The sequence below is a fragment of the Amphiura filiformis genome, chromosome 11, assembly GCF_039555335.1.
Source record: "Amphiura filiformis chromosome 11, Afil_fr2py, whole genome shotgun sequence".
Taxonomy (NCBI): domain Eukaryota; kingdom Metazoa; phylum Echinodermata; class Ophiuroidea; order Amphilepidida; family Amphiuridae; genus Amphiura; species Amphiura filiformis.
Window position 1 is genome coordinate 8,870,589 of NC_092638.1, and position 144,179 is coordinate 9,014,767.

General features: G+C 36.1%; 7 protein-coding genes across 8 annotated transcripts in view; 2 read left to right on the forward strand and 5 right to left on the reverse strand.

Moving 5' to 3' along the window:
- The first annotated feature begins 2,162 nt into the window (after positions 1 to 2,162).
- Positions 2,163 to 11,508, forward strand: LOC140163451 (FRAS1-related extracellular matrix protein 2-like). Its single transcript, XM_072186766.1, has 9 exons — positions 2,163 to 2,387; positions 2,648 to 2,996; positions 3,765 to 4,004; positions 5,684 to 5,794; positions 6,443 to 6,682; positions 7,363 to 7,467; positions 8,259 to 8,480; positions 9,042 to 9,143; positions 11,189 to 11,508. The coding sequence occupies exons 3-9, from the start codon at positions 3,983 to 3,985 to the stop codon at positions 11,506 to 11,508; spliced, it is 1,122 nt and encodes a 373-aa protein (XP_072042867.1). The 5' UTR covers positions 2,163 to 2,387; positions 2,648 to 2,996; positions 3,765 to 3,982.
- Positions 11,509 to 25,266: 13,758 nt separating this feature from the next.
- On the reverse strand, positions 25,267 to 37,839 carry LOC140164316 (NXPE family member 3-like). 2 transcript variants are annotated; one of them, XM_072187590.1, is made up of 5 exons: positions 37,750 to 37,839; positions 36,468 to 36,718; positions 33,850 to 34,640; positions 28,786 to 28,835; positions 25,267 to 27,047 (listed from the first exon to the last, which is right to left on the reverse strand). In XM_072187590.1, exons 2-5 carry the CDS (start codon positions 36,600 to 36,602, stop codon positions 26,185 to 26,187), a joined length of 1,839 nt encoding a protein of 612 aa, XP_072043691.1. In that variant the 5' UTR covers positions 36,603 to 36,718; positions 37,750 to 37,839; the 3' UTR covers positions 25,267 to 26,184. The 2 variants fall into 2 exon arrangements, with proteins under 2 accessions (XP_072043691.1, XP_072043692.1); XM_072187591.1 differs by lacking the exon at positions 37,750 to 37,839 and having other exon boundaries at positions 36,468 to 36,809.
- An 8,242-nt stretch (positions 37,840 to 46,081) lies between these two features.
- LOC140163452 (uncharacterized) lies at positions 46,082 to 46,993 on the reverse strand. Its single transcript, XM_072186767.1, has one exon. It carries the CDS (start codon positions 46,991 to 46,993, stop codon positions 46,082 to 46,084), a length of 912 nt encoding a protein of 303 aa, XP_072042868.1.
- A 3,904-nt stretch (positions 46,994 to 50,897) lies between these two features.
- LOC140163453 (NACHT, LRR and PYD domains-containing protein 3-like) lies at positions 50,898 to 57,400 on the reverse strand. The gene is made up of 3 exons (XM_072186768.1): positions 57,389 to 57,400; positions 55,818 to 55,938; positions 50,898 to 53,410 (listed from the first exon to the last, which is right to left on the reverse strand). Exons 1-3 carry the CDS (start codon positions 57,398 to 57,400, stop codon positions 50,898 to 50,900), a joined length of 2,646 nt encoding a protein of 881 aa, XP_072042869.1.
- Positions 57,401 to 61,172: 3,772 nt separating this feature from the next.
- Positions 61,173 to 65,440, reverse strand: LOC140163918 (NXPE family member 3-like). The gene is made up of 4 exons (XM_072187222.1): positions 65,144 to 65,440; positions 63,885 to 64,651; positions 63,077 to 63,129; positions 61,173 to 62,661 (listed from the first exon to the last, which is right to left on the reverse strand). Exons 1-4 carry the CDS (start codon positions 65,234 to 65,236, stop codon positions 61,847 to 61,849), a joined length of 1,728 nt encoding a protein of 575 aa, XP_072043323.1. The 5' UTR covers positions 65,237 to 65,440; the 3' UTR covers positions 61,173 to 61,846.
- A 535-nt stretch (positions 65,441 to 65,975) lies between these two features.
- Positions 65,976 to 79,650, reverse strand: LOC140163919 (glutamate-1-semialdehyde 2,1-aminomutase-like). Its single transcript, XM_072187223.1, has 11 exons — positions 79,584 to 79,650; positions 77,364 to 77,487; positions 76,787 to 76,832; positions 75,005 to 75,079; positions 73,466 to 73,555; positions 72,608 to 72,744; positions 71,932 to 72,134; positions 68,460 to 68,581; positions 67,371 to 67,451; positions 66,830 to 66,962; positions 65,976 to 66,262 (listed from the first exon to the last, which is right to left on the reverse strand). The coding sequence occupies exons 1-11, from the start codon at positions 79,586 to 79,588 to the stop codon at positions 66,130 to 66,132; spliced, it is 1,149 nt and encodes a 382-aa protein (XP_072043324.1). The 5' UTR covers positions 79,589 to 79,650; the 3' UTR covers positions 65,976 to 66,129.
- Positions 79,651 to 86,937: 7,287 nt separating this feature from the next.
- The window catches only part of LOC140164317 (ARF GTPase-activating protein GIT2-like), a 73,007-nt gene continuing 15,765 nt past the window's right edge, over positions 86,938 to 144,179 (forward strand). The window contains 12 exon segments of the mRNA XM_072187592.1: positions 86,938 to 87,093; positions 99,475 to 99,611; positions 106,200 to 106,312; positions 108,941 to 109,031; positions 110,979 to 111,065; positions 112,761 to 112,891; positions 114,399 to 114,493; positions 115,405 to 115,508; positions 116,403 to 116,475; positions 118,062 to 118,159; positions 121,499 to 121,619; positions 126,010 to 126,227. Coding sequence (XP_072043693.1) covers positions 87,039 to 87,093; positions 99,475 to 99,611; positions 106,200 to 106,312; positions 108,941 to 109,031; positions 110,979 to 111,065; positions 112,761 to 112,891; positions 114,399 to 114,493; positions 115,405 to 115,508; positions 116,403 to 116,475; positions 118,062 to 118,159; positions 121,499 to 121,619; positions 126,010 to 126,227 — 1,323 coding nt within the window. The 5' untranslated portion in view covers positions 86,938 to 87,038.

Genomic DNA, 144,179 nt, shown 5'->3' on the forward strand with positions numbered 1-144,179 from the left:
ACCCGGGTGCGGGGACTCCGCCGACACAAAAAGCAATAATAGAAGTGACGTGTGATAGTGGTGCATACGGCAGATATGTGTACCTTATACCCGATACGGATACTAATCCATTCCAAATATGCGACATCCGAGTATACGGAAGCGAAAGTAAGTTCCTTCTGTTTTGTCTGTATCGCAAAATTTTGGTTAAATTAATACTATTAAATACTACTCATTATTTATTAGTTTTTTATATAAAACCCTGGCTATTTTGACCAATTGTTTGTGGACATAAAAATCTTGCGGACCGAAAGGAAATTGTTTGTTTGTTTTTGCTTCACCGAGGTGCTATAATTTGTAACTACCCAGCCCCCTTCCCAGCAAACACAAAAACGTTTTAAAAACGTTTTAAATAAGTTATATTTTGGCTATTTTGGTAAAAACGTTTTAATAATATTAAAATGTCGGGTTATATGAAGGTCATGATAACGTTTTAAACGTTTTGTATGAAAACACACTACAACAATATTTTTTAAATGTTTTCAAAAAATGTTATTTTAAACTATTATTGCAAACATTTTGGAAAACATTTTTGTTTGCTGAGAAGTAGATTATCAAAAAATGTTTTGTAAGGTTATGAAAACGTTAATATAACCCGATATTTAAACGTTTTCTGACAACCTTTTATAACCTTTTGCGAATGGTGTCGAAAACGTTTTGTGTTTGCTGGGTTGAATTCTAATGGTGAGTCCCTAATTGTTGCTTGTTACGATGGTTATTTTCAATAATGGTTTGGTTGTAAAATGCATGTTTGTGTGATTTTTATCGTTTGCAACTTGAACGTATTGTGGCATCCATTTTAATTTAAACCCCATTTGCTTATGAGAATAATAAATTGTTGCCACTACCTTTTAAAATTTGCATGGGGGAAAATTGTAAAATCAACCCGCAGATCCGCTACCAAAATGATTTTACCGGTTCGGCCAAAATACTGTGGTCTAAATCAGGTCAAAGGAAAGAGGCACATTACAAATTATTGTAAATTTTGTGCCGTATTTCGAGCGAGGGGCAACTCGCCCCGGTCTGATTATTGCTAATATAACCTTGAATAAAATTGATAAATTGACGATATTTTTACACACCAATATTATGTAGCCAAAGGTTTACGGTGGTATAGTGGTATAAAATTCTCAACTTTTTTGGAGAAAACTAGGGGATGAGTCACGAAATATCCCTAAAAGGGCTTATAATCTTTCATATTTTCTACTCTCTTCGATACAGTTGATATTGCAGATGAGACTAAAGTATTCTTCACACAAGCCAATTCGTGGGTTTCAGTAGATGAAGATGTTTCTACTGATCAGGTGACACTCCAAGTATCACGAACAGGAAGTCAGAGTACATGCACCTATGTAGGTTAGTAGCCTATAAATCGAAGCAAATTATCTAAATAATCTAGTATTTGTGTTTACCATCCTGCAGGATCTGTGTGTTTGCCTCCAATATTGGCCTATTCCAGAAAATAGATGCACACCCCTATAGAGGAGTTCGGATTTCCGGACTTTTTGTCCAGTCGTGATTGTTGGAAATCCAAAGGAGAAAAAATTCCAACAAAAATAGTTCAAAGTCAGAAATATTAAATTTGAGAGCTCATTTAGGACATTTCCGTGATTTTGCATCCATTTTAATAGCATTTCCAAGCTTTTTCCAGTAACATTGGCAACTGGAATGCCAGTCGTTTTCAGGAAGCAAACCTAGAAATCCAGACATTTCTTTCGTCGAAAAGTTACTCCTCTATAGGAGGTGTGCACTTAGTTTCTGGAATAACCCATTCAGTCAGTACAGATACGCAATGGCTAAGACAGTTTCTCAAGTTAACACTTAGTTTGGTTAGTTAGTTACGTACCTTATTTTGAATTCAGTAAGAACGTGTCTGTAGGCAAAGTTACAAGAAAAAGGGACACAACTTGGGCAGCAAGAACATGAAGAATGAGGGAAATAACATAGCATCTCTTTCGTTGACAGCTGGATTTGGTCAATAACTAATTGACATCATTAACTCATTAACAAATTATTATGAATAGTAATAGTTCCACTAGCAAATTTCTACGAGTGATTTTTACGTATGTAAATTGTTGACTCTCTAACAAATATGCTATTAACATTGCGTTTTACAGAATACTACACAGATCGTTCAAACGGTGATTTCACTGAAATACTGCCAGCTCAAGAATTGAAGATAACCGGTGGCACAACCCAAATAACCATAGACATCACGGATGATGACAAATGTGAATCTACAGAAGACTTCAACGTTTATTTGACTAACATTCAAGGCGGTACACTAGGATATGGAGATTCTTTGGGCAGTCAGTGTTTTGCTACTGTTCAAATAATGGACGATGACGGTAGGTCCTATTGTCATTTTTGTAAGTTGATTTTACTCGATTCCTTAACCTTCCGTCGCTGAGTCACATATGTGGTGAAAGCGGGTTGGGGAGAGAGTAGAGAGACAGAGAGAGGGGAGGGTCGCACGGATGATTCATATATCTGTAAATATTTAATTTTTTAGTTCTATTTCGTCGACGGGACTCTCTCCATTTCAGCTTACGTTACATCATAAGTGCGACAGTCAATAAATCAATTCTTCTTTTAATTTTTTCAACAGCCGTGACCTACTCCATATCTACACCTGCATCTACCATCAATGAGGGTAACGGACCATTGAATATCCAGGTGGTTAGAACTGGAGAAGGCATCTCACAAGATGGAAGCGCTAGTAAGTATTATATCACTCATACATATCTACACATGTGACTACCATTAATGAGGGTAACGGACCACTGAATATCCAGGTGGATAGAATTGGAGAAGGCATCTCACAAGATGGAAGCGCTAGTAAGTATTATATCACTCATACATATCTATACATGTGACTACCATTAATGAGGGTAACGGACCACTGAATATCCAGGTGGTTAGAACTGGAGAAGGCATCTCACAAGATGGAAGCGCTAGTAAGTATTATATCACTCCTACATATCTACACCTGTGACTACCATTAATGAGGGTAACGGACCACTGAATATCCAGGTGGTTAGAACTGATGAAGGCACCTCACAAGATGGAAGCGCTAGTAAGTATTATATCACTCATACATATCTACACATGTGACTACCATCAATGAGGGTAACGGACCATTGAATATCCAGTTGGTTAGAACTGGAGAAGGCACCTCACAAAATGGAAGCGCTAGTAAGTATTATATCACTCATACATATCTACACATGTTATTACCGTCAATGAGGGTAACGGACCACTGAATATCCAGTTGGTTAGAACTGGAGAAGGCACCTCACAAAATGGAAGCGCTAGTAAGTATTATATCACTCATACATATCTACACATGTTATTACCGTCAATGAGGGTAACGGACCACTGAATATCCAGGTGCTCAGAACTGGTGGAGGCATCTATGGAAGCGCCAGTAAGTATTATATCACTCATACATTATAACAGATGATGAACGTCTTGAGCAACCTGGGAAATTCCTAGTCCATTTTGGACAATCTTGGGTCACAGATTTAGTTTACGGTGTGCAATGTGGTTTTTGTTTCATGCCATTTTTCAATTTTCATCCCTGTGTGAGGAGCGTAAATTTCTTTTCCTTTGGTAATTAGATGACTCTGTGTTTGGGCAGATAGTGCAAAAACCAGGTTTAATTTCTGATTCACCATTCAAAAAAGGGATATTTAAAACTGTTTCCCTCCGATTGTCTTACATAGCTCTTACCTTCACTAATACTGCACAAAATGGAGCCAGATCAGACGACTACGACAATTTAGACAAAACATTACAATTCACGTCAACTACTAATTCTCAGACTTCGGCCGTGTCTATCAATGATGATGAATGTTTTGAGCAATCTGAGACATTTCAAGTCACTTTGGACCGACTTACACCTGCTGCATGCAGCGGAGCAGGTGCTGGGCTACCTCTGACGATGACTATAACCGATAACGACTGTAAGTATGAAAAGAAAGCCTACTTATTGAATTCGAATTTTCTTTCTTATTATGCAAATAGTTGAATTACTCACAACCATGACAACTAAAGAAATTTCTCCGTAATTTTACCCATTAAAAGTTCAATTTAACTATTACAGGTGTAATTTTACTTTAAACATCCTAAATTTGACCATTCAAGATTATCTTCATAGAATTGGCTCAACTTTAAAGTTTAATACTAATCAATTAGTATCTGATATTCTAATCTTAATTCAGCATCTTTCGTGTTTAAATCTATGAATATATATATATGGCTATATGGCTAGGGATTCCAAAACATGGTGCTAATACAGCCTTGTTGCACATGTCACGAGGTCTTCACATCCCACGCATTTCGGATGTATATCGCCAAGCTCATTGTGCCTCATACAGTAGATCAAGATGCAAAGCTGATCAAATAACAAACCTGGCTCTGGACCTTAAGCTCCAACGTGAATCTTCCTGGGTTCGTAAAATTTCCATCACTAAAGAATGCGAAAACATCCATCAGTAACCCCGAAAATACCATATGGAGTAAAATCAAACCTCAGGTTAAACAAAATCTGAAGGTTGAAACTGATAACTATTGGAAATCTGTTGTTGAGCCCCTCTTGAGCCAGGGGGATATCCCTAAGCTGTTGGGAAAATGTGAAACCGATTTAACCTGGAAATCGTTGATATATTCTTTACCCAAAGGTGTGTTAAAATTCGCTATTAACGCCTCCATAGATACCCTGCCTTCTTTTACAAATTTAAAACGCTGGGGCAAAAGACTTTTTGACACCTGTCCCTCTGTAAGGGTAAAGGTACCTTACTGCACATACTCAATAATTGCCAAAATATGCTAGATCGATACTTATGGAGACATAATAATGTTATTCGTATATTTTATCCACATTCAAAGAGGCTGAATCGTTTAAGTGTGGCAATCTACAAGTCTATGCCGACATTGAAAATAATACCATCGGTGGCGGTACAATACCGCCCAACATAATTGTCACATCCCAAAAACCCGACATTGTTTTATTTTGGCCGGCAGACAAGCGAGTCATTCTATTTGAATTGTCGGTGCCATTCGAGCCGAACATTGGTAAAGCCAACTCTATCAAACATGATCGGTACGCTTCCCTTGTTTCCGACATTACCGACGCCGGGTATGATTGCTCGTTAATTGCCATCGAAGTCGGCTCTAGAGGCTTGATTGACACCGATAACAAAAATAGGCTGACTCGTTTGTCAAAACAACTTAACACCCCAAAAAAATTCAAGGTATTGAAAGACCAAATTACCAAATCTGTTCTCATGTCATCTTACTCAATCTTCAACTCAAGGCATGAGCCAAAGTGGAATGTCCAAGAAGTCATATAACTTTTTTTCTCACCGCCATGATGTATTTCCTCATTGTTTATGTGTGTATTTGCTGTTTGTAATTGTGTTTACCCTTGCCTGAGATCGGTATGGATCTCAGTTGATCTTGGGGTTATATGTTCTTCTTCTTTTGTTAATAAAGATGATTAAATAAAATACAATCTTCTGGAATAAGGTAATATTTCCTGATTTTTTTTGCATATTATAGACAAACATATCTTTTATGACTAGTTCTTGAATATGCGATGTAAATTGTCTCATTGTTAGTTTATTGTTTTTTTAATCAATAGCCAAATTTAATTTGAACATCGCTACCGATGTTGTCTTAATCTTAGACGAGGGATCTGCTCCCAGAACAATCGATATTGTCAGGGAAGGAACAATACAGACTAAAACTGTGGGTAAGAATCCTCATTATAAACATTTTTTGATATCTAAATCATTTGTATATGACCACTTGAAATCATGTTAAACAAGGGGACATGAACGAATGTCTCGGAAAAAATTAAACCAGCTAAAAATTCCCCTGTACAAGTAAACTGTTTATTGACTCGGTTTACCCGTGTGAAACCTCGGGGAGGTGATCATGGTTCCCGGTCATGGTTGTGATGGTGATTTCTAGATGGAAGCTGATTAAGGTTTTGCATTGAGCAGCGGCCTCAATTAATCAGCGATGTGCCGGGAAATATCCTGTTCTATCTGCTGAAACTGGTAGGTTTGACGCAGTGCACTACAAAACACCTTTAAAATTAAAGTTTAGTTGATAGTGGCATGCAGAATGCTGTTAGGGATGCAGTTTTGCTTAAGTAAACATTGTCTATAATTCGCCAGCGAAGTGGTTACATAACTCCTTGATAACTGGATCACGCACCTTTTGGAATTGGTAGTACATACCATAGACTTTGTGTTGCGAGCAATTCGATCGTGGTGCAGAACTCAAAAGCTTGATCCAGTTGACATAGTGATAATCGGATTACACGTAACACTTCGCTGGCGAATAGTCGTGGGTTATAGCTATTTCATGCAAACATTATTTTCGTTAATTTCAGAATTCGATGTTACTTACGACACTGCACAATCTGATGATTTCTCTATTACACCTAGTAGCCCAGTGACATTTCCTCCTTCAAGTTCCTCTCAACCTATCACTATAACTATTAACGATGATGATGACGTTGAAGGTCACGAGTCTTTCACTCTCACTTTGAGAGATCCTAAAGGAGACGACTGCCCCAATGGTAATAGAGGAGAGGATTATAAACTCCATATCAAGATTAAAGACAATGATGGTGAGTAGGAAAGACGAAAATTTACCCAGAATATCTAGTATTCGTTTTTTCACAAACCAAATAATAAATTTTTGGAATAACATACAAGTACGTTTGAAAAAAAGGAATATAACCTGCAGAAAAAAAGATATTACCATTTTCTGCATAGAACCATATTTGTACTGTCTGTTAAGTACTACCTACAGTATTCAATTAAACTGACATCTAATTAAAAAGTATTAAAGTATTTTGTGTTTAAAATAAAATAAAACACGTACTAGGAACACTGAAAATTCATTTATTTTGGCAATACATTCTTTACAAGAACAATACACATAATAATTCCAGGCGTAGTACTTGGAACCGAAGCAAATATTCTCCCATCTGTGCTCCATGAAGACACAACCCCCTGTTTTTTGATGTCTTAATCAGGGTGGATTGGTTTTTTCTGGTTAGGTCTTCATGGATTGTGATACCTGAACCTTTCAATTTAAACCTTGAACTGATTAGTTCGTTTCTTGCGGCATAGCTTGTACAATTTACAAGTATCTGCCTGTGCTTTGGTTTACTACCTTCATCCTCGGTTACATTAATAAGTTTACCAACTCTGTGACTCCTGTCAATATCTTGGTCTTCTATACAAACATTCAACTTTTCCTGAACCAGTTTTAACATGTTTTATATTTTATCATATTGATTAGGTGTGGTCAATTGGGAAAACACAGCTTGTACTGCTATGGAAAGTGACGGTCAATGTGAAGTGTGTTTAACCAGAACCGGGGATCTGACAGACTCTCAAACCGTTCGTAAGTACTGCAAAGTGATCAGAACACATCCCATTCCCATAGAATTGGGTACATGATAAACATTTGAAGTGTCGTCGTTGATAACCATTTCGAGTACAAGATATTTAAAATTAAAACAAAAATTTAATACCAAAAAAAGAAAGAATTTCTGGGATCCCCACAATGGGAGAACTATGAGAGAAATAAAATAAAACGAGTGATGTGGTTTCGTGAGTGAGACCATGGAAATTTTGTCATGTCGTTTTACATTAACGTTCTCACTCCTGGTGCATGAGACTGTAAGGGTTAGGGAAACGGGACCAAAAAAAATTGAGGGAAAAGGTTAGGATATCAATCACAAAAATAGTGCGATTTGTTTATAATTTTGGAAAGACTGAAATAAACATTCCCATGTATTTGTTTTACATACAAAGTGTCAAAACCTCACAACCGAAACAAAGTTAAAGACTTCTATCAGTATCAGCTTCCAGTGACGGCCCCACGGGGGCAGGCAGAAATCTCCCCCCCCCCCCTTCCGAGTAAAAACCCAAAATTACGAAAATTTCCACTTTTTGCTGCAATTTTGCGCAAAATTTGTTGATTTAGCCCCCCGAAATTCACTTCAATGCCCCCGAAAAATTTCTGGCGCCGCCACTGTCAGCTTCATCCTGGTCGTTGCAACATATTCCGGTTTCGTGGGAAGCGTTACAAATATTTCTAAATATATTATAATTTATAGTTAGTGATAGGTTTGAAGGTTTGAGATGATTTTATCCCGGGATTTTATGATGAAACTCTACCTTTTTACTCAGTAATATCGGCAGAATCCAATTCAGCACTTATTGGCTCAGATTTCACGGATATCAGAGAGATACGATTTGCAGCAGGGGCCGCAAGAGTATGTGTTCAGGTTCAGATTACACCTGATAGCATTGTTGAGTCAACTGAGACATTCACTCTGGTCATCACCGCAGGACAAGGAATCGATATTGGTTCCCAAGATACCACTACAGTGACTATCATCGATGATGATGGTAAGGTGTTTTTCTAAATGCTTCACTAATTGATCAACAAGTATCAATAGGTAAATTGTGTAATAGACATATAGCCACTTACATTTCATAAAATATTTCATATGACTCATTTTGTCTATCCGTTCGCATGTTAATCATGGTTTAGGAATTTGACACCTTCACTTATGTTTTACATTTATATTATCTTCATGTGTCATATTTCTTCTTAATCTTGACCAAATTGCCTTTATCATCAGAGCTCGACAAGTAATAAGGTGGGTGTCGGTTAGCTTCTGCTACTACCTGGTGCATGAGACTGCGCGACTTGGTAGTCGGCGCTACGCGCAACTCCTGTTTGGATATCGGTATTAGATGGAATTGCAGTTCTAGGTGTCGGTTGGCGTGTGAAGACAAGGATTTCAGTTACCATTTGGTCGCCATGATATTTAAGAATTTTAGGCATTTTGACCATTTTAATCGAATCTCGCCCCTGGCAAATCATGGTTACACCACTGCATTTATAACAATGCTCAGTAGACTTTTTACCTTTCATATAGTTTTTTGTTTTGTTTTGTCAAACAGGTAGGGTAGGCTGGGAGCAAACGTCGTACGTGTTTAGTGAATCTGCGGGTGGCAGTGCAACAGTGCACATCACACACTCTGGCAACAGTGGTGTCGCAGTCAGTAAGTATTCAAGGACATTCACACTCATGGTTGAGAGTAGGGAAGGGTTGCCATATAGATGTCCCTCATACCGGGTGTCCCAAAAGTAACTTAACATCGTGAATTTGCCATAACTTGCGTTAGGTTAATAGTGTTGTTATAAACAGTGCACAGTATGTAGATAATGCTTTTAAAAATGTTATGATACCAAACATGCCTATGTGGTCATGACCCTTTGGCATGAAATTAACGGATATCTACCGTACCGTAAAACCCACTTTTATAAATGCAAAATAAGTCTCGTCATTTGAGACGTGATAACACGATATAACGTGTTATCGTTTTAAAATCTGTTTTGTTTAATTTTGCTGTGTTTGTTTGATTGTTTGTTTGTTTTCAATGCAAATCTTCATTTTCTTTTTATCTGGATTTTATATGGAAACTGCTTAAGATCTTTTCTGAGGATTCGATGAACAGTTGTACGCGGTACGTTGTTCTCCATTAAAAGTCGACGTACTGATCGTCTTGGGCTTTTCGCCACCGCTCTTCGTATGACATCGATGTTTCTAGCCGATCTTCCTGTTCTTCCACGTCCTGCCCGAGATAGATCATGAACAGATCCAGTTGATATGAATTTCTGACTAGTTGCTTGATTGTATTTCGGCTGGGTGCATAATTTACATTAAAATGTTCCTTAAACTTTGCTTGAGTAAGTTTGTCCGACGTTGTCTCAGCAAAGAACCATACCATCTGAATCCGTTGATCTATAAGGAACTTCATCTTCACTTCAACTGTTTTAAAGTAAAGTTTAATATTGTCAATATATCCTAATTATAATCTAAAACAGCAGTCACGCTTACGCTAGGCCATGTAATCCATGAATGTTCTTACCTAAATGTAGCGTGTGCAGTGAGTGAACCAACTCTATTTTTTGTTCAGGGAAGCGCATCATTCATGTGCTTGAACAAAGAACATATGTGACTCCTCGCCACAACTGAGCCCGGATGTCGCCAGTGCCACTATTGAGATATGCTCCATCGAACTTAACAATAAACAATAGGAAACAAAGGATTTATTGACTGTTTTATTGATTTTTCACTACTTAAATGTCAAGTACTATAGACATGATATACATCATTTTAAAGCTAATTTAAAGCAGAATATTTTGGTTGAATATCTCAAAAATGATGATTGGCGACTTCCGGGCTCAGTTGTGACGAGGAGTCACATATGAGCTTGCTTTTGTGGGTTTGATACACACACATGTACAGTCGCAGAGAAGGGTCAAGGGGTCATCAATAATGCTGTTTTTGGTATCAGAATAATTCTAAAAGATCAATCTATGTGAATATGTTCTCCATTTTGGTATGAAGTAGGAAATATTTGAGATATGGCAAATTCACAATGTTAAGTTACTTTTGGGACACGCTGTACAATCCATTTCGTCCAATAAACTCTATTATGTGACGAATTATAGGTCGATTGACTTGAAAGTAATTATGCCATTTTTATCATTCTTATTATCTGTCTACCATCCAGTTATTTAGAGTTTTTACATTCGCGAATACATAATCTACCAAAAAAGGTTTATAAACTTAAAAGAAGCCCCAAAGTTGTAAAATGTTATTTGTGTCTTCATCCTTTTTCAAACTTGGCCCCATTATGAAAAAATTATGCCATACATATTTTCGCTGGAATCTTTTTCTACTAAATGCATGTAATGTGTTCTACCCACACATGAATTATTTGCAATGACAATAATAATGATAATGATATGGTATATTTTGGTATGCTATGATTATGATATGATTGTGATATGACATGACAATGATATGATATGATATGATATGATATGATATGATATGATATGATATGATATGATATGACAATGATATGATATGATATGATTATGATTTAGTGATATGATATGATATGATATGATATGATATGATATGATATGATATGATATGATATGATATGATTATGATATGATTATGATTTGATATAAAATGCTATAATATGATATGATATTATATGATAATGAGGATAACTTGTTTAATAAACAGGTGTGACTTCAAGCTCTGGCAGAGTTAGACCAGCAGCTACATCAGGGGAAGATTTCACTCCAGTCTCCATCAGTTTCACCATCCCTCAGCAAACAACGCGATACCCTCTACAACTCCAGATTGTAAATGACGGAGTAGATGAACCAGACGAAAGCTTTGTCTTGACTCTATCTGCTATAGATTCTGCATCTGTTACGCAAGCAGAAACCACAATTATCATTACAGATGATGACCGGACTCCGACTTCTCCTCCACCTCCGCCTCCACGTCGCGGTAGGTTAATATTAGGTCATCAGAAACAAAGAAAAAGGTTACGGTAGAACAACAGCCCGAAAAGGTTGACCCAATTTTTTTCTCGGTCGTTTGAAAAAGTGAAAAGCAAAAAGGTGCAAGGGCCCTAAAAGCACCACATTTTTATGTATAGTACCATTTTTCAAAAATGTTTATGCTTATCAAATTTTCAGCCCTTTTTTATTTACTAATTCTTTTTGCCGCCCCTTCGTTTTTGCCGCCCCTGTTTTTGCTGCCCCTTCTTTTTTGGCCGCCCTTCATTTTGGCCGCCCCTGCCCCTGGAAGCCCCAAAGCCCCCCCAAAAAAAATACGCGCATGTTAGAGCACACCAGACATATCGAATTGCATTCTGAATACGAAGAATGTCATTCTGATATCAAATAATTTTGATTTTTTGAAATTCGCAATGTAATACACATTTTTATGGCAAATGATTAAAAATTGATATTTTTGATATTTAACAGTGCTTGAAGTAAACTTTATAAATCTGATGATTTATACTTAAAGTGTATGTAGGTGGGATGAAAAGCCGACGATCAATTGAAAATTTTGACCTTTCGTATTGAAGATATGGATTTTTTCCCAAAACACCACAAAAATGTAGGTCTTTTGGGGAAAAAATCCATATCTTCAATATGAAAGGTCAACATTTTCAATTGATTGTCAGCTTCCCATCTACATACACTTTTAAAGTGTATGTAGATGGGAGGAAAAGAATATGTCATTAGATTTATAAAATTTACTTCGAGGACTGTTATATATCAAAAATGTGAAAAATATCAAATTTTAATAATTTGTCATAAAACTTGTATTAGGCCTATATCGTGAATTTCAAAAAAATAAAATTATTTGATATCAGAAAGACATTCTTCGTATTCAGAATGCAATTCGATATGTCTGATGTGCTCTCATGTCCCACAAAAATACTGTCGAAACGCTCAAAACGCTCATTCCAGATCCCTTAATGCGGACAAGTCTGTCACATCAAAATTCCACCTCATATGTAGGATGATTCTTAAACTATCGTTACAAGAGGATACAACGCTGCATTCGGAAACAGTAGGTTTTCGGGAACATAATAGCTCATTATTAGTTCGAATGGTCATTAGTTTATAAAAATAAGTAAAGTTAGGGTTTAGGATTATTTTAAATTCAAATTAGGGTTAGGATTAGTGTTAGCATTAGGGTCATTGCTGGTGATAGGATAGGGTTTAGGTTGTTGGTTAGAGTTAAGGTGAAGTTTAGGGTTAATGTTAGGGTAAGGACAGAGGATGATTTAAGGAAGCCCCATCATGCACTGTAAAAGTGCTATCACGCGAGTTTCAACTGTCACTTAACTTCTTAAATCCCATTGAAGTCTGTGCAAAAGATGTTGTTTTAGAATTGCCCGTGTGTCATTATTACTTGGTCGATTTCAGATCTAAAGTGATGTATGCATGAAAGATAATTCACACCTTCTGTAGATAACATAAAATGTGAAATCGACCGACATTTTGAATGTGTTTTTATTGTAAATATATCAGTCCAAATTCAAATTTAGCCATGCACGTTTATGCAGTGTTCCCGGGCAGTGGTGTCATGTTCACTCACGCAGCTGCTAACCGCACGTTGACCCCAGTGGAGTGCTGGGAAGTGCTTAAATCATCCTCTGGGGTAAGGATTGGGTTTATAATACTTTTATTGGGTTTTCGATCTTATGATCCTTTGGACTATAGACATGTAATCGTTCGACAAATATAAGAACTGTTTCAATTTCATACAGCCTGTATTATATGTTAGGGTTTAAAGAAATCTGCAGCAATCACTTTAAAGGTGCTAGTGCATGCCAACATAAAAGACCTGTAAGTTACATTTATATAATATTGAATGGCTTTGAGTGTGATACAAGAATATATTGCCCGAGAATATTTTTCTATCGACTGCAATATATTCTTGTATCACACGAAAATAAGCCATTCAATATTATCATTAGTATTATTTATATCAGGCTTTTTCCTATGCAGTAAAATGAAGATTAAGCTTACCTAGCCACCTGGCATAACCTATGTATTAATGTAAGATTACCTTTGAACTTCTTGTTTTCTGCTCTTTCCTTCGCCAAAGACAAATTCGGGTTATAAACAGGTTTATTACCACAAATTAACCTTTACTTGTTTATAAAATCTCCCGTTGTTGTATTGTGACGCGTGTTGGTGCTGCCAGGTGTTGTGCCCATGGTAACGCGAGATGGTGTACTCGCTACGCGTACACTATTAAAACAATATTGTATTGCATCCGGGTATTTTGCCAAAATTGTACAATATACAGTTTTATTGTATCGCTCAAAAGCCTGATATAAATAATAATAATTTATAACTTTGATACAAGAGACATTCCGCTAATTGCTATCATTTACACGGAATATTGTCGTCTGTTATACTTAATAGGGTTGAGTGTTGGTGCTATTGTCGGCATTGTCATCGGTTCCGTTGTTGGCGTTCTCATACTTGTCATTGTTGGAGGAGTACTTTTCTGCATCTGTATTCGTCGAAGAGCTCGTGGTCCTTCCAATGTTGTTGTTACTGGACCACCAACTGGACCTCAAATAAAACCAGGCCAATTCCCACTGGTTCCACTGGGGTATGGAGGGAATGCTTTTGGTCTTCCAGGTAATGGATTTGGATACCCAAGTACCGGATTTGGGCTGCCCAACAATAGTTCATTTGGATACGATAACGGGTTTACAGTAAGTATGGTTTATGGGAAATAATGTTACAGTATGATGGTGTTTAAGGGCTCTGTAAACCCCTCCGCACAGTATTTTTTGTGATACACGAGGAATCTATTTATGATATCAAATAATTTGATTTTTGAAATTCGCGATATACAATTTTTTTGGCAAATTATTAAAAACTGACATTTTTTATAATGTTAAATGTGATGTGCTCTCAGGTCCCACAAAAAATAATTCACCCCCATTTTTTGTGTGGTGAAATTATTCTAACAATGTTATATTGATTGGTCCAATTGATAATGAAAACTCCTTTTTGACCAATAGGCAGGTAGTTCTCATGGGGTTAAAGGTATTTGACTAGATTGACAGCTTCATCTCCCCCATTTTGTCCCATTTTGTGTGCTTGCGGCCTCGTGGGCCCCTTGTTAATGGTTGTGGCCTTTGGATTGAGATATATCTCTATCATCCTCTATTGACGGGCCTGCTGTTTTGTGTGCTTTATTCAATTAGAAATTGCATCCAGTTGAATGATCGTTCTGTGGTCAGTGATCAACATTTCGAGTGATCGATTCTATTCTCATCTCGAATGCTGTACCATATTGCATTATTTATATTCCGTGTGAATCAAGTCTATTTCACCTGTTCACCTAACATTAATGATTATTGAAGTCTCACACTCTATGATTTTCAGCCTAACAAAGTCATTCATATTTAGTCCACCTCACCTGTGATCATTAAAAGGTCCATAGATCAAAAACTGTAGCTCACAGACATTCATCTTCATTAACTCTTTTGTTCCAAATAACTAGGTTGACATAATGATACACTTTTTAAGTCAATAAAATATATTAGCATGAAAGTTCATCTGTATTGGTAATCCATATATAAATATTTTGTATTGTGATCAAGAGTTAAAATCTTTCTATAAATAAAATATATATTTATTTTTCCCCCATGCAAAACTTACATTTCTAGGTCAAAAATGGCCAAAAATAGCACAAAAATATGATTTTTGCCATTTTTGTGCTGTGACGTTTTTATTCATCCATGTGACATGTAACATTTACAATAGAAATGAAATTTCTACTCAAGTTATAGCTATTTTAATATTTGACATTTTTGGGCACAAATGGAAAAAATCACGAAAAACACACTTTTAACCCTAAATAACTCCTAAATGGGCAAAGTAAAACGTGGAAATATCTTTACTCTTGATTTGTTATGTTTTCATGTTCTCATAGTCTATAATAAAATTATATAACAATATGGTAATCTGAATATTATGTTTTAATTTACAGAATGCTCCAGTTGGTAACAACCCCTATGGTTTCGGATACCAGTAACTGCGTTGAAAATGTATAGAGAACTGTCACTAAAATGCTAGAGAAACAACTATTGGTGCCAAAAAGGAAAAAGTAGTCTAGATTATTTTGAACACACATCTATATTCTTTGTATATCTACCTCGAGTCACCGGCACTAGCTTAAAAGTATGTACACGCACCCAAGTAAACGCTTATCTAACGCAGAACACGTTGAACTTCAAAGCTAGTATACAGACTATAACCTGGTTCTATGTCATGGTTTTACGGATTTTATTGACAGGTTTCTTTCAATTTTCATGAGGGTTTCATTGAAAAGAAGGGTTCTTTAAGGTTAGCAACTATTTTAAACTGCTGCGATTTGGTAGTTCACAAATATCACAAATTACCTTTGTAGGTCCTGTGCTTCTTGAGTTACGTTGTAAAGAGGGCTGAAATAACAACACTTTTGTAAAACGTACATAACTCATTAACAACAATAAATCAAGCAAGTTCTCAAAGTATATGACTTTTGCAAAACATCATAGTCTTATTTTTCAATAATATATTGATTGAAATAATGAAAATCGATATTTTGGTTTTGGTTCTGTATAACCATGCTTTTGATTTCTGTTTTTGATTTGTCAATTGTTAAGTCCTAAATGTGACTAATTTATTTGATCAGGGATATAGCCAGAGGAGGCATGAATAAAATGAGAAACCAACTTGACTATAGCAGTTTTCTTAATCGGGCGGTCAATGTTTGCTGAATGAAATCTACCCAGAAATTATCATGGAAACCTAAATTAGTACGAATTACAATTGAGATAATTAGAAACAGAAAACTTGAAAAAGTCAAATTCTTGACATGTAGTATAAAAGATCTTTAGCCGAAGTGAGGCAAAAATGATTTGGGTTCAAATTTGGTTTTCAATATAGCGGGCGTGAAACCAATGCGACTAAAAATATTATTAAGGTGATTAATTGTAGTTTCTAGAATTTTATATTTAACCAGTTTGTCATTGTAGTTTACGTAAGGCACTTTAGTGAAGGAACCCCATGGACATTACTGGCCAATTAAGAGTATCGGCTTTCAAGAACCATTGTATTGTCCTATAGACGAATCCAATTTCACGCATTCCTACTCCTCAATGGCAGCCATTAGCCGCGACGGGGACCCAACTCTCTCACCTAAAATGTTATTATTATTATTTTATTATTATTTATTATCTTTACCCAGGGTATGCCCGAATCAGCTTATAGCTGTTCTAACCGGGGCCCTGCAATATACAATTAAGTTACAACAATATTAAAAGACACTCATATAAATTATAGAAACATATTTAAAAAAATATTTTAACTAATAATTTTACTCTCAAATTCCGGTTGTGTGTTACAACGGGGGTTTGGAATTCATTTTGGATAGCCAACGTGCAATGTAAATATAAAATACTTTATTTTTGTTTAAATATTTTGATAAACATACACAAAATGCCGTTTAAAGGTCCAAACAACACTGTTTAACGAGTGAACATAACAGCATTTGATTATAATGATTAAACAAGCCGTTGTAACTGGTTGCTGTTTAAACTCTTAAACATCGTTTTGTTTGTGAAGTTGTTTGAATTTCAATAAAATTACAATGGTACTTTTAATTGAAAATTAATATCTTAAGATATGAATGATATTGTAAATCATATAATGTAAAAGTATGCCAATCATGCACATCTTGCCATTGAATCATTATATATATAATATTGAATGGCTTTAAGGGTGATAAGAATATATTGTAGAAATATCGTGTGAATTGCAGACGAGTACGATATTTTTTAACAAGTGCAATATATTCTTGTAGCACCCGAAAATAAGAAATTCATTATAATTATTATCATTATTATTATTATTATCATTATTATTATTATCTATATCAGGCTTTTGATGATAAAAGCAAATACAAATTTAAGTTTACCTTGCCACCGGGACTAACCAAAGCGCATTGGGCTATTTCAAAAAATAAGTGCACACCCCCTATAGAGGAGTAACTTTTCGATAGAAATAATGTCTGGATTTCCAAGTTTGCTTTCTGGAAACGTCTGGAATTCCAGTTGCCAATGTTACTTGAAGAAGCTTGAAAATGCAATTAAATGAATGAAAAATCGTGGAAATTTCCAAAATGAGCTCTCAAATTGAGGATTTCTGATTTCGAACTATTTTTCTGATGGATTTTTCTATTTTCTGGAATAGCCTATTGGAAGCTTACCTTTTGATCTTCTTTTTCTGTTTTTTTATTCTTTCTCCAAAGAGAAATTCCGAACATTTACACATTTACAACTTGGATTCCAGGGTATGGATTATATTTCTTAAAGTTGTACATCACCCAGAACTTTCCTCAAATTAAGTTTGTCGGTTTATTTGTTTAAAAAATCTCCGTGAGCCGTTGTTGTGTTGCTATGACGTGTGATGGTGCTGTGACCATGGTTACGCGCGATGGCGTACGATATTCAAACCAATATTGTACTGCATCAGGATACTTATCAAAAGCTGTAAAATGCACAGTTTTGTATCGCCCAAAAGTCTGATATAAATAACAATCATTAATCTCAGATGAGGCAAGCTAAGAGACGGTTCATACGTTTTATTCGACGTCCAATATTCGATGTTAAAAGTATTCGTTGTTCAATCTGTTTCTATTCTATTTCCAGTCGCGATTACATGTTCTACACTGGGTTTCTTAAAAAGAACGCCCTGTTAATGAGTGACATATACGGAGCTTTGTGTTCACTTCAAGGGCACCGATCTGTGCCGACCAACGATTTGACGCATAATCGGCCAATCAGATTATCGGTCTGTTGCTATGATTGTCAGACGATTGATTCAGCCAATCAGAATCCCACTTACGTGTTTACGCTCTGGACGCTCTCAAAATGCAAACAAATACCGGTCTTATCTGACAAAAAACCTGTATCAAATAATGTTTATTGCCGTATGTTAGATAAATAATTTCCACCATATATTTACGTTAAATATAATTGACTTTTCTCCAACAAACATTCGTTAGAAAATAAAAGTGAATTGAATAATGGATACTTGAACACATTTTTCGACGTCGAATAATATGGAGTATAGATCGGCTCTATGTCTATTTCATTTTATGATATGTAGAGGCCCCTAGAAGAAATCTATTTATAAGCATGGTAAAGGGTCCTTTGAAAAAAAAGCTCACACTGGTTCAAATAATTAAAATAATACTTCTAACTGAATATAACTGACCTTTGCGGTAAATCCCATAAGCCTGTGCGTCATGTCAAATGACGACATCTCAGGTGTACTCGCAAAGGCTTATGGGATTTACTTAAAGGGTCTCTTAAGTTATGATATTGATAATCATGTATAATATATTCCAATCTTATGCATATCTTGCCATTGATTTATTATCGAATCATTAATCTTAACATAAAGTGGTCTGACTCGTTACCTTTGTTTATTGTACATCAAAATAAATGTATGTAACATAAAATAGTGATTTTATTCTTACATTTGGAAACTGGTGTCATACCAAATTTATATCAGTGATACATGTCATAGAAGTGTGTTTTAGCTTTCATGAGCATTTCACAGAGTGTGATGAAACTATTGTTTTGGTCCAGATTCAGTACTTGAACATTTTTGTCGGTATGACCTTCTAGTAAGGGGAAACAGGATAGAAAATAATCTCAAAATTTCTTACTAATTCAATTTCCCAATATATTAAGAGGACTTGTCCAGGAAAATAGACTTATTTTCGCCAGCCCATTCGGGGCTGGTACCTGTTTCAGGTTTGGGGTCAGTTTACTCAAGAGATTATATTTTAGTGGTATTGGAATGATTTTTTTTTTTTACTTTTTGTGGTTAAATTATTTAAAAAATATTTTAATTCGATTTGTTAGGAAAAGTAAGTATGTTTTGCCGTTTCAACGAATGAAAACGAGTGAGTATTACCAAAGTTATGTTTGAATTAATATGACTTTAAAAGTTTTAGGTATAGGCCTAAAATGTAACAATAATAGTTAATATACAGCATCATATGGTCAGCAGAAGAAAAGTATGTCATTTCAGTGTCTTTGACCCGGGGTCCTTGACCACTGAACAGGGTGATATCATGTTGATAACAGATCTAAGAATCAAAATCTTCATCATATGGACCATATTGATGTCAAAGTAATTATCTATCCTATCCTGTGTCGTTTTATGGATAAAAATGACTCAAAATGCTATTGATGAAATAGTTGCTATCATAAACATCAGTTTTGCCTTTTCAACGGGAAAAATCCGATGCAAAATAAAGTTTTTAGGGCCTAGCTATAATATGGGCATAATTTATGCATGTAGGCTATAGTATTGAACAATGTGCCCATTTGACATGCACTTATAGATAAATATGGTTATGTGTAGACAATGTGTTGCAATTTTGTTCTGGTATACCAGAACGAAATTCAAATTTCACGATTACTTTGCTAAACGAATTAATCTGCAAGAAATATTTTGTACATAAACATTATGTAGCCAGAGGTTTCCAGTGATATAAAAATCTCAACTTTTTCTGAGAAAAGTTAGGGGATGATGCTGTGGATCACGAAATGCCCTTTTAACTAAAACCTGCAGTCAGTGCAGTGTAGTATTTGTGACGTGGTATATCGAAAGCAGACACTTTTGGGCAGGATGGTAAATGGAGAAATAGCCAAAAATCTACCCGGGGTGATTTTTTCACGATTTGGGTTTATGATGTTATTAATGTTTAAAAGATTGTCTGATCGTTTCAGACCGGAATATAACTGGCATGTGTTTGAGACATTTTTCAAGGTAATTCCTACTCTCAACACTTGTCAATAATATTTTTAAAGGCAGCTTATCTATTATTAATATTAAAGGCCCATTCAGTGATTTGCTCATCCGGACGATCGTAAAATCATCAAAATTTTGGTACCGTACCTTTGTTATTACATAGATGTGCTAAGTCTGCGAATGGTTCAGCCAAAAGCCGTGTAGGCCTATTTAAGACAAAATAAGACATTTTACACGAATCTGTATTTTTAGATACTGACAGTATCTAAAATTAGCTACAAGTATTTGAATGGCGGGGCTTGAACTTCCTCAGTACTGCTGTTTTCTTCATTTTTGCCAAATTTGGCATTTCAAAATACCAAATGACAATTTGAACGACTTAGGCCTATCCTTCTCTTTTAAGCAATTTATAAACAATTTTATTTTTTTTACTCTTGCGCTGGGATCACTGAATGGGTCTTTAAGAAATGTGGCGTATCATGTCAAAAACAGACATCTTTTGGACAGCTTATAAATTTGGAGGCTTTCACATAAAGAGCTATTTTGCTCCACAACGCCGGACATTCCTAAGCGAAGAAATTGAGTTATGGTATTAAAAAATTGGAAATTGAAATATCGTGGGTAAAAAGCTGAAAAGACAAATAAAACCAGAACAGAACAATTTAGAGAACAATAATGAATTAATAATAATGAACAATAATGAATTAAATAGTTGACAGGAGATTAGGAGTTAATGTTTTCTGCAGTTTCAGTGTACATCTTCTCACCGTTGATGGTTTGGTGGACTGTCATGTAACATGGATGTAGTAAGCCGTGATCCTAAATATGCCTTTCACATTGACCAAAACTAATTACAAGACCTCTTCTACATTGAGGCTGGCTTTCCCTTTTAAAGGGAATTTTTATTCAAATTTGTGGCAAAACGCAAAATCACCGATTTTCTTCATATTGTGTCAATCAATGATACTTTAGGGTGATGTATCAAAAATAACATTTATAGTGATACCAGCTTCTTGTTGCCATGGAAACGGCTAATTGTTGTTTTCCTCTTAAATTGAGTGATTTTGGCAAAATTATGTGTAAAATTTTCTGTCAATTCGATATCATTCTGGAAGAAAGTTAGAGCGGGTTCATTAAAGTTGGTGAGGGTAGAATTTAGGTCAAGGTCTTATCTGTGTTTCAGGACCTAAATGGGAACTGAGGGCCTTTTGATTTGGGAGATACCACTTTTTCTACGAGGGGTGTTTTTTATTATTTTGAAAAGTACATAGAACCTGTATGGTTGAAACGGTTGTAAGTATCATGCCAACGCTTCCAATTCAACAAACTTTTGTTTCCTGGAAGATTAAAGTATGCTTTAAGAATTTATAGAAAAAATGGTTTGGGGAAACCATCTGTATGCTCACAGTGTTTCTAGAAATTTCCCTATTTTTACGATCTCTTATTTGTCTATTTCGCCTATATTTGTATTTTTAGCATTGGGAAAATTAAAATTATTGGAGATTGTAAGCCTAATGTATTGCAAATATAAATATGAGATTACAGAAATATCAAAATGCTGAAAATACAGTGTTTCTATAGTATTTTGGTTTTAATCATTCATTTTAGTTCAAGAAAAATTAGTTCAGGGATAATCTTACTAGTAGAGAACAATTTTGCATAACAAAGTATTTTGGTAGCATTTGACAATTTATAAAATATTAATGAATAAAAATTTCTCAAAAAAAGCAGTGTTTCTATTTTAAAAATGGGAAAATTGCGTTTTAAGTGTTTTATATTTATAATTAATTATTATTATTATTATTATTATTGTTATTGTTATTGTTATTGTTGTTGTTGTTGTTGTTGTTGTTGTTGTTGTTGTTGGTGGTGGTGGTGGTGGTGGTGGTGGTGGTGGTGGTGGTGGTGGTGGTGGTGCTGTTATTATTATTATTATTATCATCATTATTATTACATTAATTGAATTTGGGAGAAAAAAATCATTTAATTTTACCAAAAGAAATAATGTTCTAAATATTGCAAAGAGAGCAAACAGTTAATACCAGTATACACGTTTTGCCAAATGACGAATTTGGCTGTCTATACTCTGCATTGAGTCTGCAAATTGGGCTATAGGCTTTTTTTTTTTAATGTTGATAGAATGTTGGCGGGAGTTAGAGAGCAGAGAAAATATATTCTCCTGTCCTGAAGCAAATTGCGTGAAAATGCATGCGTCATTTAGCTCATTTAAAAACAGAGTTTTATCACTAAAATGAGTACAAAGGATGGATCTACGACTAGCTTAGGTCGTTTGGGCGCATGCACATGCGTTTCTTATGACGGATAAAAAATGTTAGGAGAGGGGTTGTTTTCGTAGTTCTAGGGTTAAAGCGGTTTTAGTAGATAAACGGTCAAAAACTAAAGGTAGAGAATTGGTATTTAATGCAAATCTAAATAAATGGTCAAAATGTTGAAAATGTGCATATTTTCACAATTCACCATTTAAATTTAATAGGGCATGATGTAAATGTCACAGAGCACTCAAATCTTGATTGTTTTACTCAAAACATTTTATATTTCAGGAAAATTATAACAATATTTGATTTTATGAACATTCGGTAGCCTATCCTTGAAGGGAGCACACCACTATCAATGCGCCATTTGTGTAACCCTAATGAGTTCCGGTAAAATACAAACACTTTTTGAGGTATTTGGGCTGCCCTTTAGAGTAGCGAATTATAGCTCAAATAAAGTGTAATGCCTACATGAATTTGAGTCGCCAAAAAGTTGCATTTTATAATCATCGAGAAAATAGGTCCGCGAAATAAAAACTAGGCAGAAACAGGTTTGAAGTCTTGAGAGCATATCAAAAACAGTGAGGGCGCTGTTTAATGCCTCGTACCTGATAAGCGAGGTGGAACTTCAGGCTACCCATACATTGAAACATATGTAAACTTTCATCGATTTGCAATCGACTGGTTGTCATAAAATATCTCAAAAGGTGCCCAAAAGGCTTGAAAACGAGCAAAGAAGACCAGAATTTGTACACATATTTCAAGGGGGAATTAAGCCTTTGAGAATCTGAATATAGAACTTTCAACTGTAGATATTGTAAATACAAATTTACAATCCAAATATTATTGTAATAATGTCAATTTTAGTTGTATGCAGCTATTCATGACAAGTCAATATCAAAGTACGGTTCATCATGAACACCATCAGCGTTGCAAGCATGCGTTGAACTTTTACAGATGTAGTCCATTAAAAAAAAAAATGGCAACACTTACATGCAACTCTGCTATTTTTTATAATAATACATTATACAAACTACACTAACCTATTGTACACGATAATAGTACAATTTTATACAAGTATTCTATGTGAGAACCAGCTTTATTATGCACCTAAATACATTTACAAAATTCAAAGTATGCAACATTTTCTGGCAACACCCCTTTTACCACATGATTTTCCCCAAACTAATTTGTTCCATTTTCAATGTAACAATGTTCCATCAAGTCAACCCTAAAATGACAAATCAAATGAAGCGTTACCATACGGGTTATGAAGCCCAGAAGTTAGGCCTAAATGGGAATATTCAAAATGATCAAAACCACCCCTATTTAAAATAAATGGTATAGCCCAATTCTGAACCCATTCTAATTTGTTATGCTATGTATTTGCTACTAAGCCTTCCATCTATATTGGAAAAATTATAAGAAAATATTGAGAAATTTTATGTGTGAGGTACAGTTACTCTAATAAAAGGGTATTTTACTGCTCGAAAGTGTGATAATTGGTTAAAGATGCTAATAATGAAAAAATGTCCGTTACTATGGCAACAAGATATAAATTGTCAAAATAAAACCACCAGTGTTTATATGAGACAAAGGCCTCTTACCACTCAACTTATAAGGAAAATCTATTTTTGGCCGTTGCCACCCAAAAGTCGAATTTCCTGGACAAGGCCTCTTAAGTGGCGACTGTGAAAACACGTCCTTCGTGTTAGAATTTTTGAGACGCCCTGTATAAGAAAGGGTACTTTGAAGATATTCATATGTATTTTGTTATTCAACGAAAGGGTACTATCAAGAATAAAGTTTTCATTGAAGTGGGTATATATTTGAGTCTGTGAGTTATACGTTTTATCTGTTTCAAACCCGGGATGGGGACAATTGTCAGAAAAAAATAAAATAAATAAAGTTGGCAAAAAATGAGACCCATAATACCGTGGCTCATAACATTGTGCATTGATATAGAATGGCGTACACGTAGTTGAACGCGGTAGCACTTACGCTAGTTTCGCTTTACGTAATGCCTGACAGGCGATCGCTTTTGTGAATTTAAGTTGGGACCTTATTGACGTGCGCAGTAACAAAAAGCGAATGATTTTTGCCAATTATAAGCGAACAAACTATTCAGTATCGAAGTTACGTAATGTTACTATGTCAACGGGATCACGCGCTAGAGTAATGAACCACGATCGAAATGATCACCACATAAAGTATATGGCACTCGAAGGCATACCAAAGTAGCGTGATCCGGTAACCAAGAGAATTACGTAACCACTTCGATGCTGAATAGTGGGTTCGTCTCCCATGGGCATTGTAGGATATAATTATCCTATGGCAATCTAAGGTTTGTGATGGAAGACTAACACATGGCCACTGTTCAGTTGTTCTGTGACGGCCCAGTGATTGAATATGGACCAATAACTTTTGAGGTCACCATGATGCAGTCATGTGTCTACAGTAGAATTCATCTCGACCTTTGCAGGACTTAACCCCATTAAAAGCTATTAAACCAAGATAACACTCATTGAAACAGTTCAACTGATTAAATCGGATCTTCTCTGGCTGTGCACATGTGACTGTTTTCATGTGCGATATCGCAATAAAGTTTGTATTAAAGCTTCAGTTGGGTAACCGATTATAAAGAAAACGAAAGGAAACAATGGTATGTGTATCATTGTTCACGAAATGAGACAATGGCGTGCTTTTTGTAAACCAGCATTCTTGAAAATGAGCAACATAATGATTGTTGACTTAACACGGTTTGGAAATAATTTCGTCATATTTTTGGTGTTATCTGTCGTTTACATATCCTTCCTAAAACACAAAAGTACGACCCTCTCCAAACACCTAAATTAGCTAAAAAGTTAGGACATGTTACAAAACTATATTGTCTAGAATTTTAGAAGAGTACTTTTAATATTGGCCGGTTTTTTTTCACACAGCGACGTTAACTAGGCAATGTACTATTACCTATAACATTAACTAAAACACCAAAGTACGAATATTTCCAAACATCTAAATTAGCTAAAAATTTAGGACATGTTAATAAACTATATTTTCTAGAACTTTAGAAGAGTACTTTTAATATTGGCCGGTTATTTTTCACACAGCGACGTTAACTAGTCATATCCCCATACTGTTAACGTAGGGCTATTTGTAAAGGTCACGCGTCAATGGGAAAGAGCACTGTGTATTGTGTATAGGAAAACGGACAGTAACTGCAGTATGCATACTCACGGTTACCAGGGGAAATGCATAGGACTCCGTGTTCGGGGGTAACGGACCCCCTTAGACACCCCTCTTTGTCGACGGCACTGTTGGTCAATCTCTTGATTCCATCTGTGGGGAAACAGTCATTTTGAGTTGTTTCGTTATTCTCATAGGCTGATATGTGAAGTTTAGTAGTAACATAACCAGAGATGTTTCCTATTCAGAACAGCTTTTATTTCCCCTTGCGCACTATTTTAAAACTGCAGAGACTGAGCCTAATTATAGAGTAGAAAAGGTAGCACGATTTATGGGCTACCCTTTATAACAGTAGAAAGGGTAACGCTATTAATGGGCTACCCTTTATAGCAACACTGATCCAAGGCAAATATCAGGAATTGTTTTTAAGATGTCTGTTTTTCGCATTCTTTTTACTCTTCTCTTTCTTGTGACCTTTTGGACAAATAAATGACAATGCTAAAGAAATTTCATTTTCTATGACTGAATTCGTTGGATGAATATTCCATCCACTAGAATGCCCTGTAGTCATATTCCAGACATCAACTAATACCACGTTAGGTATACCTGACATTTCTTCATACAATACAGTATTCAACTCTTCGTGATACCAATTACTCCGATCTGTACTAGTTGGTTCTCTGGTATTGGCTGATTTTATAATAATAGGCGTGTCTGGACTATGTTCGTGTAAACGATATATCGCATCTTTGATCCCTCTTAAGCGATTACGATAAAAATCTAAATTTGTGATGGTAAAATGCGCCCCTGTACTGATGAAGTAGACAGTATTGGTCCCATGACTTGATAATGAGTCTATCATATTAGCCACGTAATGGACGTCTGTAGTAGGTACCAATGATATCCGATTTGGAAATCCGTGATGGTGATAATGCATTGATAAATTATACTCTTGACTTTTCCAGCTATCTTTTCCCATTCTGAAACCCATGTCATCTTTTATAACTGATTGTAACTTGTGTTGTTCAAATTGTTCAATTATAAAAATAAACCACTGGCGAATTGTTGAGTCACCTAGGAAATACATAGTTTTATTCCTGAGACACCTTGAGATATTGTCGCGATATTCTGTTGTTCTGCATTTAAGTGATGTCCATGTGTTGTTGTAGTAGTAGCCTGGTAAGCCGGCTTCGCTCTCTGCATTTCTTATCTTACCCATATTGCATTGCGATAGAGGTTTGGAAAGGCAGCTTGAAGACGCGAGATGTGATGTCACTTTGGAAGGAAATAATAAACCATAATGGAACTGTTAGGCATTTATATATAAGCCGAGATAGAATTTACCAGACTAGTTTGCATCTGACGTCACTGTCAATCAAACTCCCCACGACCCTTGATTGGTGATTAGCGCATAAAAGGAAGGTTAGTCATAAGGTGCCTTCATCGGAGGAAAGGAATCGCAGAAAATGGCGAAAAATCACGATACTTTTACAAGGCATATAAAGCAACATTTCTGGGCATTGTTGACATGGTGCCTTCGGAATGGAACTTTCCTTTTACTAAGACTTAACTTCTGGGACGGTGTGTATATTTGAAGGTGCAAAATTAACCATAAGGCACACTGTTTTACCGCCACGTTTAGAAACTCAATCATCACGACACTCTTAAACAAAGCATGCCCGAGTTTGATTGACAGATGACGTCTGACGCAAACTTACTAGTCTTTTTAATTCTGTCTTCAATTATAGCGCCTTTAGAATAGTCAGCAAACATTTATCAAAGCGAGTTACATTTATCATTCCGTCACCACTAGGATATATGACATCATTTGATTATCAACAGTAACGGAGCCGGATGACTACACCCCCTATGAGCTCCCCACTATACATCTGCGTGGAATGGAACAAGTGAGATAAAGTGTTTTGCCCAAGGACAAGCACGTCTGCCCTGACTGGATTCGAACCGGCTACGTTGTGATCAAGATCTGAACGTTTTATCTGTATCATGGCGTACCCTATAGGTCGTTTACGATCTGCTTGGTTAATGGTTAGTTTTACTTCCTTCATTTACCTGTGGACTATTGTCCCGGAATTTTGTTATTGCATAAGTTTTTTGAAATGCGGACTCTTGGTTTGAACAAGGATATTTTCTGAAATGTAAATATATTGACAAATGTCTTCATAATGTCACTTACCCAGCAAACACAAAAACGTTTTTAAAACGTTTTAAATAAGTTATATTTTGGGTTTTGGTTTAGGTAAAACGTTTTAATAACATTAAAATGTCGGGTTATATAAAGGTCATGAAATCGTTTTAAAACGTTTTGTATGAAAACACACTACAACAATATTTTTAAATGTTTTCGAAATGTCATTGTAAACTATTTTTGCAAACATTTTTGCCCAAATATTTTGTTAACGCTTAAATAACATTATGTTAAAATATTTGCACCCAGCAACACACAGAAATGTTCTTAAAATGTTTTTTACAAAAAGTTTTAATAACATTTAAATGTCGGGTTATATAAAGGTCGTGAAAACATTTTAAAAACGTTATTGTAAATATTTTGGTCAAACATTTTTTGCAAAATATTTTTTCAACCCCAAAATAACATTCTGTTTAGAATGATTTGTACCAAGTTTTCACAAATGTTTTTGGAATGTTATTAAAACGTTTTTATACCATTTATGTAACCCGACATTTAAATGTTTGCTGTAAAACACTTGTGTTTGCCGTGCAGTAAATTACCAACAAATGTTTTTTAATGTTATGAAAACGTTGTATACCATTAATGTACCCTTTATATAACCCGACATTTAAACGTTTTCTGACAAGCTTCTGTAACCTTTTGCGATGATGTCGAAAACGTTTTGTGTTTGCTGGGTAGTTGTGACAAGACATGAAATGCCGAAAACCATCCCATCATTGCACTCCTCTTATCCGTATCTGGCATCACCAATGCCAATATCAATCATATTCAGGAAAAATGGATTCAAAAGGTCAATGTACTTACAATTTCCTACTTTTATTAAAGATCTACCTGAAGAATTGAGCGCCATCGGTCTGTATAAGAAGAGAAAATAGGTATATAATTAAAAAGAAATAGGTAACAGAGTGCTTCAAACGTTCATCGTGTATATAAACATAGCTCAAAAAGAAACTTATAATTCTTCACAAGGTCATATCTTAACATCCTGTCCATCAAAATAAATACATGTCAGTACAGTGCTTTTTTGCTGTTGTGTCAGTTGGACAACTGCTTGGTTACTGACATGTGTTTTGAATAGAGTATTGAAGTAATCCTGTGTGTAATTTTGGTTCATTTTGATTGACATGATTTTAAGATATGACCTTGTGATTCACAAGTTGTGAAAAATTATAAGTTTCTTTTTGAGCTCAGTTTACATTTGTAGGTTAAGTTGTCATTATCTGGTTGATCTACGTCTACATCTTAATTTGTTTTGGACAAATCTTTGAACGTATTGTAATAGCTATATAATTGGAATTCTTTTTAATAAATCAATATAAACATTTGCAGGTATTTAAGTGATATATACTGTCTACTTACTGTCTAACAAGTGATTGCTTCTGCAGACAAGTCTTAATAGTATTTATACTTACTGTCTTATAAGTGATATATCGCTGATGCTGACAAAGTTGCCTATTTACTGGCATATAATGATCTATCGCTGAAGCTGACAAGTCTAAATAGTACTTATATTTACTGTCTTATAAGTGATCTACCGCTGATGCTGACAAGTCTTAATAGTACTTATACTTACTGTCCTATAAGTGATCTATCGCTAATGCTGACAAGTCTATAAGTGATCTATCGCTGATGCTGACAAGTCTAAATAGTACTTATACTTACTGTCCTATAAGTGATCTATCGCTGATGCTGACAAGTCTAAATAGTACTTATACTTACTGTCCTATAAGTGATCTATCGCTGATGCTGACAAGTCTAAATAGTACTTATACTTACTGTCCTATAAGTGATCTATCGCTGATACTGACAAGTCTTAATAGTACTTATACTAACTGTCCTATAAGTGATCTATCGCTGATGCTGACACGTCTAAATAGTACTTATACGTCGTACTTACTGTCTTATAAGTGATCTATCGCTGATACTGACAAGTCTTAATAGTACTTATACTTACTGTCCTATAAGTGATCTATCGCTAATGCTGACAAGTCTATAAGTGATCTATCGCTGATGATGACAAGTCTTAATAGTACTTATACTCACTGTCCTATAAGTGATCTATCGTTAATGCTGACAAGTCTAAATAGTACTTATACTTACTGTCCTATAAGTGATCTATCGCTGATGCTGACAAGTCTAAATAGTACTTGTACTTACTGTCCTATAAGTGATCTATCGCTGATGCTGACAAGTCTTAATAGTACTTATACTTACTGTCCTATAAGTGATCTATCGCTGATGCTGACCAGTCTTAATAGTACTTATACTTACTGTCCTATAAGTGATCTATCGCTGATGCTGACAAGTCTAAATAGTACTTATACTTACTGTCCTATAATTGATCTATGGCTGATACTGACAAGTCTTAATAGTACTTATACTTACTGTCCTATAAGTGATCTATCGCTAATGCTGACAAGTCTATAAGTGATCTATCGCTGATGATGACAAGTCTTAATAGTACTTATACTTACTGTCCTATAAGTGATCTATCGCTGATACTGACAAGTCTTAATAGTACTTATACTTACTGTCCTATAAGTGATCTATCGCTAATGCTGACAAGCCTATAAGTGATCTATCGCTGATGATGACAAGTCTTAATAGTACTTATACTTACTGTCCTATAAGTGATCTATCGCTGATGCTGAAAAGTCTAAATAGTACTTATACTTACTGTCCTATAAGTGATCTATCGCTGATGCTGACAAGTCTATAAGTGATCTATCGCTGATACTGACAAGTCTTAATAGTACTTATACTTACTGTCCTATAAGTGATCTATCGCTGATGCTGACAAGTCTAAATAGTACTTATACTTACTGTCTTATAAGTGATCTATCGCTGATACTGACAAGTCTTAATAGTACTTATACTTACTGTCCTATAAGTGATCTATCGCTGATGCTGACACGTCTAAATAGTACTTATACGTCGTACTTACTGTCTTATAGGTGATCTATCGCTGATACTGACAAGTCTTAATAGTACTTATACTTACTGTCCTATAAGTGATCTATCGCTGATGCTGACAAGTCTAAATAGTACTTATACGTCGTACTTACTGTCTTATAAGTGATATATCGCTGATACTGACAAGTCTTAATAGTACTTATACTTACTGTCCTATAAGTGATATATCGCTAATGCTGACAAGTCTTAATAGTACTTATACTTACTGTCCTATAAGTGATCTATCGCTGATGCTGACAAGTCTAAATAGTACTTATACATCGTACTTACTGTCTTATAAGTGATCTATCGCTGATGCTGACAAGTCTAAATAGTACTTATACTTACTGTCTTATAAGTGATCTATCGCTGATGCTGACAAGTCTAAATAGTACTTATACTTACTGTCCTATAAGTGATCTATCGCTGATGCTGACAAGTCTTAATAGTACTTATACTTACTGTCCTATAAGTGATATATCGCTAATGCTGACAAGTCTATAAGTGATCTATCGCTGATGCTGACAAGTCTAAATAGTACTTATACTTACTGTCTTATAAGTGATCTATCGCTGATGCTTACAAGTCTAAATAGTACTTATACGTCGTACTTACTGTCTTATAAGTGATCTATCGCTGATACTGACAAGTCTTAATAGTACTTATACTTACTGTCTTATAAGTGATATATCGCTAATGCTGACAAGTCTAAATAGTACTTATACTTACTGTCCTATAAGTGATCTATCGCTGATGCTGACAAGTCTTAATAGTACTTATACTTACTGTCCTATAAGTGATCTATCGCTGATGCTGACAAGTCTTAATAGTACTTATACTTACTGTCCTATAAGTGATCTATCGCTGATACTGACAAGTCTACATAGTACTTATACTTACTGTCCTATAAGTGATCTATCGCTGATGCTGACACGTCTAAATAGTACTTATACTTACTGTCTTATAAGTGATCTATCGCTAATGCTGACAAGTCTATAAGTGATCTATCGCTGATGCTGACAAGTCTTAATAGTACTTATACTTACTGTCCTATAAGTGATCTATCGCTAATGCTGACAAGTCTTAATAGTACTTATACTTACTGTCCTATAAGTGATCTATCGCTGATGCTGACAAGTCTAAATAGTACTTATACTTACTGTCCTATAAGTGATCTATCGCTGATGCTGACAAGTCTTAATAGTACTTATACTTACTGTCTTATAAGTGATCTATCGCTAATGCTGACAAGTCTATAAGTGATCTATCGCTAATGCTGACAAGTCTAAATAGTACTTATACTTACTGTCCTATAAGTGATCTATCGCTGATGCTGACAAGTCTTAATAGTACTTATACTTACTGTCTTATAAGTGATCTATCGCTAATGCTGACAAGTCTATAAGTGATATATCGCTAATGCTGACAAGTCTATAAGTGATCTATCGCTGATGCTGACAAGTCTTAATAGTACTTATACTTACTGTCCTATAAGTGATCTATCGCTAATGCTGACAAGTCTTAATAGTACTTATACTTACTGTCCTATAAGTGATCTATCGCTGATGCTGACAAGTCTAAATGGTACTTATACTTACTGTCCTATAAGTGATCTATCGCTGATGCTGACAAGTCTTAATAGTACTTATACTTACTGTCTTATAAGTGATCTATCGCTAATGCTGACAAGTCTATAAGTGATCTATCGCTAATGCTGACAAGTTTAAATAGTACTTATACTTACTGTCCTATAAGTGATATATCGCTAATGCTGACAAGTCTATAAGTGATATATCGCTAATGCTGACAAGTCTATAAGGCCAAAAAAAAAAATATTGTTGTGTTGCCCTCAAGTGGGAAAATGGGAAATTTGGGTCGGACGGTCGGATTTTTTTTTTTTTTTTTTTTTTTTTTTTTTTTTTTAATTTTTTTTTTTAAACCTTCAGTTTTTAAAATCCCCTCAAATATTAAATAATGCTTCTTCAATTAGGGGACATTTGTCAATTTTGACTTCTGGATTCCTGTTAGACATCAATTAAAGACTAGTCTTTCAATAAAATATTAATTTTAAGTGAAAAACATTGAGTTTTTGAACAAATCTGTAAAAATCATCATTCAAAAAAAAAAAAAAAAAAAAAAAAAATTGCGACCCTGATTTTTCAGGATTTAGGGTCGGACGGTTGAGGGCAACACAACAACTTTTTTTTTTTGGCCTAAGTGATCTATCGCTAATGCTGACAAGTCTTAATAGTACTTATACTTACTGTCCTATAAGTGATATATCGCTAATGCTGACAAGTCTATAAGTGATCTATCGCTGATGCTGACAAGTCTAAATAGTACTTATACTTACTGTCTTATAAGTGATATATCGCTGATGCTGACAAGTCTAAATAGTACTTATACTTACTGTCCTATAAGTGATCTATCGCTAATGCTGACAAGTCTAAATAGTACTTATACTTACTGTCCTATAAGTGATCTATCGCTGATGCTGACAAGTCTAAATAGTACTTATACTTACTGTCCTATAAGTGATCTATCGCTGATGCTGACAAGTCTTAATAGTACTTATACTTACTGTCCTATAAGTGATCTATCGCTGATGCTGACAAGTCTAAATAGTACTTATACTTACTGTCCTATAAGTGATCGTCGGAAACTCAATGTTTGGGTATTTTAACGCTACAACTAAACATAACTAAATAACTTGTGTAGTTGAGTCTTAATAGTACTTATACTTACTGTCCTATAAGTGATCTATCGCTGATGCTGACAAGTCTAAATAGTACTTATACTCACTGTCTTATAAGTGATCTATCGCTGATGATGACAAGTCTAAATAGTACTTATACTTACTGTCCTATAAGTGATCTATCGCTGATGCTGACAAGTCTAAATAGTACTTATACTTACTGTGCTATAAGTGATCTATCGCTGATGCTGACAAGTCTTAATAGTACTTCGTTTCCTCTTTCACTGCCCGCATGGTGTGAATAAGATGAGCACGGGAAATACTTTGGTTTAGTACAATACCATGGAGATCTCGTGACTGGATCAGTAAAATTGCAAAACTCAACCTCAGTACTGGTATTCTCCCAACTTTTTACAAACATTAACGGAGTCACGTGACATGGTACACGTTTTGCATTGTTTCCTCGTCTAAAAATTCCATCAAATGCTTGTCTTGCAGGTAAATAGTCTCTCATGCGTCTTAGTACTGACACTGCTTCACTGGAATGCATCAATGTAACTGTGATTCGCACGTGTCCAGTCCAGCGTAGTTTGAACCTGGCGGTGTAAGATCCGTTTTGGTGGTCTATTATTCCGCCGTCTGGATTTGCGCTGGCTTGTAAATCTGGCGAATGAATTCGTACAAAAAAGTAGTCCCCTCCATGTGATTTCATGACGTTTCTTTTGTTCTTCGCAAAGATTTTTATTTCAAGTATATCGCATAAATTATAAAATCTCTTAGGGTTTATGATTTGAAAATATGAATAGTTGGCATCGGTAGAAAGTGACACAACTTTGGACTGTGGTTGAAGAAATGGCCATCCGAAGACTTTTCTTAATGGTGGGACATGTATGCGGACAACTGTAGAATTTGTTAACCAAAATGGTGGCTTTCTATCGTGAAATACTGATATATGTGATTGGCTGAGTAGTATCGGTATGATGCTTTCCGTCGTGTTCCTGTCATGGAATACCTGTGCAATGAAGAGAGCAGAATTTGTTGAAAGCAACTGATGCAACGACATGAGAGCAAGAAGGTGAATTTTATCGGGTGAATTTTATACCGGATGCACATACAGTGAAAGACCTGTATCGTCGGAAACTTAATGTTTGGGTATTTTAACGCTACAACTAAACATAACTAAATAACTTGTGTAGTTGAGGAATAAATCAGCTATTATGTAATTTTTGAATTTTGACGACAACTGACCACACCGTTCTTGAAATATATGAATTTTACGGAACTACCTCATTTTCAAACCTTTCCACGGTATTCAAATATCAATCGATGATCTGTATTCCGACTGCATCACTGCGCATCATCAGCGCATGAGCCGTCTACATTGTCATTGATAGATATTTGACTCTGTGGAACCGATTGAAAATGAGGTAGTTTCGTAAAATTCATTTATTGCAAAAACGGAGCGGTCAATTGTCTAAATTAAAAAAGTATGTGATAGCTGATATATTCCTCAATCACATCAGTTATTTAGTTACGTTTGGTTTATGCGTTAAAATACACAAACAATTCAGTTTCCGACGATACAGTTCTGTCAGGGGCACCCTGTAAATACTAAAACTAGTACTAGTATATTCAACTATCGCGCGCTATAGACTTTGAAAAGATTGAGAACCGACGGTTATCGACTAACTTTGCAAACTCTTTTTTATTTTTTTATTTTTTATTCCCTGTATTGGAACTGGCGGAGGGAGAAAAAACACAATAGACCGCCAGTTCCCAACAATCATGAATGAACCTTTACATAAAAATCAATATAACTTTTTTTTAACAGCAGGTACAAAAAAGACCAAAACTTTGCAAACTCTTGGATCATAGATACTGAAAGATATATATGCTTAGATTGACATTTCAACATTTCAACATGAAATGTGGTAAATATACATTAGTTTAGTTTTGCTAACTTTAATTGAGTAGGCTATTCTGAATCCCTGATTACGCTACTCTAATCCCCGATAATAATGAAATACCGTATTACAATATTTTCATCATGAATCTTGTAAAATGTCAATTTTACTTCGGTTGAAAGCTAAATCAATTTGAACACTTTTCCTCTTTACATTAGTCAATGCATTTCTGTCACAAGTTCACAGCATCTTGCAAATGGTAGTGAGCTTTGGCCAAAATTGCATTTATCACTACATAGCGAGAGTGTAGAAGAATTCAAATATCACAGATATACTTTTGTTGGTCCTGTGGTTCTTGAGTTATGTTGTGAAGGGTTGAAACAACAACACTTTTGTAAAACGCACATAACTCATTAACAACAATAAATCAAGCAAGTTTACAAAGTATATGATTTGTAGAATGAACTTTTGCAAAACATCAAATGTTATTTTTCAATAATAATTGATTAAGATAATGAAATTCGATATTTCGGCTGCTTCGACCAACAATACCGCCTTTACCCTTAAAAAGTTGTGAAATGTAAGCTTACTTAATCATTTTTGGACAAGCTCCTATTATTTTCACTCGTGAATTTAATCTTAGGGCCGCTACAGACTCCGAGTATTCGACGTATAATATTTGATGTAACGTATGTTATTTAATCTATAGTCCCATTCTATTTCCATTAATGTTTAAGTTCTAACGAATGTTTGATGAAGTAAAATCGATAATATGTTACGTATAATATGTGGTAGAAATATATTATCGATTTTACGTCATCAAACATTCGTTAGAACTTTAACATTACTAGAAATAGAATGGGACTAGATTAAATAACGTAGATATGTTACATCAAATATTTTACGTCGAATAAATAGTCTGTAGGGTTACTTACCAGATGAGTCAACTGCCCAATAGGCTCGATACTCGTCATTATTAATACCATAACTCCCAAGAATAGCAGACTATACTGAAGAACCTTCCGAGACTGAGGTTTCGTGGTATTACAGCTAGCTCTCGATCCCGCCATTATTCAGCGCACAGTGCAAACTTTCGTGCGGGATTTCTGACTAAAGATGTCAATATTATTAAAGTTGATAGGCAGGATCATGACGATTAAGACTTTTTGCTCCAGTAATGTATGTACTGTTTGTCATCAGAAAGAACAAAATATGTTATTATTATGAAATTATTGGAAATGAGATATTATTTCGTGGGTTATGTCTTCTGCATGGCGTTAGATACTTCATCACGAGAATCTGATTGTATACACAACAGATCGCACGTGGCTACTATATTTAGCTAGCCCTTCTTGAAATAGGAATACCACCACTTCCTGATCCTATCAATGTCAATAACCATTCTAAACTATTAACGCTTGATGACTAATGTAACTAGTCTATGACAATTTGCAGTCAAGTTCAGTCCCCCAGGGGTCAAGTTATTGAGGTAATTATTTCATTTTATTTGGTAGACTTATAATTTCTTATATTTAATCGTAATGTAGATATGTCTAATGGTTACAACCTATAATTATTAGTCCAAGGTGTATTGTTTTGTTTATTTAGATTGGTATGTGTTGCTTTAAGGTATTTAATTATTTTAAACTGTTGTGGTTTGGTAGTTCACAGCATCTTACGAACACTCATTAACAACAATAAATTAAGCAAGTTTGCAAAGTATACGATTTGTAGAATGAACTTTTGCAAAACATCAAGGTGTTAATTTTCAATAATATATTGATCTGGATAATGAAAATCGATTGTTATGTTGCTTCGACCAAACAATACCTCGTCTACCCTTAATAAAGTAGTCCCATCCCATTTAGTTGAGATGTGCAACTATATTGGAAATCAAAGCCAAAACGAGGGCTTTATCAATATTTTTATTGAATACCCTCAGAAATAGACAATTAAAAACAGGAAACCAAACAATAAATAAATACGAAGCAAAAACAGAAACGAGAGAAAAAAGTTTACAAACCAAAAGACCAGCGTTAAGAAAATGTTAAAATGGAAAGTTATATAACTTGCACAGATCTGTAGACAATCCGTTCAATACGTTATTTATACTATCATGCTTCATTAATGCAATGACAAATTTGAATGGTTTTAGATCAAATTGTATTTTGTAAAATACCCAACACATATCAATCAGAAATTTAAAAAAATACTCACACTTGTAGCTGTACATTCTTAGGTACGTATGAAGTTTTTGTAGCATCACGCCCCATCTTTCGATATCCTTAAAGTTATATTCCATGATTTGGAATCAGTGACACTGTCATATTTAAAGTTTTAAGGCATGACATGACATCCGGTACTTTGTGTGTTAATGCATGGTAATCTGATTGACCAATCACTTCCGGTTTGTTATTAATTAATTATGTTTTTCCTTTCCTCTGTCAGGAACAGTCTATACTTATCAATTCATATTCAGGGCTCTGGTATGAGCCTTTGGACAGTGTTTTTTCTAATTACAAGTTACAATTGAAGACCTGGGCGCAAGAAGACCGTAAGTCCAATTGGCCCCTCAACATGTATACACTAAAGTTACGTATAGTTTCTTATGGTTTTATAATGTTAAAATACATGTTCCAACGTGAAAACATCATGAAAGGTTGTGAAAGATTTGTTTTGGTCCCTGAACATGTATAAAACATTACCAAACTATACGAAACTATACGCAACTTTAGTGTATACATGTTGAGGAGCCAAGTGGTCTTCTTGCGCTCAAATAGTCTTCATGTTAATTTTGATAAATAGTTAAAAAGATAATAGAAAACGTGTTTTACATATGAATGCAAAACCTGAAACAGTTTTAGTACAAGTGTTCGGGCTTGATTGTCACAGCACAAGAAAAAACATATTTTTTTGCCCTTATTTTAAAAATTGACCAAATATTTGACCTTTTTGCCACTTAAAACCAACTAACGGATCAGATGTAACTATGTTTCATTTGGAAAAACAGGAAAATATTTTGTTAATGCAAACGCAAAAGTGCTATATTTTTTTTGGAATCCGGTGTAGTGCGGTCTAATGCTGCAGAAAAAGCAGAATATAAGAACTCCTAACCTTGGTAATTGCTGACTAGTAAGGCAAAAGTACTCTTTATCCTGTCTTAAATCTAAATTTTAAAAATGATATTAAAATTTGGATATGTATAATGTTTATCGTAGTACATTCTCGATTTTTACAGTCACGACTGACAAACCAAGCAAAATACGGATACAGTCATATTAAACATTTCTAGAATGACATTTAAGTTTAAGACAATGTTGCCCACCTATAGTAAAATGTCTAAGGTGAGACTCGTAGGTTCGAAGAAATGGACGATTTTGTAACACGCAAATTAACTTGTGACAATTTTATTTCTGCACTTCCTACCATAGATTGATCCAAGACCAATTAACACTTTTATACACAACTTAACGTCGGTAGGAGAACTAAAAATGGAATACAAGAACCTATACTATATACTATTTCTTGGCTATAGGCGGTGCCCGGGAGGCAATGTTCAGGCGCAATCCATTGGGTGCAGTTTCAAATCGTAAACGTTCGCTTAAAGATCCAGCGTACACAATCGCGCGTTTAAAGACGCTGAATAGATGAGAGCACGAAATAGCTGCCTGAATGCGTTAACGTTACTGCCTCACCGAGAAGAAAAATACTACATGTAAACTATAATACATTTTTTCATAAGCAAGCAGAGTGAAAACAGAAAGAATGCAATATAATAAGATGAACAAAAACATTGGAGTATTATAACATTTGAAATAACAGGAGATTGTATTTTTCATTTTACACCTAACAAATACTGATTTTACACCCTAGAAATACTTCCTTTTAAACCCTAGATTCGATAAATTGGCCACTGTATTTGATGATACATCAAAATTTTCAGTAGCGAATTTAAGTTATCAGCAAGTCAGCAGTTGTTAACCAGACCCCTTTACTATCCCAGCAAACACAAAAATGTTCTTAAAACGTTTATTCAAGAAAAATGTTTTAAGAGCATTTAATGTCGGGTTATATAAAGATCATGAAAACGTTTTTAAAACATTATTGTAAAATATTTCGGGCAAACATTTTTTCAGGCAAACAAAATATTTTTTCAACACATAAATAACATTATAATGTTTTGTCACTGTTTGTATCACGTTTTCAAAAATATTTTTGAATGTTATTAAAACGTTTCTATACCATTTATATAACCCAACATTTAAAGGTTTGCTGCAAAATGTTTTGTGTTTCCTGGGATATTAGCCTTCGGGCCCAACTTTATTTTTAGAAATGCTAACCACCAGATGAAAAATATGATTGACACTGTGTTGTTTGTGAGTATATACACGAACTGGGACATTTAGTTCCCAGGAGTCCAAGAGTAAATAAATGTTAAGTAATGTTGGCCCTTATATCCACAATGTAAACTAGATCTACAGGGGGCCCAAAAGGTATACTACGCATGTTTGTAGTTAATGGTAAAGAATATGGTTATGGCAAAAACGTTAATGAGGTTGTTTAACTTGCATATATTCAGATTAGGCACAACTTAAGGGCTGGGGTATGAACGTTTGGACAGTATTTATTTTGGGACATTAGAGCACATCAGACATATCGAATTGCATTCTGAATATGAAGAATGTCATTCTGATATTAAATAATTTTGATTTTTGAAATTCGCAATTTAATACACATTTTATGGCAAATCATTAAAAATTGATATTTTTGATATTTAACAGTACTTGAAGTAAACTTTATAAATCTGATGATTTATACTTAAAGTGTATGTAGGTGGGATGAAAAGCCGACGATCAATTGAAAATGTTGACCTTTCGTATTGAAGATATGGATTTTTGATAAAAAAACAAAAAAAAACATTAGGTCTTTTTGAGAAAAAATCCATATCTTCAATATGAAAGGTCAAAATTTTCAATTGACCGTCGGCTTTTCCTCCCAGCTACATACACTTTAAGAATATATCATTAGATTTATATAATTTACTTCGAGGACTGTTATATATCAAAAATTAGAAAAATATCAACTTTTTATAATTTGTCATAAAATTTGTATTATATTGTGATTTTTTAAAATGAAAATTATTTGATATCAGAAAGACATGCTTCGTATTCAGAATGCAATTCGATAGGTCTGAGGTGCTCTCATGTCCCACAAAAAATACTGTCGAAACGCAATAAACGCTCATTTTGGATCCCTTAACGTTGATAGGAAAAAATAAATGCAATACAAGAGCTTCTACTATAAATACTAATTTAATTCTTGGCTAGGCAATGAACGTTCAAGTGCAATTCATTTCAAATCGCAAACGTTCGTTTAAAGCTAGCGTACACACTAGCGCGCTTAAAGACACTGAATAGACGCGGGCGCGACACAGCTGCCTCAATGCATTAACGTCACTGTCCCAAGTGTGGTCAAGTGACCTCAGATTTTGATGAAACTCCTTAGAAATGTTCATAGAAGTAGAAAGAACACCCAGAGAAAATTTGATCCTAGTACTACAAATCATTTTCAAGATATGGCCCTCTAAAGATATGTCAAGACCCCCTTCTTGCTGTCGTGCGTCGCGTGACTCGTGGCACATTTTGAAGACTCATATTGTTTTAATGCAAGCAGATACTAGGCTCAAAATTGGTATTCTGTGTAACTTCTTCCCATATTTCAGAATCTTTAATCGGAAGTTGTGTTTCTTGCATAGTTTTCTTTTACTGTAATTAGAGCATACCGTGACCCTTTCGTTTTAAAAATATGTGACCTTGAAAATTGGAAAAAGTATTGCCGTGTGGCACAAATGTGCATTTTCAGGTACCCCTAAATCAAAAACTACGCAAGAAACACATTTTTCGATTAAAGATTCAAAATTTATGAGGAAAAGTTACCATTGAGTACTAATTTTGAGCCTAGTATCTGCTTGCATTCAGGAAATGAGTCTTCAATAATGTAACAAATCAGTGACGCGACGTACAACAGCGAGTGGTCTTGACAAATCTTTAGAGGGCCATATCTTGACAACGATTTGGAGTACAATGCTTAATTTCTGTGTGCGTGTTCATTCTGGTCCTAAAACAATATTTAGGGGGGACTTTCATCAAAATCGTAGGGGGTCATCCGGCAACTGTTTTGAAAAGAGGGTCAGTTGAGACGGAATGACTCAATAGTAATTAGTATAATGCATTGTTTCATAAGCAAGAAAAATGAAAACAGAAATCAGTGATGCAATATAATAAAATGAACAAAAAATCTTGAAATAACCGGAGATAACGGAGATAAGCCACAACGAATAGGTACGAATAGAATACAAGCCCGGGAATACAAGAACTTCTACTATTATACTATTTCTTGGCGAGGCAGTGTACTGGCGCAATTCATTGGGTGCATTTGGGTTAGTTTAGAGCTCTAGCGTACACACTCGTGCGTTTAAAGACGTTGAATAGATGCAAGCGGAACCAAGCTACCTCAACGCGTTAACGCCACTGCCTCACCAAGAAGGAAAATACTATAATGCATTGTTATATAAGTAAGTAAAATGAAAACAGAATTTAGTAATAAAATTGAGTTATATAATATTTGAAATAACCGTAGATAACGTGGTATACTTCATTTTACACATTAGAAATACTGTTTATATACCTTAGAAATACTGATTTTACACCATAGTATCAAGTGTCATGAGTGTGGGGGATGGTGTACGGATTGCACGTTTACGTTTATTCAAAAAATGCAAAATTCTGAACTTGACTCCCATCGACCCCCCTCCCACAAAAACGCCGGAGTATCACCTAAGTTAAGCCTACAAATCACGTTACTGAAGTTAAAATCCGGGGTTCAGCCCTCTGGAAGGGCCCCTGAGCTATGGTCCTATAGGGCCGTTTCCCTTAAATCTGCCTCTGCAAATGAAGCTTCATACCCCCTCCTTTAAATTGGCCTTAGTATTTATTTTATTTTTTTTTTTCAAACTTTTCTACTCTCCCAATTGACAATTTCAACCCCAAAAATGAAATCTATTAAAGGCCAAACTGGACTCCGTGACCATATAGGGGGCCTACCTGTCAACAATATCTTCAAAACTACTTCATTAACAATTGAGTGGACCTACTTTATTGATATAAAGTATGTTAAGGTTAGCCGAAAGGTTTTTCATGCGCTTGATTTCAGAGGGGCGGAAGTTCATAACAGAAACAGCCGTGCAGAAAATGAACAAGCGTACCGGGAGGTATAAGCCTACTTTAATAATTATAATAGAATATCGATCCACGGTCAAGACATGAAACTTGGCTCAGCTCGTGCCCGGGAGCTCGTGATGCGGGGGTGGGGGGGGGGCACAAGCCGTTTTCGGCAATTGGGGGAACTTCCTCTGGCCCCTATGCCCGTCCCATGAAGATACGCCACCGTCTAGAAAATGTGTTCATATTAAATTTATAGAGCCTTGATATCTTTGATGAAATAAATAAATAACATCAACAACAACATCACAATGCAATTATTTGTAAATCGAATTTGGGAATATTCAACAAGATAGCCTTAGCAGGCCTACAAATTTCTGAATTATATAAAGTAAAAAACAATCAATCACTGTAGTCAGAGAATCAATCAAATATACAAAAACTATAAAAGAAAGGAGCAAGAAAGAATAAAGAAATAGTGAATAAAAAAAGAAAGAAAGAAAGAAAGAAAGAAAGAAAGAGAGAAAGAAAAAGAAAAAGAAATGAAAAAAGAAAAGGAGAAAGAAAAGAGGGAAGAACAGAAGTAAAAATGAGAAAAGAGGAAAAAAACGAAATTTCAGCCACACGGGGACTCGAACCCACAAAATTTAATCATAATAGATTCAAAGTCTAACGCTCTATCCGCTCGGCCACACATCAGCTTACGCAATTGATTGTCCTCGAAGGGGATATATAATTATAATTTGAAGCAATGACGTGATTACAATTGCGTCCGCATAATGGCTCTTAGAATAAACACGCATGTCGGCGCTGAAATTTTGGACGAACCCGATGGAGAAAAACCTCGTTTTTTGCAAAACTAGCTTCAATTTGAAGTGAAAATGAAATGGAATGGCAATTGGCAGAATGTTGAGAAATAATGTAGGTATTCAGATGTCTAAATTAACGTCCCGTAATCAAGATATCGATAATTTCACAAACCAGCTTTTTCTCAAGCAAATTCTCCAAAATTTCCCCCAAAACGGGCTTTTAAAATTTAATCGGTACTGTATTTGGTTCTTCCACATGGCAACATTATTTCTTTGATCGATTTGTAGTACAATACGAAAAAGAAGAAAACAATCACTCGGCGTGGATTTATACGGAGCGCACATTTGAAAAAAACGTCATGGAACGTGTTTTTGATCTTGTGAACATGGTGCGTAAAAATGCTTTAAACGAAGGATTTTCAAATTTATTCTAAAAATTTGTATATAACACACACAAAAATGTTAAGCTACGTCCAATGCACCAACATTTCACTCGCTGCGATATTTGATTACTGAGAAACCTCTGTTTTAGAGAACAACTTTATACGTCTTTTATACGTTTTTTATACGTTTCTTCGTGTAACCTTAAGTAGATAATTGTCTTCAATTATTTCGAATTCAGCATAAAATACAGTATATGCTGATGGTACACAGATAAAGTGATTTGCTCCACATCGACGCCCTCAAATTTTCCTCAAATGTATACTTTTTGCATGATTATAATGGTCAATGGTGTATTAAAATACTACATGAAAGACTAAGCCTGAAGTGTTTTAAAGGGGGGTAACCCTATTGGTTTTGGATATGGATTGTCTTTAAAATTACATAATAATATCAAATATCTCCCCCTTTATGCTGCTTTGTGAAAAAACGAGAGCATTTTCAGCGTAAATGTGAATAAATAGCCAAATTTGCAATCCAATACCTTGTATACGTGAATTGCATTCTGGGTAGGCATGCAACAACAACAATTCCCGTTCGTATGACGAATGCTGACATGCTGCAATGCCCGGCCCGTATTGAACGGAAAATATTTGTTTTTTTTTGTTTTTTTTGTTTTTTCGTACCGTTTCAGAAAAAAAGGAAACAAAATATATTTCCCCTTGCAATATGTACATTTCAAATGAATATAAAAAGTTTGGGTTAAAAATGGAGAGGAAAAAACCTTCCGATACCGGGTTTTGAACCAGGTACCTCTCGGGTAAAAGAACGGCGCGCTAGCCAATTGAGCTATTTCACCAACTGAAATAATCAAGGAATTGTTTTAATTATATACGGCGGACCGTCTCCTCAGCACTTAGCGTAGTCTCCTACACAGCCAGTTTGCGTCGGTCTGACACTCGTCGATCCTCGTGATAGCCACATACAGTCTGGCCGCGAGACTACACTTAGCGTAGTTCGCTTTTTTCTCTTCCCATGATCCGAAGAAATTGTTATTGTTTACAAACTGGTAACCTGTAAAAACCGCTGTGATTCATGATTTCTCCGGAAATACATCGACTTGGTGCGTCAAATTTCAGCATAGTAATGAGAAAAATAGTATCTATTATGTGATACCAAAACCTCATCAACAATGAAAAAAATCGGGGGATGATGCTGTCGATCGGGTTACGGACCTTTAATTACAGTGAAATTTAATTTTTTATATTTAATTTAATTTCGCCGGATTTATTCAGAGTTCACCGATCGAGTGCTTGCTAATACGTCTCGTGAATATCAGCTCATGTGTATAAATTGTATATTGAATCTTTGCATTTAATGGTAGACGAGGTGTTGTTGGTCGAAGCAACCTAAAAGTCGAGTTTCATTATCTAGATCAATATATTATTGAAAATTAACACCTTGACGTTTTGCAAAAGTTCATTCTACAAATCGTATACTTTGCAAACTTGCTTAATTTATTGTTGTTAATGAGTTATGTACTTTTTACAAAAGTGTTGTTGTTTCAGCGCTCTTTACAACATAACTCAAGAACCGCAGCACCTATAAAAGTATCTCTGTGATATTTTAATTCTTCTACACGCTCGCTATGAATTGAGCAATGCAGTTTTTGCCAAAGCTCACTACCATTCGTAAGATGCTGTGAACTACCAAATCACAACAGTTTAAAATATTAATAACCTTAATAAAGATCGCAGTAAGTTTATACGTCCTAGTCACGTGATGCTCCTTGCAATAATACAAGTAATACGATCGTCGAGCAAATACACGCACGTACTGTATGAAATAGCAATTTTCTTTGTTTTACCTCATTTGTTTGGCTCGAAATTAAAAGGGGACAATGTGATCAGTGATAACTAATATTTAAATATATTTACAAAATTAGATTTATCTATTCTTTATGGAAATCACACATTATTTCTTTACCCTGAACATACGCCTATATCTTTACAAAATGTAATGTGTTATTACATCGATTATTGATATTTGAAGAAATATCTGATCCATTACTGTAATGTCTCCAATTGATCCATAATAAATATGTTGGCATTTCTTCTTTAACTTTATTTTGGGTAGCTGTTACGGGTTCAGACGCATTTGGTACATTTTTTCGTAGAATGGCATAGAGTAATCGGCAGCTTCCTGAAGATCTTGTGACAATTCGCTTCGTTTGGGTGTTGCTGTCACTGGAAAGAACCTTCTGCTTTTCATTGCATTTTCAAAATATCCATTTTCATTCTCTAACAGACCTCCTTGCATTTGAAGTTTGGATCCTTTCCATGTTTTCATGATGTCGTGACCCGGCGGCCATTCCAGTAGACTGTCACTATACGGTATTCCAACAGCTTGACAGAATTGACTCAAAATTGAAGATGGGTTACCCTGAAGGTCATCGGCGTCTATGATGACAGGGTTAGCATCAAAATGTTCTTGAACATACTTGAGAAGTTTAAACTGCATTTCGTAGGAACAGTTAGATCGATCAATTGCTTTCAGAAGCTCATTCCAATTCGTAGTATCGTTATCCATGTTGAGGTGTTTAGTGAGCGCGCTCTTATATGAGGGGAAAACTTTGTAAGGATGTCGAATCAGGAATACATGTCGAAACCCAGGTGGAATGGTATCGTACTTTGCGTCCAAGAAAATTGCGTGGTCTCTGACCAATAACACTTTCTTTCCAGGGTAATCAGCCTCTAGTTGTTGTCTTATCCATCCATAGGTACACTTGCTATCATCGAAGGCGTGTTCAAATAACACTTCTTGGTTCAGTGCTGATGCACGGATGGACTCGATTTGATCCAGTTGATTCGCAATTGGTGTTTTCCCTTCAGGACCATATTTAAAAGCGCTAATACAAGGTTCGTCAAATATTTGTATTCCATCCACGTAACTCAGGCACTTGGTAAGGACGGTTGACAGAGAACGAGGCACGCACCAAATGAACACCCTGGTCAGCCCTGGTTTTGGATCAGTACTACAGGATGACTCCATGCTCATCGACAATATATTCAGAGATTGGGCCTATATTAAATGTATCGAGTAAAGCAGTATTGGCCAAACCTTCACTTCTGTTCAAATTCCAGATCGTGAAATGCGATTAGGGTATATTATAGCCTATGCCAATGGGTAAATAGTACGTTTTTCTTATCGTTATATGCATAATTTCCCTCACATTAAGTACATTTAAAACCAGACACTACCAGAACAATTTTAACCTTTGATCAAGAACTCGCTATTCAAGCTATTTACATTCGATTTCCAGTCATGTTTAACTTTTAACGAGCTTTTGTTGACGTAAAATTGATAATATAATAATACTAGCAAATAAACGACGTCACATATAATTGATTTTTCGTCAACAAACATTCTTTATATTGATATTGAATCAGGAATACTTGTTGCATCATCGACGTCGAATATATGGTTTGTCAATCAATCAATCAATCAATCAATCAATCAATCAATCAATCAATCAATCAATCAATTAATCAATCAATCAATCAATCAATTAATCAATCAATCAATCAATCAATCAGTCAGTCAATCAATCAATCAATCAGTTGCAAAAGTACTGGAAATTTGCCTTTTTCATGTTCGTTTTGGTAATGTTTCTCTGTTAGTCTATATTAAATTTGATTCCTGAGACTTGTTATGTATACTTATTTCTATTCAGACTGCTTCACAAAATAAAGAACTTCTCAATCAGTACATCGAACTCAATTTTTCTCCAAAAGTTCAAAGTTGAAACAGAAATACCAGTGCCATGTTATGTTTATTAGGATGGGCCGGTTGGCCCTGACAACAGCGAGATATGATCAAAGCTTTCCGCTTATTATGAAATTTGCCTCCCCTTTTACCCACCCCCGCTCTAATAAGTCCTGGCAACGCCACTGTGCTCTTGTGCAGTATGTATAATACTGGGATAACGATCAAGTATTAGTTTTTATTGATCTCCTGTAATTGTGCCCTTGTACAATATCTGTTTGTGTATAGATGAGTTGACCTCAATGTTTATCAACAAAGGCAAGGGACTGGTATATCGATTTGCTTGAGCGAACTGCATACAACCACTACACTGTTCAATAGCCTTATTGTGATGTGGCGGGAGTTTTAAAAGCACGGGCCCTGAACAAAATATGCGCTCGCATACTGCCAGGCAATGACGCCACAAGTCAACTCGTCTATATGACAAAGCCATATTGAATTCATTTCTCAATATTTCCTCACTAGCATGAACATGAAACAAGATTTCATATCCCAAACATCAACAAGGGTGACATTCATTCCCGCCATTTTTTCTTTCAATACACCATTTATTTGATCTAAAAACTTTTCTATGAACAGTTTGTAAATACATACAGAATACAACAACTTCTTCTATACTATCTTCTTGGCGAGGCAGTGGCTTCAAATCAAGAACGTTCGCTCAAAGCGCTGGCGTTTTAAGCGTTTAAAAAACGCTGAATATGACACGACCAATTTAGCTGTCTGAAAGCGTTGACGTCACTCCGAAAGGAGATTGTATAGAAATGTAAGACTTGTTGTTACCCGGATTTCTCTATACCAGCTAGCCGGATTTAATTTTTTAATCTTTGCACATTCAAGGAGACAACACATTCAAGGAGACAACAAATAAAACAATTTTCAATGCCACTGTGTATCAACTATAAACTAACATTTTTAATTAAAAGCTCAATGTAAAGTACAAAAGTATAGTGTGCATTATATAACATTCGACAGTGGGAAGACAATGTGGTAGACTATAACTGAAATGTCATCAATAATAAAAACAATATCACACACAATATCAAAGCAAGTCTTTAACATGTTTTGTATCATTTGATAGACACTTGCTTATCAGTAGAAATAACCTATTTTTTTGATTATTTATTTATTTTATTTAATTAATTAATTAATTAATTAATTAATTAATTAATTAATTAATTAATTAATTAATTAATTAATTCATTCATTCATTAATTAATTCATTCATTCATTAATTCATTTATTTATTTATTTATTTATACATTATACAAACCAGATAAAAACATATAAACACATATAAACATATAAACATAAATATATACAGTCGGGTCTCGACTTGGAACTATCAGAGAACTTTGGGTATATTGTTTGGACCCTCCAAAATATCACCAGGTAGTAAATAACTTCAACTTTGTTACATAGCTCGCTAAAGATGGTATGTAGGTAATATCCAGTATTAAGAGTTGCTAAATTTAGCGGTAGGGGTAGCATTATGGAGCATTTCCCCAGTTTTACTCCGTCAATCATAGTTTTGATATTTTTGCATAAGTACAAAACATAAATGAGATGCGATTTTAGATTAGCTCTGACTTGACCAGGGGTGAAAGGGTCATACGACATCTGATTCGGAGTAATTTTCAAGACATTGTGACCTTTTGACCTTTTGATTGGTAATGCTACCGTTCTATGCTGCTTATCTATGCAACAAGACTAAAAGTGTAAAATTTGCTTGAGTAGAACTGGGGAAATGCTGCACAATGCTACCCCACCTCTTAATTTAACAACTCAATATCATCAATATTTAACTACATACCGGTCTTTAACAAATAATGATGGTAATTAATTGCAGAATGCTTGCTTGTTATTTTGTGATGTTCTAGAGGGTCCAAACAAACTACCCAAAAGGGTTTAATATTGGCTATGATGTCATCTGGATACCTACTTTTCCCCAGCATGTTCCTACCGATTTCTTTATATAGAGGTATACAGAGTAAGAAATAGCAAATAAATAGGGATTTTGTGAAAATTTACTGCCTGGATGAAACATGCTCCGATCTTACCGTCGGACATTTCAGCACAATATGTATCCCAGTAAAATAAGCCCAATCGCCATAGTAACTTCCGTTTTTAAGAGCAGTTTTGGGACACTTTGACCTCTGACATATCGGGGAAATTCCTGTAATTATTAATATGTAATAATGTTATCATTACAAATATTCAAATAATTACAATAACCAAGTTTTGGAGTTTGTTTTTATTCTAGTAAAACATTTTAAATTATATTTTGAATGCACAAAAAAACAATTTTTCTGAATTTTCCCGATAGGCCAGAGGGCAAAGTATCTCAAAACTGCGAAAACTGTCCCACAATGCATTGCAAACTTCCAATGCCGCTTGGGCTTATTATCCGAGAGTTCCAAGTTGATCGAGAAAAAAGGTGTTTTTCGCCACACCCTTATCGTAAACGTTCGCCTAATGGCGCTATGGGCTCCCTTGACATAACTGGAATTTTAGACACAAATTAAAAGTGCCCTCCCAGAAAAATCCCACCAGCAAATAAGGGCACATTCCCTTAATTCTTTTTGGGAATTTTAGAGGAGGGGCTCTCTGAAATTTACCCCAAGGCAAAGGAGCTAACCCTAGGAGCCCAGGTGCGACATTAGGCGAACGTTTACGGTATACATCATTAAATAAATTACAGTGCCGTGATAAACCAGAAACATATTTGAGAAAATCATACAACAAGTGGAACTACAATCAAAAACATTGTATAGTATACCAAAATGAGATAAAAAGTTTAAGGAAAACAAAAAGCCCAAAATTATTATAATGAGTAACTAAAAGAAAAACACGAAGTATTGAAAACATTTGACATGTATGAGCTGCATTATCAGTAGAACTACAATTTCAGGTGTTCTATGAGTTTCGTTTTGAATTTCATTAATGAGTTGACTTGACGAACAGGATTACACTGTGCCAAATCGCATCACAAAGTTATAAGTCACTGATAGCATGCATGGACACAATTGACCTGTGCAATAGTACGCCTATAATTATGCACATTAATTGGCCTCTCTTGTGAGTGTGTATGAGACACCAACAGAATATCCCATCCTCCAAACAAATTCTTCTAAATATCTTCCTCATTACAGGTCGGATATCCAGGGTGACTTCTGATGAAAATCAGCAAGTAAACCAAACACAGCTCACGTTTCCCAATGGGGCCAATCCAGTTCTTATCAAGCTCAAGAGTACGCAGGGTTGGCTTGCTTATGAGACATTTGGCCAACTCACAGGCACCTTCGTCTTCCAATCCTGTATTAACAAGACACAATTTCGCTAATTGAGGGATTTTCTCCAAATATCTAGCCAGAGAGACAAACGAAGAAGCAGGGAATAGATTGTGAGACAAATCTAATGTTGTAAGCTTCTGTGCCTTGCTTAGAAATGCAACCAGCTCCAACAGATGAGTCTCATTCAGCCCGCAGCACCGAAGACGCAAGTGTGCTAGTTGGGAAACTACAGATCTCAGGTGTTTTATTACACCACTGCTTACTCGATAGCCAATTAAGGAAAGATAATACATCTTTGATAGGTAGGGTAAAACCTGAAATATTTCATCTACCGATTGTAAACCATCCGAGTTAGCAAGTGATACTCTGGTTATGAAATTATTTGTTCTCAGAAAGTGGGCCACAGCATTTGGATCAAGCTGAAAGTGCATCAAAATCAATTCCTCCAGCTTAACTTTGTTTTTGGTTAACATTTGGATCAGGGGCGTAGCATCACATTTTTGAATAATAGTAGACAACAGACCCAAGTGTTTGAGACTTGATATTGAACTGACGGCTTGATAGAATAGAGTCAAATAGGATTCTCCATTGTCAGAAACCTCACAGAACTGGCGATCAATGTACACAGTCACCCTATTCAGGTTTGTTGCATGTTTCACTATTGATTGAAGTAATGGCGTGATACTTGTATTTATTTGAATCTCTGTCAGCATGGGAAACAGCCCTTGCTGTGATGATTCGAATAAGTCGAAAAGGTATTGGACACAGGGTATGTAATCCTCATTGATAATAAGTTTGATACGATCAAGACGGGAGTATAGTGATACAAACTCTTGGCATTGCTTGTAAGATAATTGACTTTCGTAAATATGACGCAGATGAGGGTTAATGATGCCCATACCCTTTGGTTTCATCACTTTTACCATGTACTCAAGGAGGAAACGTGTTGCATTGGACTTTGTGCCACAGCAAAAGTGAAGTGTGCCCTTTGCAATGCGGAGAGTTTCTGAATCAATTACCAAGACAAGTTTTTGCAACATTTGTTCACACTCTGCATGATCAGTGTCTATCAAGCTTGACAAATAAACTCCTGCACAATATTCTGTAAGTGTCGCATGTAAAAATGTCACTGAAGTTTTTTTGCTCAATTCTGATTTCGATGTTTCTTTACTTAAGATATTGACCCTATGTGCTAGCTCTAACACTTCGCTCTCAAAGTCGTTTCTATTGAATGTGTTTTTGTACCCGTCTATCTGCATGTCAAAATTCTGTAAAGCTACCTTGCCCAATTGGTGTATCAACTTGTTCAACTCATCCCCTAACTTTTCGTCATCTGATTCTTCATCCGATGGAGGTTCTTGGCCCTCCTTGCTTTTGTATACATTCCACAGATGACGCACAGTTTTTCGGTAGAGCTGTGTCATTGTCTTGGGTAAGCTACAATCTGTTTCCCAAAGTAAACATATCATTAGCAATAGAATAGGCGTGGTTGCTAAAGACATTGTTTTTGGATTGTCGTTTAGCATGTTTAGCAACTTGGTCCCTTTTGCCTTATCTCTCCGGAAATATTTTTCTATATACTGATGAATTTTCATCGTCGAAAAACCATGTAACTTCACTCGGGTGAAGTGCGTAACACACGATCTTAAGTCATTCATCCCCTCAGATCGAGTAGTTAATATCACGCAACTATTGCGTAGTTTTCTATTTTCTAATATCTTCCTAATATCACCAGATTTGTTTCGAATTGTGCCAGAACTATCCTCATCTATACCATCTAGAACAACTAAAACTTCTTCCGGATGAGATTTAATATATGATTTCAGGCTTTCTTTTGATACCTTGCTATCTTCAGGTAAAATTTGTTCAAAAATTATATCTTCCAAACTCGCATTGTTACCTTGTATTTTACGCATGATTATTACAACTACCAGTGAAAACTTTGACAGTGATGAGTTAGGAGTATTTTGTGCCCATTTGTAAGCAAGATTGGCAGATATAATACTTTTACCAGTGCCTCCTTTACCTACAACAAGTACCCGTTTCGATATTTGACCTTCATTTGTTTCTATGTTTATCAAATCTTCGTTTTTCAATTCTTTATCCCTCTTTACTAGATCTTCATTTTTCAATAAGAAATCTCTTTCTAGAACATTTTCCAATTTCTCATCACTGTCTTTTGTTTCCAATGCACATACAGGATCAACAAAGATGCTTTTCATATCTTTTGTATCACCTGGTACCCATTCCAGGAGAGGTACTTTACTCATTACGTCCAGGTAGAACTCTCTCATTTCTTTCTGACAATCTTGTAGGTTGAAGTCATCTTCTTTGCTTCGTCGATGTGTATCTGTTACAAATGAAACAGGTGAAATAATAATTGAGTACATGTACTATGAATTCGTTTAACAGATGTCTTTTTCACTCAGTGTTTAACCCTTCAAGTAACCGCTCGCAAGTTACGAATACCCTTTTACGAAATTTTACGAAGGGTCCCTGTAGTAAATTCTTATTACTTACGAAGGGTTCCGATTAGTGAAATGGATTTTACGATGTGTCGTAAGTTACGATTGATTTTTCAGACTTACGAAGCTTCGTTAAGCTTACTGAAATGGGCCCAGATGTTCAATTAATTCTTTTACTTTGCTCAAAAGTCGGACCGCTCGCCATTAAGTTTACTGCGTTCTGTGTTTTGAAAGTTGTTGACGTTTTAATGATCCCCGATTTCCGGTCGATTATTTTAGCTGTGTCGCGTCACGTGCATGACGCTAGTGGGTACCAGCCAAACTTCAGAAAAAAAAAATCACGATCGCCGATAACGATGTGATATGGGACTTACATAGGATTACACAGAGATATTTCTTGCCAAAAGTTGACTATTTCTAGGTAGCTTTGTCCTACTTTGTCTGTGTTATATGAAAAAGGAGAGTCTTAAGTAAGTAAATGTGCAACGCTTTTGATGTTTTGATGTTTTAGGAGACTGGGAGGGATCAGAACAAAAAAATGATGGAGCCTATTCTTGACTGTGTAATATTCCTTCAGCGCATTATCGTACGGTAATAGCCTTATACGATGGACAGATAGTATCAGTTTGTGAATGAGGACATCGTATAAGTTCCTTGTACTATACTTTCCCAACGTTTGCAATCGTTGCACAAAGTAATACTCTGCTCATTTTGTTGAAATCATTGACCAGGCTTTTTTCTCGCGGAGACCACGAGCTGTTTCAATTCAACTGAAAAGGAAGTCGGCAACCCTGAACACTCTCTTTCAAGTGTTTTATACCCGTGTTTTTTAGAGTAATTGAGATAGAGAGTTGCGTCAAATGATGGCGAGATATTTTTTTGCTCTTTGGTCAAAGGTTCATATTTATATATTGTTTTTAAGATTTAATTAAAAGAAGTTATAAGGATTTTTGAAGGTCGACTTATCAGGCAAGAACGAAGGATTCATTATGGAGTTGAAAATGAATGATCCATTTAGCTTGGTACAAATATGACAAGGTTTATGAACCATTTGGGTGGGGCTAGACTTCTCCGTAGTCCACTTGCCAATTGTGCACTACTCTGGCTATTACATTTAAGCTTAAAACTCTGATTTAATTAATGAGTGCACAATTGATAGATTTTCACAACTGATCTTTTCAGTCACCGTACGCCCTCTGTTTGTTATATACTTCTCCGTAGTCCACTTGCCAATTGTGCACTACTCTGGCTATTACATTTAAGCTTAAAACTCTGATTTAATTAATGAGTGCACAATTGATAGATTTTCACAACTGATCTTTTCAGTCACCGTACGCCCTCTGTTTGTTAGCTTCCCAAGTGGACTACTGACTTTGCCTTGAGAGTTAGGCCAATTTCTGGCCTAACTAAAATTAGTGATGATGTAATGCATCTTTAAAAATGAATCTGGCTTGTGATTGGTCGCCCAGATCTCGTTATTGTTTAAATCCTCCCGACGCGTACTGGTACCATTATAACTATACATGGTACACAACTATCTAGGGAATGCGGCGCTTTTGTGCTGGTGGATGAACGTATGCATCTAGCGCGTATTGTACCACCATGCTTAGTCTTGTGGTTAGATTTTATTGATAAACAAGTATGATTGACAGTGTGTTAGTCCCGGGGTAAAGTTCTGCTTAAAAGTGAAAGTCCATAGTCGGTTTTTCGGATAATAAACTGGCAGATTCTAAAATTAGAATTGTTCAGTATTGAAGTGTCATTATAATTATGCCATTATGATATGTTGCATTCAATAATATAAGCCTACGTAGGGCCTATACTTTACTTTTACTGTCACAAATATAATAATTATATAGCCTAAACTTTTTCATAACCATTTTATACTAGTATTTTGATGTACTTAATAACATTTTTATTTATCAAAAATCGACTATGGCATAGTCTAGGGTGGGGCCGTCTGATCTGATCTCGCTGTCTGAGTAACAAAAATCCAAATATTGCCATCTGAGCAAGGGAAAATAACTTTGCTCCATCTCAGACCAGAAAAACCAAATTGTTGTCAAGGATGAAAAACAGATTATCACTATCATATTTGAATCTTGCCAGAGTAAGGCGACCCCATTAGAGTGAGGTTTGTGCTTTCATACCTTATGCTTTACATATTTGCTGGGGGTATGTAAAAATAGGGCATTTTTATATCAGTCATTTACTTTAACCCAAATAGTTTTTGACCTGAGACCTTCTACCACAATATTCGGATGTGACGCCTCTACCATAAATTACCTTTACCGTGTTCAATGCTAGTTTGCGAGGCTGCCACAGTAGTACTGGTAGTTTGGTTTTGTTTGTTGTCTTCTAAGGTTTTCAGTGCTTCTTGTTGTGTGCTCACTGATATGGTTTGGTCTTTTATCTAGACATTAAAAAAATACTGTTTACTGTTTTCAACATACAGGCTGTATCTCCGGGGCTGTATCAAAATGTTTGGTACCCATCGTTTTTGGCGTTTGTTTCTGTTTCTTCACGGGCCCTGAACAAAATATGCAACATTGGATGATCTTGAAATGCCCAGGATTTATTTTCTACAAATAAAGAAAGTAGCTCCTATGTTGCACTTTGTTGTGGTAGTCTTGTCCATAATAACTGGAAACGGATGTGTACCAATCATTTTGATATAACCTGTATTTTACAACCTGAACAACACCACAAAGTCCCCTCCCTTGAACACGGACGGGATACAACAAATCAAGAGTTTATGTTCGATTCAGAAGTCAGAAATCAAATCAATCAACGAACTGGGTCATTATGCTGACGAATTTTGTAGCTTTAAAAACAACCGAACATTTGAGGTGAACAACCTTTTTTGTGTTGTGAACAAACGTTCAATCTACCATACAAATTAGTTGATTTATACTAAACATAGATTAACTTTCATATTAGTATCACCCTATACTTAAGTATAATTGTTAAGTATGAGCAACCTAAATCTGAGAATCTTTAAAATGTATTGATTTTACATTTACATTTTACATTTACAGGCATTTATGGCGCCATTCACCATGATACCATGGCGCTTACACAATATACACATAAAGTCAAATAACAAGAGATACAGTTCAAGAAAACAAATGAGTATTTAGCATAGACGTGAACACGGATGTTGTCGTAGCAGACTTTATGTCCACAGGTAGTGTATTCCATGCCGTGGCAGCTGTAATGTGAAATCTGTTTTCACCAGTCATTCTGTGGCTGCGTCTTGGAATAGCGAGCCGGTAACTGTCAGAAGACGATCGCAAGGTACGAGGAGTAACATAAACGGTAAAGTAGTCCGAGATGTAGTTGGGACTCTGGTGCTGCAAAGACTTATAGACGTACAGAAGGATTTTGAACAGTACTATTCGTTGGCGAACTGGAAGCCAGTACACGGTCTCTAGGAGATTGGAAGCGTCAGTTCTACGACCAATTGCAAACACCAGTCTTGCAGCATTATTCTGTAGGCGTTGCAGTCTTGTAAGATCTTTGCCGAATAATGAAGTGAAGAGTCCGTTGCAATAGTCTATTGATGTCTTTTACCTGCAGAGTCGGACTGCTAACAACATGAACAATGGTTGCAATATCCTGTATCTTATGTCAATCAACTTGGGGATCTTATAATTGACCTTTTCGGCAAATCCCATAATTCTTTGCGGTTATACCTGAGATGTCGTCACACCAGTGCCCACATCGTTACTGCGCACATTACGGCTTTCAAATTCGCAGTAACGATGTTCGCTAAACGATGTGCACATCGGCGTGACGTCAAACGACGACATCACGGGTCTAACCGCTAAGAAATAATGGGATTACCGAAAAGGTCAACTTACACTTTTAGACATGATAAAAATGTTTATGTAGATTGAAGACTTACTTCAGTTAACTTAGTGATCACATCGTGTGCAGTGTTCTGAGTGAAATATGGACGTCCTATACCTGGTAAACAGTTGACAAGGCTTGTGATGTCTGTCCAGTAGTTGTTGAAGGTCTGGTCATCAAGATGGAGACTGTTACTTTGTTTCAGGTGAGCAAGTGAGTGTCGGATTTGGGCTACCTGAAACGAAATATAAGGTACATAGATCAGATTTTCAAAATTGAAAGGGCATCAATACGAAATCCTCCCCTCCTCAATACATTTATAACTTGGTCGAGCTACAAGATGGGAGTCCTAAACAACTTAAACAAGGGTCTCATGCCACTTCTCCCCACATCATTTACATTACACGACAAAAAGGTTTCCACAAAACCAAACGATTTATAATATAGAGTATCGTATTTCGTACCTTTTGAACATTATCAAATACAGTCTGATCTCCGAGGTGGAACGCCTTGAATTTACCCATAATCATGAGAAGGGAGGCAGTATCAAAGTCACCGAGTGTTGAATACATATTTCTCTGATTTGCAGGCATCCGTAAAACAAACAGTTTGATGGCTTCCAATGGATCTTTGCTGAACAAAGTAGAATTTGCATTCATCCATTGTAGAGAATTCATAGTTGGGTACACCTGAGCTTCGATGGCTGTTGCCCATGCAATGCATTCCTGGCATGATTTGTTCTTCAGAGAAGGTTTCTTGTAAGGGGGACATTGGGCTGGGTTAGAACAAGGTTGGGTGGTTACAGTTGTCTTTTGATGCCATATGTCTATAGCATTTTGTATACTAGGAATTGTGTGGGATCAGAGGGTATCTAGAGCTGCATGGCACCTGATGAAATTGTCTTGTGGAGACTTTGCCATTGTTATGAGTGTACCATCTGTAAATGAATTCCAAGATAAAGAACAAAAATGATGCATGATTGTAAGATTGGCAAAATATGTGTGCTGTCCCTCCGCATCTCATCCCCACCCATCCGCACCGCACATCAAGAGACACCTTCGTGGCTATACCAGACATCATCCATATATCATAAATCATGACTATGGATCTATTTCATCATTACGTCTTATTCTGTCTTATGCAAAGTTTTCATTTTCACTTCTCAATTTGAGTTTCTCCCGGGGATTTCTATCCATCAATTAGATGACCATAGAGACAAATCTTCGAGGCAGTATGTGACCCATGGTTCAATGGGTTTAATACATCAAATTTGTTCGTCAATTTTTGACAGGGTATGGTACCGCAGCAGGGGCGTAGCCAGCTGTCTTGGTCAGGGGGGCAAAATAAAATTTTTGGGGCACAGACGAAAAAAATTGCAGTTGTATCATACAATACATAGAGACTGTATGTCTTTGAGCTTCCCAAAAAGGGCCTTATTGGAATTGATGTGCGCGCGTAACGCGAAAAAAATGGTATTTTACACTATTTTTGCCCATTATCCGGCTAAAAAAGGGATTTATCATTACAAAGTGCGCGCGTAGCGCGGAAATGTTTTGTATTTTACACTATTTTGGCCCTGAATTTTGCTAGAAAAGGGGCTACTTGCCCTTTTTCTTTTCCTTTGCCCTCCTGATTTTCTCTTTCATTTTTTTTTGTCAGAGGGCACTTTTTCTTTCATTTTTTTGTCAGGGGGCCACTCTGCCCCAACCTGCCCCCCCCCGCCCCGCTGGCTACGCTACTGATTAGCTGTTTTACTACGAGTTATTGCCATCGATTTGGCTAAATGACAATCAGCAATACGGAGTGAATTTTCTCAGGCGGCATAGGACACGCAACACGGACGTACGAGGCTGGCGAAGATACAGGGCTGACAGCCCCATTCACAATACACGGTTAGCGATTATAAATGGACAATTAACATACTTGCAGTGGGGTACTTTGCAGAACCCCACCGGTTTTAGAGTAAGATAATTTTGCTTTGACACCACATAACAAATGTGACTGGACGCGGCGAATCAGCCGTAAAGTCGGCCCAGGTCAATTTTTTTTTATTTCGTGTTTAGAAAATATATACCATAAGCTTTAAAATGGTATATCATTTGACTTCAAACGATATCCAAAAGCGGGGTTATGATTTGTTGAACTCTGTTCCTTCGACAAAATTGTATTTGTTATCGGTTCTACATGTGTCTCTTTTTCTACATTTCTGGTAATAAATATCCAACAGTCATAATTGGCGGTCATTTCAAATCATCCCCAAGTCAACGAGGTTCAGAAATATCCTCTCATTGTTCATTGTTGATTATACATACCTAGACAAAATACAATGCTTTGTTATCTACCACTTGAACAGGATTTAGCCAAAGCAAACAAAGACAAGAACTATTCTATAGAAATAGGTAGAAGCTTATTATCCTCTTCAGCAGTAGTATTATTGATTTAAACAGCGTTTGATAAGATACTTGTCGCAACGAATTGATACACTAATGAATACGACCTCCACATACATTTTACACTTTAATTCAGAATACAATTTGCCGAGTTTACGGCTGATTCGCCGCGTCCACTCACAAATTTAGAATTGTTTGTGAAGATTTCATGATTATGTGTTAATCCAATGGCGACGTCAAAAATAGCGATATCGCATCCACCATCATCTGAATTTTCTCGAGTAAATTTACTGGACGCACGACACCATGGGCTCAGACATGTTAGCATTAAGGAATGTGGCTCGAGCGCAGTGGGTGGTCTACCAATGCATTTGAATAGGAAGAATTCGTCCTTTGACATGTTTGAAGCAAAAAAAAAAGACTCATCTCTCCAAACGAAATCATTAAATAGATCACTTTTGGCTGTTATAATTACTGATAAGTCCCAACTTACGCTCCCGTAAATTCACATACGCGCACGCAGGCATACATTAAGTAAACCGCAACTAACGTAGGTGTTGCGCGCAACTGTGTGCATGCCATTCTGATGTTGGTTTCACACTCCCATGCCGCTTGGAGCTGAGCAGTCAAACGGACTCAATCAAGGCTTGTCATTAGCTAAAACTTGGCATATGGCAGTATGACGGAGGCATGCTGATTCTATATCAATCCATGATGTTATGAGTAGTCTTCGCCAATTACATGCCTATATAAAGCTGGACAAAGCATATCGAAGACCAAAGTGACGACTTATTTTTAACCATTTGATCGGAGCGGGACGAATGCCCCTCTGGAAATACATGTATAGTGCGCCACTGGAATACATGTCCTTATCATGTGCTTTACATAAACTATGATAATAAAAAGAATAATACTGTAACATTGAATCTTTATACTTACTGTCAACAGTGCGTAGTTACCTTTATTTCTGTATAGGTAATCTTAATATTTCAAGTTGTAGTCCACAGAAAGGGCGTTGTCTGTCGTTAAAATGGCTGCGATCTTGCTGGAATTGTGACGATGGTGCTTATCTGAAGTTAATATCTCCAATAGATAATACCAACAACATTATTAAGTGTGTGGTAAAATTTCACCGACGGCCTCATGATCCAAATTGAACAACAATCATATTTCAACTTCACAAAGCGCAAGAAATTATATTTTAATTTACGGTACACATGAAAATTACAGGGTCCAAAACATTTCGGCACATAAACTTATGATTTTTGTAAATTATTATTTATTTACGATTTGAAATGCAAAAAACATCATTTCACAATTATCAAAAATCAAAGTCCAAATTACAATATTTTCGCCCGCTTATAGGCAAATAATAGTAAAACATAATTTGCTCAAATGAACAGATACAAGATACCGCATCAGATAGGATCAAAGTTTACGCTGGTTAAACCAACATGGTCAATAGTCTGTTTCTTCAAAAATATTTGCATGGAAAAGGCATATATTGCTACAATCACAATTGAGGTTTCGAGTTTGCAGTCTTTTAATGGCTTGTTTTACGCTTAAAAGTCTAGTTCGGTAAAAATCAAGATTTGTAATGGTAAAATCTGCTGCTATAGATATAAAGACGATTGTACTATCATGTTAGCCATATAATGCATATCTGTTGTATTAACCCATTTGATCATATTCGGAAATAATAATAATTTGGGTAATGGGGACATCTTATTTAGTTCGTTATTTGATAGTAACTGCCACGCTTTCTTTTCAGAAAACTATCCTTTTAATATCACTCATTTTGATTCAAAACTGACAAAAAGTACAAGATAATCAAAGGACTACCCAGCAAACACAAAAGGTCATGAAAACATTTTTAAAACGTTATTGTAAAATATTTTGTCCACTTAAATAACATTCTGTTTAGAATATTTTGCATCAAGTTTTCAAAAATGTTGTTTGAATATTATTAAAAAGTTTTTATTCCCTTTATATAACCCGACATTTAAACATTTTCTGTAAACCGTTTTGTGTTTGCTGTGTAGTTGTCTTTTTCTGAAAATGGATCGGTATTCACTGATGTCAAAAATCAGAATTGGCGCTAGAACCCAATGTTGATGGACATAAATATGACAAAGCTGTATCAATTTCATTTTTCAATATTTCCTCACTAGGATGAACATGAAACATAGTCCAATGGCAAGTTGTCATATCCCACACATCAATAAGGGTGACATTCATTCCCGCCATTTCTTCTCTCAATACACCATTTATTTGATCTAAAAACCAATTACTTTCATCGATAAGATCCATATCACGCGTGTTTGCTGTTTTTATAAAAACTGGAACATCCGCGTTTCGAGTTTGCAGTCTTTTTATTGCTTGTTTTACGCTTAAAAGTCTAGTTCTGTAAAAATCAAGATTTGTAATGGTAAAATGTGCTGCGATAGATATGAAGATGATTGTACCGGTATGAGCGGGGAGTTTATCAATCATGTTAGCCATGTAATGCATATCTGTTGTATTAACCCATTTGATCATATTGGGAAAACCATGGTGATGGTAATGCATTGTTATGTTATTGTCTTTACTCCGCCATACATCATCTCCCATTCTATAGTTTGCATTATACACATATCTATTCCCAAATTTGGTATTGTCAAATGACTCCGCAAGGTATGTAAACCATTGCCGAATAGTTGAATCTCCCAAAAAATACACAACACGGTTTTGTAAACAAAGCTTTATCTCGCGAATTGCGAAGTGGGATAGCTTGCAATTGAAGGATTCCCATGATTCTTTGTAATAGTATCCTGAGGTTGGTGCACTTCCTTTGTTGTTGCTTCCCATGATGCAACTTGGTAATTTGTGCGGAATACATGTGCTTTTTGCGGGTCCTGTCAAATAAAATAAGAATTGGCCTTAAGTGGCAGAATGTAAAATGTGTTTAGACGAATTTTAACAGAGTTTGGTTCTGAAAACGAACGTCATTTTTCAATACTTTCGAAGCCAATTACTAGGCCAGTATTATGCGTAAGTTACCGCTCATATAGACTAAACTAAAAAGATTGAATAAGTATTTAATTTTGAATCTGATCAAAATTAAAATTTAAATGTTTGATGATTACAATTTAAAATTACTGTCCTTTGGGATATAAACTCCGGTGAATGTGGTTAGTTTCTTTGAAGAAACCACGACGAAAGTGTGACAAGAAATTTAGAAAAAGAACTATATTTATGTAATTTCAATTAAAGCAGATGAAAACATTGTATAAAAGTTCATCAACATCTTCAATTATTGCTAAATATTACCTTTGGATGTAACTCGGAAGACATTCGATCCAAAGCTGTGCAGTCGAACAGGTCTGAACAAAAGACAAAGATAATAGTACATCCGAGTTGATTACAATGTTCTTGTTGAAAACTCTTTAAACAAATCAGTCGTATTTTATCAACATTGTAGCTCAAATGCAACCATATTATTAGGGACACAACATGCTTCCAGTATGACACCTGTTACCAACTTTGACACCCATTTGGGCGAAGGTCACTTTCTGGAAAGCTGAACTGAGCGAGGGTAATCTGATGTGGTTTCATATCTGGGTTATATACCCGGGGGCACCGACAGACCCCCTATATTTGAACAAAATAGAGCTCCAAAAGACACTTGATTTTGATAATTTCAGCTCTAAAAGACCCCAAAATTGCTCATTCCTCATAATTATTTCTGGTGTTTTTTGGCGATTTTCAACCGAAAAGCCAAGAAAGACCCTGTTGATTTTTGGGAAATAAAGCTATTCTCAGATAAATATCAGAAATCCTGTATCTGACTAGAAATCCATAGGTTTTCTTTCAAACGTTTAGTTGGATTTTTGCCTCACCGTGCTCACCAGTGAATGCTTATTGCAATTCTAACTATTGCAAAGGTCAAACTGAAATTCCAATTAATTCTTTGAAAGTGATCGGATGTGCGCCTCCTTTTTTGTCGATGAAATCTTAAATAGGTATCATTGGAATGTTAACAAAACTTTGAATGAGCTATAATATAGCTGATGGCCGGGGCTGATGGTGATGTTCCACATTTTGATAGGATTACTCATATTTTCACTATCTAACTCACCGTTCAAACAGACGTCTTTCACGCAGATGCATCAAGTGTAATATTGGTATCGCTCCTTTTTCTGTTTGTGAATGTTGTTCATAGGAAGAACAAGGAAATCCCGCAGGTTTTATACAATACCATGGTGATCCTGTCTTAGAATCGGTAAAATTACAAAATTCTACAATGCTCGATGTATTCTCAAAGTATTCCACATACATGTGCGTAGTCACGTGGCAAAATGTCTTTGTCGTCTGATTGTTTGATTTAAATTTGCCGATGAATATCTGTCTGGCGGGAAAATAGTCTCTTACGCGTCGTAATGAATTAACAGCTTCACTAGGATGTACCAAAAAGACGGTGACTTTAACGGTTCCAGCCCAACGAAGAGTAAACTTCACCGTGTAAGTTCCATTTTGATGATCTACTATATCATCATCAGGTGGAGAACTTGCGCGAGAACCAAAATCGTAAATATTGGCGAAGAAATAGTCCCCTCCTGTTGATTTTATTTTATTGCTAACATCTCTTGCTACTATCTCAACAGTAATTGTATCACACAGAGAGAATTTGGATCTATAGTTGGTAATCTTGAAGGACGACGTAGTAGCCTTGGTTGGAAGCGTCCAAATGTCCTTGTATTCAAAGGCACTTGGATATGCCTCACGTAGAGATGGAATGGTAAGACTAGTGGAGGTGTAGGACTTCAGCCAATCTGGTGCTGGGAGGTGATGGATTTCTACAGAGGGTGGAGGTCCTTTGTGGTGGTTCCACAGAAGAAGTTTTGGCTGTGTGAAGAAAAGTAATTATGGTTGAACGTTTGTATGTAAAATAACTTGCAAGCACGTTTAGATGTATAAAAGTGTACGGTAAATTATCAACCTATCAACCAACGTAATTTTACCCATCAGAAAACTAGTCATGAATATCATAGGCCTATATCCGTGAAACATGTTTGAAAATACGTTTGACATTTTCCGTTAGCTTATAGCATATCGTATCTCTCCTGAATTCTGCCCATTTTGCACACATTTTTTATTATGTCATTTTCTTTAATTTCCTGTTTCTTATCATCAAATATTTTGAGTATAAATGAAAAATGGGAACACGAATTTGACAACATGTACATGACATTGTTGCAAAAAGGTCTAATCTCGTTGAATCTCGCCATAATACATTTATACGAGATAATACTAAATAAGATACATTTGACTACGGGGCAATACACTGCAAACTACAATCTAAATATCACCATTCTTTTACTACTGTTTTTCACTTACCGATTTATTCCTTTCGACGGTGACATTTGTGTAATACAGTATCAGAACACCGATTGCCAATAGCAAAAACATTACATATCGTATCTGTTTCATATTAAAAAAATCTATCTACCCAATTATCCACACAGTCTGTTATTCAATGTTAGTTTAGCGTGCTTCACAAATTGCATGAGATTTCATGGCAGCAAAGCACAGTCATTTAACGATTATAATGACTATTTTGTCCTCAGTATCTTGCTGGCAAACTTGGCAATTTGAAATCACGGCATCTTCAGTATTCTTACATATTTATCCAGGTTTACAGTCATAGAATATATTCGCCTCGTATACTATTGTTGACCTGAATTCGCAGTAAACATGACAGAGTGGGACTCCCTTCAGAGGGATTCCCTTAATTCTGATTCACGCACTTATTTCCGTCGTATGTCTGCACAACAAAACTGGACCTATACGCGCTAATTTGTGACTCATTATGTTTACCTGTAATAGATCGAACCTCAAGGAGACATTCGGATCGAAAGATATAATTTGGTTTATTTAAAATGTTGATAAAAGAAACATTTTTCCGAATAAAGATTTATTCTATTTCAACGAAAGTTACAAAATTGCCTTATAATAAAATAATCATTTAAAACATGGCGTAATTTCAGACGTAATCAAGCTGACCTTATATAATCAATTACTTCCTGTGTCATTTTGGGGTTACACTGACGTGTATTTCTTTAGGCATTATGCCAGGAAATAATTTAATGAATAAAACAAAACAGAAAGCGTACATTTAAGCTGTGTTCATAGTCAATTTTATTGCACTTGAATATGATTGCTAATTAATGGATGTGGCTATATATAATTTTATTACATCCGCAGTTTAACACCCCGTACATATTGTCATAATTGTGTTTTGGTGGTATTAATTGGTTTTTTTTTCACATAATTCGAATGATCACATTGATTAGCTCGCGATCGCGGCACAGTGCAAGCTTTTTTTATTCCTTAGACATTTCTTTGAACACTTCAAGAGTTTCTTTAAGACACTTCAAGAAGTGGTCGCAGTCTTCCTTGGTGTGCTTAAGCGAAAGATACAATTTCGTTCCCATTGGATTTAAAAAGATCCCTCGTCTGAAAGCAAATCACAAAAGTAAACTTTGTTTAAATACACGCTGGTGGCGAAATAAATACATATTGTGAAAGATGCTTGCGAACAGCTTTAATTCAAACGTATCGTCTATTTAAGCAATCTGGACCTGCATTCTCCAAATAGGCATTCTCCAAATAGGGAACGATCAATTGCGAATTGCGGGATCCCTATTGCTGAGACTGTATGTCATTTACGTAATATCAATAGCTTCTGAGACTGTATGTCATTTACGTAATATCAATAGCTTAAAACAATAGAACAAACAACAATGCCATCAGCGACCAATCTGCCATGCTGAGGTGTAGTAAGTTCAGGTCAATCCTATTCGTTTCCCATATCCAAATATATAGTATACCATTATGCATAACAGTATTATCATATAATGATAATAATTATCCACGCATTAATTGCAACATTCAAATATCCCACGAGAAATAATGGTGGTGCTACCACTAGAGGGCCAAAATTGCCGGATTCATGTATAAAAAATTGTATATTATTGTACTATAGGCTACATGTAGGTAAAATTGCATTGAATCAGTCATTACCTGAACAATCCAAGCATTGTATGTCTTCGTTGCTTGGCATTTTCCAGTCTTTTCTGTTCCCTGTAGCTGTAGTCGTGTACCATCTTCTCGGTATGAAGAATTTGTGCCAGAGGACCATCTCCTATGACGTACCCTGTATATTGATTATGATATAACAGAGATCATTATGGTGATTCCTGAAAGCCCTTGTTTGAAACAGAGGATGCGAACAAAATCATTACCGCGCACTCTCGATCAGTCACGTGTGCGAAGACGATGTGACGTATTCTCCGTTTCAAAATGCTTGAAAGTTTTTAATAGAAGTATTAAATTGATTAGTAATAAATATTTCTTAAAGAAAATATGAGTAATACACATTGGCGACATATGCCATGTATGCGCTGGAATTAAATAGCGAAATTTCTTTGTTTTGCCTCATCTATTTCTATCTGTCAAATGGGACATATCTGACACTAAACTATACATTTTGTGGAAGAAAAGAAATACAATTGTATTTCTTATGAAAATATGACAAAACCAAACCAAAGTTGTCCTTTCTTACCTGTAACACCGACAGTGTCTAGACAATGTTGCATTCCTTCTCTTAAATACGCGCCAATTTCATGAAGTTGCTTGTACGTGTCTGTATAGGTATTTTAAAATGAAAACCAATAATTAAACAGGTTTTTAAAAAAAGCACACTTCTTGATCTACAGCTTCATCCAAAGTCACTTACTCCATCAGAAACCTATATAGGACTTCATAATGTTTGTGTGCATACTTGCAGTGTTGGGTCGTTTGACAAAGACATTTGTATTTTTTCTGTCTGTCAATGTCTGTTGACATACGAAAAAATTGTAACACCACACACAGCGACAACGCCTGGTAAATAATTCATCGGTTATTACAGTACCGGTGCAGAGCTGTGTAAGTCATGTAAGTGGTCGAGCTTTCGTTAGATGTGTACCTACTGAAGTCAGAGACAGTCTGACAAAAGCTATGCCGGTCACACAGAGACCGGCCGCACCGGTACTGCGCCCGGGGGGCATTCCCCCTTTGGAGGTGACGCGTTAAGACCCCCTTTTTCAGCGTCGCTGTCAATCGAACACATGCTCTATTTTTCCATTTAATCTGTCACCCAAAGACCCTTACAAGTCCAACTTAAACAGCAACTTTCATTTATCACTGATTTTGTTACTTGTTTTGAAAAAAAAAAAACCAAAGAAATTTGAAGCCATTTAGAACTCGATGTTCGAGGTTTCTGTGTGGCACTGTTTCGGCTCTCACCCAAAGGTTCCATTAAAAAAGGTCATGTTCTCACCAAATTACCCCATATTATTTACAATTTGCTCTCACCGAATGCCAAAATCATACTCCCACCCAATGACCCCATATTTTTTTACATTTTGCTCTCACCGAATGCCCCTTACTGCGAAAGTGACAGCCCTACACAGTATAACCATTTCATATTGAAGTCCCCCAGGGAGCTCCGGGGGTACTGCGATAACTGATAGCACACTCATAGAAATAATATTTCATTATTATACTATTACAATACAATATTTTCAAACAGAGTTGTCCCATATAATGCTTAAACAAGCAGTGACGTTTCAGTTTTGTACATTCAGCCCATGCTACCCCAGTCTCATACCTTGTTGTTTATAGATGTCAAGCGCCGCCAAAGCTGCTGAGCAACAAATAGGGTTACCTCCTAACGAGGACGCTGTCCACACATACCGATTATCTCTATCCATAAGATCTTCACTCACAAGTCTAGCAAAGATATTAAAAAACAATCAAAGTAAATAAATAATAGGGTGAATAGTGCGTCTTGACTTCTCAAACACTGTCAAGAAGACCTTTAATATTTTTTAACTTTTTTAATGCAAATACGGTGGATCTTTCTTCATAGTGTTACGAGTCGTACTTGACTCAAGGCCAAAATCACCTTTTACCCGAACTCACACAAATGCACAACACAAATACACTGTTTGATTAAGCTAACAAAATCTAAGTCTTTAATTGAAAGCACGTTATGATTGGTACAATATATGACAACAAATGCACATACACAATGATCAAATATAATCACTCTTTAACTATTTAGTACTTAGCCAGCATTCTTATTCTTGGTGATCATAAAGTTCTTGCCATGTTCTGGACGACTGATGTAATATATCCTTATTCACTTGTCCTGCGAAAATCAGCGAAGTCCAGTGTACACTTGAGTTTATAAATCTCCTTGCGTATGAAATCCTCACACAAAAATGACGTTGCTTTCTGCAAACCGTTATCTCCTTGCGCTGCTTTCTCTAAACGTAACTCCTTGCGCTGCTTTCTCCAAACTTGGTGCTATTTCCACCTTTCACACAATATCTTCAGGAAGCAGGACTGCGATGCAGTTGTCACCACTTATTTTGACAGTTGTTTTGCTCCTTTAACCAGACTTCAGCAAATCGGCAGAAGAATATATTTTCCTTTCTTGGAAGAAGTACGTTCTTTGACGTATTCTAGATCTTCTCCGACAACACTGGCAGGTAGTAGTGCATTGACTACTTAAATTAATTCTGGTTCGCAATTTCCTTTCTTTGACGGAATTGGACTGTAAGCATATTAGCTAGCTAGCCCAGATCAACACTACAAACTGTGACAATAATTGTGTTTACATTTTCTTATATATCAAGCAGTGGGAAATCCCAAGTATTAATAGCCAAATGTGATCTTGGAAATTCCCAAGCCTTAATTATAACATTAACCTTTCACATGACATCATTTCCTGAGGGGAATCCCCGTCACATTACTTCCTGAGGGGAATCCCATACGATGTCATCTTCACTTTACAAACTCAGGGGGTTTCCAAATATTCCAAATTAGATATGATTCAATTTGTTTTGCTCAATTTAAGAGGGGAATTCCCCCAAAATGTCATCACTCATGTAACTTTGTAAACAAAGATAAATCATCAAATTAAATTACTCAGGGCACATCACAATAGTGGAATCAGGCAATCAGAGGGAGTTGACATGACAGGATTAGCTTTGGGTACGTGGCTCTTCGGTACTTGGACGCGCTGTTCATATTGGTAGAAGTTTCGACTATTCATATTCACTCCTTCGACATACTCCGGGAGAGCACGGCGGTATGGTTTTTTGATCTTTATGAAGCAATGAAAAATGCAATACATAGGCCCCTAATACATTTTCTAATTTTTTAAAATAATCTCATATATCAGAGTGTTGGGTTTTTGGTTTTCTACCTTTGCTCTTTCAGAGGGATATCGGGTTGCGCCAAATATTACTACAAGGTTTTACTGTACGTAACTGTTTTGCCTTTGTTCTTGACTTTCATAGGCCTAATGATATATATTTGGCTTTCATTCCACTTTGACTTTCTTCATCCTTTCGGAGGCCACGACAGCCATCTTATACCATGACTACTGCCTTCCAACCATTTCCATCTCCAATATCACCAGAGCCATTCCATGTCAACTCCAGGGATGTGCACCGCAGCACCTCTTCAATTTTTTTTCTTTTTCTGTGTGGTGGTAGATATTGATGAGAAAGCAAAATCCTGAACATTTGAGCTTCATACTTCATTTCGTTTTCCCGTGGCATCAATTTGAAATTTAGGGGGGTCAGCGTAAAAAATGTGTCGCAACGCGAAAGACGATGTTTGGAGGGCCATAAATGTATAAAGGGAACCCCCAACAACTTTGAAAAGTATGTATCCTGGGGTACTTTTTTGTGTAAAATTCAAATCTGGCATTAGAAAACTTATGAATCCTTTACTTTAAAAGATATAGGGCCCTCAAAATGCAACTTCGTCCATCCAGGACCAATTTCGGGGGGTCAGAACTCCAAAAGTAAAAATAATTTTATTGTCCATTTTTTGCCAGTCAGAGCTCTTTGGTAGGACATTACTCTTATCCCATATTAAGCCTATTAGAATACTTTTAGCTGAGATATTACCCATGCAAAACTCCAATTATACATTTTTTGTACATTTTGACCCCCCTGAAAACCAATGTCAGACAATTTGCCCTACCATCAACTTCAGGTATGTTGAAAATGTGTTCTTGGACAACATTTCTGAGAGATATTGGCTTTGGGACTCGATGACTTTGCTTTAAAAACATCAGTTAGGTTTGCCTACTCACATATATGTCATTCCAACCACATCAACAAAATGGGATGGTTGGTCAGTGGTCATCCCCTCAAATTTTGCTGAAAATCATTTCTAGCATATCTCTATGAGCATAATGAACACATGGAAAAAATGAATGCTCAACTCCAAGCGGTTTTGGAATATGGCTTGTCAGAAATTTGGCCCAGACCCCCATTTTGCTCTCTGAAGTTGCGACGTTGAATTAGTAGCGTTTTGGAACACTCATATTTGACTTTGCAAAAAAGATATTATGCTGAAAAGTACTATAAACTGGGGTGACTGTTACCCAGAAAAACAGAATCTGGTCTCAGAAACAGTGCATCTTATCTACTGAAGAAGTTATGGGTCTATCAAAACCTTGTTTCGTTTTGTCAAAACTTTATTTGTCAAAAGAGTTTGAGACCCCCTCGAAATACAATGTTTCTGAGTCCTGATAAAACGAAGATTCTTTTGCAATTTGAGGGCCCTATATCTTTTAAAGTAAAGGAGTCAATGTTGTCTGATGCCAGATTTGAATTCTGGACACAAAAAAAAAGATTTGAATTCTCACAAAAAGTACTCCAGGATACATACTTTTCAAAGTTGTTGGGGTTCCTTTATACATTTATGGACCTCCAAACATCGTCTTCGCGTTGCGACACATTTTTACGCTGACCCCCTAAATTTCAAATTGATGCCACGGGAAAACGAAATGGAGTGTGAAGCTCAAATTTTCAGGATTTCACTTTCTCATCAATATCTACCACCACACAGAAAAAGAAAAAAATTGAAGAGGTGCTGCGGTGCACATCCCTGGAGTTGACATGGAATGGCTCACCATCGATTTGTGTTCAACTTTACATCTGACTTTAATTTTAAGGCGAACCTTGCCGAAATAAATATCCGTCATAATAATAATTCAATTTTCTTAATTAATTTGTTTGTTATTGTGTACAGCTCTCAATACAAATATACCTTACCTCATGATCTCTTGTTTTCCGCCAAAAACTCCAATCGGATAGCCTCCACCCAATGCTTTTCCATATGCAACCAAGTCAGGTATAACGCCATAATATTCTTGGGCTCCACCCAAGGCTAATCTAAAGCCAGTGACTACCTCATCAAAGATAAGCAGGATGTCGTGACGGGTTGTCATTTCTCGTAAACTTTCTAAGAATCCTGGCTGGTAACAAAATATTTCCGAAAAACAAAAGGCCAACAACAAACAAACTCTTTTTAATACCTATGAAAATCCTCAACTCTCACAAGTAAGAGAGATCGTGCAAACTTATTTTAGGAAGAAATCATAAATATTAAAGCATGATTTTGACCCAATTTTCAAGCATTTTGCACAAATTTGGTCAAAAATAAAACAAATTTACCAATTTGTTCCTATATAGATCTTTATATCTATTCTTTTTTAAATCTATTACAAAAACAATTTTACCGAAGAAAAGTATTTTGTTATGTTGTTCACAAAATATTTGGGTCTTAATCATGCTTTTTTACGATTTTTTTTCAAACCTGAGTATTTTTACATACAGGGATTTGCCACAATATGGTATATCACCATCGATTTGTGTGCAAGAAGGCGGTGAAATGTCATATATTTTTAAGGCGTCTATAACGTAATGAGACTATCAAGTTGAATATTACCAATGGTGTCGTACAACGGTGTAGTGGTTCAACAATTACTGCTGCTATATCGTCAGCATGTTCCTTCAGGATAGATTGGATCTGGAAAAGCTGATTATATGGTGCCACCAAAACACTATCCTTTACATGGTCTATACCTGCAAGAAAATTTAAGAAGGATGGTGATAAAACTGTTATGTTTTTTAAAAGGGCATTTCGTTTCACAGCATCATCCCCCGCTTTTCTCTAAAAGAGTTGAGATTGTTATACCACTGGAAACTTTTGGCTACATAATGTTTATGTACAAACAATTTCTTGCAGATTAATTCGTTCAGCAAAAATATAGTGAAATTTGAATTACGTTCTGGTGCACCAGAACGAAATTCAACGCATTGTCTATGGAGCAGTGTAATACACATAATCATGCATAACTCGCAAACGCAAAATTGGAATCAACTGAAATTTTGGCAATAAGCTTTTTTTGTGGATATCTACTGAAAAATGTCATAAAAAGAGGGTGCTAGGGTCCCGAAATACTCCTTTAATAGGCAAGACACTTCTTTTTACATGTTTAACAAGGTTATTATAACTAAAGTTCACAAACATTAGGTAAGTAATACGTTTGTATTAATTACAGAAAACATTTGCATATTTCGGTAAGTTATCGCACAATGACATTATTCAGTTAGGCATGCATGTTAACACAATTTTATAAAATTCAATAACATGAACAACAACAACAAAAATGAACGAACTCGACGACGATGAAAATAACGACAGATGAATTGCTCCACCACCACTTTGACTTACGCCAGCACAAAAGCAAGAGCAGCATGCAGTAACTACAATAAGAAAAGAAACACAATAGTAAGAAAATACCTGCACTTGTGGTTTCAGCCTGAGGGTAGGGTTTGTAATGCCTTGGAAATAAACTGATTGTGCCTTCGTCGTTGCCTCCATGATATGCGCCTATGTGAACAAAAAAATGGCAAATTAAGTTAACTTCTCAAATTCAAATATGGAGGCATTACATATAGGCCTAATACAGAGCGTAAGACCATATGTAAGTGCATATTATTACATGATTAGTTTTATTATGGTTTGATAAATTCAAATGTTATTTACTCACTGACGTGAGCTTTCGCTATCCATCCAGTGATCTGGTCCGCTATATGGTTTTGCATCCGTTCATTTACTAAATATTGTTTAGTTAGGCCTATATTTGAATATTCAGAAAGTTGATTTATTTATTATAATTGCTGCAAACAAAGTTTATGATAACAAGCAAAAAAGTTATTATTATAGATGTCGTGAGTACATATCCTAATTGTTGTGAGTGCAAAACCACACAATGGTCTTGCACTGAACAGGCTTTCTTCTTTTTATTGCGTACAAGACCATCGTAAGTTCCACTTACGATGTTTTGGGTTTGAAACTGATCGCTCATCGTAAGTGCCACTTACGATGTTTTGGACTCACTGAACACTCATTGTTTGCCCAGTGTCGGTACAAGACTAAACACTCATTTTTGTTCGGTGAAAGACATGTCGTAAGTACTGCACTTACGATGGTCTTAAAGTCAACAGTCGTTTTGGACTTGAAACGGATGGTCTTGCACTGAACAGTCTTCCTTCTTTGTTGCGCACAAGACCGTCGTAAGTGCCACTTACGATGTTTTGAACTTGAAACTGAAATCTCATTGTTTGCTCATTGTCGGTACAAAATCATTTTGTGTTCGCTGCAAGACATATCGTAAGTGCTGCACTTACGATGGTCTTGTAGTCAACCCTCGTTTTTCATTGCGCGCAAGACCATCTTAAGTGTAACTTTCAATTGTCTTACACTCAAACAAAACTAAAATACACGTACGATGTATTACTAGTAATTAAAATTTAATAGCACATGCCATAAACTCTAAACTGTGAGTTTCCACATTTATTTTAAACATTCACCAACTTACAAAATTCGCCAAAAATATCACTTACGATAGTCTTGTTCTCTGCCGACGAAAGCTCATCTAATTTGGGGCACGGTACTCTGCCCACGAAAGCTCATCTAATTTGGGGCACGGTGGCTCAGTGGATACGGCCTTGGACTCATAATCTGAGAGCTTGCTCGACGTGCGTGGGGTCGAGTCCCCGTCCCGCCACCGTGTTGTGCCCTTGGGCAAGGCGCTTTGCCTCACTTGCCTCACCCCACCCAGATGTAATGGGAAGCTGTTAGGGGTAGTCACAGTCGTTGTACTGATGAACCCTGCGCCATTTGTAAGCTGCAAACGTGGTTCCGACATATTCTAATGACGGCGGAATAAATGTAAAGCGACTTGAGGCTGTTTACGGCATAAAGCGCTATATAAATATCTACGTTTATTTATTTATTTGTCTACAGGATTAAAGACACTTTCTGAATATTTTATACCTTCGAATTTTAGGATCTTTTTCTTTCCTGTTATAGCTCGTGCCAGACGCATACAGTACATCGTTGCTTCTGTACCTGCAGAAAAAAATTAAATAATGGTTTGCTTCTCGAAGTGAGTCAAAACATTACGCTACAGACTGCCTTAACAAATAAATCCTTTTTTATCAACGTTTTAGCTGAAAGGGTAACCATAGCTCCCTACTCTAGCGAAAAATTACTTCCAGAGCAAAACAAATGCTTCCAGTATGACCTGATGACCCTTTACCTGTTATATACAAACTGTCAAAATTTGATAACCTAATGACCTTTTCAGTAAATCCCATAAGCCTTTGCGAGTACACCTGAGATGTCGTCATTTGACGTCACGCCGATCTACGCCGATGCGCACATCGTTCAGCGAACATAGTTACTGCGCATTGCAAGTCGGCGTGATGTCAAATGACAACTTCTCAAGCGTAGGCCTACTCGCAAAGGCTTAGGCACATCCCAGCAAACACAAAACGTTTTCGACATCATTCGCAAAAGGTTATAAAAGGTTGTCAGAAAACGTTGAAATGTCGGGTTATATAAAGGGTACATTAATGGTATAAAACGTTTTCATAACATTAAATAACATTTGTTGGTAATTTGCTGCACAGGAAACACAAATGTTTTACAGAAAACATTTAAATGTCGGGTTATATAAAGGGTATAAAAACGTTTTAATAACATTCCAAAAACATTTTTGAAAACTTGGTACAAATCATTCTAAACAGAATGTTATTTTGGGGTGGGAAAAATATTTTGCAAAAAATGTTTGCCCAAAATATTTACAATAACGTTTTTAAAATGTTTTCACGACCTTTATACATGTATAACCCGACATTTAAATGTTATTAAAACGTTTTGTAAAAAACATTTTAAGAACATTTCTGTGTTTGCTGGGTGCAAATATTTTAACATTATGTTATTTAAGTGTTGACAAAATATTTGGCCAAAAATATTTGGCCAAAAATGTTTACAATGACATTTTGAAAACATTTCAAAAATATTGTTTTTTGGTTGTCATACAAAACGTTTTAAAACGATTTCATGACCTTTATATAACCCGACATTTTAATGTTATTAAAACGTTTTTACCTAAACCAAAACCCAAAATATAACTTATTAAAAACGTTTTTAAAACGTTTTTGTGTTTGCTGGGATGTCACATCCCGGGGATGTCACTTTCTGGAAAGCTGGACTGAACGTGGAAATTATGATTGATGTAATTGATTCCCCATCTTTTGAGAATTAATGGTGTCGAAAAACAAAAAGGACCTGTAGGATATTGATATTTTGTTACAATTAATTCCAGAGGATGATTTAAGGAAGCCCCATCATGCACTGTAAAAGTGTTATCACTAGAGTTTCAACTGCCACTTTACTTTTCAAATCCCATTGAACTCTGTGCAAAAGATGTTGTTTTAGAATTGCCCGTGTGTCGTCATTACTTGGTCGATTTCAGATCTAAAGTGATGTATGCATGAAGGATAATTCACACCTTCTGTAGATAACATAAAATGTGAAATCGACCAACTTTTTGAAGGTGTTTTTATTGTAAATATATCTGTCCAAATTCAAATTTAACCATGCACGTGTGTATGCAGTGGGCGGGCAGTGGTGTCATGTTCACTCACACAGCTGTGCTAACCGCAAGACTTGCTGGGAAGTGCTTAAATCATCCTCTGAATTAATTCATAAAGGTAACGAGAGTCTTATTATAATATGATGTTTTGTAAGAATTTAAAATTTCACAAGTACCTGATGCACAGAATCTCATCTGCTCCATGGCTGGACTCAAGTTAACCTGGGACATACAAAAGAACAAGGGAAAGATGCCATGAAGAACCACGAGAGAAAACATTATCACATAAATCATTTGTAAATAGCAAGAAGTTCAGATCATACTTTAATATAAAAATAAACAGTGTTGTGAGTTTTCTTTTCTTCTTCAAGTTCATAATTATAGGCTTTTACATGTTTTATACACTATGATCACGCAAGTTGCATATTTTTTCTTTATTTAAACGCTTTCTGAAACCCATTGATTCTTTCTGATTTGTAACAGAATGCAGCTGCAGCGTCAACAAAATGCATTAACCCTCATCCAAATGATGTTTGGAGTTGTGTAGTTGGAATCCCCGGCCTTCCCTACATTTTGATCAATGAGCTTAAAGGATGGTTGGACAATAATTACATGTAGAGCCGTTTGGCGGTTTGTTTCAGCGTTTACAGCAACAGGTAAAAACCCCTGAGGGGATTATAACACCTATCCCTACCATTCGTTAGACGAGGGTTTAACAGTCTGTAATATTAGGCTATAGAAATGGCGCCTTACCAACTCCTCTGCCAATTCCAGTGCTTTGTCGTTGACATACGCAAAATTGGATCCCAGCTCACATTGCTGTTTCACTGCATTCACTACTTCATCACGTGCGTGGCCAACCAATGCCGTGCCCCATCTATAACAAAGGAGTTGAAACACAACGCGTACGGCAATTGACCACTGTACTTTCGCTAACAAAGTGACTCACATCAGAAAAAAGAAAACGAATTAAAAAAAAATGGAAAAAAATCCAAACAAGTCTGCATCGCAACGATTCTGTTAACTTTCTCGCAAGATGAAAGTTCGGAGAATTTGTACCCCTGTGGTCCAACCCTGCCAATGTTCCTCACGTCACGTCACGTCACGCTATGCTCGATCATTGTTGTTGCAGCTCTCTTTATGACTCTGTCATATCTTCTTGTCTCTTGCTTACCTCGTCTAAATAGTTCCCATGTTATATATGAAGGCGGTAAGGGATTACACCACCTCCGTTTCTGTCTGCCATTCTGAAAGTCTTGTTATCCATCTCGTGACCCACCCATCTCCATTTCGCTTCTTTAATTTTCAACAGTAATTTGACTTGTTGTTGAATTTGTTGTCTTCTTTCACTGTGTTTGATCTCTTAAGGTTATGAAGCATCTTGTTTGTTGCCCACGTTTCTTCCCCATATGTTAGAGTTACACTAGGATCCACAATATGCTTATCTATCAGGGCACACTCATTGAATGACCTTTCACAATTTGGGAACAAAAACTCATACTATGCAACTTCAGTGAGGTCAAATTTTCCACTATGATTGTTTCATTGAGGTTATTGAACTACACCATTGGGATGAGGCCATTGTGGTCCATAGTGTTAGTAATACACACTGGTTATAGACTCACAGAGGATGTCCTTGAATCTTCCAAACCAAATCCAGCCTGCCTTTATCCTTGTCATGACTTCTTTCCTGGTATTGTCTTTTCAATGATGTCCCTTTTTATCACAATGGAGTCCTTAGACTGGAGGTTTGTCATAATTATACTTGCCTTTTGTCTTTGTGAATCTTCAGTTAAATCTTTTTACAATTCTTTGTTCAAGTCATTTAACTGTACCTCATCTTTCTTTACAGATGTTGTGGTCAAAGCTCTACATCGTCTGAAAACCTTACATCTGTTAGCTTCTCGCCACCTATATTGATCCCCTTTCCTGAAGGTCAGGCTTCCTCAGTGGCGTAACTACCGGGGGCAGAGGGGGCAACGTGCCCCGGGCGCCACCCTTAGGGGGCGCCAAATTGACCAATTCAGCATCGATTCTGCGCCCCTCCAAGCGATGAAAGTCAAAAATTTCGCGCGCATTTTGGACATATCTTTCATGTACTCCAAATTTACGCAGTGCTATGAAGAGATCTTTATGCTCCACCGAGTCAAAGGCTTTCTCATAATCAATATATGCGATGGATATTTAAACTTCAGGTTAGGCCAAAAAAAATTGTTGTGTTGCCCTCAACCGCCCTACCCTAAATTCTGAAAAATCAGGGTCGGCATTTTTTTTTTTTTTTTGAATGATGATTTTTACAGATTTGTTCAAAAAAAAATCAATGTTTTTCACTTAAAATTAATATTTTATTGAAAGACTAGTCTTTAATTGATATCTAACAGGTATCCAGAAGTCAAAATTGACAAATGTCCCCTAATTGAAGAAGCATTATTTAATATTTGAGGGGATTTTTAAAAACTGAAGGTTTGGAAAAAAAAATCTGACCGTCCGACACAAATTTCCCATTTTCCCACTTGAGGGCAACACAACAATATTTTTTTTGGCCTTATACTACTAAAATAATATTCTTCTCAATGAGTTGATTTAAGGCATGTGAGGTAGATGTATACTGTCGAATAACAACTTCTGAAGCCTGCCTGTTTCCTATATTTGTTTTCGTCAAGCACCCTTTTATTCTCTTGCGTTATCCTCGTGAAAATCTTATACACCTGGGATAATATAGGCTGATAGGTCTGTAATTCTTTATGTCTGTTTTTTTCTCCGTTTTTGTGAACAAGAGAATCAATTTCGCTTCCTTCCAACAAATTGGGATCCTTATCTCATCCAATATTTGGTTTAAAGTACAACTTATATAAACATGATACACGAATAGTGTTTTCTTTTTCTTTCTTTTTTCTTTTACTATACGCCATTGTTAAAAATTTGCATATTTCTAGTCAAGTTATGATAGGCTATACCATTTCAATTACTTACCCCATTGAAAAATCAAGAAATGTTCTTCCTCTAGTGTCCCAAATCTTACATCCTTTGCCTCCTGCAATAACCGTGGTCAAATCTGCAAGAACGGAAATCACACAGTCTGAGATTCGGGTTTAAACAAAAGAACGTTTTGTGTGTTGGGGTGTGCGTGTAGGGCGAGTGTTTGGGGTGGGGGTATTATGCGTGAGGTGTGCGTTTGCCTCCAAACGAGAACCTACACAATATGGATACACACTATAAAACGAGGACACACCTCCAAACGAGGACGTCCTCGGTTTGAAACTATGACCAGGATGACGTAAATGGTGCATATATAAGATAGGTTCTCCCATAGGGGGTATAGGACGGGTCACAGTTGGATAGTAAGTTGTCTGGTGTGTCTGTGTGAGGTCCACGGTGTGTCGATTAAAAACGGGTGTGTTATCACGAGTCCTCGGTTAGATCCTCGTTAAATCGAGGTCCTCGTTTGACTGACGTATTTACAAACAAGGGCGTGTGTCTACAGCGTTTGCCTGTCAGCGTGATGGTAATGATGCAGATGTATTCCACTGGTGGTGTCTATATGTCTGTGTGACCAGGGGCTATTTTAGGAGAAAAAAGTCACTGCACGTTGGCAAATGTAAAGTTTCGATGATCAACCAGCAGTGACGAGCTTGCGGGGAGGGGTGGAGGGCTGGTCCCTCTCCAGCTTTGGCGATTTTTAAAAATCATGCATTTTAGTCATTTTTGACTTTACCTGATTGGACACTTGACACTCATTATATAGCAATACTTAATCTGCAAACAAAAGTGCAAAATAGGTCTGAATAAAATTTGAATAAAAAAGCAACTTGGCCGAAGGTCTAACATATTGATTTTAGAGGGGAAAATACTGCAGTCAAACGCTTTTCTCACTTGTAGGGCGTTTAGGACTATTTTTACTGGCAAGTTATCAATGTTATTAGCTCAAACGGGTGGGGTCCAAGGATCCACCTTAGATCTTTTGGTGGAATCCATCATCAAAGCCCCTTGCTTGGGCAAGGAGTAGAGTCTCAAGCTCACGAGTATTTTAAAGGCCTTTTTTTATTAAGTTTTCATGATTAACTTGGAAAGCGTTTTCTTGAAGTCGTTTAATAACGCCTTCGAGATTTACAAGTTGATCATATCATACGATATTTACTTATTTTTTGGTGAGTGTAGACAATAATTTGGTTTAATTCATTGAGTTAAAAATTATTTTATTTTATGACCACTCAAACAGTAAGAACGTTCTTCTCTTGAGGTGTTTATTACTGACAACATAATCCCCACTATTTTGTTTCCAAACCACGCACAGTCACATCGCGGAAGAATAGGCCTACATGGATTTGTGCACAAAAGATCTAGATCCTGAAAAGAAACCACAGGTAACCTACTTTTAGCCTTGGTTCAAGGCGTTAGGCCGTTTTTTCACACCACTATTTTCTTTAAAATTGTTTAGTTTATTCACCATGGTCTAAATGGCTTTCCTGCTTAAATATTGTTAAACTATGTCAAACCATATAGTCGGGGTTGGGAACATTAGATTTGGTCGGGAACCTGGAATCGGAGTATAGGCCTAATTTCAATTTTTTTTCGCTTTTCTTGATTATTTTTATATCAGCCATCTTAAAATCGTTTTTAAGACCGTAACCAGACATCTAGATGCTATTAAAAGTTTTGACCAAAACCAAAACGCGTTTATAGCATATGTTTAGAACGTTTTCAAAACATTTTACCTATGTCTCAATGTCTCACTGAGACGAATCCAATTTCACGCATTCCTACACCTCAATGGCAGCCATAGCTGGGTCCCCCCCTTAGGTCTATTCCACCTAAAATGTGAAATGATGTGGCCTTGGTGGGATATTAAGCTGCATTCCATCACCCGTGTTACACGTAATAAAATTCACCATCGATTTTTAAGCGGATTTAATACCGCCTAATTGGGCAGTAAGAACACAAGTTTTGTGCAGACGGGACCCAGTAATGGCCGATTGAATTCTGAACTTCACTTGGCTCGTTGGATTTGTCAATATATCTAATTGCCGAGATATGGGTTAAATTTGCTTATTTTAGAGATATTTCGACTCGGTGACCACATTGCAACCGTAAAGAACTATGTAACAAATACACAGCCTTCTGCTTTTCCATTTTAAAAATGTTACGTCCATTTCACAGTGTTTTGGTAGGCTTTGAAATTACTCGATGATGACAAGCGAGTCAAGGTCCAGAATTTCATTCTAAGACAGTGTCAGAGGATCAGGACCAACAAAGGAATTGCAACGATACTAGCGATTATAACCTTTTTAAAAATCAAAATTAACGATTACACATTTTGGATTTTGTTTACAAATTTTTGGCCCTAAAATTATTCTCATAAGCCGTTTAATGTTGATGGCTACTAGTTACTGGGAATGATATATATTTTAAGTAGCGTAGGCCGGAAAAAAAGTAACAAATACAACCATCTTACATGACTGTTTTAAATACATTTTTAACTATTATGTCTTTTGGGTTATTTTTGGTCATTTTGGTGCCCCAAAAGAGGATTTTGTAAACATGTTAATGTCATTTATCGACTGGTATCTACAAAGAGTAAATTGTGACACCGAAACGAGAAAAACATTGAAGGCAATATGATTGTATTATTATTTTCTCAATTTAAGGGGGTACTACACCCTTCGATAAATTTGTGACTATTTTTGCACTTTTCTCAAAAACTAATAACACACTGGTAACAAAATTTAAATATATTATAGGGGCAAGGAATCCAATTACTACACTGGAATTTCAGTGGCCCAAGACAAGCAGTTCGTTATTTATGATAAGAAATGAGGTACCGCTAGGATGTACCTCATTTCCTATCATATATACTGAACCGCTTGTCTTGAGTCACTGAAATTTCAGTGTAGTAATTGAATTCCTACTAAAAAATATACGTAACTTTTGTTACCAGTGTGTTTCTAGTTCTTGAGAAAAATACAAAAATAGTCACAAATTACCACAAGTGTAGTACCCCCTTAAATCAATTTGAGTAGTTATTGGTAATAGGTGATATTTCTCAATATATCCAAAGCTCAAACTTCATCATGTTCACCAGGCTACGCCAGTGAGTCAGAAACAAATTACTAACAAACTAGTAAGGAGCTATTACTACATTTCTGGTCCTTTTGGCCAAATTTTATCTCTAAAATGAGTGTCCTAAGCATTTTAATGCTGTTTGATGTTTGATTATCTACTTGGAGTAGATGTGGTATACTTAAACTCCGAAAAATCATGCCCTTAATCGAAAGCAATTACCATTGGGTAAATTTCAGTCATTGTACATGTAGTCATATTTTAAATAGCTCAGTGATGACAAATTGGCATGTCGGATTTTATGTCAGGACATGTCACGTCAGAGAATCAGAAACAACAAGATAATGTAACTATAGACGAATCCAACAAGCCAAGTCATGGTCAGGATTTACTCGGCCATTACTGGGTCCCGACTGCACCAAACTGGTGTTATTACTGCCCAAATGGGTGGATTAAATCCGCTTAAAATCGATGTTGAGTTGTATTGTGTTGTAAACTTTCATCATTCTTTTGTCTACGTGTAACACGGGTGATGGAATGCAGTTTAATATCCCAGCCAAGGCCACATCATTTAACATTTTAGGTGGGATTAGACCTAAGGGGGACCCAGCTATGGCTGCCATCGAGGTGTAGGAATGCGTGAAATTGGATTCGTCTATACTGCAATTCCACGTTCACCTCAAATATCCCCTGACTACGGGGTTGGAAAAATGTCTTGAAGTACAGCGAATCCCGCACGTTTTGACGACATAATATAAGTTTATTGTACAAATGCGCACGAAGCGCGCGAACATTTTGCTATATTGACGCTAAAATGGTGAAATATGGTGCAAAAGTAGAATAATTTGAATGAAGAGCGCAAATGAGCACGAGGATAAAATGACTAAATGAGATTAATTTGGACAGAAACCCACATACAGGTGTTACGTCAACGTGGGGTGATTGTATATACTGTGCCCTTATCAATTTTTGGTAGTTGCCGCACCCAACCCCATTTGCCACGCAGGTTGACAAAATGGAAAGTTGCCAGAATTTGTTTTGATTGTAAACACTATCATGACTATCGTGAGCAAGGCGTGAGGGGAGCAAACTATGTCTATAATATGCATGAGGCCCTGTGAAAATTAAAGAGTTTTCTAGAAACATGAGAAAAGGGGTACGGTAATGAAGTGTAAAGGGCGGCCAGCGCAAAACCTTTGCCATTTCATCTGAAAATGACCATTCGGTATATAGATGCTATATTTAAAGCATCCATATTTAATTCTCACTGCACGGATTTTTAATCTCACTGCACAAACGTGCCAGGAGGCACGTTAAAATAGCCCCTGTCTGTGTCTGTTTTTGTCTTTAAATATAAATTGAATTTGTCTGCCTTTTAGTCTGTGTCTACAGTAACGTCAAGCGTCAAGTTATAGCAGGAGCCGGGCCAACATAAATTTTGTTTTGTGTGGATAGCGGATTATGCATTTTTTGACTGAGCTTACCTATTGGTAAATTAAACTCTCCATTAGACCCAGCTGGAAATACGGTTAATGATCTCTCAGCGTCTGTCCTCAATCCTCTACTTCCAGTGAAGTATGTTGATCCTAACCTACCATGCCTCTGACATAGGCCTACTTGTAGGCCTACGGGAAAACTCAAACTTGTAGATATTGGAGATCCCGTTGGAGATCTACACGAATGGAATTTTATGCTAGTATCAGCTGCAGAGCTTGAAGATCTATGCGAATAAAGCCTCCTGCTACCAGACTGTGATTGCCTGTGGAATTGGCATAAAATTTTGCATAATATTTTGCTATGCGATTTGACTGCCATCTTGTCAAACAATAGTATTTACATTTAATATAGTGTAGTACCGTAGCCTGGAGAATCACGGTAGAGATTAACTTAACCAAGGGTCATTATGTCATGTAGATAACCCGACCGAGATATAACCACAATAATCAAACTGTATTTGCAGACATACAAGATAGAAGATTCTAATAATTATTATGCCATCAAAATAGTAAAGTCTACCGATGCCTATACCATGTATGTTCTGTGCTACGTATTCGGAATTATGGGACTTTCACTCACTATTTTGTTGCGAGTCGAAAAGATTTAAGGCCACCTTTCACACTTCTGCACGAATGCACAACATTTTGACAACAACAATAAATCTGAACCTTTAATGAAAGGGGTTCCCGTAGCTTTAATTTACAAATTAAGTGATCAAATTAAATTACTCAAAGCAAATCACAATTAATGCAGATCACACTAGAAGTGATGCATGTAACCGGATTAACTATACCATTGAAATAGGTTAAAACAATTATTAAATATATCGCACTGCACTAGTAGGCCTACGTTCACGCGATGCATTGAATCATATGACAAAGAACAGGGATATCATGGTAAAGACCTTGATCATAATTCTATATTTACCAGTATCACTCGCACCTGTATGATTGGTATCTTTGAAAAGAGATGTATTCAATATATGATTACAGATATACACAGGTGATGAGTGCAACCTGCTTGTGGTCCAGGGCGATATATTCAAAAATTGTTTTAACCTATTGCTATGGTAGTTAATCCTGTTACATCATCACTTCTATACGGCGAATATGTCGCGGAATATTTAAAGAGCTTAGTTGCAAAAGGCCTTACATCCACTTTTGACTTTTTGAGAATTTTTTTTTTAATTGTGCAATTATTGCTTGTTCGATTTGATTCATTTAATTTTGGATAAAGTGTTGATGAATAGAAACTAAAAGAATAGGTTTGGTAAAATTTACAAGCCTTCCTATTTTTTATTATTTCTTTTATATCGCGCCTTTTGTGGACATCGGATGTAATGGTTTTTGCAGCAAAGTAAATGTACCCCTTTTCTAGAAACCACTTTTGCAATCAGATTTGAGCCCATATTTTGCACTACTTTATGTAACATGACAAATCAAAAAGAAAAATCGAAATATCTCATTTACTTTTTTGATTATGAATTTAAACATAGTGACCCAAAAACAGTTCCTTTTGGTTTTAATAATTAAATAACATTCAAGGCTACTATTGTAGGCCTACATCAAACAATTTAAACAAATGTATTTTTAAAGGAGTATATCGTGATCCTCTTTTTATGAGATTTTTCAGTAGATATCCACGATAAAAGCTTATTAGGCCTACCCAAATTTCAGTTGATTCCGATTTTGCGTTTGCGAGTTATGCATGTGGATTACACTGCTCCAAAGGCATTGTAATTTCGTTCTGGTATACCAGAACGAAATTCAAACCCTGATGATTTTTTGCTAAACCAATTAATCTGCAAGTAATTTTTGGTACATAAACATTTAATATGTAGCCAGAGGTTTCCAGTGGTATAAAAATCTCAACTTTTTTTGAAAATTTTAAGTTCAGTTTTCCGGAAATTCCCTAAGATTCCCCAAACGAGAAATATACGATATCTCCGGAAGGGAAGGTTGTATAAAGGTCAAACAACCACCATAAAATGTGTATTTTTACCCACACTATAATATCATGCCAATAACTCAATTTCAGGGTGGATGTAAGGCCTTTTGCAACTGAGCTCTTCATTTATAGAATTATTTTCTTTAAATTTTGATTCAATAAAACAAATAATGACACGTACGCGTACGGTAGGCCTACCGTAGTATATGCAATTCTTTACAGGAAGGAAATAAGAATGGATTTTAGGCCAAAAAGTAGCAAGTTGCATCCTATTCGGTAGGCCTAATCAAGGTTTGATATAGGCCTAATGAGTGTCATTTCTGACACAGATCTATATACGGCACTTCTCTGGTATTCAATCAATCAATCAATCAATCAATCAATCAATCAATTAATTAATTAATTAATTAATTGGGTCTAATCAATCAATTAATCCATCCATCAATTAATCAATCAACATTATCAAATCAACATATCTGCCAATCAACATGTCAGCCAATCAACCAATCAATCAACCATCCAACCACCCAATCAGTTTTTTATGATATCCTACATTTATTTACGTGTATAGGATAAGTTTTGTTTTTGGAGTTGTGGAGACCAGGGGAAAACTTGAAAGAGAGGGTGATTGCTCACATCTTCAGTTCCATCAAGCGCTGTATTCTCTCTGCAACTTCTCCACTATTTATCACAACCGTTCATCTGTTCTCGAAAGTGCTCATTTTCTGCTAGTACGAGACTATCAATCAAAGTTTTGCTGGAAACCACATAAATTGGCTCCTTACATTTTGAATGAACTATTGGAGCTATTTGACTAACGGGAATCTATCCCACAGAAAATCACTTCCGCCTGTCCCAGCCCATTCAATGTGAATGAATGAATGGACTCAGGCCATTGTGTACTGGGACAAAATAGCTTGATTCAGGATGAGGGGAAAACAGAGAACACCAGCAGAAATCTGCGCCGACTGCAGTTGTCCAGGTTAGTGAAATATTATTCGGAATGCTGGGGAATGTTTGAAATAGCAGCACGATACCAACAACGGGACCGACCGACTTTTGTGTGGAGTGCATGCATGCAATGCATGACTGAAACTGGCCATGTTTACATTATTTACAATGTACATTCATTCAGTGCAGTGCATTATCTCCCATACGCAAACGTTTATCATTTTGTGTGCGTTGAAACTATAGTTGTAGTTGCACGAAAATATCATGATGTAGACTACACATGTATGTATTTATACTAACTCCACTGATAGCTTTTACGAAGACAAGTAACATGAACTAAATTTAAAATAAAAATACATTGACAATCACAACATGCACAGTCAATGACATTCTAGACTATGTTATGTATCTTCAGAGCACAGTTTGCTAATTTTAAGAGGTTTTACAACTATATGTAGATGCTATTCACAATTTATACGTCGAACAACTGAATACATGCACAACGTGTGGACCAATATATTTTTGTAAACATTTTACAAGTCAAATACTAGGCCTATAACAAAATGTATATTTTCGTACAATTGTACAACTATCGTTTCTACCCTATGACCTATAAAAGTTACCTGTTATCAAAGTGTCCGCAAAAAATTGGTCATCGCAAGTATCTGGGTCATTATTGTATTCTGGGGTCCAATAGTGTGACATACAGTCAAAATTTCAAAATTGAATATTAATGTCAAAAGTTAGCTTAAATTGAGTGGAATTATATACTCTTTCAAAATCTGCAAAATATTTTCAGCGATGATTGCCCAGAAATCTGTTCTATTTTTTTATGAGACTGTGGAGAAATCACTCTAAAATGTCGCGCATAACCGGACACCAAACATGTTTTAACCCCTGCTAAACAAAAAATATAAATGCCAAAATGGCTAAAAAGTTGCAAGTTAAATGTGGTTTAGGAGCTTTTATAATGTAAAAATAAAATAACATAAGAAGTTGCTGTAACCTTCAAAACAGCATATTTGCATTTTGGTCAAAATACATGGTCAAAAATTGACCCAAAAGTTAATTATTGGGCCTGTTTTGTACAATTTCTGTCAGTTTAGATTAAAAGTAGCCATTTTTATGTGGGGCCAGCACAAGTGTGGCATAATAGATAAGTGGATGACTTTCTATAACATCAATTTTGTGCACATGAGAGAATTTAAGGTGCCCAGTGGTGTCGCGCATAACTGGACACCAAATCATTTGGTGTCCAGTTATGACTGACAATAACAAGCTATCTGTAATTATGTCATACTTTGAAAAGTGTATTTGACCTGCAAATTTATCTAAACATATCACACTGTTAGTGTTGTTTTAAGTATTCATTGTTTATCAGATACCCAATTTTTAAAAATTATGACATATTATTCATTTTCATGTGTCGGTCATAACTCGGTGTCCAGTTTGTCGTACAATATCCAGCTTTAACTTTAATTCAACTTATTTTGCAATTTCCATTTGTCAGTCATATATTTAAACATGTCATAATATATCATTTGAAGTATTTGTTGTTTACAAATTACCCCATTTTCAAAAAATATAGCACATTTTGCATTTTTACATGTCGGTCATAACGTCGCGCATAACGCGGACACCAAAATATGTACTTTGCGTAAGCGCTGTCTTTGTTAACAGATGTTTTGTCTCTAACATTTCTTTCATAATACAGTTTTAGTATACATCCTATTCACTCAATAAGACCAAATAAAATAAGCAATGGTCACATATAAATGAAACTAACAGGCAACCAGATGTAGATGATCTTTTTTGTCACAAGTGGTGTCCATGATTTTCGAGACCTTACATGTAATAAAAATTAAAAATAGCTGTTAACAATTTCTTTTTTGAAAGTTTTTAGTAATAACCCACTTGTTTTGTATAAAAAATTACAAATAGGCCAAATACCTGTTACAGTTTTCAAAATTCAGGGCAAATTATGTGTCGGTCATAACCGCACACCATTGGACCCCAGAATACAATAATGACCCATCTTTGATGCTGAAAACTAACGATATTCACGCAGGGACAGGCCGAAAACCTTACCTCGATCGTAAAATCCAGCCCATGCATGTCATAAATAATTCATTATTTCATTGTGTAAATGTCACTGATTGTGTCCATGTATTGTTATTGCACCTGCGAAAGCAGAAGTCATGCTGAATTTATACTCGATCGCTGGATCACACATGAATTCGCCTCTTAAAAAAAAGAAAACCTCACCGACCAGGTTGTTAAGCATCGAGCACGCTGACTGGCTTAGCCTTAGCAATTATCAAAGTAGTTTTGTAAACCAATCAGGTTAGACGTACTTTACTGGCGGGTCACATTAATTCATACTGGTACCGTAAAAGGCCGTCGCGTTCATTGATTGGCTTTATACAATTGCGAAGAATGGTTTTTGAAGGAGAGGTGTGGCATGATCATATTTTTTTGCCTTGAAGATGAGCTTGGCAGCACGGTTCTGTAGCTACGTTGAACTGATTTGAAGTCTGTTTGAGTCTTTCGATGTACCGTAAACCGGGGCTACATTGCCACTACCGGGGTAACTTTGCCACCTGACCGGTAAAATGATATATGCCTTTAGTGCAGAGTACACAAAAATAACACAAGGAATCCAATTAGCCGATGTGAAAATATATTATATGCCATATACCTGTGCATATGTAATTCATGTATATGGTGGTTAGTAACTTTGGAAAATCATTTTTAAAATTTGGGTTTTTTTTACACGTTTTTCATATTTTGCGAAATATCGACCCCACAGCCGCAAGTACTGACTTTACAAATTCACCCAATGTATAATTTGATACTTTATTATGTCCTTACTACTGAGATAAAATATCAAAACCCTCAATCTGTAGATTTGTACCCTCACAGCCTTGTGAAGTGTTGGGGGCTACTTTGCCACCCCACATCGGGGTAACTTTGCCACCCTCATTCATATGTTATGCCGACAGTTTCGAATAGATCTATAGATTAATTCTGGAATACCCTTCAAACCAGAATGAAATCTATAAGTTAGATGGTTCAAATGGTGTTCCAGAGTTATCCATACTAATAGTTCTTATTATTTCAGGTCAGATCACATCAGTACCATGGGGCTACTTTGCCACCCAATATATTGACTTCTAGATTGTTCAGATCTGTGTTTTGTCATTCCTGTTATATTTAAAAACCCAAAGGGTGGCAAAGAAGCCTTAATCAAAGGTTGAACTTGCTTCAAAATAGGTCTGGCAAAGTAGCCCGACCCATGGGGCTACTTTGCCCAATATTTTTTTTTTTTAATGGGGCAAAGAGTGCCCCAATGGTTTTCATACTACATATGCAAAATGCACTGGCATATAGCTTTCCTAATAACACCTATATGTAACAATTCATGCAAACATAAAAAGAGGGCGCACCACAACATCCAAAAAATGTGGCAAAGTAGCCCCGGTTTACGGTACATGTAATACCATAAAGCAGAGAGTTGGCATATAAATCAAGCCTCGATGTTATAATGGCTCGGACTGCATCTTGACAGGCAGCTTGGTCCAGAAACATTTGGATACGCGATAAGTTGCGGAGGTGGAAACTTATTGAACTGCATAGATGAGACCTGGTTTGACATTGATAATGTTTTGTCAAACACAACACCAAGGCTCTTTATTGTTGAAGGTGTCAGATCCAATGTTCAGCCTCACCTCTGATAGAGTGTTCAAATCGTGGGCGGGATATGACGAAGGACTCAGTTTTTGTTTCATTTAATTGAAGCATGTTGTGGTCCATCCAAAGTTTGATATCCATGATGCATTTAGTGAGAGTGCACAGTGCATTGTCCAGTTCAGATTTATTGCGGGGACTGAAAGGAATGTACAGTTGTATGTCGTCGGCATAGAAGTGGTATTTTACATCCTTATGACCGCTGATGATGTTGGCAATGGGATGAGTGTAGAACGAGAATGATTGTGGGCCGATTATAGAGCCTTGTGGCAGGCCGAAGTTCAAAGTTTGGGAATCAGATAATACACCGGCAATCTTCACTCTGTTTGTGCGATTACTCAGGTATGACTTTTAAAACCAATCACAAACATTATCACAAATACCAAAAACACTAGTTAGTCAACCTGTTTAACAGAACGTCATGATCAATATGGTGTCAAAAGCCGCAGACAGGTTGAGCAACACCAGGAAAACAGTCTGTTGATTGTCAATAATGCTCATGATGTCGCTCTTGACTCTCAGCAAGGCTGTCTCCGTGCTATGGCCCGGCCTGTATAGGCAGACTGATACGTTTGGGCAAGGTTATTGTTACAAACATGATTATGTACACTACACAAAGCAGATTTTTCAATAAGTTTAGATAGAAAGGCTGTATTTGAGACCAGTCTAAAGTTCTTAAGATTGTTACAATCCATGTCTTGTTTCTTAAGGACAGGAGTGATGATAGCTTCTTTCAAAGAAGAAGGAAATGACCCACTAGACAAAGATGTATTCACAATGGAAACCAACACAGGCAACATGATGTCAATGTTCTCTTTGACAAGCCAAGTAGGCATTGGGTCTAACCCGCATGTTTTATTGGGTAATTTCCCAACAAGTTCGGCAACCTCATCCTCACTGAGAAGTGAGAATTGAATCAGATCAGGAGGTTTGACATTGGCACCATTGGTGCTATGGTTAGTTTCCTTATAGTGCCATCATTTGTGGAGACAGAAGATCTGATATTCTGTCTGATAGTGACAATCTTCTCTTTGAAGAAGTTACTGAAGCGATTGCTTAGCAGTTCCATAGAGTCACATGAGGGCAAAGAAGTGACAGAAAGATTCAGCAATGTATTCAGTGTTTTAAAAATCAGTCTTAGTGTCTGCCGATTTCAGCTTGGCAACATAATACCGTACTTTGATTTTTCATGACGAATCAGTTTTGATAACTGATGGATTTGATCAAGATAATTTTGATGGTCTTCATAGAGTCTACCATTTTTCTGCCATTTCCTTTCTAATTTCCTACGGTTGCATCTTGCAAGGAGAACATCTTTGGTATACCACTGAGGGTTACCATGCGAACGAGTGTTCATGGGGCAATGATTGTCAAGAACATTCTTAACAGCCTGATCATAGAAATCAACTTGGGTATTACATGTACTACCACTATCGAAAGGAAATGATTGAAAAGCTTCACACAAATCAGCCTTACAGGCAGCACTATCCATTTCTGTATACATGTAATTACGAGTACAAGAAGTAACTTTTTTATGACATGGTTTGGCACGATTAATGGAACATTTAATGACATGGTGTTTAGATGGTTTTCTTGTGTACAAGATGTCAAGCACTTCACAATCTAAAAGAAGAGAATCATCAGGGCGGGAAATTATACAAGATCAATAATGTGATCACCATGTGTAGGCTGATCGACATGCTGAGTAAGGCCAGCATCCGATAAAGAATCCAAATATTTGGCAACTTCGGGTTTATTTGGTGTATCCAAGTGTAAATTGAAATCACCAACAACTAAGAGTTTGCCAGAAAGCAGGGCGATTTCATCCAAGAATTCATCAAATTCAGAAAAAAAACTTGATGTCTTCAACCCATTGATTGCCGCTCTTGATGAAGCCCCGAAATTTGTCTAGCCGTTCCATAGGCATAGACTCCCTGATCATCAATCTCCCAGTTCATTAGCATCTTGATCGCCATGTTTTCTGTCCTACTTTTTCAAGCCCAAAAGTTATGGGACTCTATTAAATGCATTGAAGTTGTATGCATTATGAAATTATTAATAGAGTATATACCATATTTATTTCGTCAAATAGTCACCCCCTCTCAAATAAACGCCCCCACCACTTTTTTCAACCAAGATGTTTCAAAAATGCCGATATTTCCATGCAATCTTGTGTAGTAAGCTTACCAAGTTGCCCACATAGCGTTACTTTTTGGCAAAAATCTGGATTGGAAACCCGGAAGTGAACCAGAAGTCAGTGTTTCTAGTTCATAGTTTGTCATTTTAGTGTGAGTTTTAAGTTTACCTAATGATTTTAACGTGCATTTTCGTTCTAAAATTGACCTTGAATAAACGCCCCCCTTTGGGAAAATGTAACGCCCCCGGGGGCGTTTATTTGACAAAATACGGTATGACATGAGTACAAATTTATTTCTATTTTTTGAATCAACCATGGATGATTCTAGGATTTAGGTCTAGGCCCAGGGACACCCCAAAGCCGAAAAAATAAATAACTTAACCCCCCAAAAAAAAAAAAAACATTTTTTAAATTTCTGAAATTTTGGGGTGGGACTTAACTCAAAGGTGGGACTATACTCGTGTCAGTACGGTACTATACATTTTCAATGGGGGTGAACTTTGACGTTTGCATAAAAATGTTTTGTACTGGAATTTCGCAGACAGTTTGGTCTTCATTCCTTCACAATATTTGTATTTTACATGAAATATAAATATAATGTAGGAATGAATAAAAAATGTTAGATTACAAAAATATGTTTTTGAAGGAAGTGCAAAGTTCGCCACCATTGCAAACACACTGCAGCCTCCTTGTGTTTATCTATCGGCAAATATTACCGACGATGCATCATGATTCTGGAATTGTGGGCAATATACCCGTCGTGATTGGCATTGTTTACTTCCAAATTTCCATTGCTTTGCATTATGTCATGCTATGCACAGCTTTGACTTTATGTTCTCTTCAAGTTCAATAGCACTGCTCTATGCCGACCAGCTGCGCAGACCAACGCTTACACTTAATCGGCCAATCAGATTTAGAATTATCGGTTTGTCACTTTGTTGTTATGATTAATACAACCCCCATTTCCGCAGTGCTGTACGGTGCAAAAACTGATTGAGGAGCCATTCGCTCCTAACTTTATAAATTTAGGCGCCCAAATTTTGCTCCCCAAGTAAACTGATGGTATTCCCACTCACTTGAAGTAATTCTATGTTCAACACCACTAGGTTCATGAAAAGTATCAACAGTTGTTGGATTCCCTGATTTTATTGTTTCATCCTCCTTCTCCTTGTTCCCCAAGTCCTTCAAATTCAAAGTTCTTTTTGGTTTTGTTTTTGACACCACTTTGACCTATCCTATATTGACTGGACGCATGCACACACATTGAATTACATAATTTACTGTATGATCGGTGGCTTCCCTGTCACAGCCACGTGCGTTGATTGTTCTTAGCTGCTGTATTCAATCTACATTGCACATTCTCATTTAAACACTACATACTCCATACACAGCATGTACAATGTAGGCCTATAGATATGTATTCCAGGAGTCTTCAGTCTTTATGCTCCTAAATAAAGCAGATAGCTTGTCCAAGGAGAAAGTCCCCATCGAGACGACATGATGCATATTCATAGCCATACATTCGTACTATTGAATGATGCGTTACATGAAATTACATCTTGCTGGCGATTAAAAGCTTCAACAGTTGGTCGCCATTGGCGCCAGGGGTTGAAGATTTAGTCGCATAAAAAAATCTAGTCGCCAATGCACCTAAAATGGTCGCATTGTACAACACTGCACTTCCGGGTGATACGCTATATATTTATGCGCTTAAAATGTAAACAATTGCTGTTCTTCTCTGCCAGAAACTGTAGTTATATCAGCCTAAAATGTTTTGCCAAGTTGTTTTTTAATTTTTTGCAATTTGTAAGATCTTTTGCACTACGGTACCCGATTTGTAGCAGTTTTTATGGTGCAAACATGAAGACAGGTTAAGGTGGTATTGGAGGCATTTTCTAGAAATTAGGAAATACTTTGAGCATGCTTTAAGGGGGTACTTCACCCCTGTCAAATTTTGTGCCTATGTTTGCATTTTTTCAAAAATCGTAGCGCATTGGTGGCAAGTAAGATATGTATATAGGGGCAAGGACTACAACTACTGCACTGGAAATTTTATCTCAGCACAGATAACATTTTGTAGAGTTACAGTAAAAAATGAGGGAAAACCAATATTTATTCAATAAATCAATAACTACTTGCCTTGAGTAGCTGAATTTTCAGTGCAGTAGTTGTAGTCCTTGCCTCCTGTAAGTATAATATACATCTTACTTGTTACTAGGCACAAAATTAGCCAAGGGTGTAGTACCCCCTTAAACAGATTTTAATTGAGTAGGGTAAAGTACACTAATCATGCCTTTTGTTTGAAGCAAATTGGACATACATGCAGTTTCCATAATACATCAAATTATATTATCTTATTGTTTTTATCAATAATCAATATAGTTTTATGAGCTAAAAGGACTAAGTGTAATTCTGTAAAGGTCCGTAACCTGATCAACAACATCATCCCCCTGATTTTTTTCATTGTCGATGAGTTTTTGGTATCACACAATAGATAATATTTTTCTCATTACTATCCTGAAATTTGACACTCCAAGTCGATGTATTTTCGGAGAATTCATGCAAAAACTGCTCAAGTAGTGGCTACTTGTGTTCAATGCATAATCTATTGAAGATATAAAAATGCATTGGTTTTGTACACTAAGTCTATAATATATCTTAAATAGATTTTGAAGTGAACACAAGTTACAAATCGGTCCCATTTGGATACAAACTTGTAATTTTTTGGTAACTTCTTTGCAAATTTCTTTTCAAAACTCAACCCCTGGTAGTAGTACAGAAAGAAGATCACAAGGCTTGATTTGATATAACTTATAAGGGGTGTCATTTCAGGCACAGTTCAATACATGTACTGTAAAAGTGGAAATTTTTGCGCTACATATATTTTCGCGCTTTTCGCCTGCTACTGCGAAAATAAGAACCCGGGAATATTCCCTTTGTGTATGGGCCAATGTAATGAAACATAGAATCGCAAATTTAAAAACAAGGGAAATGGTTCAAAATTGGCAAAACTTTTACAGTACCGGTAGTGCCCTTTAATAAAAATGTGGTACAATAACTTCAAACTTTATGAGGGTGTATGTGCAAGAAATAGCAATGGGCTAGTCATTATTGTTTATGTAATATTGAATGCTTCATAACCGGCCGTGTGTTTTGAACTCGCCACCCTAAGCGTTACATCACAAATATTATGAATTTTTACACCAATCAAGTTTCAAATTAGAATATCTACACAACTATCAACCCTAAAGTAGCAAAAGTATACATTTTTGAAAAGCTGAAGGCATAAGCAATTCAAATATACACATTTCAACTCATTGTACAGGGTGACCTTGAAGTTATACAGGGTGGAATAAAAAATTCCAAATAAAAAATGGGTAAGCAATGCATTGCTTATTACTAACTTGCAGTTATAAACTGAAAGTAAACAACATTGATTTGGTTAGAGGTTAGGGGATCCTACTGACTGGGGAAGAAAAAAAAAATCACAGCTGTTTGGTAATCTCAGAATACAGGGTGTCCCAAAATATGTTCAAATTTTTTACAATTCAACATATTTTGAACTGAAACATTTTACCCCTAACCCATACAGTAAAAGTAAGTCCATATTTAGATTCCTCATCAAATTTCCTCTCAGAAAATGTATACTTTGACTATGATAGGATAAGTAATTAAATATTTACAGCAACTTTTAGATTTTGAAGACATCCGCATTGCTTACTACAGTGTTTAATATGAAAATAGGTAGTTTTGTGCGTAAAAGTTTGTATTTTATAGACTAAACCAATCATAAAGAGTTCAAAATGATTAAAAACAATTAGCATAATTAATAACCTTTCACAAGAGCTCTTAACCATGCCTGTAGCCCATATGGATGCAAAGATATGATCAGTTGATTCAACGTGCACACACAAAATCTATATTTCTCATAGACTTTGTACATACCGCCACCGCCACAACCGCCACCGCCACAACAACCACCTCGGCCATTCTGAACCAAAAAAATTATAACTCCACTATCGTAGCTGATAAACAATTCTCCTTTGGAGGTCTGTTAGGTCACTCATTTAGCTACAAAATGACACCAAACACACTACAATACCTTTTGTTTAAGCAGAGATATAACAATTTGAACGAGTCTCGATTTGGAAAAGCGTAACAAAACCACCATTTTAGGGTGGCGAGTTCAAAACGCGTGGCCAACAGGAAACTATTAGTACAAATGCTGTGGATGTAATTAAAATTTTGTGATCCAAAAATAATTGAACTAAAATTAGTGTGATGCAAAAGTCAAGGACAAGTTTGTTTTGAGCTGTGTAAATTATAATATTAGTTACGTTGGCCTGTTGTATGCATTCAGTGGTGTTACCAAAACAGTTCAGAAAAATAAGTAAAGTAATATAAGCAGAATTCAAAGCTGTTCAAATAGCGAACACACAAAACAAAAATTAATGATAGTAACAGAGCTAGAGTTGACCAAGACAGCCCCTTTTATTATTAGGGGTAGGTTAAACAGCCTTTTAAAAAGGGTGATATTTCAAATTTCTTAGGGAACCAGCTTATTTGATGTGCCATGATCTCCTGGGCAATTTGACACCTTTTTCATCCAAAGGTGCCGGCCAAAACAAGTATTTGGATGGGGGGGCTCAAAATCAATATTTTCATCAATAATCATTATTTTATGCCTAATTCTGTTAAAGTTGGTGTTGGTTTGCAGGTATTAAATTGATGTCTAGAATTTTTGAAAGTTGCATAAAAATTGGAGTTGTCGTTTTCTTACAAAATGTAAATGGCGGTTTTACTTCCAAATAAGGATGTGAGGGCGCTTTGCATAAAACATGCACACATTCTTTTCACATGAAATTTTAATGATGTCAGTATGAAGATAATCACATGTAGCACATCCTAAAGAAATTTGGGCATTATATTTCTTTTCGTTTGACCGTGGCACCATTTTTCGTATTCTCAGGAAGCCTTCCATTGAAACGTACACATTTTAAAGTGCATTGACCCCTGTACAGTTGAATGGCAGCGTTCTATAAAATATTCAAATGGCTGCCAAAATCAAACCATACAATGTAAATTGCTCAAATTTCTTGAGCAGGTACTACCTATGATTATAAAATGGCCATTTTAAGAAAACGACAACTCTAATTTTTATCAAAAATGGAATTCTAAACATCAATTACATACAAATCAATGCCAACTTTAACAGAATCAGGCATATAATATTGATGAAAATATTGATTTTCAGACCCCCCCCAACAGACCCCCTTGTCCAAATACTTGTTTTGGCCAGCACCTTCTCATTTTTTGGCCGATTTGGATGAAAAAGGTGTCAAAGGAGGAGATCATACTACATCAAATAAGCTGGTTCCCTAAGAAATTTGCAGCATCATCATAATTCTTTAACCCACCACTATTATTATCAATTATGGTGAGTCATGTAATGGGCTATTCCAGTTGAAATCCATATACCCCCTGGAAGACAGGACCTTAATCTTCCACACAGCATGGAAACTGTCTTCCATAGGGGGTGTATTGATTTCAAATTGAATAGCACAATCACTTTGAGCCTCACAAGTGATTCATGTTGTTGATAGCTTGCCCATTATGAAGCTGGTGTTGGATGGGAAATCCCCACTTTGTTTTCATATTATGTTAGTGCCCAAGAACACGGTCTGTAGATTCATTGACCAATCTTTACATGTTTTGTTTTCTATCTTACATTTCTTTTGTGCACTTCTGGTGTTGTTGCCACCATTCACCACGTTTTTGTTCACACTATATCGAGCTTTAAATGTTATACTGGGGTAATGGAAAAATATGAGCTTTCATCTGATATCACAGTTTTGAGGAAGAAGAAGGGGAGAATTTCATCAAAATGAACTATTGAAAGACGGGTTCATCAGTTATTTATGAACCCGTCATGGAAATGAATTATTGACCGGTCACATGTGTCCTGATCAAAATGCGCAATCGCAACATCCATTCAGCATAAACAAATATTGACTGCTTTATTTTCGGGACATGGTGCGCCTCGGGTCATAGCATGGTTTTGAGATCACCTTGGGCCTATAATTTTAACCATGCCCCTCATAGCAGTCAATATTTATATAATATCTTCTCCCATTTGGGGTACATGCAGATACCCATACAAATACACAAACAAAAAGCCATTTGTGATGCTATCAAGCAAAATGAGTCGGATGTTGGGAATATTTATTTTGAGATATAGCCAATAATAGTTTTTAACTTCCTTTGTATTTTATTGTTCTGAGCAACACTAAAATGGCCATATCTCTGAAACTGTATATCAAATTATAATGGGGTTTTTCAGCAAAATAAAGCTCTGATAATGTAAAATTAAACATCAAATTTGAATTCTGATCGACATCGGACTCATTTTGCTTGATCACATCACATTTGGCTGCACATTTCAGTAAATTTCAATAAGTGCAATCTTGAGTTATTAATTCTATTTGAAACCTTTGCTTATTATTTTTCAAATGTATTTTCTCTCCACAGATCCTGGTTGGGCTTCTCTTAATCGGGGTGTTCTAATTTGTGATGAATGTTGCAGTGTACATCGTAGTCTTGGCCGTCACATCTCCCAAATCAGATCGTTACACCATGGCCCACAATGGCCAAGGAGTCTCTATGAGGTAAAAGTACATACAGGCACTGTAAGTTGAAATCAGTGAGGAAGGAAAAGAGCTGTAGAATTCTCTCCTGGTCTCCTCAAGAAGAACTTTAGAAAGCTGTTTGTAGTTGTACAAATGGATAAGGTGGCATTACACCCCCTGATAAATTTTGTGACAAATTTTGCATTTTTCTCAAAAAATAACTACACACTGGTAACAAAAGTTATGTATATTATAGGGGCAAGGAATCCAATGACTTCACTGAAATTTCAGTGATTCAAGACAAGTGGTTCATTTAATATATGTTAAAAGAAATGAGGTACATTGTAGCAGTACCTCTTTTCTTATCATAAATAACATACCGCTTGTCTTGAGTCACTGAAATTCAAATGTAGTAACTGGATGCCTTGCCCTATAATATACATAACTTTGTTACCAGTGTGTTTTAGTTTTGAGAAAAATGCAAAAAATAGCCACAAATTTATCAAGGGTGTAGTACCACCTTTAAGTGTACAAGAGTTTTGTGAGTCATCAAGAAGCACTAAAGTACTCTTACAGGTGCATGTTAAGAGGAGCTGTAGAGACGCAATGGGCTGGCTATTCCAGTTAAACTCCATATCCATACAGCCACTATGGAAGACATGATCTTAATCTTCCACACAAGGAGTGTGAATTTCAAATGGGGCTACCTGAACGGGGTGGCTCCATTTGAAATTTGCACCCCCTGTCTTCCAAAGGGGGTTTATGGATTTCAAGTAGAATTTTCCAATTGCTCCTGACAGTTCATACTTAATTTAATAATAGTTTCAAAATTTTAGTAAATGGAGATGTTCAGCATTGAATTTACCATAGGATATGAACATCTCTATACATGTTCAGCGAATTTTCTAGTTAATGTGCTATTCACCTAAAATGCATTGTTTGTATACAATGTATATGTGACCATCCACCATGAACCTAGTGTAAAGTCCAATTTCAGTGAAATATATGGACCAATAAACCTTGCAAATATTAATAAAAAACAAAGGAATTTCAAGAGGAAAACAGATTTTTGAGCACCTAATTTCCAAGCAATTTAAATTATGACAGGTGATATTGATAAACAATATAGCTTGTTTATGAAGATTTTAACTAAAATAATCTAAGAATAAGATACTCAAAATTGCAACTTAACACTGGCTTCCTTATGGATTGTCACATACAAAAGTAAAGCAAGTCCTATACAAAAGTAAAATGAGCATAACTTTCAATGTAAAGAATGAAAATATGGAGTATCATAGAACTCTGTTGGGAGGTTTTCTTATATACTTATTACTTCTGATTGTAGAATAATACAGCACTAATTTTTTAGAATGCAAAATATATTATTTTGTTATTCCAGTTGAAACATAGCTCAATCCTAATCCTTTCGCTCAACCTATGCTGGGGGAAAAAGTTAAATATTCACTAAATTTAAAGCCTGTACCCTTATTTTGCATGTTTTCAAAAAATTCAGTAACTGTCATTAAAGTCACAGACTTCGAACAATTCTAAGCATATAAAATCATGGTCAAATATTAATATTTATATGCATTTGATTGTGCATGTGTTGCCCAAGTTCAAGTACAGCTTTGCTGATCTAAGTCTATCATGTGATGAGGTTTATTGCAATGGTAATTGCCCTACATTATGTAATTTGTATAGCTAGGAGCTAACATAATAGACTACATTGTTTAGGTAAGTCTGCGACATTTCCCTGCCCAGTGGCTGGCAAGTTTGGATTCAAAACAGGAAGACTTTCACCAGAAGGGAAGTTCTGATGATGATGGAACTTGTATAGTGCTTCAACCACGTGTTACACACATGTACAATGTAGGGGTGCATAGAATCTCAGTAACAGCGGACACACAAAAACAGAGTATGTCCACGGTTTTTCGATTGCTCAATAGAGGGCAACAAACATATACGCACTTGAGAGCATTTAAAAAAGGGCCTCGGTTATGGGTGAAATACCTGTACCTGTAAATGTCAAACCGGCGTAAAAAAGTCCACAGTTTGGCGATTAAGTTTTCAATGTTTGTGTCCTCAGTTTGAGTTGGTATAGATGTCCTCGGTTCACAGAGAATACTAGAAAGGGTTGATGGGGTGGATTCTGGTTCTATGTGTTTTGGTTTAAGTGTCACATGACATCCTACCACTGACTGACCATCCAATGTTTATAATTCATATTCAGTGGACTCCATAAAGAACACAGATAAAATGCATTTGAACCGCAAGTTCCCCATCATCTCATTATACTCATTGTATGATAATGAGATGACACTATGTATGTTTTTAGTAATTGGCCTGTAATGTTTTCCACATGTGATCTGTGATATTTTACCAGACAAGCAGAAGGACCAAATTAAGCTCTCACAATGTCTGTATGTATATCCCTTGGCACACAACAAACAGGTACACATGTAGTTTATACATGTAGCAACCGATATATTGATAGCTTCAATGTTTATGTTTTATGTAACCTTTAAAGAATACTATATTTAATTTAAAATATAATTTCCATGCACTGTTTAAGTTTGTGGACTCTTCTGACATGCATTAGCTTGCAGGCATTGAAATAAGCCAGAATTCCTGAGGCCCTTAAAATTTTTTAAAAATTTAATTTTGAATTGATTTGTTAAAAAAAAACATTGTCATTAGAATCAGTCCTGGGGAATCATTCCTTTTTAATCTCTTTTATATCTCCAATTCGATCAAAATCAAGAGTGATTTAACGTGGAAAAGTCATGCCCGCCTTATTTCGAGGCCTGCATGTTTGATAAAATAGGAAATTCAGGAAGCTCATTCTCAAGAATTTTTATTTCTGGAGAGAAAGGCTAATTCTCAAAACCATTCCTTGATGAAAATTTTACTTCTACAAATAAAGAAATACATTATTAGAAATGGTGGGAAATTTAGTTTGTTTGGAATTGAAAATAGAAATCTTTTCCAAGCCTGACTACATAAAATTGTAACCATGCTTTACCCTACAAATAAATGAATAGTGCAAATGTGGCACGTACCGCTGTGGAATGAGAGAGAGAGAGAGAGAAATTGTATAAGTTTTGTCAGCCCTCACAATTTCCTCCATATTGCAGTGATAAACAGGACACGGCTTATATGCTTATGCTCCGACAGCAGTTCCTTTCAAATTACCCAGTTTGTCGCAAGTGTTTACCACTGGAAGGCCTGTAAGTTATTATGAATGTGTATGGTAAGTAAAAATGATAGAAAAATAGCATTTCTTGTGCAAAATGTCAACTCAAGTTCAAGGAGGGATGGCATGAAACTGCAGTGTATTATGTAAGTCAAATGTTCCAGTATCTAAAAAAAAACAAAACAGAAAAAAAACCAAACAAAACAAAACAACACACAACAAAGAAAAAAAACCCAAAAAACAAAACAATCCAAACAAGGAAAAATTCAAAAACTAAAACTCACTGTTGCAAATTTTATTTTCAAGGGAAAATGTACTGTTTTTACTAGTTGAAAGCAAAATTAAGACTTCTACGCTACTCCATTTATGTTTAAATTATGTTCGGTACAAAAATGTACAAAATTAAACACCAAATGTCAAAGTATTTTATGTACAAAAATTTTTAAATTATGTATGAAATATTTTTTTAGAATTTGTGTGTAAATTCATCAATTGATGAAGAGAGATTAGTCAACTTTAGAAGGTCTTTATGTTTAGTGGCTGGCAATAGCACACACATCACTTGCTTTGTCAAAAACAATTCATTTATAATTTGTTGTAGAAGTAGTGATGTAACAGGATTAATTACCATAGCGATAGGTGAATACAAGTTGAATGTATTGCCCTGCACTAGATGTATATTGTAACTCTGCATCGCACCATTGATTATCAAAGAATAGGTAATTAGATAAAGACCTGGATAATAATTCTAAAGAAATTAAAAATTATGCTGACATCACTCACACAGGTACGATTATTAGCGTCTTTGAAAAGAACGGTATGTATTTTTATGATTGCACACATACACAGACATGACAGGTGATGAGTCCAGCCTACCATGGAAATAAGAGAATAATTCTCTTATTTCCATGAGCCTACTAATAGTGCAGGGCAAAACATTAAAAAATTGTATTCAGCTATTGCTATGGTAATTAATCCTGTTACATCACTACTTCTAGGCGAATCACCTTCATCATGTTAACAATTGACGGCTATTGACCTATATATCTCTTATGTAGGTCAGTAGCGTGGTATAACAGGAAGAAAACTTTCCAGATCTTATTTGAGACGGATCTTGTAAACAGGTTTTAATTATCAAGGATAACAATGCCATCATCATTGTCAATTATGTCTGTTGACCCTCATTGCTACTTTGTATGCAGGTCATAATTGAGTTTCTACACAGTAAGCCAAAGAATTAAGGTACCAGTTACATGTATGTGATGTCCACCCCTGTATATCCTAAACAAACACAAATTATGTCAAAATTAAAACAAGCAGCCACTACCTGTCTCTTAAGCTATGATTATAAGACCGTATTTGTTGAAATTGGTTGAGAAGTAAAGAAATGGTGATCTAAAACCTAAGGAAGAAACAAAATCAAAAGTTGCAATTTTGTGTACACAAATGAAAGAAATAAAGCAAACAAATAGGACCATTTCATAAAGAGAAGAGAAAAGCCACATATAAAGATTCATTTATATTGATGTCGCATACCATCTGAGCTGATTAGAACTTTCAACTCTCACTCAAATCCAGTAGCCATGATGCCAAAAATTGAATTTCCTGCACTAATGATGACTGCACCTAATTTTTAAAAATAAAATTATAAGTTTTTTAACCTTGTTTGGATGAACAGTTTGGCTATTTATAAGTGATTTGAATGAGTACATAAAAAATAATAATACAAATAATTTTTTACAATTATAGAAAACATGAAGGCACAACACATGTACATCCATCCAAAATAATAAACAAAATATCTAGCATAATAGTGGTGTAAAAGTGTAGAGGTTCGCAATAGGGCATGCATGCAAGCAGGCACTCCATCCGCACCTATTCAACTTCCTATTGGGACTAATTGTGTAATTCCTAAAATAGATGACTGCATGGAAGTAATCTGTCAGTGAGACTTTACTGTATCCTAGTAACACCTTGAGCAATATAAGGAAGGTATGGTTTAGACAAGAGTAATGATGGATGATGCATGGTAGATGGTGTGCAATGGGCTATTCCATTTAAAATCCACACTACCCCTGTGGAAGATTTTGGAAATATCTTCCACAGGGGGAGTATGAATTTTAAATGGAATGAACACATTAAGCAGCTCCATTTGAAAATCACCCTCCCTCTGTGGAAGATTCAGATTGAATCTATCTCAGAGGGTGTATGAAATTCAAATGCAGTTGTCTAATGTATTCATTCCATTTGAAATTCATACTCCCTCTGTGGAAGATATTCCCAGAATCTTCCACAGGGGTAGTGTGGATTTTAAATGGAATAACCCAATAGAGTTTAGTGTAAGGATTCTCAACAGGCAGCCCATGAAGCAAATTGGGCTATTACAGTTGAAATCCACACCCCCAATGGAAGATATTACCTTAATCTCCCACACAGGGAGTGAAGATTTCAAACGGAATTACCCATTCAGGTATCCCCATTTGTCATACTCCCCAGGGCCTAGATTTCGATGAGAATCATAGAATCAAATCTTGTAATGATTCTTGTAAGATTCAGATTTGCGAGAATCAAGTTCTGTCATTGTATCATACAGTAAGCGCAGTGACTATGATGGATTTTGATTCTCGCAAACCAAGACAAAATCTTATCCCTGCTCCCTGTGTGGAAGATAATGTCTTTCATAGGGGGTGTATGGATTCCAACTGGAATATCCCAATTCGGCACCAGCCAACGATATTTAAAAAAGGTAATTGAAAACGTCAGTAATAGAGGTGTATTTGGCCCTCAGCGGATGTTTGAAATATGATTGGCTCACTTTTCCTCAAACAAATAAAGTTTGGAACAAGTGATAAAGTTTAGTCAGTAAGTGACATGAGAGAGGGTGATTTACCCCTTTTTTGAGGGGATAGAATTGGTTTGGAAATGTCAGGATGGACTATCTAGGACGTCATTGTGTGTATTCACAAGCCGCAGGGAAGGGGCACTGAAGTAAGAGAGATTGTACACATGCACAACCAGTGTTTTCTTTTTTTTCATAGCATCCTCTCAATACATTTCTCCCACCAGCCAAAATACCCCAAAACAGAAGAATAATATGTTTGACTTCTATCCTTGGATGATAGAAGAAAAGAAATATTACCATATAGCTTGAAATAAAAAAGAAAACAAATTTCTTAAAAATCAGATTTTTTCACCATTAAATGCTAAACATAACAACATCTATTCACACATTCTGTTATATGCATGATGTGTAAAAATATTTGCTATGTACCCCCCTCCAGGACAAGCCAACAGTTTTTACTGATTTCAAAGCAAACTAAATATAGATGATATTTAAGTATCAGTGCCAAGTTTACCACATTTTCTTGCACTTATTTTTATAAGCCATAATATTGACTTCCGTCTTATATTTTAATTTCTTCCTCCTCATACAGATGGTGCATGCCCTTGTCAGCAATGGAGCTAATTCTATATGGGAGCATTCACTCTTGGATCCATCACAAGTCAGAAGCGGCAAACGAAAACCAAACCCAAAAGATCCATTACAGTAAGTGTTTTAAGGCGATGCTGACCGGCAGCATTACAAGTAAGGTGGGGTCTCACATCAGGCCAAAAGTCAGTTAAAATCACTACATTGTGTACAGGTCTGCTGATACGCTACCATTGCTGATTCAACATAATTCTTCCCTGCTATTTGACATTACTTGTTGTTGATTTGTGAGCAGGGTTGTAGCTACGCTGGGCGGTGGTGGGTGGACCCGCCCGGCACTCTAAATTTCCACCCGGCACTCAAGTTAATTTTAAAGCCCAAATACCCAGCACTCCAGTCTCAAATGTTTCAAAATCAATAAACAATCAGTATAAAAATTAGCAATTCTTATCAAAATTTCAATTTTTTTACCATTTCATGTAAATTTCACCCGGCACTAAAATTTACCTAGCTATAACCCTGTTTGTGATTCTGAAGTTTTGCAAAGTGTAACAAATGTGGACCAGTGTAACATTACATTATATTACAATTGATTTGGACCCTAAAAGATTCATGATGGCCATTAGATTTTCAAACCCATGGGCCTGAATTGCCCTTAAAAATGTTTGATTATTTCCTACACTGCTGAGCTGTAACTTACTTTTTGAATGAAAGGTTTAAGGTTCTTTTTTCAAAATTCAGAGAGTAGTAATATTGTGAAAAGTAATGCGAGATATTACATGTATAGAAGCTCTTAGAAATTTACATATTGAAGGTGATTTCAGTTAGAGAATAAATCTTTTGCATATCCAATATCGTGTCATGGGATGGGCAATATTATGAGTAGTAATGTATCTAGGTGAAAACCAATCAAATTGTGTATATTCTTGACAAGACACACCAACTGAATAAGAATTTAGTTTGTTGATCACAGGGCCGGCGCAATCTATGCGACAGGTCAGGTGGTCGCTGCACCAGGTTTAATAAAATGCCTTCATATGGACCTTCATTTTGCAAAATTTCCCAACTTCATAGACACCCTGCTGTGCATGAACAAACAACTGAGCCCTGTTTTGGCTTCTGTATTGGAACCTCTACACTTATGTTTCAAGCAATAACTTAATAATTAGGCCTGCAGTAATAGTGAATATGGTACACGAATGGTTTCAAGCAGGCCCCTGGACCCTATATCGTTAGACGCTCCGCTAGCTTTGCTCGAATTGGATTGTATATTGCTAGCGCTGCACTACTTAATTTGTTGCACCAGCCATCAGGTCTGGATCAATTTTAAAGCAATGTGCCAAAAATGACAAAAAATTTTCAACATTGTTTGACCTTAACACAGTGAGCTACAAGAACTTGCTGAAATAGGAATGCAATATTTGAAGAAGAAAAATCATGTTTCTCAACCAACATTTTAAGTGATTTTAGCCTATAAAAATAAACAAAACGTAGAGACATTAACTCTTTACACCATTCCTCATGGGGGTATAAGGGATGTGGTTGCCTAATGGTTGCCTAGCAACCATCCTGTAGAAGTAGCCAAAAATGTTGCAGACTACATTGTGTGTAGGTGTGATGTGGGCTATATGCAGCTGCTATCTGATCAAGCACAAGGAAATAATAAATAAATGCAAGGTAAATTTGGTATAATATTGATTAGGGGTATATTGAACAGATAACCTTATCAAAGTCAACGGAGGAAATAATAAATAAAGGAGTAAAATTAGAACAATAATTGGTTAGAATTGACTTATTGGATATTTTGGGAAGAAATGGAAATATGGATAGTGTTGATTTAAATTTGGAACAGGACTTTTTTACTTTTCTTGTTGCTTTATTTGTACTTTTTAAAATCCCATCTCACTACAACGACAGGCCCAATTTTGTATTTATCAATACCATACATATGAAACTAGCTTAACCCTAACACCCGAAGGGCTTTTTGGCGACTGAATGGAAAGAAGGGAGGAATAAAGAGAGAAAACAAAGAAAGAAGTTGTTTGCTCTGGGTGGATTCGAACCAGAGACCCCTCGGTTGCCAACACTTAGCCACAGGTCTTTTATGAGAACTTTGGGTTACTCCTTCATGCTATTATTGAGTATTATATACTAAATTTAGGGCTATGGTGAGGATTGGTGCATAAGAAAGAATGATGAACTTTGCTTTTCAGAAATAAAAAAAAGATGTGAGAAATTGTAGGAAATGTTGCCATGATGCCATCTTTGTTAGAAATATGGCTTATCTTCCCAGGAAACTTGATTTCCCAAACCTCGCTCCCAACTCGGGAGCGAGTTAGAACAGCTGTTGTTCCCTCGCCTTGCACCACTCGAATCACAGGTTCAAGCCTCAGCTGTGCCCAAAGACTATATGTGCACTATCCTGATCATGCTTGCTGTCTCAGGTTTTCTCTGGGATTCCTCCGGTTGTTTTGTTATCAAAAACTGCAGGTACATGTAGGTTTGCGTTGGGATCGGCTGCAACCAGCCTATATGAGATCCCATTCTGATGACTCACCAGTTGCAGCAAAATTACAGTGCTTTGAAACCTCTGGAAAAATGCACTATATAAATACAAAATTAATTATAATTTATTCGTACATGTATATTTTAAAAATTTGATTGTCAAATCAGATACTGAAACACCAAACCGTACCTTCAGACAAAACATGATCATCATTTTATGTTTCTATTTATTTATTTCAGTCCATTCAAGTCTGATTTTATCCGAGCCAAATATTCCAGACTAGACTTTGTGCATCGCTTGAAAGATGAAGACACGGTGGATCTAAGCAAAGTAAGTCTTATTTTCTGCTCATCAAAAATATAGTTATTCATTAATCTTTTGTTGAATTAAATATCTTGGCGCCACAAAATGTTGAAATTAAACTGATAATTGACTTCTGTTGCCCACATTTTAAAAATAAATTTTAACAATGAGCGCATTTTGTTTGATTGCATCACACGCACAAAGGGCTTACTGATCAGTAATGCAGGCATAAGGGACTCAACTTATAATAATGAGGTTTTATGAGGAAGTGGACTTGAAAAATGTTCATTTCAACATATTTTAAACGTTAAGAAGTGAGCTGTTGTAAGCTGCTTATCCACAAAAATAGCCTGTTAAGTAAAATGTCAAAGTTTTATGGGCCTGAGCTTTCGATCCTAGCAGGATCTTAGAGTGCCTTTGATAAAGATCCTGCTAGGATCAAAAGCTCAGGCCCCTAAACTTTAAAACATATTTTAAAGATACAATTGATGATAATAACTGTTCACATGTACGATTGTACGTACCTTAAATTAAAGATATAATTGATGATAATTTGTGACCACATGTACCAGGGTAATTAAAGACATGTTTCAGCAGCTGATTGACCAAAGAGATGTGTCTATTATGTAGCTCATGTTACACCTCTTCCTAGACCTGAACTTAGCCATGTTTGTACATGTATGTTACTCAGAAGGGAAAAGTGAATCTCTGGATTGTTTGGCCACATGCCCACATGTTGTATGCAAAGTGCTACATTTGCTAACCTTTGTAACACTTGTGCTGTAAGACTAATTTTTGGTTGATTTTGGGTGTTTGCCGACTTAAATTATAAAGGTACATTAAAAGGTACATATTTGTACCGTATACTATTTTAGTTCTCATATACCTTTCTATGAGGAACATGTCATTATGGCTGATTCACCATATACAGGCTGTAACAACATGATTAGAACCCATCAGTTCCTAGAGATTATGGACAAAACTGATACATCAAAATGCAACATTAGATCCATCTTATTTAAGAAATAAAGGGTAATGCATGATCCTTTACGAAAATAATGTGTCCGAGGCAGTAAAAGCGTAAATAATGGGTGAGGCAGCCGAACCCATTATTTAAACGCTTTTACTGCCGAGGACACATTATTTATGTAAAGGATAATGCTGCACCCTTTATATACCTATTCTATTACCACAAAATAGTGTGATTTAAAGAGAAAATATCACATTTTTGCCCAAATATTTCAAGTTGTTTACCTCAAGGTGGAGCGCATACGCGTAGCCAAAGCGTATGCACATTCCAATAACACAACCTAACATTCCATTCTCCCCTATAAGCAGGTATGCACATACAATAACACACCCCTGACATTCCATTCTCCCCTACATAAGCAGGTGTGCTGTGCGCTCTGTTGTGCGCTGTGATGATAGAAGAACATAAAGTTCGTTGCCCTTGACACTTTATCGCTAATTAATGGTCTGTCACGTGACGCGTTTCAACAAATCACAGTGCGCGATTTTGAATAATGGGTCGTGGGGGTAATAGAATTGTAGATAAACATTATTAAGAGTCCGAAAACGGCAATTTGTGGTCATATCAAGATGATTCAAGGTTGCATTTTGAAGAGGCATGCCTTTCAATCAATATCGAAACTGGTGGGTACCAAACATTTTGATGCATCTTGTAGTATCATACCAGTGTGGTCTTTATAACATTTCTTTTGGAGTTCCAAGTATTTTGCAAACATGTTCTTTCTTTTTTGGAGTGGTTTTAGTAGGGTTGAAATCTTCTTTGCAGAGTTGAGTTACCAAACCAAATCATTTTTTGGGGTTAAACCCCCCCTGCACCTAGCAAAGACCACACTCTATCATACATGAGGCTATAGGGTATCAGTACTTACATGTACTGCTGTACTTTTAATCCACACGCCAGCTTTTTATTGACAAGTTTTGTATCTTTCTTGCATATTTGATCAGCAATTGCACTCTAGTGTTAGAACGGGCAACTTGGAAACATGTCTCAGGCTACTGTCATTGGGAGCACAGGCAAATTTCTTTCATGTGGTAAGTACATGGCAATTCTTAATATATGTAAGACTCATGAGAGTCTTGATGATCAAATTGAAACAATTTTAACCCTATGAGAACTTCCTACCTATTGATCAAAAAGAAGTTCTCATTCTCAATTGGACCAATCAGCAACATTGTTAGAATAATTTCACCACGCAAAATAATTGGGGAGAATTATTTGCAAAGCTCCATTCTCTGATTGGTGATTAAACTGAAGATATCACATAATTGACCAATCAGAGCCAATGTTAGATCGGCAGGTAGTGCTCAGGGGGTTAAGGAGAGCCAGGCATAGTTCCCTTGAAATGCTTACATCAAACTCATCAGGAGTAAAAATAATGCATAATTTGTAATAAGGCAACAACAAAACACCCTGTTTTACGGGCCTGACTAAGCCAGATTTGCTCTATGCATGTAAAATCAGCCAGTTTTAGCTAAAAGTTCATTGATGTTTTACTGATTTTGGTGCTTTTACTGGGTCATTTGGAAAACAAAACAAAAGAATGAAGTTTGCATATATCCATAAAAATGCATGTGACATGATCAAGGGGAATGAGTCACATGTCGGCAATTTTCAATTAGAAGTTTTTTACATAATTTTCTGGCAGTTTACGAATGCTACATTTTGATGCAAACCCCATCAAAATCAGACATCTGGTTACCGAGTTATGAGCAATTTATCAATGGCTGAAAACACTATAAAACAAAAGAATATGAACACTATTTTTGCCAATATCTCAAAAACAATATTAGTGACATCCGACTCATTCCCCTTGATCATGTCACATATCCTATGTGTTGGGGATCGTTACACCTCCTCAGTGAGTCTGTTACCTTCCCAGCATTGATTAAAGCCGGTACCCATTTGTACATCTGGGTGGGTAGAGGCAATAGGGGTGAAGAGCCTTGCCTATGTGCTCAACACGTTTACACTGCGAGGATTTGAACCCATAACCACAAGCTACCTCACGATTATGTGTTGAAGTCTTAGACAGCTGCAGTGTCCCCAAGTTTGTCTAAATTGCATAATAATTTGTCATGTACAACATACAAGGGCGTATCAAAAAGTTTTTCAAATCGCCCAGAAGTGAAAGAGCTATATCAATGAAATTTTGTCAGTGCAATCACTGGTCCTTATGTACACTATGGTTCAAAAATGGTCTCATAAGTATGTTTACTTTTTTACAGGTGGTGCTAGATGCCAATAACCTGCTGCTCAGTTACTGCGCATAAACTGCAAGATTGAGAAAATTGAGACAAGCAGTGTTATTAAGATCCTGCTTTTGAAGGGTTGCAGTGATTAGAAAATCGATGATGAAATGAAAATTATCTTCGATGGTGATTATGATATGTCACTGTTGCTTTTTGGAAAAGGAATTTTTATTTCATCACAGATTTTCTGGGCACTGTAACCCTTAAAATGGAACTTAATCATGCTACATGCCTCAATTATCTCCATTTTGCTGGTTATGCGGTTACATAGGCAGGTACCTGGCTTACACTGCACACAAAGTCTGATGGAAGTGTAGGGGCACTTTAAATAGGATTCAAGTACTGTACAGTCAACCTGCTTACATGTTCTTGCAGGACCATTTTTGCACCATAGTGTACATACATGTATCTAAGCTTGCATGCTGATTGATTGACTAATTAACTAATTGATTCATTGAATTGATTTACATTTTGTAGGAGAGAGGCAATACACCCCTTCATGTTGCTAGTAAAGAGGGCCAAGCATTGCAGTGTGAGTTATTGATGACATATGGGGCTGATCCAGGGGCATTAGATACAAATGGACAAACACCAGCAGACTTAGCAAAGTAAGCCTTGTTTACATATGTATACTGTCATCATCATCATCAACATCAACATCATCATCATCATCATCATCATCATCATCATCATCATCATCATCATCATCATCATCGTCATCATTATCATCATCATCATCATCATCATCCTCCTTCGGCTGTTAAGCAGGGGACCACAAAATTTCTCCATGCTCATCAAAAACAGCAATCTTTGTTCTTGCTATCTGTTCTGCTTGATTGCCTTCAACATACCCTAGCACACATTGAATGTAGGTTACATGTGTGGATGTCCAGTGGCGGCGCCAGGAATTTTTTTTTTTTTTCGGGGGCATTAGGGGAAAAGTGAATTTCAGGGGGTCCAAAATCAACAAATTTTGTGTAAAATTACCGCCGCAAAAAGTGGAAATTTTCGTAATTTTGGGTTTTTTCGGGGCAACAGGGTGGGCAAGAGTTCTGACTGGGGAATGAGTGGCGGGGGCAAATGCCAGTGTGGATGTAAAGGTCTTCTTTAGCCTTGAGTTGATCATATCTTCTGGCAGGCAAAGGATGTACTCAAGGAATCTCAGTTGGTACATGTATATAGTTCCTTAGGCAGTGGATTAAAGGCTCATGTTAGTTATGGCATATATATGGTATCATTTGAGACACAATCTCCCCATTTAATATTTAGCATAATCCCGAAGCAGGAGGTAGCAAAAGCGTCAATTAAGTTTATCACAAGAACTGTATATTTTGGAATACAGATTGCCTGATATTGGCGGCAATAATATTTAGTTGTCTGTCAATATGCGATTGTTAAAAATGAATCAGTCAATCAATTAAAAGGTTTTATTCCCGTAATCATTATTACAAAATAACAAATTTTGCAAAAGGCCTATGAGGCCAGTTACTGCTCCTGGAAGTATGAACTAAACATTGCTTCTAGGAGACTTTGGAACTCACAAGCCATTGGTCAATTGATCATGCCAACCGATGCTTTGGACTATTCCATTTTAAAATCATACACCCTTATGGAAGCCATGGCCTTAATCTCCCACACAGGGGTGTAGATTTGAAATGCAGTCACCCATTCAGGTAACTCCATTTGAAATTCATACTCCCGGTGTGGGAGATTCATGTCACATGTGTCTTTCATACGGGGTATATGGTTTTCAACTGGAACACCCCATTGCATGTTATTTGTGAGTATGACAGACTGAATGAGCAATGATCTTATAGCGCACTACACATCTAATAGCACCCACACATCACATCAAAGTACAGGCACCTAAACGTATAGGAAGCCAGAGGTTTCATATTACAAGGTATATATAGATGCAGTGCATTTGTGTTCAGTTGACAGAAGGTTCAACGCTATATGCAAGTGCACTGACGGGGTGACATTAGTGGGAATTTCACTGTTACCAGAGTAGAGATATCCAGTATATGAACTCGCTAAACATCTGAAGATATCGGACATTCTAAGCAGTGTTTTGTAATTGACTATTTTATGTTATTTCTATTGTTGCTATTACAGAGAAGGAGGTCACCTTGACTTAGCAGAGAGACTCACACACAGTCAGTATGAACTCACAGATAGGCTCACATTCTTTGTTTGTGGAAAAAGGCCAGGTAATGACATTCATTATACTAATAAAAGGTAGTCTGTTCTTCATGGAGACATCAGCTGGTAGATTATGGACTCATGCCTGATCAGTGTGGATACAATTTGTTTTCATTAATTATTTGCCAATGGTCTTATTGGTCAGTGTAATTAAACTACACTACAAGATTCTTATTGTGGCTGCCTGCACAGGTACACCGTCACCACGGTACCTTACTGGTGCACACAAAGTACCCACATAGTATCAATGCTGCTACTGCACTGAATCCACCAGCAGTGGTACTACACTGGTACTTCCCTGGTACTGTGCTTGGTGACGGTGTACCTGTACAGGCTTCCCAAATAGGAATATTATAGTGTATACTTTGCATACTTCATGGATAAATCATTTTCACAAGGTTCAAATGTTGAAAAATGGCCAATATCTCCATAACAGAAAGGTTATTCAACTTGATGGTGTTCTGTGCATGTGGTGCAAAACCCTTTCACAACCCTAACCCTTTCTCAGCAATAAGTGTTAGCTGATGGTAGGCAAACATGGCCCTATTACAGGCATCATCTTTAATTGAAGGGAATGTAAGCAGGTTTACTGCACATGAATCCTATTCAAAGTGCCCCTACACTTCCATCAGACTTTTTCTGTGCAGTGTATGCCAGGTTTACAAAAAGCACAGGAGCTCAAGAACATGCTCGTATAAAAATTTTAGGTACAGAATATATTCAAGACCTTTTTGGGTGGAGGTATGTGTTTACAAGATAATACTTACAGAAATTTGTCTTGATTTGGCTTTAATGAATTGGGGAAGGTGAGGCTAAACAGTATGGTACATTTTGCCGTAGCTTGTATAATAGAATAGTGTGCATACACTATGTACGGTTACCTCTCATTATCATGTTTTCTTCATTGTTCTATTTTCAGATCATTCCCATGCAAGTCAACATTTTCTCATCCCTGAAATGGCTGATAGCTCATTAGATAGGTCAGAAGCAGCAGAACAAGCTAGGAAAAATTACAAGCAGTAAGTTATTGAGTACGGTAATTCATTAACTCCCTGCCAATCTAACATTGCCTCTGATTGGTTAATTATGTCATATCTTCAATTTAATCACCAATCAGAATGGAGCTTTGCAAATAATTCACCCCATTTTTTTTTGCGTGGTGAAATTATTCTAACAATGTTGCTGATTGGTCCAATTGATAATGAAAAATTCTTTTTGACAATCGGCAGGTAGTTCTTATGGGGTTAAGACAAAAGAAGACGCCTAATCAACCTGCAGTTAGTGTATGTAAGGGCAATAAACTTTGTCTCAAAAATATTTTTTAGTATGTGATTTATATTTAAAAAAAAGTGAGGGGGAGGGGGAAGAGCATCCTACTATGATTCAAAGTTTTTGCAGGTTCTTTTTTGACCAGGTAAATGTAATTTTTTGACAACTAAAAATCAAAATGCACCAATTGTGTAGCATTGCATGGTAAGTGCACATGACTGTGTAGTTCAATGTTGCATAATCTATGAATCATTACGATTTAATCATCTTGTCTGAGAATATTCTAAGTGAGATGATAAATTTACAGTCACACAAGATTAGTTATGCATTATCAAATATGATTATCATAGACCACTTGACATGTGATGTCATTGCCTGGCAGCGTGCGAATTATGACAATTTCCATTGTTATTTGCCCTGCAGTGTGTGTACGCATCGTAGTTTGCTCAGGGCACATGCATTTTAAATCGCCCACCACATTTCATAAAGCCATTCCGAACAGTGTAGTGGTTCATTCAAGCATATCGATAGACCAGTCCCTCGCCTTTGTTGATTAAACAATGATGTCAAGTGGTCTATATGAACACTCTGCAACATCTATGCATGGGTTGTGATTAAATTGTGTAAATTTTGTTGTTTATCTAACAGCTGAGCAATCACTTGTTTGAAGAATTAGCAATGGATGTATATGATGAGGTCGACAGAAGGGAACTAGATGCAAGTAAGTACAGTCAAATACTGGTATTGAGTGTGACTATATATTCGATGATCGCACGGTCATCTCAAAAGGAGGTTCTACCCGCAAACAGCATGCTGTGTGTGCGTACACCTGTCGAACGCATGCTTTAATTCTGGCCAGGCCTTATATTAAGTATGCCTGTACCAGCCTCAAATGAGCTCCTGGTCCCCAAGATGGCTCCTGGTCCTATAGTTTGTAGTGTAAAATATTGGACACCAGGAACAGTGGTGTAGATTTCTTTTGGAAAAAAAGTTTATGACACAAATGCGCGCAAAAAAATGTGCTATTTTGAAGCTAATCTGATGAAATATATGGCAAAAGTGGAATAAATGCATGAAGCGTGCGAAAATGTGCACTTTTGGGGCTAAAATGGGCAATTTTTTTCCCCTGTTCGAAGCAAAAAAAACACCATTTGGGGATTAAATTTGCAAAACTAATTAAAAAAGACCTACCATAAATAAGTTAACCAAGTTCAGAAAAAAATCCTTTTTTCCTTGAAGATCTGTGTTGTTAACCTATAAATATATCATGCAGGTTACACAGCCTGGTCACAAAAAAACACCTTTGCACTCATTTGTCAATGGGTCGACGGTCTAAGTTTTTACTTACTCTAATATTTCGTCCTACACGTCGAAGGACTTCATCAGATGTGACCATCTGATCCACATTCCCGGGAAACTGACTACCGGTTGTGATTGGTCTTGTCTCAAGTCTTTAAAAGTGGGTCATATACGTGACTTAGGACTGATCATCTAAACCAAGTTGACAAAACAGACTGTAAAATTCACGTACGAGGAAGAGAAAGAAGGGTAAATACCATTTCTCGACAACTGGGAGGACTCCAAGATACTTGGCAAAGAGCATATAAGAAGATCCAGAGAAGTAAGAGAAGTGATGGAGATCAGAAAGAGGGGGACAAAGACCATTAATAGAAAGGAAGGCACTTATTTCCTAAGTCACACATATGACCCACTTACTGGTTTTGTCAAGCGAAAATTGCTAATTGATATGTTTTACAAACCTGATGAATATATTCACTGAAGTCTAGGTGTGTAGATCATTTTGATTGATCAGCCCTCAAATGTAGTGTGATCAACCAAAATCAGTCTGAAGTCGGGCATATTCAATTTTCAGTTTTTACATGATTGTATAAAACATTTGCAAATCTACATTTTGCAGAAAACCCCATTGAAATAATGAACATTTAGTTCCAAAGATATGAACGGTTGAAGTGTTTCCAAAACAATATGCAATAAAAGAAATTATTGTCTTCGTTTGGCTATTTCTGAAAATCAATATATCCGACTTACGACTGATTTTGCTTTATCACAAATGTTGAAGTTCAATGAGTATGGTGAGAGGGGAGAAACCAACACCTGATATCGTGTGGGAAATGGTTGTAAATGGTTTCATTTCTGCACTGGTATATTGTTGACTTTTGGCTTGTTTCTTAGTGCACAAAAGTAAACCAAGTTTACACAGATGACTCCTTTCTTAGTCTACTTAATCCAGAGTTGTCACCATAAAAAACATTGTGTTCATTGTATTTTGATTTTGCTTCTACACAGTATGGTCATCATTACAGAAGCCAAGTCTTGGTGGTGGTGGTGACAGAGCGGTACCTTTCCTTCCACTCAATCCAGAGCTGTCGTCAACAAGAAATCAAGTAAATACGCTGCAAAAACTCAATAGTTAACATACCGTATTTCGTCAAATAGTCACCCCCCTCAAATAAACGGCCCGCCACTTTTTTCAACCAAGATGTTTCAAAAATGCCGATATTTCCATGCTATCTTGTGTAGTAAGCTTACCAAGTTGCCCACATGCATGGTCATTAATAGCGTCAATAATTGGTGAAAATCTGGATTGGAAACCCGGAAGTGAACCAGAAGTCAGTGTTTCTAGTTCAAAGTTCGTCATTTTAGCGTGAATTTTAAGTTTACCTAATGATTTTAACGGGAATTATAGTTCTAAAATTGACCTTGAATAAACGCCCCCCCCTTGGGAAAATGTAACGCCCCCGGGGGCGTTTATTTTACGAAATACGGTATGTGCTTACTATCGAGCCCTTTTGAAAACATGAAATGTACCAAAGTCTAGCACTTTACCAACTGAGCTAATGGGGCTGAGACACAAATTTGCAGGTTTACTTGTTTACATATAACTATGTGTATCGATGATTTGCTCAAAACCCTTTACACTTTTGTTACTTGGGTCTCATGTTTGCATGTTTTCAAAAGAGCTCGATAGTAAGCACATATGCTAACTATCGAGGTTTTACGGTATGCACTTATAGTATATCATACAAATGAATTATTTGGCTGTCTTCAAATTTCACTAAGTTTTCATTGCAAAATTCTGTCCAATTTCTGGGAACTGGTGAGAGGCGAATAGTGATGTGACTTGGCGGAGGAGTGGCATTTGGCTGTCTTCAAATGTCACCAAGTTTTCATTGCAAAATATGCCAATTTGGTAGATCTTTTTTGTGGAATTTTTTTACCCCTAGCTCCAAGTGAAATTACCCAAGTGAAAATGATGCATGTGAAAGTGGAGGCATTGCGGCCGACGCTTTGCATCGAGAACCGCGCAACCCGAGTACCACAAAATTCTAATTGATCATGTGTTGGTATTCTCTACAGCTATCATGTCCCTGAAAGTGGAAACCATGTATGGTGTTATTTCCTAGCATACCTATCCACACTCACTATCCAAAGTCTTCTGGTATTTTGTTCTGGTTTAATAGCATAGTGGCTTCATCACATACCGATAGCTCACTAAGGAAAATCTGAGGTCTTCTATTCCGCCACTAGAAAATGCAAGCCTTTCTGGATAGTCAGCAGGTTGGAGGAAATGTCTAATGTATTTTGTATGAATAGAAGCTTCAGTCAGGATGGGTAACCATGGCAACTTGTTCCTCCTTGAACTCCTCCTTGGGATGTTCTGTAGAGTTTGTCCTGTGGCATCTCTATTGTGCAGAATATGCACCTGATGCGCCCTTGTTCAGATTCTTACTAGTACCTTCCTCTTGGTACCTTTTGTAATAAATAATAATAATGATTAAGAACTGAATGAATAGTGCCCAATGCTAAGGTGTCTTCTGCTCTTTACAAGATATACGAGTGGATAAGATTTTCAGAACAAACTCGATTCATTTATAACTACCAAACACATAACTATAACCAAATGATTATAGCTAGAAAATATTAAATGATTAAAATCACCAAATTATTACAACTTGAAATATATTACATTTGTAAAGATAAAAATACAGTAAAGCAAAACAACAATATTATAGTATGGCAAATGTGACCAGCACATAACAGTTTTATAACTCAAGAGAGGAGGAATATGGTTAACATTGCAATCTCAGTGAAGATTTGCAGCAGCTTGCTCTTATTGATGGTTAAGTTGATTTGATCTTTTTACCTGGGTGTTAACATCAGCTTTGGTTATATCATTCAGTACCATATATAACAATCTCTCAGACTCCAACACCGGACGATTTACTGTTCCGATGTTGATTAAGATACTTACCGGGGGAAGAACCCCTAGTGAGAGATCCATACCGGCATGGATACTCAGCCGCTGCATCCTCAAGAGCGATCCGACTTGCCCCCCCCCCCCCTCCTTAGAATAGCGCTTGCTCTTCTTGGAAGGCTTGCCAGATGCCCCACGCCTCGGTGCCACTCTTGCACTTCCCAGACTTGGGGAGGAGCAGTAGAGTAGCACATGGCTCAGATGCTGGTGGTGATTGCCTCACTACAGCTGGAGCCAATGTATAGGCACGCTTCTTGGAAGACTTCTTCTTGTGATTCCTGTGAGACGTTGTCTTGCCACCATACCCTTGTTGTAGGGTAGCCTCTGATCTCTTCAGAGAAGACTCGTTGGCGACCTTCTTAGCCTGCTCTTCGACTAGCTGGCAGAAGGTTTCGCCAACAAGCAGCATTTTTCATGTTCTCCGCCATAAGGTGACTGAAGGGACAGGCAGGCATTCTCCTGATATTGGATGGACATCATATATGGGCTTGGCCCATAGCGTTTTCATTGAAGTTGGCGATCAGCACCACTAATAAATTAACTTTGCGTAAAAGGTCCAATGTCAACCCAAGATCCTGGGCCACTTGCCTTAACGGAAATGTTTGGCAATGGAAAAGGGGCTGTATTTACACACTTTGTTAAGGGTTGCGGTATCTCTGCAGTGTTTTAACTGGAATGTTAAAGAAGAACAAGTTTGCTTCCTTAATATAGAGTTCAGATTCATGTCTGTTTTTCTGTAGATCCTGTATCTTCTCGTTGATCCTGTATCTTCTTGTTAAGTTCTTTTTTTCAGTTTTGGCACAATATCCTCTTTTAACTCGATCATCTCTTCATCAGTTTTTTTCAGGCCATGTTTCAATTCTGCAACATCATAATTGATAGTTGTGATTTCATCCTGACAAAATATATTTCAATCCAAAAATGTGCAGTGATAGCCGTAAAATCCAGGGTATGCCATGCTAATGGAGTCAAATGCTGTATACATTTTTTTCCAGTGATAAAATATCCAAAGAAGTAGGTTTATTCATGATCGAGAGCTTAGTATTACAAGTCATCACAGCATGGCAGCTATTGATTCAACAGATGCATGCCAAGCTATTTAGTTTTGAATCTTAATCTATTGCAATTCACCAATAGAGGCCTTGCATGTGACGTATCATGCCGTAAATATGGCGGACTACTCAAATGCATTCAACAAAAGCATGATTGCAATCTACCGTGACAGTTCGTCACACACACATAACCCTGCACTACGATCAAATAGGTTGATGACAACATTTGATTGAATGGACTGCACTCCGTCATAACTACGGTGAAGGACACCGGTTCAAATCCTTTGTTTGGAGCCAATCGATAAAAGAATGCAGGGCCTCTATAGGAGTACTACTTGTCATTTATTATTTCAATTTAAAAGTCAACTAAATGCCGATCTAGTTAACAGGGTATGTTTCTCCCACCATTTTTACAGGGTCGACAGAAGCTAGCCAGGTTTAGTGCCAGGGAGTTTGCAACGCTTATTATAGACATACTGAAAGAAGCTAGGAGAAGGCAACAAGGAACTATGTCACTTAATAGAGGAGAGGAAAAACGTGAGTAATAAGGCCGCGATCACATAAAAGTATACTGTATACGGTATTGGCTATACGATACACGCTCATTCAAGTATTTTTATTCTTGGTGAGTCAGTGAGGTTAACTAGTTCACACACGTATCTACATTATGCAGTGTCTATAAATGCCTCTGAGGAGCGAACACTCATGATTTGAGCTGCACCCAATTAAATATACACAAACGTTGCTGAAAATAAAATACTATAGACCATTTTGAAATTCAAAATTCAAAAATTGTGTGCACAGGCGTATTGAAATATTGCACTATTTCCACCTGGTTTAAGTTCAACATATGGTTCAACAGATATTGTGTTTGTAACTTTTTACAGGGGGTTATGGATTTCAAATTGAAAAGCACTTTAATTTGGACACTCTGGGTTTCTAATGACGACACATTCACAACTAGTTTAGATAGAGTTTTAGTATTGCACTCTTCACCCTGAACTCAATTTGATACAATTGATTGTGTACAACATTTTAAAGTTGAAATTTGAAAAAAAAAATGAAATGAAATGAAATTGAACAGCGCCTGGAGACTTTGCATAGTGCACTTCAAAATGTTTATTTATTATTATTTTTAAATTTAAAAGGTTACAAAGGTTTGATTGTAGTAAGGTTGGTTACATAATTGGCAGTGTCACTCCTCTTACAGAACCCATCAAAATTGAAATTTTGGCTTCAGAAGAATGCTCATTTGTCTTATAACTGCATTACCATTTAAGATAGAGTCCGAAGTTTTCCGTTTTACGGAAAACAGAAAAAAATCATGGAATCGGAGGTACAACACGGAAAATGACATTTTTGTATGACGTGACAAAAATTGTTAAAAAATAAGAGAAATAAATGTTAAAAACAATCTTGAGTTGTGTGTGTCAATTTTTATGATAAAAAATACTGTTTAATAATACCGAAATAAAGGTATAACCAAGGCATGAACCCCTATCCATCCAAACATCATAACAGTCGGCCTATTATCGTGATAATATTCCAATCAGAGCATATTGATCGCGATATTGAACACTTTATTGTGACATTCATATCATTCATAATAATTGTTTATACATTTTAAGCTTTTATTCATCAAACATGGATTTACAAATTTTACAACACGTATTAAAACACGGAAAATGGATTTTAGAAAACGGTAAACTTCGGACTCTAATTTAAGGCCTTGAATATGTTTGATTTAGATTGCATGAACAAAAAAGTGAGGGTGATGTGCCACCCAACAGCATTATGCACCACTCCATGGGACTGTATCGTGCATATGAATAATAATATTAAAATAATGAAGGAGGCGGCGGCCTATATGCTTCACCCTCAGCCCTCGAATTAAGGATCTGAAGGGGCACGGCAACTTTTTTAGGGCAAGTTGATAATTGCCGTGGATTTTCACTGAAAAGGCAAGGCAGCACGGCAATTTGTAATATTTCAAAAGGGCGTCAAGGCAACTGTTGAAAATTTGAGAAGGGCACCAAGACAATTTTTCAAAAGCGAATAGATGCATTACCGTCAGCTGAATTCGACACCAAAGTAAAATTTGACTCTCAACTTTACACTAAAACTAACCTGATTGCTTAAAAACCCTGCTTTATAATACAGTTTAATTTACTTAAATTTTGCGATCCCTAGTTCTGAGCTGCAAAACTGACTCGAAATGTAGCGATGAAACAGCTGTAACTTTGGTAATAATATTGATCAAATTCGCCGGGATAAAAACTATTTCGTGCAAAACATATCTAGAGATGGGCTCACATGTACAAGATAAGGCGATACCGGAAGGGTATCGCCATCGGTTTGCAATGGGAAGTCAATGTTTGATAATCGAGAGAATTGATTTGCCCAGCACTCAGATTTTTGTTCACGACACGAGGTCGAGAAGCTATAGTTACTAACAGCGTTTCTGATTGGTCGATAGTACGTTGAAGGTATTTCTCTGACCAATCGAGAAAATGAAGTCAGATTTCTAGTAACCAGATAATGTATAAGCCGATGTGATTGGCTGAATATGTAAGCCTACGTAGGGGTAATGAATATTAATTCACAACAAACTATTGTGTGTACTGTGATCGATAGCTGGGTTACGATGCTCAAAATAGCGATCGTGTTCAAGATTTTCGATTTAATTTTCCACAATTTTGCTGGGATTTAACCAGTACTTGTTAATGATTTTATAATGAAGGGGCAGGGCTGGCGGCTAGGGCACCCACGGCAACTTCATTTAGGGCACGGACAAGTGACTGCCGTCGGTAAAGGACATATTTTGAGGGCATTGCGGCAATGGGGGGGTGGGCACCCACGGCAATATGCTGTCGGTGCCGTGGGTTAATTCGAGGGCTGTTCACCCTAGCAGGGCGTAAGACAATGCGAGACACAAATTAATATATGCGAGAATCGGAAATAACGATGCAAGCCTGAGAAATTATTATCTAAACAATGTGTTTGGGGCTCGAGGAAAACTGACATATGAAAATTTTGAGAGAAAAGAAATCAGGACTCGCAGGGATTGAACCCCAGTCGCTGGATTACTGGTGCAGAGTCTAACCACTGTACTACATGAGTTCACAGTCAGTACTCAGGTAATCTCACCTTAATTCCCCATGATAACTTGATGAGTGAGCAAAATTTTCATGTCAGTTTGCTCGAGCCCCAAACACGTCATATATGAATGATAATTATACAATATATTTTTTTCAAGAACACATTATGTAATTAGGCCTCTATTGTGCTTGCAATATCCTGCTGGAGTGATTTAATTCAAAACTTGGAATAAAATGTTTGAATAATGGCCTTCCATTTGAAGTAGAAACATAGTGATGATATCAGACTACACATCATTCAGTTGAATTGGGGACCATGGTCTCTTTGGTTTTGCACAACTACATGTATTGTCAATGTACTATTGTGCCATGCTCAACAAACTGTATTGAAAGTTAATTCGCACATGTATGTGCTTATTGATATTATGAATTATGATGTTTTAACTCATTCTCCTCGTCGCTTCATATGTGCCTTTTGTCGTGCCTCCTCGTTTGCTTTTTTGGCTCATGTGAGGTAGCGTGGATTATGACATTTTCATTTTGTTTATATATATTGTTCTGTATAAAATTGTGTTTATTATTTAAAAAGAAAAAAAAAATTGTTTTGTTAGGCCCTTAAAAATTTTCTTTGTTTGTAGCTTAAGATATTTTAATCTGTTCCTGGTTGTGTAAAGCGCCTAGAGGCATTTGCATTAGGCGCTATATTAAATCTGTCTTCATTATTATTATTATGATAATGAAGTATTTTACAAGCATTTAATATTACAATATTCTACAAAAGCTGCTAAATTTTCTGATATAGTGATTTGATGGTGTACTACTTAAATTCAGCTGGAAAACGTATTGTTTATAATTGAGGCTGGAATGTAGAATCTAGAGCTAGATTTCATATTTAGGAAAGAAAAGATAGCGTGAAGTGAAATATTTTTACTACTTGCCTTGACTTAAACTTGGACTTGACTTTCACTTTACTTTAACAGGAGTGTCCGGCAATGTTAGAAAAGTAATTATCAAGCACGAATCATATGGTTTTCTTTAAAACAAACTCATATTGACCATAAAAACAGTCGGCTCTTAACATGTGATGTTCAAAATTCTTGCGCCAAAATTGTCCAAGTGCAATGACGTAATTGTTATTTTCACTCAATTGTCGTCAGCCTTCATTGCATTACTGGGACGTCATTGCACTCGACAATTTCGGCGCCTGTGAATTTTGAATATCACATGTTGAGAAACGGATGTTTTTATTTGTTTTTATGGTCACTATGAGTTTGTTTTAAATAAAACCACATGATTTGTGCTTGATAATTATTTTTCTTACATATAATAAGGCATAATGTTGTGATTGCCAGAGACTTCCTTTAACTTACATATTTGACTCTCATCATAAATTTTGATTTGTACATGTTGACTCTGGTAATGAAAGTTAATATTTAAATCAACAAATGAAAGTTATTACTTCCTTGAAATTACTTTTGATTTTGAGTTTAACTCTCAGTTTGTTAATACAGTATGATATCTGTTGTAATAGCAGAGAACATGTTTTCTACTTTGCTCAATTTACCAAGTACCATTGTATTGATGCTGACCCCAGAGGTACACTGCTGCCCAGCTACTTTGCGGCTACTTTTACAGTCCCAATCCAATCATTGTGTGAACTTCACATGATAATCCAATGTGTGTACTCTAGAGTACCCACACTGGTACCAATGAAGGAGCTGGGTAGCAGTGTACATCTGTGGGCAGTAGCAATAAAAATCTGGTGAGTGTATGTGAAGAGGTTTGCACATTTTCAGGACAAACAATTTGTGTATTTTCTTCTCGTACAGAAATTATTGATGTACAACGAGAACCACCAAAACCACCAGCACACAAGGACAAGAATGCTGAAAAGACTAATAGTATGGATGACAATGAACCATTATACGACAGTGTAGCCTCAGACGAAGACTACGGTGAACTGGCTGATGTCAAAACTCGTACTCCCACAAATTCTGATCCTACATCTCAAGAGAGTTCTGGAAATGGCAAAGAGAAACGATCAGAGGTATGTTGAAGATAACATTGTGAAATCTCTAAGAAATTTATAGGGCATTTGTCTTTTATATGGACACATATATTGTTTCATCATTTGGTAGCCAACTCTTCTGATTGGTCTTCACCATATATGTGACCCCTCGGCACAACTGAGCCCGGATGTCGCCAATCATCATTTTTGAGATATTCAACCAAAAATATTCTGCTTGAAATTAGCTTTAAAATGATGTATATCATGTATATACATGTAGTACTTGACATTTAAGTAGTGAAAAATCAATAAAACAGTCAATAAATCCTTTGTTTCCTATTGTTTATTGTTAAGTTCAATGGAGCATATCTCAATAGTGGCACTGGCGACATCCGGGCTCAGTTGTGCCGAGGGGTCACATATATGAGGTGATAGCAGTGTTTATAAATAAAGTTAATGGACTGGTCCACTGATATGCTTGTATGACCACTTCATTCTTCAGTAGCCTTATTGTCAATAATCTGATTATTCTGCATGATTATTAAAGCATGGGTCCTCAACGTTTATGACACCAGTGCATATACTGGTCAGCAAAGGATGATGACAACTGCTGAGGATTTTGATAGGACATGATCTATATTTCATAATCAATTTGAAAATTCCATTGGACAACTATATACAATGAATGATGTCTTAAAAGACAACAATTAACTGTAACACCTTTGAACAGCTTCTTAACATTCTCTAAGAACAATACTGTGTATAGTCTCAGACTCTCAGTCATCTGTGAAATGTTCAAATTATGATTAATTAAATCAAATACTCTGAGAAGATTTTTTTATAAAATGGCTCTGCACCTTCATATTAATATGTCATTGAATTCAATTATTGAACTCCTCGAAGTCTTGCAGTATATCTGTAAATGCAAAACAGGGCTCAAAAAGTGCATTATTTTCTTTCTCAGAAGCTGTACAATATGAAAATATGTTGCTTTTCACACTTACAGCTGGCATGAAATTGGAAAAATATGTAAAAATCTTTCAAAAAAAGCTTTTTTGTCATCACCATTTAGCATGACTGCATGAACCATTGTGCATGAATCTACATTTTTAAGTTAAAGTGCAAAGTAAAGTAATTTGATTCCATAATGAAAAACAAACAATAGATTTAATACAAAAAAACAACAGCTACTGCATGACTGGCTTCTATGTTTATCAAATACAATACAAAATAATGTATGTACAAAAATACACATATACCATATTTCCTCGAATAGACGCCCCAGGGGCATTGCATTTTCTAAACAGGGGGGTGGGGTATTTGAGGTCAGTTTTGAAAGCTTAAAACTCATGCTGAAATGACGAACTATGAACTTAGGAACACTGACTTCTGGTTCACTTCCGGGCTTCCGACCAGATTTTCGCCGATTATCGACCATTTGTGCAACTTGGTAAGCTTACTACACAAGATAGCATGGTTGAAACATCTTGGTTGAAAAAAAAAAAAAAAGTGGTGGGGCGTTTATTTGAGAGGGGGGTTGGGTGACTATTTGAGGAAATGCAGAAATAGAATTTTACACATTGCAAACCTTTTTTCACAAAAGTAATTGCATATGAAATCAAATGTTTCGTACTATATGTTAAAAATCAGCAACAAATGTCAGGTACAAAACTAAATTGGCAAATGTAAATAAAAAGTCTTCCTGCTTCCCAGAATTGAAACCAGTATACCATTTAGTTTCAATAAGGTTTCACATTATTGAGTTGAGTTTCTTGGCAATTTGAACATAAAATTATATTCATGAAACACACTTCAAAGCTAAGGGAACCCACCATCTAGGTTTTTGACCTATGACCCTTGATTGATAGGCTAATGCACTCAGTGTTCACTCGCTCTTTCTGGAATTTTGAGCACCAAAAAGTTTTTCAACTCTCCATATTCATAGAGACCACCCTATTTTTGAATAACTGCAACCATACTGGAATACACAGATAAACAGGCAAAGTTGACCAATCATCATCCAGGCTATGTACTCTTATTGGTGTACTGCAACTGCATGCTTGTTCATTCTAGGATATAACGTCGGTCGCAACACATAAAGGCATACGTGAAGGATAAATATGTTTCTAAGTAAAACGTTTTCAAATGATATGTTACTAGTAATGGGGTTGATACTCCTCCGCTACTTGGGCAGTTCCATTTGAAATTGAAGTTTAAGGTTCAAACGATTAAATTGTAACTTTAATAGTTAACAAGGAATAACTATTATAGGATATAGCCAGCTCTAAACCTTAAAATGTGAAATGGAAAATTTGGAAAAATCACACTATGCCACTATGTGCTGTGACAACGATATGTTTGAAAAATAACTAAAAATAGGAAAAGTGCCTTTTTCTGAAATAGTGACATAAAATTCAACTTATAACTTGCCCTCAGTATTCTTCAGTTCACTGCATTTTATTGTGCTTCTAACATATTTATGGCCCCAAGCAATGACCCACTTCCAACTGTACTGACCCAGTTGTGTTGAGCAATTCCTTAGTCAGCAAATTTGTGGCAATTAATTATACAAAAAATAGTGCAGTCACTTGCTTATCTGTTAATGAATGCCAAATACAATTTATTGAGAATTTAATCTTAAAGCATCTTAACCCCTGTTATAGGCCTATCTATCTTATTTGATTAGATTTGGCATACAAATTACAGAGCTTGAGTGTATCGCTATTACCATATGAATTTCGCTTGGGTATATATGCCTCAAGGACAAACTGAGAAGATCAGACAGTTGGATGTACCGCATGTTTTTAGGTCATCCGATGGAAAAGACCTTATGGTATCATGAGTCGTGTGTGTGGGGGTGTGTGCGTGTTGATTATTCCCACCTGTGCACCCATGTCCCCAAGCAACATGATCAGGGCATACCTGAATGAATGAGTATAAAGATATACATCATTGTGAACTACAGATCATTTTTTTTGCTAACATATTTTGAACTATTTTTCAGTCAAAATCTTAACATTTTGGCCAAAAAACATTTTTACATGATTTCAGTAAAGTTTAAAAATGGCCAAGAAATTTCTTGCTCTCTTTGTTTTCTAGCAAGAAATCCTATTTATAGGTTAATAAATCCGCATCACATGCTGCTGAATAATGCACGCGCAAAGTTCAGCGACAAAGAATTTCTTCAATTTCTGTTATTTTTCATAACAAACAAATACTAAAAATGCTAAAAAATTTGAACAATATTAATACATCCAACTTCAAGAAAAATTAATCAATCCTGCAAGATTCGATCTCACTGCGCTTAGTACACAGAACTGCTCGCAAGTGTATGTACATATTTTCTAACAGTTTTTCTGATTGGCTATGTGGTTGTAAGAGTGTATGAATACCTTTCAGTAATAATAGCTCGGCATTTGACCTCAGGTTGTGGAGTATGAGTTTTTTTACCCAACACATTGAGAAGTTTCTTTATGACTGTACAAGGGTATTAGAATAAGAGAACTGTTTCCTGAAAGGTCGTAGTGGCATCAGTGAAAAACCCCCCAGGGGCATTCACTAAAATGTGTGACACTCCCTCTCACGTACCCAATGACCCCCTTTTTTGTTTGACTGAACTCCCAATCATCCAATGACCCCCTTTTTTTATTTTCCTGTCACCAAAAGACCCCCATTTTTTCGGTGTCTAGGCTCTCACCCCAAAAAAATGAATTTTTGAACATTTTGTATCAACTTTTATTTCCTGACCCAAAATTGTTCCCAATCTCACTGAATGACCCCCTTGTTGGTCAGATTTTCCACAGTCTCATGGAAAGACCCCTCTTTTTGGGGGCCTTCTCACTGAAAGACCCCCATTTTTCTGTGTCTAGGCACTCACCCAAAGACCCCTAGTTTCAGACTTCTGTCCACACATCCCCGTCACTTCCAAAGTCCCTCCGGGGTAAACCTATGACAAAACATTAAGTCTCCAAACTAAGCTCAAAGTGCCCATGTCTTGTAAATCCATATAATAACCTTGCAGGGATCAGGCCTGTTGTTACATGTATGTGCACTAATCCGCCATGTCTTATCTTTAGGGTGGCGATGTCGCCATTGTATAGGACACAAGGAAGTTGTACTTCCTTCTGTAATTAGTAAACAGAAATTTAAAAAGATTATTAATTAAATGGGTGCCTTTTTAGTGCAAGATCTTGTGAATTGATTGTAAGATATGCAATTTGTAAGTATGCATGATAGAATTCAAGTTCACAAGAATGTAATGCTAAAATAGGCCATTCTTCAACATTCCACAATAAAGTTAGTTTGTTGAATTTCAAATAATTTCAGGTAAATATGTGGATAATGTTAAGGGCTGGGGTATGAACGTTTGGACAGTATTTATTTTGGGACATTAGAGCACATCATACATATCGAATTGCATTCTGAATACGAAGAATGTCATTCTGATATCAAATAATTTTGATTTTTTGAAATTCGCAATTTAATACACATTTTATGGCAAATCATTAAAAATTGATATTTTTTATATTTAACAGTACTTGAAGTAAACTTTATAAATCTGATGATTTATACTTAAAGTGTATGTAGGTGGGATGAAAAGCCGACGATCAATTGAAAATTTTGACCTTTCGTATTGAAGATATGGATTTTTTTTCCCAAAACACACAAAAAAAAGAAGGTCTTTTTGGGAAAAAAATCCATATCTTCAATATGAAAGGTCAAAATTTTCAATTGACCGTCGGCTTTTCCTCCCAGCTACATACACTTTAAGAATATATCATTAGATTTATATAATTTACTCGAGGACTGTTATATATCAAAAATTTGAAAAATATCAAATTTTTATAATTTGTCATAAAATTTGTATTATATTGTGATTTTCAAAAATGAAAATTACTTGATATCAGAAAGACATGCTTCGTATTCAGAATGCAATTCGATCGGTCTGAGGTGCTCTCATGTCCTACAAAAAATACTGTCGAAACGCAATAAACGCTCATTATAGATCCTTAAGTTTTTCTCATTTACATGTTGGCAAGGGTTGTGAGATGAATGTTAGTGGGAATAGTGCAAAGGTGAACTGCAAAAGATGAGAAAGTTTCACTTGCATACCTTTACAACCCTAGTACATGTAGACAGCTACATGTGCACTTCAGATGGCTTTCATTAACTCTATGAAAGGCTGTTTGATGGTATGTAGAACTATATAATTATGTTTTAAGTAAATTTGAACACTGATGGCGCTGTTTATTTTAAATCTTGTTTGCATCTCTATAACATTAAAACATCATAAAAATGAATAACAGATAGCAAGGAGATTTTCTATATTTTGGTAGCGTGAAATGAAAGGAATAACAAATATTAGGGGGATAAATAATAAATAGCACCCTCAATTTCCACACAAATATATACAATTTATAGAATAAAAAGTACCACAAAAGGACAGAAAAGATGAAAAATCTATGTTAAAAATAGCTAAAAAATATATGTGTATATTAGTAGGATTGCTGTTGGTATTATCCAGGTCTAGAATTGAAAATTATACCATGTGTTGCTATACCATTCAACAAATTACTTCAGCAGTGTTTGTCTGCTCAGTCTGATTATCACGTACCGCGTTGCTACACAGCTTGACCAGCGAATGAGGTGCCGATGTGATGATGACATGATTCAATTAGCCAATCAAAACTTTCGTATACGCCATAAACTACTCCAAATTGGCAGACCGCTGAAGTTCTCTGCTGAAAACTATAGAAAAATTAATAACTGATCACATCAAATAACGGTGATCTCCCCAAGTACACTGACCATCTGTTCAAGGATTACGGCACCTGTGATATCAGAACCATTAGGTGTGTACAGGATCCATCAACATCTCATCATATCCATTAGAGAACTGTATTTTCTATCCAACAAGTGGCAAATTAAAAATGAACTGACACTTAATGCATCAGGATGTCACTTCCTTTGTCATCATTGGTCAAGTAATAAGTGACTTAAAATTTTGAAAGCAGCAGGAGTGTTTGCTTTCATAGGTGTGTAAATTTAGCATTTACAGCTGCATTCAGCCAGTGACAACCTCTTTGACGACACATCTCTGATGCTTTGACACATCCTTGTTGAACATCAAAACAACAAATTGAAGTACACAGAATGATACCAGATGATATTTGACACTTCCCACAATGCATTTCTTCAATTTCAATTTTCTGTAATGATTTGCTATCTAGTGCAGCGGGTTGATAGTAACAAAAACTACCTCAATGAACAAAGCACATCCAGATCTGGCAAAATATGTTTATTTCTTGACTATGAACCCATGTTTTGCCAGTCTATTCTCAACATGAAAACTAAGGGAACCTGTACAAAGTTATAGCAGTGTTGCAAAGGATTCTGGGAAGTGTAAGACATCTTGTAGATTGTAGTTACCAATAGACAAGGGGTTCTCTAAAAGATTTGCTCACAGGCCACCGAGGGCCAAATACATTTCAAAGAACGATATTTGAGGGCCAAATACTCTTTGTTTTGCTATGTTTAATGTACATTTTAGAGCTGCTAATGAGTCATCCACCATTGGTCCGCTTATTGAGAACTCCTGTCTCAGACAGTGTCCCTGTTTATATTTTGACTGAAGTTTCAGAATAAGTATACAATACCTTCTGCACACTAACTTTAAGTCCTTACCCTAATCTTAAAGTTAATCCTTATATTATAAAACCCTAAAACCTAAGCTACCGTAAAATTCTGTCTACAAGCATATATATGCCTCTAAACGAGGTTTTTTTTTGACACAAGAGACAAGAGGCAGACACTCTCAACAAAAACGTTATTTGGAGTTTGAACAACTATATTACTGATAAAGGCGGCTGTACAAACATGTATATTTGTAAGACCAATCTATTGCAATGTTTTGAGAAGGGTATTGGCCTTTCATATCTTTCGTTAAAAAAACCCTCGTTTAGAGGCATATATGCTTCTAGACGGAATTCTACGGTATTGGTAGTTCAATTGGTTCATTTGCTCAAATTTTAATATCCCATATTTACAACATAAATCTTAATTCAGGTTGTTTGTCATGTGCAGTAAATGCCCAAGTTGCAAAGTGGTCATTGCAGGGATTAGTACTATCAGACCTATGTACGAATCTGCCAGAGGCAAATACCCTAACAAACTACCCCATGTTAGATTATGTACATAATAGGTCAAGTTCATTCAGAGTTGGCATATGGCTTTAGTTTTTACACTGTGTACCCTTCAATTTTATAACCATTCTCTTCATTAGGAATTAGGTTAATCAGGACATCAAGTAGCCCTATATTTCCCGTTTTCCTATATTTTTGAACTCTTCCTATATTTTCCTATAATGTTACAAAATGTCCTATAATTCCTATATTTTTTCCAAATTTAAGAAATTAACATACATGTATTTGTTCACCTTTACACTTAACGTGAAATTTAAAATTTCTGCATACTTGGCGGGTATTTGTCGTAAACTTTCAGCGGGTCAGTGGGTAGATTTTACTAGCCTCTTTTTTTTTTTTTTTTGCCCAGTATGATATATATAGACACCATACACATCATACTAAAATTAAAAGTATCTTGGAGACTCTTCCCCTTTAACAATAGATACTGGTCTCTGATGCCCATTGTATTTGATGTTCGGGTTGACGTTCACTGGCCTCTATTTTGCCTATATTAGCATTCAAAATGTTCTTATTATTCCTCTATTTTTGCATGGATTGGCTTGAAGCGATGTTAATTATACAATTCAATATTGTACAAGATTGTGAGTCACTTCTAAAAATTACATGACTGTACATTAAAACCTTCCTTTGACACATAAATATTTGTCAAATAATTTGGGACATCAAAACAAGGATTACAAAAGTTTAGAAGCAATTCATGTTTGGACGTCATAACCTGTCGTCTAACTCATATCAAGTGCAACAAATATGATAAGCTACGTTATATGACAACTTCTTCACACCTGAACACCGATGTTATTTATGATTTCATGTTATGAAGTGAGTTTAAAGTGAAAGAGATTAAGCATTCATCCTGGTGTTTCCTTTTTGCATTGATGTCATATCTTGCAATCAAGTCTTGGATCTTGCAATGTAATCTTGAGTACCAAATTATGTTAGAAATTCTGGGAATCATTTAGATAAATATAAGTACATGCAAAAGAAAATGGAGTCAAGCAGATTATGCTAAGCCTATACATGTATGACATCACTTGTTTTTCTATGAACATCATTCTATAGGTCTACTGTCTGTTCAATTAGCTTAGATTCTTGAATTTTTAAGATATTTCAAAAAATAAAAAATTGTGGCCAAAGTCATCAAAGAAAAGTGTTAGCACAGCCTTAGACCTAACGTGATTTATACTTTTCAAATTCCCAAGTTCAATTTAAAACCCTATTTCTTTTCAATTTTGCTTCATTTTAGGCAGTTACTTGGGTCCACCAAAAGGGTTCGCGACCTTTTTACAAATCGAATGGGACGGTCCATTCTCAACTTAGGGTATAGACCCTATCCAAATTAGCAAAACAATCTGTCCACCAATCTGTCCTGCCATTTCAATTGTTATACCGTTCCGGTTATTGGATAGTTTCTATAGGTGATGATGGGCCATCGGTTTTTGTTACACGAAATTATATGGCGATTACGTTTTATGCATAACATTATTCTGAGCATTATTTTTTTCCTAAACAATGACATTAAAATTATGGATTTCGTTCTTATTTCAACTGGTTTACAATGTAAATTGAGTTTTGTTTAATACCATCATTCCTTCCCAAGAATATCAGCATTCGCTTGACATTTTCAGATACAGTGACTTTACAAGAATGGTTTTCCTGATTTATTTAATTAATATTTTCTTGTACAAAAGATCTTTTGTTTCCAAATGTCCTTCTCATAGTTTGTATATATATATTCAACAAACAAAACGAAATAACAAATTGAAAATAAATGTAGTTTTATAATAGGCCAATAGGCCTACACCTTCTCAGACCCATTCCCAAAATAAATAAATAAATAAATAAATAAATAAATAAATAAATAAATAAATAAATAAATAAATAAATAAATAAATAAATAAATAAATAAATAAATAAATAAATAAATAAATAAATAAATAAATAAATAAATAAATAAATAAATAAATAAATAAATAAATAAATAAATAAATACGCAAGGAATGTATTTATATAAGCTGGGCCTATTTTAGAAAACTTAGTGCATTAATGATAACGTAATGTTTCAACAGTAGGGTTTCAAAACAGATTAGGCCTACTGGCAAATATAGCTTTTTTGCTGCACAATACTTCTTGATGCGGATGGTCGAATAAATACTATCTCAGCGCATTATGACATTCGTCCCCATTGCTCTAAATGGATTGATTCAAAAAAGTTTATGGTACCCGACGTTCTACGGCTTGTTATAAAAATATCGCGGGAAAAGACCAAAATTGAAAAGAAATGGGGTTTTAAATTGAACTTTAGAATTTGACAAGTATAAATCATGTTAGGTCTAAGGCTGTGCTAACACTTTTCTTTGATGACTTTGACCACAATTTTGTATTTTTTCAAATATTTAAAAATTCAAGAATCTAAGCTAATTGAACAGACAGTAGTTAAATATTGAACTGAAAGCAATCTGCTCTGGTCTCACACATATACACTTTATGTAGATGGTCCTTCTGTTGTGGAAAAGAGAAATACAGTAGAGACCTCTGGACTCAAAATATATGATAGTTCTTCACTGTATTCCCTGACTGACAAACTACTAGAAATACAGGAATGAAATAACCAAAAAATGTACATATGCAGGTGCAAATGCTATTCAAATAAATAAAAAACATAAGTTATTATTATTCTGTTATATACCTGGAAAGTGTCCTGGCAACAAGTTTTGAGCTCACACCTCCAGTTAGCATCCCTACATGTACCATGCATACAGGTAGCAAACCCCGCATCAAAAGGATTGAAAAGTAGAATACTGCCTGATTGCAAAATAGTTCCAATTTTGTCTGGAAAGAGGTTAAATTTTTAGAACCTTTTTTTTTTCGACAATCTTGTTTTGTTTACTTGTTTGTATGTATGGTTGTTTGTTATCACAATTACTGATGAGTCCAGATAACAGATATAATCAGTCTGATGTCATTTAGTTAATTGATATCTCAATGATCTTAATTAATTCATAATTAATTGATTACTACTGTGCTTATGCATAACTAACCAAGTCTTAGAAACCTGACTAAATTGAGATTTTAGACTTGTTATTGTCTTGCAGGCTTAAGTGAGATTGAAATCTGTTAATCAGAATTGGTCTTGGACTTAAAAATTATTATGGTAGATTAAATCATCTTAGTGGACCTTGATTTGATTGGTTATCACTGTCTTTGTAAAAGTTGCTGTTGATCTGATGAAAGTAGTTGCATCATTCTGAACATTACTAGAATGAAGTACATGTAATAAAAGTGGCCAGGAAAGGTGGTCTGTCCAGTAGGTGAATGTCATCATGGTCATCATATTTCTAGTACAGTGGTAATATTTTGAAGCCTTACTTTACTACTACATGCTTTATTTTTTTGGAGCATAGGTGACAGTGGATGAGGCATGCTGAGGCCTTTTTGACAAAATCTTGTGTGCTACAAATCAACATCATCATTGCTACTATACACTATCATCATTAGCTGCAGGGCAGTCTTCTTAAACTTCACCAAAGCTGGTCCGCTCCTGCCATCAACCACCTGCTCATGAACATGTCTGCTGATTGGATACATTCATAAGATACATGCCTAAACCTGTGTATGTTGCTACAAGTTTGTCATCTAATAGGCGTTGTTCCACCTGTCAGATCAACTTACACTCGCTCACCCTTGAAGTCTTCCCTTCAAGGCTACTCAAAAAATCATCAAGCTATATTTGACTTCCTCATCCGTCTGTAGAAAAAAAATATCCAGGCACTGTAGACTGATCTGTTTCATAGTAAGGAGTCAGAGTTGTTATTATTTTTTGGAGCTGACCAAGTGGTGAACTTCCTTAATTGAATGTGGATGTGTTTGGACAAGAGGGATTGGTCACAAGTGGTGGTGCTTGTCATTGACTGAGCTAAAGTTTGAAAAAGTTTGACTGATGTCTTACAAATTTTAGTGATATAAAGGTGGAAAGTGTTAACCTGTTTACTGCAGAGAAGTTTAAAAGTATTGTTTCGTGATGTGTGAAGTACATTGGCAACTCCATGTGTAAAGATTTTATTGCAAGTGAAACTTGAAAAGTTCACTACTTCTTGTAGAATGGGATTCTGGAGACCTGGAAAACTTCAAGAGGGTCAAATTAGTAATAATTGATTTCAAACAGGATATCTTAATGGACAGCTAATCTGGAGTTTGTGTGGGGTGAAGAGGATCTGGCAGAAATTAAAACAAATTAAATGGATTTGAAATGAAATGGTTGTTTTTATGCAGAAAATCGGATGAGGATTTTATGTCATCTTGAACTAGTGGATTATAAATTAATTTATTTGATACGCTGACAGTATGAAGTACTGATAGAAAATTGGCTGCCAGTAATTTTTGTGATCAGGAATTGAGTGGATCAGTTGATTGTTTTCTGTTGCTTGTGCAGACAAAATAATATTCAGTAACATTTCTGGAGCAAATCAATCTTTGTCATTATTGCCGCTTATTCTTTGCTGGTGAAGCCTAGACTTGGAACAGCTACAGCTAATTAGGATTAGGAAATTCTTGCAGAAATAGCAAACTACATGTGTGATTAATAACAAGTATGCATTGGTGAACCAACTGATGAGGAAATGAGGATTTTTGTAACAGAGACCTAGTATCAACTCCAAAGAGGATTTGTTATCTTTGGATATCAAGTGGTAGTTTTATGCAAGGAATTTACAATAACAGTTCCTTTGACTGAGAGATCTGGTTGTATAATTTGCACCATAAGTGAATTAATAGCCACTTTCTTTGGGGGCTAGCATCAGTTGAGACCAGATGACTATATTTGAAAGATCTTGCTTCATGCAGTGTTAATTGCAGACTAGCAAATTGTTTGATAAGCACACAAAAGTTTCATTACGTGTCGATTGGAAGACTACACACAATTATGTTTAGAACAGTATTTCATGTGGCACAGGTAGTGCATAGGGAAAGCAGCTGGAAAAGAGAGAAAAAAGAAGAGAAAAGGTAGAAAGGAAAAGGAAAAGAAAGGTAGGTTCGGGTTTTGATAGGCATGTGGGTGTTGAAGGTCTTATGCTTTTTTCAAAAGGTCTCCTGAAAATAACGACATTGTGTGCCCCTCTTTGGCCATGCATATAATTATTGTGCATCTATATATTAGTACTAGCTGTAACTAAACTACAAGATTCCTATTGCAGCTGCTTACACAGGTACAGTACATCGTCGCCAAGATACCTGACTGGTACACACAGTATCTGTACAGTACCAATGTAGTTACTGCTCCCGGACCCACCAGCAGTGGTACTGCATTGGTACAACACTGCTACTCCCCTGGTACTGCATAGTACCAGCTAAGTGCTTTTGTTCCTTGGCAATGTGCAAGTGGTAGTAGTAGGAATCTGGTAGTGTATACCTGATCAGATCATGTTGATACCAAATTATTTTCTGTATCAATAAAAAACTGAGTATGACATGGTCAGATTAATTTTAACCTATATCTCACTTGGAAAGTTTAGATGCAAAATCCAATATATCAAAGGCTGCCTTGTGTGTATTTTAGGTATCAGTGTAATTGTTACTTTATATATATGAAAATACCTTTCTTAGATTCACTAACTTGGCTAGGGTACTGATACTAGTGTAAATACGATATTAAGGTTAGCAACTATTTTAAACTGTTGCGATTTGGTAGTTCACAGCATCTTGCGAATGGTAGTGAGCTTTGGCAAAAAATGCATTGATCATTTCATAATGAGCGTGTAGAAGAATTCAAATATCACATATACTTTTGTAGATCTTGTGGTTCTTGAGTTATGTTGTAAAGAGGGCTGAAACAACAACACTTATGCAAAACGTACATAACTCATTAACAAATAAATCAAGCACATTTTCAAAGTAAATGATTTGTAGAATGAACTTTTGCAAAATATCAAAGTGTTATTTTTCAATATTGATTTAAATAATGAAAATCAATTTTTTATTTTTTTCGACCAACAATACCTCGTCTATTTTGAGAACAAGTACAAAAAGTGGTTCAAGCATGCATTTAAACATATTTATTCACCAATCTTTGCACAAAAACAAATGATAAGGAGATAAATGGAAGGAAATAATCAGAAATGATGAGGGTGATTATGTGACTGATGCATGCTTGAATCATATTTTGTACTGTTCTCAAAATTACAAAAAAAATTCTACAGGCAGTTATGGTAGCAGGGTGATGATTAACAATATTGATATAGAAATGACACAAAGGAGCACACAACATATGTCACATTTTGTGCCTAAATTTTCACATCTTTCCTGAAGCAGCCAGGTGTGTCACTGGCTGTCTTGTTCCAGCGATTAAGGATATATGCTCAGTTTTAAGCATGAAGAACTCAGGGGAAAATATCTCCCCTATCCATCCCCTCTTCACCCTGTCTGATGGCCTTGGGCCTGTGTGTCTTGTGTTAAAGTACCTGAACAAGTCTTTCCTTATCTACCTTGTTATAACTTTAATCTGTTCACAAATTGGATGGTTAGTTTTACAAGTCAAGCATGTTGTCGCAAGAGTGCAAGAACATCTTAAAGACCCATCCAGTTGATCAGGCAAACTTACAAGGGCAACCCAATTAAGTAGGCTTAAAATATAATCAAGTTAATGTTCACCTCTATACCACAAAAATGTACACAGCTCCCAACGTAATGAGTTTTCCAGATAATGAGCAGCCTTTAAAGAGGCGCATAACCTGCCAGCGATAATAACATTCATCGACTTCAAGAAGGAACAACACATCTGGATTCATTCATAAAGTGTTTCAACAAGCTCAATATTTTGTGGCAAAACATACTATGATATATGAAATGTACAACTGGCCAAGGTCCAGACCAGTGTAAAAGAACATTGTGATATGTAAGGACAAGGTCACCTGCCTAAGACAGATATTGGGTACTTAGCTGGCCAGAGTTGGCCTGACCAACAATTCTTCCTCTATAACTTTTCTCAAACTTATTTTGGATATCAAGCTTATATGTGACCCCTCGGCACAACTGAGCCCGGATGTCGCCAGTGCCACTATTGAGATATGCCCCATCGAACTTAACAATAAACAATAGGAAACAAAGGATTTATTGACTGTTTTATTGATTTTTCACTACTTAAATGTCAAGTACTATAGACATGATATACATCATTTTAAAGCTAATTTCAAGCAGAATATTTTGGTTGAATATCTCAAAAATGATGATTGCGACTTCAGGGCTCAGTTGTGCCAATGGGTCACATATTGACTGAGTTTGAGTCGGGGGAGGGGGAGGGTGGGGTAGGGGTGAATACACACATTCTACGTTGGATTACTTTCTTTTCTAAAGCCTTTTTACAGACAAGAATCTGTTTTAATGGCTTTAAGAAAATACATGTACTGTGATGAGACAAACGGTTTTCAAAGTTGTAATTAAACACTGTTGTTTTTCCTAACAAGTTACTCATATATTTCTCAATACTCTCCAGATGTATTGAGTTCCAACCCTGTTTTGACAGGTACAACACCCACAGACAAAATCATGTAATTATTTTCATCATCCATCTTTCCTTTGAGGAAATTAGGGATCCTGATGTAGTACACTAGAGCATCATACATACACAAGTGTTGCGTTTGTTTTGGTCATTTTTATCTTTTCAGACCTGTCCATGACAACTAGTCATGTTCAATTTCAGACATTAATTGAGCTTGTGAAACTTTATAATGGGGTAGTCCACATGGGGCACTTTAATCTGCATCAATGTGGTTCATCTGAGATCCAGATCAATGTGGACTAGTACACATTGAGATTCGCTACATGGAGTTGTAACCATTTGCTGTGCAATGTAGTATTATGATTTGCCTGCCATAGATATAAATTAATTCTGATCACTTTGATGTGCATTAATTTGGATCTCCTCTCCAGTGTAAATTGTCGCATACATATGTCTGGCTTGTGCTGATGGAAACCAATCCTGTTCCTCTCAAAACAGGGGTAACATGATTATCTCCCCCTCCCCCATCTTGTTTTGTGGCTTACTCCATTAATGCACGTGTTGAGTGAAGTCCCAGTGCCTGGGTACCTGGGGGTGGTTAGAACTTGTGCCAGGGATGTATTTTTATAATGTTAAACTCCCCGGCTAACTCTTGGCCAAGTCCCAGACAGACGGGGCAATATTAGTGTGTAAAACTCTGGCCAAGTCCAGACCCCAAATATCCGGGCAATTGCTGTAAACTTAAGCCTTTTGCCTTGGCTCATTTTGTTGCCCAAATTTGTTGGACTTGGTCACCTCTGCAAACAAGGTTTGTAACATGCCTGGCCCTGCGGGGACAAAATTGTCAACTGCCTGGTATCCAGCCGGGGTTCCAATTGACAAGTACATAAGCACGATAAGGGCCATAGTGTGGCAGGCTTTACGGATATCTTTGATATATCATCCATTACTTGCTATCTATTTATACACTCTTTGGTATCTTATAGGCCTCTGCTGAATGAGGACACTAGATTGCCATCAACTATTTCAAACTAAATAATAATGACTCCTTGGCAATTAACCAGGGTATGTTATTGTCCTGTTTTACAATTCTCCATTTTTAAAGCAAAAAGTGTGGCATTGGTAACACGTAATATACAATTAAGTATTGCCAAACTTGACCCTAACAAGTTAACAAGAGCAAAAACCCAGGTAGAAAAGTTCCTGTTTTCTTGAATGAAAATCAGTGCTCCAAATCTTGATTAAACAAACATGTGCTACTTTCCTAGATAAATAAAATTTTGAAATAAAACAGGGTCCTTTTCACGTTTGTGTGTGTGGGGGGTTTGCTGGTCATGTTTCTCAAATTACCAGCTTTTTGTGTTAGCTGACAGATATAATTTTGCCCGAAATGATATTCATTTTTTTTTAAACAATGAGAACTGATATAATAATAAAACAATTCATTTGTTTATCCTGCAATTTCTCTTCTAGCATCGTCAATATCATACATTGTATAATCTGTTCAGCTGAGTTTGCTGAAGTGATATAGGGGGTTAGTTAGACTGGTGTTTGAGTGATTGACAGTTTAAGTTTGATAGCCCACAATGTTTATTGCTGCTCTCATGGAAAAATTGAGCTAACTTTGAAATTCCCATGGACAAGCTACTGCTAATTGTCTCGTCAAGTTCTGCACCTTATTGCTAATTGTCCTGATCTACCTGTATGAAACTCTGTGAGCTTATCCTGGCTGTGATGGTTAAATATACATAGGCTGACTAGGGTTCTGTGCCTGTATCCTGAATGATATGCTAAATATGGTTTGTAAGGTTTTTCCCCGGTCCCCGCACTCCGTGCATCCGCGGGTATTCATGCTTGTCGGTGAACTTTAAAAACACCCCCTTCTGCATCTCATTTCGCGAAGTTTTTAAGGGAAAAACACCCCTTTTTTAGCGATTTCGCGAATTATTTGCCCTTCGACAATACCCCTTTTTTCGCTAAAACACGAACAATATTTCTAACATACCCTTTTCTGACAGAAACACGTAGACTGCTCCATGAAAATACCCTTTTTTTCAATTTCGCAAACACGTGGTTTGAAAAAACACCCCTTTTTGTGTGTTTCATGAATCGCATTTCTTCATCTGAAAACACCCCCTATTTCGCAAAATTTTTGACGAGCATGAATACCCGCGGATGCACAGAGTGCGGGGACCGGGTTTTTTTCTTGGGTCAAGTTGGTTATCGATCAGAAACTTTCTGTAAAGTGCAGTGATTTGTTGTAATTGCACAAATATGTAAAACCTGTTGAATGAGCAAGCAACAACATCATTTCTGCTTGTGATGTCATCAACATGTATCATATTACTAGCACTAACTGAATAGTCCCAATTATTCTGAGATAAACGTTGATTAAGAAATTAGTAACAAAAATTTGAGACAAATTATTGCCTTTTTGTCTGCCATGGATATCCTATTTTTAGTGTTAATAAAGTACCAAGGGACTTTTTTGGGCACTTACATTGCACACAGCTGATGTTGTCATTTCTGGAGTCTATCTCAGTTGTGCAAGCTAGAATTGAAAAAACAAAACTGTACAAGAAAATAAAACACGGCAGGATGCTATAATAATTATATGTATGAAACTAAATTGTGCAAAGCTGTAATACAGTGCAGGCCAGCCAACTTCACTTATATAATAAGGGAGTGCCCCTATATTTAATAGTGACTGCTCCTAATTGTGTACTTTTCTCAAACTTTAAAATAGCTACAATCCCTATTTTTGAACATTTTATTGATGTTAAATAAGTCATACATGTAAGAACAGCAGAAGACATAAATGTAATAAATTTAAACCAAGAACCTTCCTTGGATCATGTGAAAAAGTATTTCAAATTCATGATCGGGGTAATCATGGATCATGAACTGTTTGACAGACAATGTGGAATTAATAAAGAGAAAAGCAATGACTACTATTGGATATACAATTTTAGAAATGGGTAGGCTGTATGTCTTGAGCTTACGAGGGAACCAGGAAATACTGCAGCACCTCAAACGATACCATCTAAAAAATTCCCAAGAAATGATTTATTAAACAAAATTTTAAAATATGAAATTTTAACAAATAATAAACATGTAACAACAAAAAACAATAACAACAACATTGTCTCAAAATCCATCTAGTTAAGACATATTAAAATAGCTGTAGTCACAGCCCTGTTGTATGAATTGTTTAGTTTATTATGTTTTGTATAGTATTGCCAACTCATTGGTCATATGAATGGTTTTTTTTCTTTGAACAAGTTCATTTGGATTTGC

Bases quoted from the DNA above. Each gene is read 5' to 3' on its own strand.
- LOC140163451 (XM_072186766.1), top strand. From the start codon at position 3,983: ATGACTATAACCGATAACGACT. The intron at 5,795-6,442 runs GTAAGAATCCTC...CGTTAATTTCAG, and splicing joins AATACAGACTAAAACTGTGG to AATTCGATGTTACTTACGAC. The intron at 7,468-8,258 runs GTAAGTACTGCA...CTTTTTACTCAG, and splicing joins GACAGACTCTCAAACCGTTC to TAATATCGGCAGAATCCAAT.
- LOC140164316 (XM_072187590.1), bottom strand. From the start codon at position 36,602: ATGGCGGGATCGAGAGCTAGCTGTAATACCACGAAACCTCAGTCTCGG. The intron at 28,836-33,849 runs GTAAGTATAAGT...CTTCTTATACAG, and splicing joins GATAGATCACTTATAGCACA to ACCGATGGCGCTCAATTCTT. The intron at 27,048-28,785 runs GTAAGTACATTG...TTCCTTCCAAAG, and splicing joins TTTAATAAAAGTAGGAAATT to TGACATCACATCTCGCGTCT.
- LOC140163452 (XM_072186767.1), bottom strand. From the start codon at position 46,993: ATGGAGTCATCCTGTAGTACTGATCCAAAACCAGGGCTGACCAGGGTG.
- LOC140163453 (XM_072186768.1), bottom strand. The intron at 53,411-55,817 runs GTAAAGGTAATT...CATTTGTAACAG, and splicing joins GCAAACTAGCATTGAACACG to ATACACATCGACGAAGCAAA.
- LOC140163918 (XM_072187222.1), bottom strand. From the start codon at position 65,236: ATGAAACAGATACGATATGTAATGTTTTTGCTATTGGCAATCGGTGTT. The intron at 64,652-65,143 runs GTAAGTGAAAAA...TTCTTCACACAG, and splicing joins CCGTCGAAAGGAATAAATCG to CCAAAACTTCTTCTGTGGAA. The intron at 62,662-63,076 runs GTAATATTTAGC...TTTATTTGACAG, and splicing joins CTTCCGAGTTACATCCAAAG to GACCCGCAAAAAGCACATGT.
- LOC140163919 (XM_072187223.1), bottom strand. The intron at 72,135-72,607 runs GTAATATTCAAC...TTTTGTTACCAG, and splicing joins ACCGTTGTACGACACCATTG to CCAGGATTCTTAGAAAGTTT. The intron at 68,582-71,931 runs GTAAGGTATATT...TATCTTTGCTAG, and splicing joins GGAAAACAAGAGATCATGAG to ACTTGTGAGTGAAGATCTTA.